At 38.6% G+C, this 139,582-nt stretch overlaps 6 protein-coding genes across 10 annotated transcripts; 5 read left to right on the plus strand and 1 right to left on the minus strand.

The window, feature by feature from the left end:
• The first annotated feature begins 4,276 nt into the window (after positions 1-4,276).
• Positions 4,277-14,700, plus strand: mtmr8 (myotubularin related protein 8). The gene is made up of 14 exons (XM_056746270.1): positions 4,277-4,422; positions 5,759-5,881; positions 6,331-6,493; positions 6,583-6,740; positions 6,860-6,988; positions 9,417-9,551; positions 10,035-10,167; positions 10,378-10,487; positions 11,376-11,501; positions 11,931-11,980; positions 12,282-12,482; positions 12,646-12,774; positions 12,883-13,009; positions 13,097-14,700. The coding sequence occupies exons 1-14, from the start codon at positions 4,399-4,401 to the stop codon at positions 13,388-13,390; spliced, it is 1,902 nt and encodes a 633-aa protein (XP_056602248.1). The 5' UTR covers positions 4,277-4,398; the 3' UTR covers positions 13,391-14,700.
• Positions 14,701-14,808: 108 nt separating this feature from the next.
• On the plus strand, positions 14,809-17,231 carry asb12a (ankyrin repeat and SOCS box-containing 12a). The gene is made up of 4 exons (XM_056746271.1): positions 14,809-14,881; positions 15,642-15,840; positions 15,923-16,495; positions 16,624-17,231. Exons 2-4 carry the CDS (start codon positions 15,651-15,653, stop codon positions 16,776-16,778), a joined length of 918 nt encoding a protein of 305 aa, XP_056602249.1. The 5' UTR covers positions 14,809-14,881; positions 15,642-15,650; the 3' UTR covers positions 16,779-17,231.
• A 586-nt stretch (positions 17,232-17,817) lies between these two features.
• On the plus strand, positions 17,818-23,840 carry amer1 (APC membrane recruitment protein 1). Its single transcript, XM_056747164.1, has 2 exons — positions 17,818-17,923; positions 19,561-23,840. The coding sequence occupies exon 2, from the start codon at positions 19,663-19,665 to the stop codon at positions 22,489-22,491; it is 2,829 nt and encodes a 942-aa protein (XP_056603142.1). The 5' UTR covers positions 17,818-17,923; positions 19,561-19,662; the 3' UTR covers positions 22,492-23,840.
• Positions 23,841-28,159: 4,319 nt separating this feature from the next.
• On the plus strand, positions 28,160-51,955 carry arhgef9a (Cdc42 guanine nucleotide exchange factor (GEF) 9a). Of its 3 annotated transcripts, XM_056746177.1 has the most exons (11): positions 28,162-28,493; positions 36,179-36,358; positions 36,935-37,018; positions 42,644-42,859; positions 44,040-44,219; positions 44,301-44,533; positions 44,683-44,812; positions 46,151-46,282; positions 47,882-48,125; positions 48,245-48,313; positions 49,847-51,952. In XM_056746177.1, exons 1-11 carry the CDS (start codon positions 28,485-28,487, stop codon positions 50,011-50,013), a joined length of 1,644 nt encoding a protein of 547 aa, XP_056602155.1. In that variant the 5' UTR covers positions 28,162-28,484; the 3' UTR covers positions 50,014-51,952. The 3 variants fall into 3 exon arrangements, with proteins under 3 accessions (XP_056602156.1, XP_056602155.1, XP_056602157.1); XM_056746179.1 differs by lacking the exon at positions 36,935-37,018 and having other exon boundaries at positions 28,163-28,493; positions 49,847-51,949; XM_056746178.1 differs by lacking the exon at positions 36,935-37,018 and having other exon boundaries at positions 28,160-28,493; positions 44,040-44,533; positions 49,847-51,955.
• A 1,543-nt stretch (positions 51,956-53,498) lies between these two features.
• gab3 (GRB2 associated binding protein 3) lies at positions 53,499-78,166 on the minus strand. 2 transcript variants are annotated; one of them, XM_056745333.1, is made up of 10 exons: positions 77,930-78,166; positions 70,649-70,952; positions 60,943-61,150; positions 58,599-59,008; positions 58,441-58,493; positions 58,070-58,301; positions 56,614-56,704; positions 56,220-56,304; positions 55,078-55,191; positions 53,499-54,802 (listed from the first exon to the last, which is right to left on the minus strand). In XM_056745333.1, exons 1-10 carry the CDS (start codon positions 77,999-78,001, stop codon positions 54,686-54,688), a joined length of 1,686 nt encoding a protein of 561 aa, XP_056601311.1. In that variant the 5' UTR covers positions 78,002-78,166; the 3' UTR covers positions 53,499-54,685. The 2 variants fall into 2 exon arrangements, with proteins under 2 accessions (XP_056601311.1, XP_056601312.1); XM_056745334.1 differs by lacking the exons at positions 53,499-54,802; positions 55,078-55,191; positions 56,220-56,304 and adding an exon at positions 56,316-56,479.
• An 846-nt stretch (positions 78,167-79,012) lies between these two features.
• Positions 79,013-94,887, plus strand: smarca1 (SWI/SNF related, matrix associated, actin dependent regulator of chromatin, subfamily a, member 1). 2 transcript variants are annotated; one of them, XM_056745331.1, is made up of 26 exons: positions 79,013-79,208; positions 80,530-80,613; positions 80,745-80,810; positions 81,019-81,185; positions 81,324-81,424; positions 81,763-81,863; positions 82,578-82,757; positions 82,906-83,061; positions 83,256-83,387; positions 83,774-83,842; positions 85,033-85,142; positions 85,490-85,716; positions 86,110-86,231; positions 87,471-87,623; positions 87,736-87,868; positions 88,025-88,170; positions 88,335-88,463; positions 88,825-88,935; positions 89,583-89,696; positions 90,268-90,390; positions 90,474-90,606; positions 91,173-91,291; positions 92,136-92,210; positions 92,371-92,508; positions 93,819-93,929; positions 94,350-94,887. In XM_056745331.1, exons 1-26 carry the CDS (start codon positions 79,152-79,154, stop codon positions 94,407-94,409), a joined length of 3,117 nt encoding a protein of 1,038 aa, XP_056601309.1. In that variant the 5' UTR covers positions 79,013-79,151; the 3' UTR covers positions 94,410-94,887. The 2 variants fall into 2 exon arrangements, with proteins under 2 accessions (XP_056601309.1, XP_056601310.1); XM_056745332.1 differs by lacking the exon at positions 80,745-80,810.
• The last annotated feature ends 44,695 nt before the right edge of the window (positions 94,888-139,582 follow it).

Genomic DNA, 139,582 nt, shown 5'->3' on the forward strand with positions numbered 1-139,582 from the left:
TAAAATCAAAGATTGAATTGTATTATTGTGAATTGTAGATGCCCAGCAATACAAAATCATTTAAATGAGAAAAAATGGACACTCTCTTTTTAAATAAATGTTTCATTATTTTCAGGTCATACACATTGATGCGTGCTTAATCCTGCATTGAGTCTGGGTCATTTTTTTTATCTTAAAAGCTAAATTGGGTTCCATGGTCGTTTGACACTAAAAACACATTTTACGTGTATAAACATGCACTCTATTCAGTGGATTTCACATTCTTTTCTTTGCATTCAATGGCTGTCAAAACAGAACCACCAGTTGGGAACCATTAATTTCACGCACATACCTAGTTTACTTACTTTCTGTTTTGTGCACCAGTAAAAATAAGCTTTCCATCACAATATATTTACTTTGTTTAATTCTCTTTAAATTTTTCTCATTTGTTCTGACTTTTCCCTTAACGTCCAATCTCTTACAACAAGTCTATTATATTCTATTTATTCTACCGCGTAAATTCTTTTCTCACTAAACAAGGGCTATGAAATAGAAAAGACAATAGCCTCATCGCTAGTGTCTGTTCTTCTCCTCAACAGTCCTTGCCATTTACCTTGCGGCTTCTATTGAAACACATTTTACCTCCATTCAGATTTGACCTCTCTCGGCTTTATCCCCAAAAACAACACACACACAGTCGTTCACAGAAATCTTGTTCGACCGATGCAGCTGGGCAGACCTGATTGTGTCAAGCTATTAACAGAGATTAGTCTTTACACAAAAGACAGTAAATTGCTATTGTATGAGAACTAACACATTAGCATGAGGTCAACAAAGCCCGTCTCCTGAGGGTGTTACAGGCCGAGCTTATTGAATATGACTGAGCTATTAACATTAACTAGATGCTTAAGGATTACATCTCAGAGAATGTGACCACTATAGGAACATCAGGTGTATGTGTTTGCATGTGCATGCATGGGCTCCAAATGTATTTTCTGAATAGCAAAATAACTGTAATGTAGAACTAGAGGGTGGAATAGGGAGAAGGGAAATGAAACAATGAAAGTGAGGGAAACTGAGACAGTGGAAAGGTGAGAGAAACTGGGAGCGGGAGACTAAAAGCAAGAGGGAATTGGGCTCTAGTTTCAGGTTGCATTTGAAACGTTGTCATTCACACACCTCATTTTTTTTGTCCAGAGCCATTGATACAAGCCTAGCCCACATTCATTTCTATGAATTTGATCTATTTAAATGACCCTTTTTATAGATATTAGGCCAATTAACTTTCATTCAATTTTAGCTGCCTGGATCGTTGTTGGCAACCTTGCACTTACAATCTTTTCTAATTGATTTAGGGTTAAAAGAGATTGTTAATCGACGGCACGCCGTGTTGAAGGTTGCGCCATCTTGGGAAGATGGCTGCTAGTGTGTTCAATGCAGTGTTTCGTTTTTCTTGTTTGATTAGGCCATTTAACAATGGTGGGTCGTTCCTGTGTTAAAAACTGCAATAACATTACACAGAGTTGTTCAGGAAAAGCCCATGGTTCTTTCGATTTCACCATATATCCAACAAAACAAGTAACGGTACAAATCAAAACAATAATAGCAGTGGAGTATTATCCTCCCAAGATGGCGGCTGCAACATGCATCATAGGGCCTGACGTCAGCTTCAGATTCTATGTAGTACAATATGATTTAGAACAGAAATTTTGTAGTAGGCTACTACATAATAAAATAAGTGTATCTATGTATCTATTTTATTGCATTAAATCTGGGGACTTGTTGTTTTGTTTTTAAATATGTTAATGTAGCCATTTTTCATAACAAACAGTCTGTTATGTAAATCATATCATGGTACTAAAGAGCCATCTAGGGTCTTTAGATCCATTAGCAGACACTGTTTTTGAAAGCACTTTACAACATTGAAAATGGAAAGTAAAATGCAATGCACCACAACACACCAAAAGTGTATTGGAAATACCACTGTTAATTACTGAAGAGCAATGCTGGAGCATAAGATGAACATTTGTACCAGACATAATTATTTAGACATCTCTGTCATTCAGTACAACCTTCTCGACATGCCTAAACCTGGGAGAGTGCGAATGAGATACATGAAATGATACCAGTTAAATGGAGCTGGCTCGAATGATAGACAGCGTTTAGATCCACCTCCAGATTCAGAAATTATCTTGAAGGGTCGGATTCTTGTCTGTTTTCTTTATCTGATTCTCTGCTTTAGAGATTCCTAAGCACGTTTGCTTCTTCGGCACCTGAAGGCCAAACTAGAAATGTTAGGAATCAGATATCCACCACTGCACATTTTTCACTGTTGTTCTGAGTTGATGTTGTGATCTGTGACCTGTTTATAACATGACACAATTTAATTGTGTTCATTTGTTGTCTCGTGTTCAACAGCAAAATGTGTATTTTGTGCTTTTGTGCATGGAGGGACTTAGCAGGTATTCGAGAGGGAATTTGACTTAAGCTTGATTAGCTGTATGTTAATGTATTTCATTAGTGCGTGTGTTATCAGATAACTGAGCCTAAGGGTCGGGGGTCATTATAAGGACAATGGGTTGAGCAATGGGGGTCCTCCCCAGCAATTAGGCAAATCTGTTTTGGCCACCCTGCAGGAATAACCCCCATGAGCTGTACGTGTCTGGATGTATGTAGGGGTTAATGAAATATCCAGATTTGTTTAAGCTTGTATCCAACAAAAAAGCAAAGTTAGTTTTTTTGTGCACCATTACACTAATGTAATTAGTAGTTTATCTGTGACTTATGTCACATTACTGTATATAAGCTTAGATAAGAGGAACAACTTATGGGGTCTTTAACCCTTGGACACAAAGTGGTCACTGCAGTGGACAGCTAACTAAAAGCCCTTTTCTCCTAAATGCAATGGTTTCTATGGTGGAACTGAATATCAGCATATAGAGTGCTCTCTGCTGCTCCACTCCATTGGGGTTTATTCAGTGGTCAGTCATTGTAACTGCATGTGAATTTCCTCTGAATCCAATATGGCCGACAGACAGCCATACTTGCTGACTCCTTCTGGCATATCTTGTCAATCCTTCTATTCCAGAAGTATCTTAGAAGACAAATATGATAATTTACAGTAACATCTTAGTAACAATATTATTATTTTATTTCAGGTGAGTAGAAAAATTACAATTAACCATGTGTCCAATGAAGTAGACATAATGCATCGCCAATTATATTTTCAACACAAGTCATGTAATTGATTCACCCTTTCTTGTAAGACTTTTGTTTGTAAGTCAGTATATTTTTGTTAAATTTATAGGATATTTGTGTGAAAATACACATTTCTGTGCAGATTAACAATTCATATTTTGTCATATTTTGTAGACGGCAAGTGCAGCAAAGAATAGGGAAGCCTATAGAATAGGCCAGGAAATTCCCTCTGACTCCAGTGATGATGAGTATAGTGGCAACAGTTATGATTATTGGTTGCCTGAGAACAGTAGACACAATAAAGCTGAGGATGAGGGAGATGCAGACCGTCAGGATGCAAAAAGTCAGGATGCTGAGCGTCAAGATGGTGAGGGCCAGGATGTAGAGGGAGGTCAGCAAGATTGTTTAAAAAAAAATTTAAGTACAAAATTAAACGATTGTTCATGAATTGACCAAAAACACAATTTAATTAATTTTCACATTAAGTTCATACTGTTTTATGTTAAGCACTCATGCGCATGTAGTCCACTGGATCGGACAGCTCTGTAACTTTATGAAAAAATCATATTTTTTCCAAAAAGTGGAAGTTTGTTTTTTTCATACCCTAAGAAGAAAGCAAACACTTATGAAAATACCTTGACTCAGGCTTTCATAAATCATGCATCAGAGGGTTAATATAGTGGGGATAAAGAAAATAAAGAAATTATATTAAGAAATTGTAAAAGAAATTGATTTTCTTCACTCAATTTGAAATTTTGTGAAAATAACGCGTCGTTCAAAGCCATAAAATACCTCGGATTTGGGGATATTTCGACAAGAAACCCGGAAGTAACGCATGAATTTAGTAACATAAAAAGCAATTAGGAATATTAAAAAGTTAATTTTACAAATGATTCAGTAGCATTAAAACATCACAACTGTTCATTCAAATTAAAACAGCGCCGTTACAGAAATTATTTCCTGTTGAAAGTGAGAAATATCATAAATCCGAGGTGGCTTGAACTATCATAGGAAGCAAAAGGGCGAACAAATGAGATCACGTCGATTAACCACTTCTCGCGATATGTGGACATGTCAGCTGACATGGTTGTAGTCTTCACGTCAGGAAGGAACGCAGGGGCTCTCACTTAATCCGATTTCCTGAAAGAATATGATACCTAGCAAGCTAAACACACAAATAGCGAAAGTGTAACTTGGACGGATGATAACCGAGTGAAAAAGATGGAGCACATAATTACGCCAAAGGTAGGGCTGAATCAACAGGTGCGTTCGTGCAAAGGGACAGTTCTCATAGGCTCATATATTTAGAACAGACCCTCACCCTTGATCATCAATTTCAGACCCTTGATAGATCTAAAAGCATGCCGCAGGTAGCACTTTATGAAGTGTTAAAATAGTTTTTAAACGCGTTCAGTTTTGCTTCCTGAATGTCGCAAGCTTTTAGTGAGTATGTATGGACTGAAACGAGTTGTCAATTCACAAGTTTAAAATATGAATATGAAGACCATAAATCCTTCTCTTGAAAGCCTAATCTGAGTTTGCAGGACAGGTAAATACATGTATGATTCTTTGCCAAAATTATAAGCGACTGTAACTCTTACGAATGTTTCTGGTCTTATACATAACATTATAAAGTTATTAGACAATACTAAGTTAATTGCTGATTCTTCTTGACATTTATGATTTAGATAAAAGATGTGTATGACACATAGATATGTCAGTTCAGAGTGTGTATAAGATGTTGTCAGGTTGTAGAATCAGCAGTACTCCAGGAAATACAAAAACGAGATAACTCCGTTTAAAAAAAATAAAAACATGTTTTTATTTGTGTTTTATTGTTTTAGTTGGGTGTATTTTTTGTTAGTATGGCTTAAATCAAAATTAACCAACTGCAGGTTGATGGATATTAATTGGAATGCACCATAAAACAAACTCATCTCATTTTGGAACCAAACTCTTGACATCACAAGGTTGTGTTCAAGACCAAAAGTCAACCACTACAATCTAAACCAAATCCACCATTGTTTGGTTTTGGTCTGGCTTTCATGACAAAATGGACTGCTTTATAAAGACGCTTCATTGTCACTCATTTTATTAAAGGATCTTGGTATCGATTTCTCACAAATGACCAACAAAGATTTTCCATTTTATTCTAATTGGAGTTTTCTATAGTTCTGTTTTTCTTATTATTTACTGAACAGATTAGTGCTCATTTAATTCATAGAGTGGCAATACAATTTGATAAACAGGCAAAATGAATCAGACTTTGATGCAAATAAAGTCTTATTTAGTGCTGAAGTGGCATCTTCTGCTATAATGATGTTTCATTGCCTGTTATTCAATAACTAAAATTACAAAAGTGTAGAGACAGGGGTTGTAACCAGGGGAAAAGGACATGCTGACAGCGTGTTAAATTTAGTTTAAGCATTTCTCTGGGATTTCCTCTCCATTGTGTTAAACACCAACTGGATTGTGGGTTCTGCTTAGGCTTTTTGACCCTTGCAGTCATTTGCTACTACTTTGTTTGTTATGCACAGACAGTTAATCATGCACAAATGCATTTCTGATTGGGTTGTTACAGGTGGAAGATGTGAAACTACAAAATAGATATACAGAAAAGAAATCTACTCTGGGAACTCTGTATCTGACCGCTACTCACCTTATCTATGTGGAACAAACCAACAACGCACGCAAAGAAACATGGGTAAATATAGGCCAATAGAATAGGGCGGCATGATTGTTTAGCTGCAAGGATTGTCTTTTTATAAGCAGTTAAATGTAATAAATGTTAATATGTATCACTGATGTTATATATCATTTGCTGATTGTTGTTTGGTCATTGAAATGGAATAAAGACACCTGTTGAGTCTGTTACTCTTCTGTAAACTATATGTTGCCAAAGGCAAATCCCAACAGCTTGAGTCTGGCCACACTCGAAGTGTGACATTATTTAAATATATACAGACAAAAATTTGGATGGCAAAAATACAAACATGCTATTAGTAAGTCAATTCAGTTTATTTTTAGATGCACCCGATGAAGAAAATGGCTGGAAGATAATGATACAGCACAATAGAATGGGGCATGAGAAATCATTTGAAAGGGTGAGATAAATCTAATGAAAACGGTTGTGTCGAACCCCTGTGTTTGAAGGTGTTACATCATCACATCTCGTCTGTGGAAAAGCATCCATTAACCACATCAGGTTGTCCGCTCCTGATCCACTGCAAAACCTTCCAGGAGCTTCACCTGCTGTTTCAAAGAGAGCGAGATTGCCAGGACATCTACCAGTCACTGCTGCGTCTGTCTCAACCAGGTATACAAACACAGTAGTTAACTAAATGAGTGTATTTCTTCTGTTCCTTTTGCACACTTGTGCATACTCAGACTTTTGTATCGCTATAGTCAGAGCGGAAGAGCTGTATGCGTTCCTCTATAATCCACATCAAAATGAGGACGACAGGAGGTGTGGCTGGGAACTCATTGATGTATCAAATGACTTCCGTAGAATGGGTCTTTCCAATGAACACTGGGAAATCAGCCACCTCAACAAGAACTATGAGGTAGCATCTTCCTGTGTCTCAACCATCTTGTAACCAAGATTTCACAACAGCTTATCTTTTGTATCAACGACTGTTGCTGACACACTCTAATGGAAATGTTTCTTGACTTTCTCACACAGATCTGTAGCACTTATCCGTCTGTCCTAGGACTCCCCAAAAATGCCAGTGTTGCCACAGTAACAGGCAGTGCCAAGTTTAGGAGCCGCGGCCGACTGCCTGTCCTGTCTTACTATCACAAGGATATGAAGGTATGCTCATACTTCATAATTGCACACAATTGCTCTCTGTATAATTTTATTAATATAATTGAAAATTTTTGTAAACTAAACATAAAATAAACTTGGCCAAGGTGTGTGTGTCCAATTAAATAGTCTTAAGATATTGTTCTATTTTTTTATGTTAAAGGACTCATTAAATGAGCACTTTCAACAAGTCGTTTTGATTTATTAGTATCATCATGTAATGTCTGGAACACATTTGCTTAACTCATTCCCCGCCAGCCTTTTTTTAAAAAAGTTGCCAGCCTATGCTAGCGTTTTTTTAACATTTTCACCAAAATTTAATGGTTCACAGTACATTTTCTGTAAAGAATATATGGACAAACAATATGTCAAATGAAAGAACAGAGTCTCTGCTTTTAAACAAAAGAAACCGTATTCTTCTATCTTCATTTGTTCATTTTTTATCATTACTTAGATGTGGGAGGGTTTCTTCAAAAATGCATCACTTTGATTAAACAGCTGAGATAATTAAAGTCTTTTGTCAAAGATTCCGCCCAGATTACACTCAGAACAATCATTAAAATCCGATAAGAAATATACGTTCTAGGTTCTGGGATTCTGTACTTTTTCCCAAAGGTGTGTAACAGCACCACCTGCTGTACGACAGTACAAAAACTGATTGCCGTAATTCGTCTTTGGCGGGGAACCGTTTTTTTTTTAATGACCAGATAACTCGTCAATGGCAGTGAAAGAGTTAAAAACACTCAATGGCTGTGTATATAAAACCCGTTTTGCCTCCTCAAACACAGCTAAGCGACAGCAACTCGTTTTGGTGCATGTCTCTTTGAATGAAAATATGAATGATAATAATTTACAGCGCATCCCACCCCCCTCCGGCCGGCGTGTCAACACAACACATGTGTAGTACTGCAATGGCAATGGTTTAGCTAAATTATGTTTCCTGAACTCCTCTGCGGTTAGTTTCATTTTAAACGTCTCAAATAATTAATCAGGAGACAATATAACCTGTCACAGCAAACAGCGCTCACGTTGTGCGTGTATGCTTGGCTAAGATCAACGGAATGCGCATCTGCTGATCTCAGCAGATTTACTTGGATTTAAGCGCTTGTCGTTGACAAGTTATCGTATGCTAACGTTATCCTCCTATATATATGATTAGATTAGATTAGATTAGATTCAACTTTATTGTCATTACACATATACAAGTACAGTGTAACGAAATGTAGTTTAGGTCTAACCAGAAGTGCAATTAGCAAGTGCAGATATACAGTGTGAATAAATACAGAATACAATATTAGGAAAATAATTTACGATGGGCATGTACTATGAAAATATGACAATCGGTATGTACTATGAAAAATATATACAGAAGGCTATCTACTGTGAACATTAGTGTACAGGAGGTTATGAGCAGATAACAATATAGACCATACAATAGTGCAAGTGACTTGAGTGTGCATTAGTTACAGACATTAGCTATTAAAGTTACAGTGCAGTAGATGAGTTAATGTGGTTATTAAAGGTACGGTGCAATACATGAGTAGATGCAGATATACAGTTACAGTGCAGTAGATGAGTTAGTGCAGTTATTGAAGCTATAGTGCAATAGATGAGTAGATGCAGTTAGTTATGCGATAGATGCAATAATGTAATAGATGAGTTACAGTGCAGTAGATGAGTTAATGCAGTTATTAAGGTTACAGTGCAGTGGATGAGTTAATGCAGTTATGAAAGTAGTCCATTAGTGCAAAGTGCAATATGGTATATGAATGTCAATTCAGACTGTTCATAAATATTACTTACATCGGCAGCTTTGTCTCATTCAGTTGGTCTCGATCCCTCTTGGGGAACAACTTTGAAGCTAATCCTGCTTGTACTGCATGTTGTGCATGAGCTTTAGCCATTGTGTCACGGGCAACACCGTGGGTGGAATTCACCTAAAATCAACGGAATGTGCACCTGCTGATCTCAGCGGAATTACCCACTGGCATAATGGCGCAACTGCATTTACAAATTAAAGTCTATTAAATACACGCAATGTTTTTTTTTTAGGACAACAAACATAATTTGCCGAGAGTCTGAGGCGGCACGATATTTAACGGAGGCGACCACCTCCAACTTTTCTACGCAGGAAAAATTTGATTGCTATTGGTAATTGTATTAACAAAATGCGCTCTGTATAGCAGTTTATACTTTTTGGGCTAAGTAGACACATGCAAGGGGACCTAAAAAAACATAAGGCTCCATTTTGTAAGGTCTTTATACACTTCTAATGACAGTTATGTATATTATTGCCTTTAGGTCAATACATCCTTCCAAGACATTACACACAGTACCTTTAAATGCATTGTCGCTTTAAAAGTCGCTTTAGTTATAGCATCTGCCAAACGTGTGCATTTATGTTATGTATTACTTTTGTATTTCTCTGTTGCAGGCTGCGATCTGTCGCTGCAGTCAGCCTTTGTCTGGTCTGAACTCTCGCTGCATGGAAGACGAGCAGATGCTTGAGGCCATCAGCCAGGCGAACCCCAACTGCCCTTTTATATACGTAGTGGACACGCGCCCTAAGGTGTGACCCTTAACCTTTCTATATGCATTAGTCGACAAATAACATGTTAACGTTTATCTTTAAACTTTAAACCCCAGCTGCTCTGTCATACATCCAGCAGTCACATAGCAGTGGTGTGATGTCTTAATCTTTCACCCTGTGACGTCTGACCCCCAACTGCCCTGCTATTTGTGTTGTGAACAAATAGGATAATGGATCATCTCATAGGAGTATTTAATGCATTGCAGTACTCTAAACTATATTTCATATTCGTAACATTTATACGATGTGTGTGTTCTATATGAATTGTATTAGTAATGTGTATACTGTCCTAGTTACTGTTTCCTGTCTCATGTTTCACTGATGTAAATGGAGAAACCACATTTCGGTTCCATTTTGTAGGACAGCGGTAACAATAAACCTTGACTTGATTTGACCTGACCTTCTGCATATCCTGCTACTGAACATGCACACACACTTAGAAATGTCTTTTGTGCCTGTCAGTTGAATGCAATGGCAAACCGCGCGGCTGGAAAAGGCTACGAGAATGAGGACAACTATTCCAATATCAGGTTCCAGTTTCAAGGGATTGAAAACATCCACGTCATGAGAAACAGCCTGCAAAAGCTGCTGGAGGGTGAGATGACACACTGTTGCTGTAGAAATATGCAGTGTGAACTCTATGTGAATTGGTTATTGGAAGTGTAGGTTGTTGATATTTCAGTTTTGTTTATAATGTGCTTCTCACAGTGTGCCAAGCAGCTTTACAGAAAACACCAATACTCGAAAATGAAATGAAATTTGGGAGCATGTGAGGTGATTTTTTATTTTGTCTTGGTGTTTACAGTGTGTTCTATGAAGTCCCCATCAATGAGTGACCATCTGACAGGGCTGGAGAGCTCCGGCTGGCTGAGGCACATCAAATCTGTGATGGATGCCGGTGTGTTCCTCGCAAAGGTACTGACCTTCATTCTATAACTGTAGAGATAGAGTGACTCTGTTCGGTGCACTATTTTTGACCCACTGCCTATATTTCAGCCCGTGTTCTCTGGTTTGTTACTTAGATTTGAGTGAAGTAACATTCAGCCAATCAAAAACCGAGTCATCTCTTGTGCGCATCTGCCAAGATGCATCTGTCAAGCTTCACATCAACTTATAGGAGTTGCACTCGTGATTTCTTTCTTTCATTTCATTTCTTTCTTTTATTTATTTTCTCTTTTGGCAGTTTTTAAGTAGCCTAAATGCGCCTCAGAAAAAGCAGAGCTACATCCTTTTCTCAAACACACACTGTAAGTATGTGTTATGTCGCGTTAACACGAATCACCTGATCGAATTAACACATAATGATTTGAATTATGCGAACAATGCGAAGTGACAAAAACAATATATGTGACACGACACATCTCGTCGAGTGTGTGTAATATTCTCTCCTACTGGCAAGTCGCTTCCTCGCTTTGGATGAAAGCGTCTGCTAAACGAGTAAATGTATAACTGATTATTGGGTTCTGTTCTCATTCCATTTTATGTTCAAATTGTTAAATAGATTTGATTATATGGCAAAGGGAGTGTGTTTCAATAGTGTTTACCAAGGTAGGCTATTTGCTATCATGGCATTCTCCAAAAAATGCTACTGAGGTGCTCTAAAATGCTATCTGGTATTCTATATAAAATGTATTTTATGAACATGTACATTATGTGCATAATGTTTTTGGCCTTTGAGGGTCACATCACCTGACAGCTGCCCCCCCTAATTTTAAAATGGCTGATACACCCTTGAGAGTGACTACTAACAGGTACTGATTTTTGATTAACTGACATTATTCAGCAGTTTTGTGTGTGTTAAAGGTTGTCTGTGATGAGAAAGCGAGTGTGTTAGTACATTGTTCAGATGGTTGGGACAGGACGGCTCAGGTGTGCTCTTTGGCTTGCATACTGCTGGACCCCTACTACAGAACCCTGAAAGGGCTCATGGTAATTACTCTGTAACATAACCTATCAGTGAATACTTATATTTACGTTACATTGTTTTATGATTTTTCTAATAAAGACGTTTTTATCATGTCATTTGAATGTTTTATGTAACTGAAAATTATTTGACACAAAATTGTATGTTTTTTTTGCTGACACAAACTTTTATGTACAATCAAATTGGCAAGACATTTCAACCAACTACTAGTGGTGAGTTGCTGTAACTTATAAGAATAAGTTGAAATCACTAGGATAAGTAAAATTATTGTAAAGACATTTTTAAATAATATACGTTGAAATGATTTACAACGCCAATTTGATTGTAGTAAAAATAAATACATAGTGAAAGTATAGCAATTAAGGGATTTTCATGTACATTAATGCATTAATATGCATACATGAATATTTGTCAGAATTGTATTTTATTTACAGGTTCTGATTGAAAAAGAATGGATCTCCTTTGGTCATAAATTCAGTCAAAGGTAAAATTATTTTCTGTCATTTGGTTACATTCGGTTCAGAACTTATATGAAAGTGACCAAGACACCTAACAAGCCTATGTAGTGAGTGATCTTGTGAGCTTAAGAAATGAAAACTAAGCAAAAGTTGAATATAATTAATGTTTCTATTATCTTAACAATGACGCTATATTATGTTTGTACGTCCATTTTTGTCGCGAAGACAGTAAGTGCATTAAAAACTAAAGACTAGAGATCACTAGAGGCACACTATTGTCATAGTCATACGCAGTTTTTCGTGACATCGTTTTCCTTGTTGCTCCAGGTGTGGCCATCTGGAAAGCGACCCGAAGGAAGTGTCTCCTGTCTTTACCCAGTTCCTAGAGTGCGTGTGGCAGCTTTCAGAGCAGTTTCCCTGTGCGTTCGAGTTTAACGAACGTTACCTCTTAGAAATCCACAACCAAGTCTATGGCTGCCAGTATGGAAACTTCATCGGCAACTGTCAGAAAGAAAGACAGGAGATGAGGTAATCTCACACACTTTCAAATAAATGCTATCTGAAGATGCAAAGTCACAAGTTCCGGTGCGTGCTTTCATGATGCTAAATTGTTAGCACAGCTGTGTATGTTTGTTAATAATGGTTTATAACCATGACCAAAATGGTTATAATTACAAAGTTTTGAATTTAGGTTGCGCGAGAAGACGTTTTCCTTGTGGCCTCATCTTTTGGAAAACCCTCATCAGTATCGGAACCCATTGTACCGGCGTTCATTAAAGAGCACAGTGCTCAGACCCAGCACTTTACCCCTTCACTTCAAGTACGGATTAGATCTCTTTTAAACACAAACCACAGAAACTCACTTTTAAGCAAGCACATATGTGTTTAAATTTAACAAATTTATACTGTTCTGTCTGTGTCTTCAAAGGTTCTGGTGTGGGATGTATAATCACTATGACAAAGGCATGCACCCAAAACAGTCTGTTGTAGACCAGCTGCTGTCCCTCATGCAGAGGCAGGTGGATGGAGAGAAAACCATGACTGATCTACAGAGGGTAAGTGGAGCTGTGGGTGTTGTAGTCTTTGTCGGTGTGTAAAGAGGCATACGATTGACATTACGTCTCCCTCTCTTTCATTTACAGCAGCTGGCAGTTGCCGACGGAGTTCTCCCTGATCTGTCTGGACCAATCAACGCATCTTCAAATCAGGACAGTCTGAGTGAGAAGACACCTACTGCTACTGTTGTCCAATCAAATGGAAGCTGCATCCCTTTGAATAACGGTGCTGCAAAGGAGGCGGGGATGGATTCAAAACAGTACAATGGGGAAGAAGGGGAGGAGCCAGCTGACAACCAGCACGGTGTGACCTCCTCAAAGGAAAAACCTGTTTCTGTGGAAACAGAGCATTCCAAGGAGGAGGTTCAAGAATCCTCTTGAGTCTCCATAGTTACAGAACAGACATTTTGACTGAAACCCCAAAGAACAAATGTCCAGAGTATTAAAAAGATATGGACAGTGCCGTTACCATGGAGATCTCTACACACTCCAACAACACAACAAAACATCCCTGAAGCTGTTCGTGATTCTGTCGTATTGTGTATTAGTTTTATAGCACTTGACAGATTGTTTGTACCTGTGATGTTTGTTCACTGAACGTTACTCAAATGCTCTATGAGTTTTCTAGTGTGTGAGTTGGTCTTCAAAAACATCATGAGCCATATGCTTTGAACAAAAACTGGTTTGGCTAGAAATAACCTTACATGTGATCTTGTTTAAATGCCATTATGATCAAACACGATGTTGGACTATTGTGCGGTAGACGTTTTAATGTATTTTATATTTACGCTTGATTTAAAAATGATTGCGTACAGCACATCGAGCCATACAAACTATTTACTTGTACAACGCAAAAATGAATCTGATTGATTCAGACACACCGCGGCTGTTGTGAGATTTAGTTTGATAAAGGGAACACAAGATATAGATTCAATTGATTATACGTTTTTGCACAAATTGATTTTGTGAGGTGTCCTGCACTTCACGTTGCCCTTTTATGCTTAAAAAGGCACAAAACTGAAAGGTTTTTTTGAGAGTTTGGAGAAAAGGGAAATGACGGGTGAATGCAATAAGCTTTTGCATTGTTTACACCTACAATGTAGTTTAAATGCCAATCAAAGGATCCAAAGCTCAGAAATTTGTCTGATGGCAGGCTCATCACATTTTGGACAATCATTTTGAATACATTGCATGTATATTTTTGCAAAACAACATTTTTAAGTATGTCTACTTATGATATTGATTTCAAAGCTTTTGTTCTAAATCCCTGACTGCTGTGGAGCAAGCTCAGGCTATAGAAATCATTTTAATTCTGTCTTAGCTGAGAAATCAATATTTTTTCCTTTATAGAGAATTTTGTTTGTTCAGGTCATGGTTTGTTTACATTTTTTTACTGATTAAATGCAAAGCAATAGCAGGATGGCAATAGCTAAAAATAATACAAAATTATAAGCCAAGGGAAATGTGTTACCACTGATATATAAGAGCTGTATGACAATCTGTGGTAACATCTGTCGTTTTTAAAGTTTAACCAAACAAAGACTGTTGCTCTGTGTAATGACTGTTGATGTCAAATCATTTTGTACACGCTTGTTTTGATCATTGCACTTTTTATACATGTTTGGTGTGCACCATTGAATCAAAATGGATGTTTTCTTTAAATAAATACACCTTTTCTACACTGTGCATTATATTATGAGAACCATGTTTGGCTGATTTGTTTGTGGAAAACACGACTTCTAATCAATCTAAGCAAACAGGTTTCTGAAAGAAGGCTAGTGTTGTGTGCGCGCGCACAGCGCCCTCTGTGGCCGCCCAAGGAATATCTTCCGCACATTAGCGTTCGTTCCTGTTGGTCTTATTTTAAGCTGGGTGAGTGTCCTTGACAAGCCTTAAATACCTTCTTTAAAGCGAAATTTTGTACATCTGTACTTGTGTAAATGTGTGTATGTTTGACTGCAGGGTGGTGAATGTCAATCCTCGAGAGGGAACTCGGCTTTGTTTACAAATATGGTTGTTCACTGACAACCTCTTAGAGCTTGATATATATATATATATACTTATAAATATATATATATATTACGTATACGATCAGTTTAAATATGCTTATTTTACCTGCATGTAAATGATTTCAATCTTGTTTAATGACTATTTTGTATTTAATGCTAACTAGCCGTGTAAGCTAGCAGTGCGCTACAGCTAACGTTAATAATAAAACGTTAGATGGGTTAAGTTGGTCATGACATACAATCCTACATACGTCTTGTTTAAAGGTTATTTAACATGTGTTAAGTGCCGTCACAGAAATGAGTCTAATGATAATACATTTTTACAAATAAGTGGTTCCTGTGCCGTCCCGTATAAGCGCTTGTTGTTGTCAAAATGTCGAAACATTGGAAAATAGAATTGAGTAAAGCTGTATAAAGTTGACAGAATCTGTGTCTCAAAACCTAGTGAGGCTTCTACCTAGACTGCTTATTACAGACATAAAAAATGTGGTTCACGTATTCAATTTGATGTTTTAATACACAGGTTTTTTGTTTGTTATGTGAATTGTGCACACAATGTTATCCACTACACCAACATTGTCCATGCATGAACCTCTCTATCTTTCTCCCCCCCTTCTCTGCAGATCTCCTCCATGCTCCACCTGCGACCGGTGGAAGAGGATGAATCAGCTTCTGAGAGTCTGGTGCTGAATCGAGCAGTGGCGGATAATGACCACTTCCTATTGGCTCAGCTGTTGTCACAAGAACATTACAGGAAGTGCATCAATCACCAGAGCGGTTGGGGAATCCCAGGTACCCCTTTACGGATGGCTGCATCCAAAGGTACACTCCTGGCCCTCTGATGTCACATCATCATGCTTATTAAGAGCTTTCTAGTAATACAACAAATTTCTTCTTTTCAAAGGTCACCTAAAGTGCCTGCAGGTGCTCCTGGCCCACGGGGCAGAGGTCGATCGCCTGGATGTGAAGGCCCAGACTCCTCTTTTCACCGCTGTGTGCGGGAGGTACCTGAGTTGTGTCCTTGCCTTGCTTCGTGCTGGTGCTAACCCCAATGGAAGTCACTTGAACAACAGCTCACCAGTCCACACCGCCGCCCGGGAGGGCGACCCAGAGATCCTCCGCCAGCTGCTTCAGCACGGAGCAGAGGTCAACGCCAGATCAAAGGTGACACTGTGGGCGTCTGGGGTTGCGGTGTGCAGTGGACCACTCTACCTGTCAGCCATATATGGACACCTGGACTGTTTTAAGATGTTGCTGTTGTATGGGGCAGAGCCGAATTATAACAGCCCGGAGGATAAAGTAATTGGCAAAGCCACGCAGCAGAAGACGGTGCTGGAATTGTGTTTGAGACACGGGTGTGGAGTCGAGTACATTCAGCTGCTCATTGACTTTGGGGCCAATGTCTACCTGCCTACCCTCATTATAGAGAAGAGCACCAAACAGAATGAAGCTGTCGAGCTACTACTCAAGGAACGAGGTGAGAGGGCAGGAATGTTGTAATTTGTGCTTGAAATTTTGCCATCACTACTTGTTGCATTTAGCAGATAAATTTTCTTATGTTTGGCTGTAGATATTGATTTCTTCCCCTTTCTTTTCCTCTCACAGGGTGTCCAAAATCTTTGGTGTCTCAGTCTAGGCTGGCCATCCGTAGACATCTGAAACACATAAACAGGATTCAGTTTATAAACACTCTGGATATTCCACCCAGGCTTATCTGCTATCTTATACACAAGCCTATGAATAGTCCATTTGTTCAGTGACGGTGCATACTCAACAGTGCCTATAACAATGGAAAGGTCAATCATTCACGCTTCTAGATGGAGATAGACAGACTATCAAGAAAAGTAAACAGACTCATGAAGAGATGCACATACAACAGTACAGTTTGCTCAGTTTACATCTGTGTATTGTATTAAACTGGAATAACCTTTGTCATTCAGATCAGACAAACTGTGGATAGAACTTTACCAGAAGTGTTGTTATAATTTGATGTTCAAGAACTATGCATTCTCATACAGCCTGCACTTCCTTTTATGTGTCTTCTGACGATGTTATTTCTAAATGAATAGTTGTAAAGTGTTTTAATTGGATTATTAGATGGTCTAGATCACAGTGTGATTTATAGAGAGCTTTTATTAAATCATGCAATAACTTGAAGTGTTTTGTTAAAGCGTGATGAAGAATAACTTATTAAATTCTTAATATCGTATATATATCTGTTGTATTGTGTTTGTATAATCTCTTAATATGCATGCAGCGGTCGTCATATAACCAGCACATTGCTGAAACAAGAAATTACGTTCACACAATTTTAATAAAAAGAAGAAAATGCAAAGCAACACGTTTTCTTGATAAATTATAGCACAATAACATTTTTGACAATATAATCATGTTGTGGACAATTATTTTATTTTATACAAACTGCTGAAGACTACACTGATTATCTGTGGTCTTTTCTTTTACTTTAGGTCTAATTTGGGGAACACACCCAATTACCACTTAGAAAATACTTATTTTACTACATAAATAAAACTGTTCACGACTCACACATTTAGCTGTTTAAATGTCATATTTTAACTTCGCAATCTAAATACAATGGTACTACGCTTCCCAAAATGCATCTGGAGCGAAAATCCTCGACCCAGTCGCTCCAGCTCATGAACAAAGTAAATAAAAAAAGACGCGATCGACGTCATGCTGCTGATCTGCGCAAATGACATCTAAGTATCGCGAGAGGCTTTCGAAAGCCATGGCCATATCGTTCTTGCGGTACTTTGATGTCATATGTCGATCGGTCTGCGCAGGGCCATGTGTAGTCAACCCCCCTTAGTCTATAGCTCCTGCTGCGCGAGAAGCAAGCCGATCATTAACGTTACACGTTCTGACAAAAACATGTGAAAATAAGGTGAGTTCCCCTCACGTTTTCAAATCACCTCTATAATGTGTTCATTTATAGGAAATATGCGTGAATTGGTTCATAGAAATAGTCGTCTGTGTGTGCAAGTACACGAGTGTGAGCACAGCGGTCGCGAGCTGGTTAGCGTCTGGGCTAACGCGCGCCGCTGATGGTGTCCAGATGGGGACACTGAGTGCAATCTGTTGATAGTTCAGCTTTTATTGTTCGTAATGCAGTATTGTGTGTAATTTGTCATCGGGACGTATTTCGTTGATGATAACTTGATTATTTTTCTTTTGTTCATGATGTCAGTGCAGCGAGTGTAGAGGCCCGTGGAGTTCAGTCATCTTTTGTTTTGTTTTGATAGGAGATTTAAATCTTTGAGTGTGGGTTGCATTAAAAACGCAGACATACATTGCCACGAATTTGTTGTCGGGTCGTTGTAGGGCATTGGTTGTATAATAGTTTTGTCAAAAATGAAATTTCAGTCATTTATTTACACTTTTGCAGTACAAAACCTGCATTACCTTTTTCTGTGGAACACAAAAGACAAGAGGGGGGTTAAATTAATTGTCATGCTTTGGGTGAACTATTCGCAGTCGCATTGTTGCTTCAGATACATGCAGATCAGTGTTCTGGTCTGGAGGCAACTGTTTAGAAATAAAACTATTTGACCTGCTTTATCTTATACAAGATAAAACCAAATAATCCAAAAGCTTTTGGACGTTTGAATAAATTATATTTACCATTATATTATCAATAGTTTATATCATTACATTTTCTAGTAAGCTGATAATATACAATGTCTTATGTTGTCTGAGTTGAGTATATGAGAGAACGTTCAACGGATCTTGTCTCTACTTTGTTGCAGACTAGAACAGTGGTTACCAACCATGTTTCTAAAGAATCCCCAACAATGCATGGTCTTGGATGTCTTTCGGCAGTTCCATTTCAGACATGCAAATGAGTTAAATTAGATGTGTTTGAGAGATTTCCAAAATGTTTACTGTTGTGGGTCCTCCAGAGACCTCCATGAAGAACCACTGGACTAACTTTTTTGGTAGGGCTATATAAGTGAACATTGTCAACTGTCTGTCTCGTAGGCTTGAATTCATGCATTGTTTTGTGAATCTTTTTTCTGCTCCTATATACTAAATTAGATGTCTGTCTGTTTGTCTTTATGTGTGAACAGATTGTTCCAAAATTGATCTATAAATCACAGCTCAGATTTTACCAACATATAAAATGCTTACAAATGTACAATGTTGTTAAGTATTGACATTGAGATTTTCCCATTAGACCATTTCTTTTTTTAAATACATACCTAGGTATTTGTATTTTTAAATGCTGTAATGTGTTGTAAATTTGAACAGGAATAACATTAAATGATTGTAACTTTTGTAGAGTATAAAACTGTAACATGGAGTGTTTAGTATTGGATGATATTAGTATGGCATCCATATTTACTACATGTTGGTTAAATTAAATCTGGTAGACATGTTATCTATACTATTGTGACTATTGATGGTGTGTTTTCTTTTAATCATACCTGTATAATTTTATATCCTTTAAGGTTTATGTCGATTTCTTGTATTGATTCCAAAAATAAATTTCCTAATTGTGTTTATTTTCTGTTTCTTACACAGGTATAACATGTTTCAACGCAGTCCTCAACCCTTCCAGCCTGTAACAAAGGGTTGTGTACTTGCCACAAGCATGCTGCATTAGCCACTTTCATCTTTGTCACTATGGAGACCACAGGAAGTGAGGCTGTTGGTGCATCAGGTGGGCAACAATCAGTCTCTGCCTCTCATGATGCTCCACAACCTCAGTCCCCCCCTCCGGTTAAAATACGGAGGACTTTTAAGTTTTTTGGCGGTCGGAAGAGCATTTGTGTTCTGCCGAGCTTTTTTGGGAGCCGTGGAAAAAGCCAAATCAAGGCGTCATCTAAAACAGGATTACCGAAGAGCCAAACTTATGATGGGGTGAGCAGAGCATGCTGGGAAGATTTGGGTAGAGGCAGCAGCGAAGTGGCTTCCAGGGACTTTGAATTCTGCAGCTCCTGTGACCCTCAGAAAACACCAGAGGATCATGGGAAGTCTCAGTCACTACCGAGACAGCGGCGAGGTCTTCGGGGCCTGTTCAGCAGCATACGAAGACACAGGAAAAGCAAAACTGCTGAACTGGACAAACGTGAGACACTTGAAATGTCCTCAAGCTTTCGTTCCGAAACTGTGCCTGGTGCCTTGTCGAGCATCTGTGCCTGTAATGATAACCATGACGACTGTCATGGTGAAGAGTCTGTGGCAGATGTGCCTAATCAAACCACAAGCATCGAGTGCGAACTGCCCTTGGCTGCACCTGAATGTACAAACGATGCATTGCTAGTGCCTGAGAAACGGAGAAGCAGGGGAGAGATGGATATGAGGAAGAGAGCAGAAGAAGATGAGAAGGGGCAAGAGTCGCAAAATGAGAGGCGGGAAGGATTGACTACATATCATGAACCCTTAAGTGCAGAGTCCGAAATGGATCGATTGGCTGAACAAAACATGGACGAGCTTCCAGCTGCATCATGCTCCTCCGAAAATGTGAATTTGATGTTCGGAGATGTTTCGTCGTTGAAAAGCTTTGATTCACTGACTGGTTGTGGGGACATTATTGCAGACCAGGATGATGTCAGTGTTGCGGAGAGCTCGGTGTCTGCTGAGAGAGGCAGCCGAAATGCAGGGAAAAGGAGCTCCTGTTTCGTCACCTATCAAGGCGGAGGGGAAGAGATGGCAACTCCTGATGAGGTAGATGCTGATTATCTGCAAAGTTTATGGGAATCTGAAACGAGTAATGAAGTCTGCTACGTCCCCTCAGACAGAGGCTCTGATACCCTGTCACTCACTCCTGATCAGCAAATCAGCTCCATCCTGGCTAACTCCAACAGCAGCCCACTGGGAGTCACAGAAACTCTTACTGCTGACCTTCTGAGCCCACAGAGCGATCGACAAGAATCTGTGCCCAACAGTGACGAGGGATACTACGACTCCACCACACCAGGACAAGAGGAGGAGAGTAGAGAACCACACCAGGAAAGACTTCCAAGGGACAGCTACAGCGGCGATGCCCTTTATGAACTTTTCGAGCCTGATGATCGCATACTCAGCCCTGGTCTTCCTCCCAAGGGTGCCCATCAATTTGTTGATGCTGCCTTGATGGGTAATAAGAGTCCAACAAACCCTCTCTATACCTTGGCATCAGCTGCCCTGGAAACGGGTTCCATGGAGACGGAGGAAGAGCGCTTGAGCATGATCCAGCATGCCCTTCTGTGCTGTGAGCTTCAGAATCTCAGAAGCCCATCCAAAGACCGGCTTCTGTACCATACTGAACGCTACTATGATGATACATGCCTTACTGTAGACAAGTTCGCTTCTGAAGAAGTTATTAATCAGCGCTATCCCCAATCCCCACAGAGAACCCAGGGTTTAAAAGAGACACCTCTCAGCAGGTCTCAAAAGCAAGACAGTCAATTGTTTGGACCACTTTCTGATTCGCACGTCCCAGAGGTGTCTAGATTGGAGCAGAAGTCGGCAGCGCACACTGAGCATCAATCTGAGGATCTAGAACTGCCCGCCCGAGGCCGTAGCCAATCCAAGGAAGAGCTGATGGTGTGTTTTTCCCAAGCGCTTGTGGATTTTACCAAGAACACCAGGCTTTACTGTAACTCAACTGAGAGTCTCGATGGCTCCGAGTCAAGTTCTCCTTTCGGCCCGAGTTTGAGCGCCCTGCCCACCATCGTCACATTCGACGTGGTCGACATGGAGAATGAAGGTGAATGTGAGCAGCAGACTGATCTGGTGGAGGAAGAGGAGGTGTTGGCATCCCCTTACGAGCCTTTTGAGGACGATGGATGCTACCTGCAGCAGGATGCATTCGCAGAGTGTGACCAACCTACTTTTGATGCCTACGAACAGAGTCTGTTGCTCAGTAACGCATGGGGCATCGCAAGCCTTCCACGGCATCTCAGCTTGGGTCGGCCGTGCCCACCAGTCCCTGCCCCGTTAGCACTAAATCGACGTAGTAGATCTCTTGACACGGACAGTCTGGAATTTCAGACTAGTGAGAGTTACACAAGCGGAACCACTTATGAGTCAAGGGGCGGTGGGTTTTTACGGGGTAGGACTGCCGACCGCACTGACATGGCTTTATCACGACAACCCTGCAGGGTAACTGTGGACGATAGAAGGCAGGGCTATGGGTGGGACCCTGACCGTCACACAAACCCCTTGCCACACGTGAACAAACTGGCTGTCAGGCCCTCAAATCTTCCGCTTCAAAACAACTGCCGTAATCGTAGCCCTGCCGGTATCAGTAGAGTAGAAGGTGAGGGGGAGATTTTGTTTGGCGGAGGAGACGCGCTCTACCCCTGCAGTTATCCTCCTAGTGGCACGCAGTGGAAAAATCGACCTGTTGGGGTCACTCTGGGGGTGCCACATCTTCGTTCGGACCAATCCATAGAGCAGAGAGAAATTGCAGTGAAAGGCAGGAGGGCGGAGCTTGAGGGCTTCACCACTGCACCGCCTAAACCATAAACAACAAAAACATGAACATCTCTCCTGCTCGAATTTTTTTTTTTCAAATAAGTCTCGTCACCAAAGACGATGCTGGATGTTTACTGACACTTTTGAATTGTATCACACACACACTTTCACTCTAGTTGCTGTTCCTGCCGGATAAGCTATTGTATTATTTTGTGATGTACGGTGTAGTTTTTGAGCTCTGTTTTAGTTTATTTGGGGTTAAGAGGAATTGTGTTCGTATCTAGTGTGTTACAGCATTACTGGGCAGGTGCTGTGCATATACAGATGCCATATTGCTTTGCATATATGTAGCCAGGTTTTGCCATCAAAAATGATCCGTTTGGAATGTTATCATTTTGTAAATATTATTAAAATACCTTAAATGATGAGTTTTAGACTAAGATTGGGTGAAAGCGAGCAGTCTATCGGATTTTCCTTATTACATTTTGTTTTAAGTGATGAACAAGATGTTTTGATTCAACACCATTGTACATTTAAAACTATTGTATGTTAGACGTTTTTAATGTTTACATCTTGAATCATTTGTTTTCTAGTTTTTAGTTTAGAACACTACATTCTGAGAGAAATATTGCAGTCAGTACGTCAGCTGTGTTGAGAAGCATTTGGGCATGTCTAAAAATGTCACTTGTGTACTATTACTGAAGACTACCCTTAAATATCCTTATGAATAGCCCTAGGCAGCTTGATCATTTTTTAAAGTACTTTCAAAACTCTTTTGCTGCTAAATGCTTATGTGATTGTTTGGGAGAACTCCAAATATTAACCCTGTGCTGATATTTTCATTACCCATATACATTCAATTCAGATTTGGCTTAATCTTTAGTAAACATGATCTGTATAGTTGATAATCAAAGGGTACTATCTTCAGTCATTTGAGACCTAGTAAGTAGAAATGCCTTAAAGGACGATTTGTGATTGTTTATGCTGTTTTACTACAGTCACACGATCATCTACCTTCATCATGCCAAAGTCTGTTTTATGCACTTATTGTTTTCACCCAGTGCTTATTTTCAGCTCATAAGAACGAATCAACCTTTTCAGACAAATCAGTTTAGTTGTATATGTGCTGTTCCATTTGTACTTTTTTGGTATTTAAATTTGTGTAATAGGAATTTAATGCATTTTTTCCATGCACAGACCAAGAATGTAAGAATATCTCAAAGAGAACCTGACTTATTGTCATTGCCCTTTTTGTTATTGTAAATGTGTGAAAACAGGGTTGACATGCATATCAAATCCAGTACACCTCTGGGACAATATCTTTCCACAAACTGGTCAAAGCGCACACACAAAAATCAACTTTGACTCTTTCAAAATGGAAATAAACCTTTGAGACATCAGTATTGCATTTGTGATTTTTTCAGTATGATTTGAAGTGCTGTAGTTATTTGAGATATTAGCCCTCTTGGCTTTCTTGTATGCACTGTTAGTAAAGGACTGATTTTTGAGATCTTCGAATGTGATTTACACTAAAGTGTAATCTTTAAAAAAGTATTCTTTGGAGTCCTGTTTTTAAATCCTTATATTGGACCTTTTTCTTAATGGGCCAATTACCTCAACAATATAAATTATCTTTATATTTATTCACCATCATGTCATTCCAAACCTGTATATGACTCCATCATCTGTGGAACAAAAGAAAATATTCTGAGGAATGTCTCTGTGCTTTTGTGTCCATACAATGCAAGTCATTGCTGGTCCATGTTGTTTAGTAACGACATTCTTCAAAATATTTTTGTAGAGAGAAATAAACACAAGGATCCAAAAACGTCTATATTTTTATGATCTACATAGAACTACCTGATTAGCAATGCTCATACTCTTGTTTGATTGACAAGCGGTCTCCACTCTAAAGTCAAGGAGGCCCCAGTTGTCATGGGAACTGGTTTAAGCTGTCGCTTCACGTCGTGACGAGCAGTGAAGAACAAAATAAATGCAAGCAATTCGTGATTGACAGCAACAGTCTTTGCCCACCCCACAGTTTTTTTTTTGCCGCAGCTGTCAGTTTACCCGTACGTCATAAAAATGAACTAGACATCACTTCTGCTCCTGCGATCTTGGTGTACTAACTACAAGAGCAACGATATAAACATCAGTTCAATTTTGCCTCCCTCTGCTGGTTAATATTGTGTCTAACACACAATACATCAACACTAATCTAAAGAAATGCTTTATGCTGATTTTTAGCCTAACCTTTGTATGTATCTATTGATTTCAACATGGTTTGCTAGTTCAGTTACACATTGTGTCCAATCGTCCATTTAATCAAGAATAGTTGATTTTTCAAATTGTCCTGCTTTTTGCCTCATCCCTCCTTTTCACCAACATTTTCTCTGACATTTAATGCAGATGCTTTTATCTCAGGTAATTTAAACATAAATTATACAATGTGAGATAAACTTTCCTAAGGTTAGCCTTTGAGGGAGACAACATGCAAGCAAATTTCACTGCTTGGATGTCCAAAGCACTCCAACTAGTCTTCCACCCACTAGGGGGCACTCTCACCACAGCCAAAAAAGGCTTGCTCTTAATGTTTTATCTTATATAATTTCCCTCTGGTTTATGTTATTTTATTTTTGTTTATTTGTCATTTTTAATGTTTTTTTTTTTTCTTCCTTGTATGATTATGATTTTTGTGAACTCTAACTCTAAATATCGTTCTCAATAGTTTCTGTATGTTCTGTTTGTCTATTGGCATAAATAATAAAAAAATAAAAATGCAGGTGAGTCACAGTGCTGACAGCAACTTGATTATGTACATAAATTACAGGAAGTTGAAACTCGAAAAGCCTTATATAAAGACTCCTTGTCCTTCAAGGGACATCTTTCCACAGACTTTGATGCATGCTGACTTAACACGAGTCTACCGGCCTGAACTCTATTTTCCGCCTGTGTTGCCATCAACCAATCAGCTGCATTTGAAATTCTATTGCATCACTGCAAGATGCGCACACAGGTACGCTAGCAATATCAATATTTTATTAAGGTAGGTTCATTAAATGTCTCTTTAACACTTATCAACACTTCGTAAAAATCTTTGCACTATATCACAGAAATAGGCTATATCTCATTTAATCATACTGATGCCAAGTTCAGACCTGAGGAAAAGAGCATGTGGCTCAAGATATCAAAACTTCTTTTAATATATATGACCAGACATGCTTTCTGGTACTTATTCATTCATGACACAAAACACATATCTTATAAAAAACAGAATAAAGTTTAGAGAGGTGGACCGTGTGTGGTTGTGTCTGACGTCTGTGTATATACCTTAGATGCCTACATCGCATTCCGCGTCCTATGTGAAAGGGATTTGATAGGTTTGTCCAAGAAACATAATGTTACTTATTTACAACGTTTGCGCACGCGATAGGTGGCGTTCCAAAACCTGTCTTGTGCCCTTGAAAGTAACTGCAGGATGGGTACACTACACCACGTGAACTGTTGTCTCAGATAAGGGAAAAACAATGTTTTTTTATTACTGCATTCATTGTGTGTGATATAAACAGCTATATTTATGAAAACAGCTGTTCATCTTTTTAATTAAATATCACGAAAAGGCACAGATAACGGATGCAATATTTATTTGCATGTTTTAATATATGACCTATAAATCACAGCAACAAAACCAGTATAAAAGGAACAACATGCAATACATAACATAAATACAAATAACAGGAGAAATGAGGATATTGTAAAAAAAAACTGGCCCGCATTCTATACTTTTGGAATCTGGCCCTCAAAGAAGAGTAGTTGAAGACCCCTGGCCTAAAGGTTAAAACTGCATGAAAAAACATAGTCACAAAAAGCTTTATACTTTTAGACACCCGCTCTAAATCTCTCTCTCTCTCTCTCTCTCTCTCTCTCACACTCACACACACACACACACACACACACACAGACACATATGCACCCAAACATTCATCCATTAGTAACATTCCCACTCACACACTTTCTCTATGAATACACTCCTTACATATGGAAGAGCTTCAAAAAAACCTCAGGACACAAAATGCTTGTTACATCATCCCGATTTATTGCATAATATAAAAAATATACGTGAACGTCAGCTAAAAAAACACATGTGGATTGGCAATCGAGATTTATTTTTTAACCTGGATTTAACCTAAAATGCCTATATAAACCTATTAAAACTGCTGGTATGTGCTAATTGTCAACTAACGGTGCAAAAGGTCCTTTTTACTAATCTGAAAATATACTGTAAAAAATATTCTCCAGGCTTCTGATGACACACTGGTAGGAACCTCTAAAGAACCTTTATTCAGTTCTCACTTTTAGTTCCTGCAAGAACTCCAATGACTGTCAATACTTCCTACAGTTACCCCGAGAGAAGATCATTATGTGACGTCCTCCGCAAATTGAGCTCTGAATCAAACTTAACATTAACTTCTTGTGTGGCTGACTGTGTATGTGTGTCGTCTGTCTGGGTGTATGTAATTATGGGTGATGGGAGAGGAAAAAGGGCTGGTGCACATCTCTTCTCACCCTTGAGATCAATGTTTTCCGTATCATACTACATGGAGCCCAAGCATGATGTTTAATTAATAATAATCTGTTTCAAAATGAAAGGTGTCTCTTTAAATAGTGATATTAAAGGGAAAATTGTTATCATTCATTTATCCTCATGGCGCTCAAAACTCTTTCAAGACTTTTTCTTCTGTGGAACTCAAAAGAAGATATTTTGAGAAATGTCTTGATGGTTTTGTGTCCATACAATATAAGGCAGTAATCTTCAGTCAGCGATCTTTAGCGATCTTCAAAATATCTTTTGTGTTCTGCACAATAACGAAAGTCATACAGATTTGGAATGACATGAGGGCGGGTAAATAATAAAATCATATTTATTTTGAGGTGAACTATCAGTTTAGATGTCAGAGCAGAAATCAGAGCAAGGCACACAGAAAAAAGAAAAATGGACAGTTCAATTTAAAAACACCTGCGATTTTTTCTGTTTCTGAAACATAAAAAAGGAATTGCTGTGGGTGTTCACTTATTCTTTTTTTCTTGTATTTTATATTTTTTAATTTCTTAAGACATTTAAGCATGCAACTTTCCATTCCATTCCATTTTCTACCGCTTATCCGAACTACCTCGGGTCACGGGGAGAATGTGTCTATCTCAGGAGTCATCGGGCATCAAGGCAGGATACACCCTGGATGGAGTGCCAACCCATCGCAGGGCAGCATGCAACTTAAAATCTGAATTTAATCAAAGTCAAGTAAAGGACGGCTGTAATGAGAATGAGGAAAAAATTAAGCTGTGATTAAAACATTAGGCTACATTTATTTGGTTTTTCATGTGATGGTAAAATTCATCTTGAGCCTTTTACTATTTTAAGCATATCCCTATATAGCCTTTCCATAAACACAATGGTGGATTGTATATTTTGTCAGGTTGTGTTAAACATATATTGTTTATTGTCCTGTCTGGTTGTCTCTGAATGGCTGAATGATCTAAAGCAGTATGCAATTTTTGTCCAGGTCTTTTTTTTTGCTTATTGTACATTTTCTTTCCTGCACTGATGATGATGATGATGTAAGTCCCTGGGAGCCAATAGTTCACCATTATTTCGTATCCTCTGCTGTTTTTTTATGATTATGTAGTGTTTGTAGCCTTCTCAATAGCAAAGGAAAGCACCCCTGCTTTTGACTGATGGTCGGACCCTCCGTGTATGTGTGTGCAGTGTGCAGTAAGCGCCGCCCATGCTTCAGCTCTATTCAGAGAGAGAGAGAGAGAGTGAGAGAGAGAGAGAGAGAGAGAGAGAGAGAGAGAAAGAAAGAGAGAGAGAGTGATACGCAGACTCCCATCTCACCGTGAGAACAGAACAGTACCTAACCGGACGTGCGTTTTTCTTCCCTACACCGCGCGTTGCTCACGGGGGCGCGGATCAAGGGGCGCAGCTGGCGTCGGGGGCTCGAACCTGCGGAAAGGACACAGATCCAGGACCAGGACTGACCCTGAGGATGATGAAGGTGAGTGTGATGCTGTCTGTGATTCCGGTGATGCTCCCAAGAGCGCCATTCTTCAGGCTTACCGACGGCTAGAAAAAGGGGGGAGGGGGTGTTAAGTCTTATTTTTGCGATGGTGGATATACACATTCTGAATAGAGGTCGCTATCAAAGCGATAGCAAGAGGGTGTCGTATCTGCGATGGAGAGTTATATGTCATGTTTTCTTTTGATTGAACTGTTCACCAGAGAGGTTGCGTTGCATAAACGGCTAATGGATGCTGCCCGCCGCCCGCGCGGAGAGACTCGCACCGCTCCAGTGCTATGGAAACGGGAGACAAGGAGCGAGCGCGCGACAGAGGGGGGATACCCAGCATCTCAGCGCCGCCTCGGGCATGTCCATGACGTTGGTATATTTTGCGCTCGTAAACGTGTCACGGTGTCCGTTACTTTGACGCGCCTCGTTATAAACCGCTCACCTTTGATCGGAGTGCGATTTGCGTTGGTATGCGTGTGCGTAAAATTCGTAGTGTTTGCTGCGGCGCTTCGAGGTTCATTCCGATGCGAATACGCGTTTCGCGTTTATTGATTGTGAACGGCCCGAGCGCAGCGGAGTTCTGTAGTCAAGTGCCGGAGAGCGGCGCCTGCGTTTGTTTTACTGACGTGATCGGCGGTGCGCAGTTTATTTGTGCCAAATCGCGAGCGCCGTTTTTGGCTCATTCGTTCGCGGTCGAGGGAGACATTTATGCTTTGGGCAGGTAATGACGCGCCTTTGGCTTCTGTCAAGCTTTCGAGAGAACAGAAAAAGGTTTAGATTCAAAAAAACATCCGACGCAGGCCGATGTAACGTTTCATTTGAAGTGCAGGTGCGTTGACGGTGATGCTGGCGTACAGCACTCGAGGCCTTGTGCGGCGTCCAACACGCGCACGTGAAAGGACCTTCGTGTATTTTGTTTTCTTTCAAAACTGTTGATGTGTGTCAGTGAACACATTTTCATTCGGGCTTAGCAAAGACTCACAGGTGACTGACGACAGGGGAGACCCTGTCTTCCCATCCTACGAACTCGCTTTGCCGTGCATGCACTCGCATTCGTTTCCAATGCACCATCAAACTGTTATGTGTTAAAACATCTTTACGTTTGCATCTATCACACGCGTTTTGGACGAAGTTATACATTTATTAGCTTTCCTGTAACTCCGTTTTAAGAGCCTTGCGTTAATAACGCAAGGTTGTGGGTTCCATCCCAGGGGATTGCACATACCTATGTATTGGATAATGCAATGTAAGTCGCATTGGATAAAATCGTCTGCCAAATGCATACATGTAAATGTTTTGTGCATCCCCTGGGAATCATACCCACAAACTTTGCACTGCTAACACAATGTTCTCAAGTGAGTTTAATTTACAGTGGAGACAATATAGATCTGTTGACCCATATCATGTTACACATTTTGTCCTTTAAGGAGCTTTGACAGAATGTTTGTGTTGCACCTGAATGGTCATAAATCGAGGCCATGCTTTATTCTACATTGTAAACAAAAGGCGTCGCTTTTAAACACATGCACCTGATGGTTTGTTTCAATAACGCCGCATGTGCTTCATGTGCACGGGTTGACCACAAGTGAGTCGAAGCTCATTAGAATTCACCGAACTACTCTTATATCACGCTTATCCTTTACTGGACTCTGTTGCAAGACTGGCGTTTGGTTTCTCTTATTCAGAGGATTACGGAATTATTGGCATCAGCTAAAACATGAATCAGCCGAATTTGAAGTGAATCAGGCACTTGAACTCATGTCTGTGGTGATGGCGTGTTCACGCTGGGAGCACATATTTGCAGATCTGGGATTTCGTTGTGCATCGGAGCATAATGGTTTGGATGCATCCCACTGAAGTGCAGGAGCCGTTGACTCACTGTCTCCACGGGGAAACAATTTTAGACCTGAAACTTCACTGATGGTGTGTTGCTCCGACTACTGATGAAATTTAGAAACGTAGTTGCAAACAGTACATGATCTTCATTTTTGAGCACTTAGAAAAAACGTTCTGCAGTACCGATGACCCTGTTAATACCTGCCACACATTAGCTGCTCTGTTTCCCTTTGACGCAAAGTAAACCTTGCATTTGACTGTGACTGCTACTGTATATGATATGAAACCTTTAGCACACCAAACACATTTATCAATGTGTTTCCTCATGTTACATTTACCAATATTAGAAACACCAGACGGACAATTTTAACAGATTGTCACATGGGAAGTGGTTGTAAGAACACATTGCAATTATGCGTTGAGACATCAGTTTGCACCGGTGTGGGATGTTGAACGCTCACTGTCATGCTGTATTGCCAGGCTATGGCAGGATATTTGCATCTGCATTGGCATTAGTGGACGCCATCCGCAGTCCTTCGCTCCTTACGAGTTGGATGTGTCTGTTATTGTAGACTAGCGATGTAGAGTGTTCAAAGATGTTTGGGCTTAATAATCCTATTAAAACGTTATTTATAATAACAATGAATCATCTTGGAAATTACATTGGCGGAGGACACAAAAGAAGATGTTTGAAGAACGGTAACCAAGAACTTTTGTTCCCAGTTTCATTTTATGAACACAAAACCACTGACATTTCTCAAAATATCTTCTCTGGTTTTCCACAGAAGAAAGAGTCCTACATACAGTATATAGGCTTTGAATGACGTGAGGGTGAATAAATAATGATAGAAATGTTATTTTTGGGTGAACTATCCCTTTGGGTAAAACACTTTTTAAAACATGCCTCTTCGTGAAGGTGTATCCTTCAATGAAAAGCCTTTAACACTATGGAACATTTCCTATTTTTATACTGTAACATGAAATAAATAGTCTCTCTCGCTGTTATATCTGTATCAATCTATCTCCATCTCTCTCTCTCACTATATATATATATATATATATATATATATATACATTCCCTAAAATATACTTTTCGTCTTTTCTGAGTGAATATGTACATTCTTTTATAATGAAAGTTAGGAATTCCCTTTACATGCACAAGCGGCTTCTAATCCTGTTCTCCGTAGCCATCTTAAAAGGCATCCGATCTCTACAACTCTTATGTAAAAAAACGACTGCGGAATGAGGGTCCTGTAGATTACATGGAGGGTTCTGATCTTGCGGCGAAGGGGAAGTTTCAGGACCGTTCCACAGGGCCTGTGTATATTCACATGGAGAGGCATGTGCATCCAAAAATACGACTACGTAAATGCGGGAAAGAGTGGGAAAACCAAGAAAATGGCCAGATTTAGAAACATCTGCACAGGGAGCATAGGCTGGGAATCCACCCCACACACACACACACACACACACACAGTCACTTGATATAAGCTGTATCACACACGCATATCTTTTGCATTTTTCATGCCTGAAAGGCTTTTGTGCTTTTTCTCTGCTTCTATTTGTTTTAGAAACCGTGTGGGCAGGCGATGCAGCATGGGTTTAAAGCATTTATCATCTAAAATTAGACCTGAAGAAACTGCAAAATGTTTTACAGGATGATTCACATCAAAACATGGAGGGAATTACAGGCTTAAGCGGCGTCGTACCACTAAGCAGCTCCAACTTGGATAGTTCCTTAAAACATGGTTGCTTCGCTCTCTGTACGGATCATATTTTCTTTTATTATCTCCTACTGCAAGATATTATGAGAATTAATGGATATACGACTTTGTGTGTGCCGTTGCGAGAGGCTTTCTTAAAGATAGCAGAGCTGCATTTTAACGCATTCTCTCTCTCTCTCTCTCTCTCTCTCTCTCTCTCTCTCTCTCTCTCTCCACGTGCTTTCACTAGTTCTCTCTCCTAGACTCCTAGCCCACTGTACTCCGATTACATAATCGTCCTCCCCAGTCAGGTGCGTGTGTGTCTATGGTGAGGCAGCATCCTCTGATGTTCTGTTTCGTTCCACCCTCTCATTGGAGAAGAATGGTGTGCTATATTTCTCCGAATTATAGGGCTGTTCTGTCGGTGAAACAGCAACGATGCTGAATAAAGCAAGAGATTCATTCGTTTCGTGTCTAGACATCTAAAGCTTTTTGTTTGTTAAAGAGGCCACCTCCATGTTTAAGCAGCACCTTGATGGAGTGATGGCGGCCAGCGAGAAGTGGTGTGCTAACCTGCATCACCTGTTCTATTGGGCGGGGGTGAGATATTACGTTATTGGACACGGCCAAATGGGTCTTTTGTGTCAGACGTTAGGGTGAACACTCATATGATTGAGAAATGCTATTTCTGGGGACCCCCAGAGAAGTGTCCGCTTTGTTGTAGAAGACTGCGGTTTCTTAAAGGGACAGTTCACCAAACTATAACAATTCCGTCATCATTTACTCACTCTGACATTTCTATGCATTTTTCCACTATTATGGTAGTCAATGGTGGCCAATAACTGTTTGGTTACTAGCATTTTTCAAAATATCTATCTCTGTGTTCATGATCAGAACAAAGAAATTTATACAGAATTTATGCAAACTGCCTCTTTTAAGGCCCATTCGTACCAAAATGATAACTATAAACATAATATTCCGCAATTCATTTTAAATGCACGAGTCCTTTAAATTTCACTTAAGTATTTCATTGTTCAGCTAAAAAATCTGTAAAGTTGGCCACAATGATATTGTTCCTCTGTATTATTATTGTTAAAGGTGTGTTGTAGATACTGATATTCTCTCAAATTTAGAGCGGCCAAAAATTATAGTTATCGATCTCAGTGTGAAAGGGGTTTGACAGCAGAGAGCATTTATATGCAGGCCTTAAAGTGATAGTTCACCCAAAAATAAAATATCTGTCATTATTTACCCATCCTCATGTCATTCCTGTACGATGTTCTTTCTTCTGCGGAACACAAAAGATGATATTTTGAAGAATGTTGATAACCAAACAACATTGGCCTGCATTGACTTCCATTGCTATCACACAAAACTAGGGATGTAACAATATTATTGATATCGAGTTATAGCAAATTGGTATCAAGTATCGCACAGTGAGATTTTTATAAAGTTACATACCTACACAAAACCATTAAGACGTTTCTCGAAATATACTCCTTTGTGTTCTACATAAGAACAATACAGATACAGGTTTTGAAAAACATAAAGGTGGATAAATGATGTCATAATATTTATTGTTGGATAAACTTACCCTTTGAAAAACTTGAAAAAGAAGAACAAAAGTCTATGTATAATCAAGTAAGGTTGGTGACACAGATTTTTACTAGAATTTACTTCAAAAATCCACGGTTGAAGTCTTGCTGAACCAGAGATTTGGTTCTGAATTCCCTTAAGACCATACATGACAGTGTCCCCTTGTGTGATCCTAGATGTCCGTGTCCACTTTGTCAATCTCGCCCTGTCAACTTTGGTCAACTGTCAGTTTAAGCGAAACGTCAATGATTGAAAAGTTAAAGAGCTTCCCACTCAAAAAAACCTGTGAGACATAATCAATCTAATGAGTGTGAGGTCTGTCTGCTGGCAAAAGGACAGGAGTGCTGTAGATTTGTGCATGAAGGCATTCGCATATAGAGAAACCGAGCGAGAGAGCAAAAGAAAGAATGTTCCTGAGTACAGTTCATTCATGCAGGAATAAAGGCAAGAGAAATCGTGAGAAGGATATGCAGAATCACACACACACATTGGTAGACCTCTAATGCTAGTGTTACCACACTGCTGTTTATGAACAGATTGCTCTGTTTAGCTGGTGGAGACACTGTTTCATCCTGCTAAATTCATCCTCATCCAATCTGATAATATTACGTTAATATTATGATAATATTATGTTACATCATTTAACAGGGTGCGTTTGTGTGCGTGCAGTGTTTGATAGCCTACATCTCCAGTACATGCAGTGCCACCTTCAGCGGTAATATCTCACATGAGAATTAGATGCGGATGAGTTGTGATGTTTAAGGCGTCATGCGTGATCCTCATCAGCTGTCCCGGTAAGATCTGATGTGGCTGGGACAGAAACGCAGCTTTTCCACTGCAGTTTTGCCGACTGATTTGCATAATCCTACTGCCTCCTGTTTCCTTCAGAGAAAGAGAAGTATGTTGCAACCGTGAGAGAGACTGCGTTAAGAAATATCAGCTCGAAGGTGCACTTGGTAATTCTTTCCTCATTATAAAGTTAGCGCTTAAAGAAATGGTGTTCTTTGAAACAATATGCTTGTGAAGTGATGACTCTGGTCATTTCAGTAGACTAATAATAGCTGATTTATTTTACATGGGGTGGTCGCTTTGTAATCCTTCATTCTCAGATACCTTCGTTTGCGGAATGTATTGCTTGTGGCTGACTGCAAACAGCACATTTCACACATCGGTAACTGTTTAAACATTGGCGCATCCGTATTAAAGAGATAGTTCACCCAAAAAGGGAAGTTCTGTCATGAATTACTCAACCTCAAGTTGTTCCAAACCTGTATATGTTTCTTTGTTCTGTTAAACACAAAGAAAGATATTTAGAAGAATGTCAGTAACTGAGATTTTGGGTGTTGGTAAAAAAAGTGTAGTCAAAGTTGAACTGTTTGTTTTACTGAGTTCTTCAAAATATCTCATTTTGTATTCAACAGAAAACAAACATTATGCTTTGTTTTTTTACAATGGTAGTCAATGGTGCCCCAGAAATCTCAGTCGCTAACATTTTCCCAATCCCTATTACACTATCCCTTTAAATACACACACTAGAATGCTCTCTCCTTCTAGAAGAAATATTCTAAGGAACACTATTATTTAAGAAGTTTGCACTTGAATAACAACACAGTGTGTTTTATGTCCTCTAATCGAGCAAATATACAAATTTGGGATTTTATTTTTAAAAAAATAGTTCACCCAACAAAGAAAATTCTCTCAAAAATTCTCCCTCTCTATTTGTTCCAAACCTGTATACATTTCTTTGTTCTAACACAGAGATAGATATTTGGAAGAATGCTTGTAACCAGATCTTGGACCCCATTGACTATTATAGTTGGAAAAATGTCAATGGTAGTGAAAAGCGCTCCAGTGCGGTTAACATTCCTACATTCTTCAAAATATCTTCTTTTGTGTTCAACAGCACAAAGAGATTTAGAAAGCAATTTTTCCTACAATAGAAGTCAATTGTGGCCGAAAACCGTTTGGTTACGAGCATTCTTCCAAATATCGATCTCTGTGTTCATCAGAACAAATAAATTTATACAACTTGATACAACATTTTTGGTTTAAATGTTCCTTTAAAGTGCAATACAAAGTTTTGATATTTATAGAATTTAGATTGACATTGATTACCCGTCGATTCAATCCACTTCTCTCTCTATTTACAAATATGAAAATGGGATTATCACACCTGTTAATAAATTCAATTGTCACTCCCAAATACCAACCGTGTGATTATCCAGTGACTGGACAAACTCATAGCACACCCAAACATGGACATGTCCTTTTTTTGTGGGAGGAGCTAAATGTTTGTATGCTTGTTTGCCAATGCTTCTTTCATAGCTGGGGTCTAAGTCAAATCAATTGAAGAAAAGCAAAGCAAACCCAAATGCGATGTAGCATTAAAGCAGTGATACATCTCAACACCCTTGTCAGTTTTGGTTTAACAGAGCTGACTTTAAAGTGGACCCCAGCATGTGACTGTTTGATGTTAATCCAGAATGTTTCTGATGTTACATAACTGTGTATCGTCCTGTGTCTTCTCTCTTCCTGTAGCTGGTCAGTGGGAGCTCTGTCGTGAATGCTGAGGCAGTATGGGACCATGTGACCATGGCTGACCGGGAGCTGGCCTTCAAGGCTGGTGACGTCATCAAGGTTTTGGACGCCTCCAATAAGGACTGGTGGTGGGGTCAGATCGACGATGAGGAGGGCTGGTTTCCCGCCAGCTTCGTCAGGGTGAGTCAGACATGGATAGTCTAACATTTAACTGTCTAACAAACACCTGCCCAGCATACTCACCTGTCTAACACACACCTGCCCAACATATCCGTATAACACACACCTGCATAACCTCACCTGTTTCACACAGCTGTACAGTTTAAGGGATAGTTCAGACAAAAATGATCCAAAAATCTTTTCACCATCATGTCATTCCAAACCTGTATGACTTATTGCGAAAAACGTTGGTAACTCTGAGACATTTCTCAAAATATCTTCTTTTGTGTTCAGATTGAGTCATATAGAGGTTTTGAACAACATGAGGATGTTTTTATTTTTGGGTGAACTGTCCCCTTAAGAAATGCTAGGGATCTAAATTGTAATCGTGTAAAGCTGGTTAAATAACATGAGACGTACAGGTCTGATGAAGAAATTGACATCAATCCGCATAATATTTTCATTTGGCACATTTAGTAATACACCACTAATGCAGATTTTTTCCCTCATATTCTGTCAGAAGAGGTCATATTCTTCCCTTTAATCCTCAGCTTGTACCCAAACTCTTGTTTGTGTTGATGTTGTTGTTTCTCTAAGGTGGAGTCCCACCCCCCTCAAACCAAACAGCTTTTTTATATCAACCCTGTCGCTGCATCACGCCTCACAAACGCCACGGCTAAGGTGCGTTTTTTCCAAAACCACTGCTTACCGTTTTACCGTTGAATGCATCCCATCGCTTCCTGCTCACATGCTGTCGCTGTGTTCCAACGTTTCGTTCCCGTCGCCACAGTCGCTCCGCTTCGCATCCATGGCAGTGTCGATGACCGCTTGGGTCTGTCAGAAAATGTTGAGGACCAAGATTTTGTCAATGTACTGTTTCTTTTTAGAATTATAAAATTTAACCATGTAAATATTTGCTTTTTTGACCATATTTTTTACATCTTCTTTTGTTTGGGGTGGGATTTATAAACAAAAACACAGCAGAAAACGACATCAGTACAGTCAGCCGTTTTACTCTCTCTTATCCTAGTTAACGTCCATAGGAAGGGATCAAATCTTATGACAAACCCTCTTATACATAGAATGTGAAAATGTGTGTTGTCTGTTTATTTTAAATGTTAGTTTGTCAATAACAAGAATCCGTACAAAGATTATGAATAGAAGCATTTTCAATCAGCTTTGCAGTAAAATACGTTATTAACATTATGTGAGAAGAACAGTTCGTAATATGCACACACCTAAATTTGCCTCTTACCACCTGGGGGGATTTCTCTGCACTTAAAGGAGCAGTTCACTTTTAAAATAAATGTTCATGATAATTTACTCACCCCCATGTCATCCAAGATGTTTATGTTTTTTTTTAGTCGAAAAGAAATGAAGGTTTTTGATGAAAACATTCCATGATTTTTCTCCATATAGTGGACTTCAATAGACTCCAAACGATTGAAGGTCAAAATGACAGATACAGTGCGGCTTTAAACAATACCAGACGATGAATAAAGGTCTGTTTATAAACACAAATACTTGCCTTGCTCTCTTCAGCGATGCCCGTTCATGACTTCATGTTATACGTAATTACTTTTTTTTTATGATCGATCATTTCACTAGATGAGACCCTTTTTCATCGTCTGGTATCGTTTAAAGCTGCACTAAAACTTGGAATTTGGACCTTCAACCATTTGGAGTCCATTGAAGTCCACTATATGGAGATGTTTTCATCTTTTCGACTAAAGAATCAAACACATAAACATCTTGGATGACATGGGGGTGAGGAAATTATCATGAAATTTTATTTTGAAAGTGAACTACTCCTTTGAAAAAATGAATATCGTTATTAAATTGTTTAAGACGTTCATTTATTCCACTATGGTATTTTTAACTATCCAAGCTTGGTGACCCTATTGATGCAGACAATGCTTTCTCTGAATCGTAAACTCACTGGAGTTGACCGAATAGCATAACTGGAAACAGAGTCTGTGGATCTATCGCTTCGCTTTTCTCAATCCAACTTTCAGCACTGAAATATGAACAGAAACCCTTTTAGTGCGGGTCACGAGTGAAAGCATGTAGGATAGAGGATAGAGATGTGTGTGAAAGGAGTATGTTGGTGAAGGTGGAGTGCTTTTTAATGGGACTTTTATGTAACTTGGTAACTTCAGATATGTACGTATAGCTGCCTAAGTGCATTCCTCACTTCTCCTTTTGCTTTCTTGCTATCTCTTCTTTTTTTCTCTTTTCTAACAGTTACCCTGTTCCTCCCCAAACACAGTCACACAGATGGCAGGTTGTGTAAGCCGCTCTCTCGGGCATGACAGGTGTGAGAATATCACCTGTGTCCACTCAGACATGCATATTTAACACACACACACTTTATATATATATATATATATATATATATATTTGTGCACTGTTGTATTCTGACCCTTTGGGTATCTCTTATACAACCTGAGAAGGGAACAGAGGAGACAGTCAGAAAAGGAATATGTATGTGAGAGAGAGAGAGAGAGAGAGAGAGAGCGGTAGTGTCTGAGGGCGTTATGTCACACCAGTTGGTGGCGCTGGGCCGCTGGCCTGCAGGTTTGGCATCTCTCTCCTGCTGAGACCTGGAGCTCATATGTCATCAGAAATCATTGCTCACTGTTTACTCGCAGCACACACGCACAACACAAGGTGTGCCTGCATAGGAAATACAGCAATGTACGGCGGAAGCAGTGGCATTTTTATTATGAAAGGCCACAGAATCTTTGGTAATGTTAAAACGGTATAAATATACGCATATGGCAGATGCTTTTATTCAGTATGTATGTTACATGGGAATCCAACCCATGACTTTGTGCTGCATACACAGTGCTTTACCAATCGAGCTACAGGAACATCATATTAGGAGTTTTCACGTTGACCCTTTCACCACCACTGATGGATCTTCCATCATTTATAAGACATTTTGACACATTTGTGCTAAGAGGATAGATTGCACAGACAGCAATGGCAACACATTTGAAAGATGTGTCTTCATTTCACTGATATTGAATTTGACTGTACCCAGTCTTCCATTGGTAGGATCTTTTTTGTATAACATTTACATTTATTTTTTTCCATGGCATCATAGATTTAGTTGTGGCGCAGGAGTGCGGGAAGCACAAGCAAGTCTAGTTTGAGAATGGAATGGTAGTTCGCTTTTCTGAGGGTACACAATTTGTTGTGTAAAATCTAGTCGAACTCAACTGTTAGGTTTTGAATTAACCTACGCTGGTTTGTTTCAACCCAGAATGTTCAGAAATCAGAAGGTTTAGTGCATGAATTTAAATGAAACATATTCACAGATAAATTAACTTTTTAAAGGGCTACTCAGCTCAAAAATGAAATTTTGTGTCTCGGATTAGTTCCCCCCCAAGTTGTTCCAAACCTGTAGAAATTTCTTTGTTCTGTTGAACATAATGGAAAAATATTTAGAAAAATGTTGACATTCTGGGACACCAGGTGCTCTAGAATTATTTGCTTTCGTTAATTCTTCAATATATTTAATGTCGTGTTCTACACAAATAAATAAAATGATATCATTATTCCTACTATGGTGTTGCTTACATTTTTCCAAATATTTTGCTTTGTGTTTAACAGACATTTCTACAGGTTAGTAAATGGTGACGATATAATTTTTTGTGTGGAGTATCCCTTTAATGTTCGAATGAATAAATAGTTTTTGCTCTATTGTTTCAGATAAAACAGAAGACTAGGCTAGAAAGATCTAAAAATCATTGAAGCAAATGCACATTGAGTTGCTGTGTTTTGACATTAAAGTTGATGTGATTTCTCATTACACAGTGGTTTGCGCGAGCAGTTGACCAGTTTAAATTCTCCAATGATTTTATGACAGATTTCATTTGATTACTTAATTCCTTCATATGCCACTGTCAGATTTTGTAGGTCACTGAATAAAAACATTATCTAAGTCTTCAAAAATCTAAAAATCTTAAATCACAGTAGGGGAATTTGCTTTATAAATGTATTTGTTCTGTTTACACAAGAGAAGATTTTTTTAAAGAATGCAGGAAAGCAAACAGCTCTGGGGCACTTTTTTACCATTGTCATTTTTCCTCCTATGGTAGTCAATGGTGGCCAAGAGCTGTTTGGTTACAAGCATTTTTCCAGATATCTTTATCCGTGTTCAACCGAACAAATGAATTTCTACAGATTTGGAACAACCCGAGGGTAGGAAATGATGAAGGAATTAAAATTTTAGGATGACTGTCAAAATATTCGCATATTTCTCATTTTTGGAGTGAAAAGGTCTGTTGCTACCTTAAAGACAAAGAAATACAGTAAAGTCAAAGAGTGTTCAGGTAAAAGAAATGGATAAATGTTGTATTCATGTAAGCAACATCATGGAGGCTGATGGTTAGTGTACGACACTGACACCTTAACACTGTAAACTCTGTTCCGCTGTCCTGTCTTTCTCTTCACTGTTCAGTGAGGTTGAGTCATGAAGCATAAAATGAGACGTCACTTTTCATTAGGGGACAGAAGACAAGAACAGACAAAAAAAACAGATTGCTCTCGGAGGAGAGGGTGAGAGAGACGGGGAGAGAGGCTAAAATAGATTGGACACTAAGAGGATGGGAAGAGAAGATGGAAGTGTACCCGTGTGTGTGCGCAGGTGTATGCTCGTCTGCCCGTGCAACATCTGCGTCATTATTGTTCTTGTAATCCCTTGACTGCTTCAAACAGACAAGCGTGGCATCTTGCGCAAACGTTGTATACTCGGACAACAGGATCACTAAACTTACTCATTGTTTTGATGAGGATGAGGAAGGACAGCAAGCCCGGGGCTAATGCACTGAGAAGCTCAGCGAAGATTTCTAGGTATACAATTATGATTCGAGATTTTAATGAGATCTTAACATCCTTCAAGAGATTAGACATCGTATCCATTACTCTAAAGTAACAGAGAGTCACGCTCTGTGTCTGTGACAGGAGAGAGAGTGACAGAGCTTTCTGGATGGTTTCAGGGTAAACAGACTCTGTGACAGACTTGTGTATTCATGAGAATCTATTTTTATTACATTTTGCAAGCGCTTGTGACTGCGGATAAGGTCAGTAAAAGTGTGAGTCAGATTTTAAGAGGGTAAGACCTAAAATCAGCGTCATTGTGGGAAAACAGCTTAACAGACATTCAAAGTCTTTTTTTTTTTTTTTTTACTTTTTTTGGTTGCTTTGTCCGGTATGGAAGTCATCTTGGTCGTGGCGTGGATATAGCATCAAGCGAAATGCACATCATTTTTAACAGATTTTACATGCAAAGAAGCAACAAAAAACATTCTGTCATCATTTACTCACCCTTTTGTCATTTTAAATCAGTGTGACTTTCTTTCTTCCTCAGAGCACAAAAGAAGATATTTGGAAAAAAATTCTTGATTTGCATTGGTTTTGTAACAATACAATATAAGTGAATGGGGTCCGGTGCTGTTTGGTTATCAACTTTCTTCAGATTATCCTCTTTGGTGTTCTGCGGAAGAAAGAAAGCCATAAAGGTTTGAAATGACAAGAGGTTGAGAAAATGATGACCGAATTTTCATTTTTGGGTGAACTGTCACTTTAAGGGGGAGCTGTTGGGTTGGGGTATATATTACAATATAACATTTAATATATAGAAGTCAGCAGAGAGACCTCACCATGATTTAAAAGAATAATACATGTGTGTGTTATTGTCTAATCGTGTTTTTATTGTGTGCTTAGGTGTGCAGGCATGCAAATCTTTTAGTATTTACGTGGGCTTGTGTGTGAGCGAGAGAGAGAAAGAGTGAGTCTGTAAGTGCACGCATGTGTGCTCACATCAGTCGCCTCACCTGGGAAAGCAAATGATCCGTTACATAATGAGGACAAATAAAATCGCATACGGTTCTCTCAGCCATACAACCAACCGCACACATCTGTATCACCCTCCTTCTGTTCCCCTCTCCCGGCTTATCTGTGTTTGTCTCGGCAGATATATCCCAGGTCTAAACCCACATTTATTCATGGCCTTCCTACATGTTTACAGCATAACCTCTCATGTGGCGTAACGCATTTCATATTAGTGCCACCAGAGGGCGTCGCTGTGACTTTCTCCAAGATCAGCGTAACCTCTGATGCTTTTAAAGCCCCATTTAGAGAACTTTAATAACCTTTTATGAACGCACCCATGCTGTTAACTCGGTATGCTGTGAGCCAAACGCTAATCGAATGAGAGCACAGTTATTGTGATTGCTTGAATTGATAATAACAGGGCTCTTAGATCAAGGCACATTTGTCTTAATGTGTGTGTTTTAGTTATGGGTAAATCAAGAGGAAAACACTGCGGTGGAGGCTGCCGAAAGCTCCAGCGAGGTGCAGAACGGCCACGCGGAGGCCAGTCCCAACCCCAGCACCGACTGCCTGTGCCTGGGCCAGCCCACACAGAACCGAGACCAGATGAGAGCCAATGTCATCAATGAGATCATGAGCACAGAACGACATTACATCAAGCACCTAAAGGACATCTGTGAGGTAACAATCACACACATGAAGCTGATTTACCAGAGGGAAATTTTAACCTTTTTTTATTTAATTTCACTGCGTTAAGATATTTAAAGAGTACATAACTAGGGATTTTATAAGGTCCTAATTTGGTTTATGAAGTGTCCAACAACAAGTTTATGTACATAGAAGGTGTAAAAACACTATTATTTTGTAATAATAGGCAGTTATTTTTACTTTACTTCTTTACTGACTCTCAAATGATTTGTTCGTTGATTCATCTGTCTAATCCCCTCCTTTCTGCTAGCCTAGTCTGATGTGATTGATCTGCCGCGAATGAGGCTCGCGAGCTACAGTGTTTAAGGGAGAAGAGTGAAGTTTTCACGGGCAGTCGAAGCAAAACGCAGGCAGAGACTATATGTAGTGACGTAAATCCGCGGCGGATCCTGAATCGGACTAGGGATGAGTCGTTTGAGTGATTCAGAGTTGACTCCCTTTATTTCCAAGCAAATAAATTTGTGATTCATTCAGCTTCGGATTTACAACTTGGCAGACTGCTTATATTCAAACATGGCAACATTACACACGGCATGAAATGTCATTTTCATGATCTCATGTAATGTACTCTTAAGTAGATCTCATTTGTCATGATTACATCAAAGACATACAATGTTCAGCTAATAACATGATTTTGGTGGGCCAAAAAAACATGGCATGTTAAGTATGTGATTTATCGATGTGGCTTGAATTCAAACCACTTTTATTTATATAGCGCTTTTTACAATGTGCAATATATTGAACTTTACCTACAGTATATGTTTATATTTTACTAAACCAGAGTCCAGACATATGCACACCACATTTTTATTTAAAAGAGGGAAAAATCAATGTGGGCTTTTTTGAGAGACAATATACTTGTACAAATACCTGACAAATAGACAACTAATTGCTCTTCAAAGATTATAACATTTATGACGAAAACGGACCGTACGGATGTGGCTAGCTATAGAAAATTGCTTTAAAGACACCAAAAAAGATGCTTTATAAATGTTGAGACTTCACGTGGGTATTTAAAGCACCAAATATTGACATTTGACCGATCAGAAGGGTGAAAACCTTGGGTAGAAACGTGATTTCTTTCACCTTAAGGTTGACATTTCCATGGAATTGTCTTCGTTGAACAAATTCAATCTGCGTATGTGTGTTTTAGGGTTATCTCCGTCAGTGTAAAAAGAGAAGAGACATGTTTAATGACGATCAGCTGAGGGTGATTTTCGGGAACATCGAGGACATTTACAGATTTCAGTTGAGCTTCGTCAGAGATCTAGAGAAACAATTCAACACGGAGGAGCCTCATCTCAGCGAGATCGGACCCTGCTTCTTAGAACACGTCTGTACACAAACAAACACAGATCCTATAGACAAACACCATTATATAATGAGAGAAACTAATGTGTTTGAATATTTACAGCAAGACGGATTCTGGATCTACTCTGAATACTGTAACAACCACGTCGACGCTTGCATGGAGCTCACACGTCTAATGAGAGATGCAAGGTACCAGCACTTCTTCGAAGCGTGCCGACTAGTCCAGCAGATGATTGACATCGCCATCGACGGCTACCTGCTCACGCCAGTCCAGAAAATCTGCAAATACCCTCTACAGCTGGCAGAGTTACTGAAATACACAGTACAGGAACACAGGTAAACACACACGTCGAGTCATGCAGATATTATGGGATGCTTCCATAAAATATATTATGGCGTTAATAAGAAATTCTGCTATAGAGTGACATATCTGGTTTCCACTTATCATTTTGACAGTCCTTGTTTTCCTCTTTTTCATCCGTCAGTGATTATCGGTATGTGGCTGCAGCACTAGCTGTAATGAGAAATGTCACTCAGCAAATCAACGAACGTAAACGACGGCTTGAGAACATCGACAAAATCGCCCAATGGCAGGCTTCGGTGTTGGACTGGGAGGTATGTGACTTGTATTTTGAGAAGTTTGTTTTTAAAGAGTCTGCAACTAAATAATATCATACTTTAAATTGTGCTGATCAGGGCCGGCCCGAGCCTTTTTGGGGCCCTAAGCATCATTTTATTTTGGGACCCCCTGTACCCCCTATACAATCGACTAATGTCAATGTTTGATTATTTGCATGCACACTTTAAATCTAACACACCCCATTTTATTTGTTGTAGCTGTGTCTGGGATGCATGAATGTCATAAAATCAAAATCACATAAACCTTGCATTACAAGTGTATTGTGATCGTCAAAACATTTGATAATTTCACTTGGTCGGCTTTCAGATGAACTGCTCCTTAACATTTTGAGCACAGACCATACAAAGCTTGCGTTCAATGCATCTATTTGCATCTATTTTATGAACACCCTTTTAAAGCCACACAAATTTTGACACACACCACAATTTTTTTTTGTGTATGACCATACATGAGAAATTGGATGTGAATATGTTACCAGAAAGCTGTAATTTCATGTGCTCTTGGGGCCTCCTAGTGGAGGTGATGCCCTAAGCGGCCGCTTAGTTCACTTAGTCAGGGCCAGTGTCCTGAAGTTTCATTTTACCCGTCATTTTTTTTGTGCTATTAAATCATCCTACATGTTTAGTTTATACTGCTACGGGAATCTGATAGTGTATTTTCGTTGTTTAATCATTCTACATATTTATTTAATACAGGTAGTACAATTTGATAGGGTATTACGCTGTAAATTAATCCTACATGTTTCTTTTATGCTGGTAGTATATTCTGACAAGGTATTTACGCTGTAAACTTATTTTATGTCCTTATTTTAAATTGGTAGGACTATCTGACAGGGTAGCATTGTAAAATCATCCCAACAATATTTCCCCATAATTCTAAATAAAAAATACTGCAAAGACAACAAGATTATATTCAAGTTCAAAGTTTTCATGTGTCTTGTCATGCTGTCAGTCTTTCACGTTGCTGTTTGATGTCTTTGTCACAGGTTTGATTTTGTTAAAATTTACTGGACTGGAATGGCCACAATAAATCTAGAAATGCTGATTAAATTAAAATTCGAAATTGTCTCTAATTTTTTTCCAAATAACAGTACTAAAAATACTCTTTTAAACAAACAAACATTTATAGAAGAGAGATTAAAAACAAGAAACAAATCCAACCAATGAAAACTGGCTATAAGCTGCTGTGTTACTATTCATCTGTATGTTATTTAGTCTTTAAATGTCTAAGATTTTGTTTGTGTGGAGAGTGTGTATAGTCTTAGATTCCCGTTATGATAAATATAATATCAGTCGTGTTTTGTGTGCCTGCAGGGTGAAGATATTCTGGACAGGAGCTCAGAGCTTGTGTACACTGGGGAGATGTCCTGGATATATCAACCGTACGGGCGCAGCCAAACCAGAATCTTCTTTTTGTTTGATCATCAGATGGTCCTCTGCAAGAAGGTAGGACACATGGGTGAAAAAATAAGGGAAACGAAACCAGTGAATATAAAGTGATGCTTCTAGACGGATAAAAAAGAAGATCAGGAATGACATGTAGAGAGAAGAATCGAGAGAGAGAGAGAGAGAGAGAGAGAGACAGAGGAAGATGTATTTGTGTTTTCTGAAAGATTGTTGCTGGAGGTATAAAGTGTTTGTGTCTGTCGTTAAAAAAACTAAGTTCAAAGCACATGACCCAGTTTTGTGTCTCTTCACAAAGGTGCAAAAACAGCTCTCTTTGGGATGATCTCACGCATGCACAAAAGAGACACAATTGCTTCTCAAGAGACTGATTTGACATCACGCATTTATGTCATAACCGGCTAGCACACATTATCGTGTCCAGTAAATAATCCTGCGATATAAAACAGGATGTCAAATATAATATTAAAGGTCCAGTGTATGAAATTGAGCAGTATCTAGTGGTGAGGTTGTGAATTGCAACCAAGGGCTCACTCCACCCTTCCCTGTCGAAGCACTTCGGTGGCTGACACAGGACTAAGATGTTGGCACGTTTTCGCTTCTTTGCAGAAGGAGATAATTTACGAAACACGCTCTGTAGAGCAGTTTGTCCATTTAGGGCTACTGTAGAAACAACATGGGGAATTCAATGCAAGGGGACCTGTGGTGTATGTAGATAGAAATAGCTCATTCTAAGATAATAAGAACATAACGCTTCATTGTGTGAGGTCTTTATACACCTCTGAAGACATAGTTGTGTTTATAGTGTTGCATTCTGCTAAGAGATTTGTGTTTTTTTCATTTTGTGTTGATTTTGTGTTAAATAGTCTTATGGGTCAATTTTTCGAAATTTAGATTTCTACATAATCTAAAAGCTGAATAAATAGGATTTCTATTGATGTATGAGTTGTTAGAATATCAGAATATCTGGCTGAGATACAACCGTTAAAAAATCTCAAAATGTTGAGAAAATTGCCTCAGAAGTTGTTGATCAGAGGCACTGTAGCAGGTCAACCACACACAAAAATAAAGTTTTTATATATTTACAATGGGAAATTTACAAAATATCATTTAGGACTGGTTTTGTGATCCAGGGTCACAAATAAGCATTTTTTTTTTAAATTGGTCGTATTATTATCTTCCAGTGAAGCACACATAGTGCTCTTTGGAACATTATCAGATCTTGTTTGAATAGTGTGTGTCATCAGGTTTCACAAATACTTGTGAAGTCCATGCCAGACTGAATATGTGCAATTAAAGCGAAGATAGACATAAACACACATGATTTATGTTTGTTTTGTGCAGGCATCTTTAATCATCAGACTTTAAACATGCTGAAGTGGCTGTGACGTTCAGAGAGTTTTAAGGGGCGGGGATGGTGGGGGTGGGGGGATGAGTCCGGTCGGTGCAGCGATTATCATGGAAAAGGGTTATATTAGAGGTAGTAGAAGCCAGCAGATGCTGTGTGTTGGTACCGACAAATCAATGAATCTTCACTAAAGTAGCTTCATTCTCTCAAGAATTTGTCTGGATCTTTTACCAGCAAACAGGGATGATTTACTCACGACAGACGGCATAATAATTTGTCTCCGCCTTATACAGGATCTCATTCGCCGTGATATTCTCTACTATAAAGGCCGGATTGAAATGGATCGGTATGAGGTCATCGACGCCATCGACGGTCGAGACGATGATTTTAACGTCAGCGTGAAGAATGCCTTCAAACTGGTCAACAAAGACACGGACGAGATCCATCTGTTTCTGCCCAAAAAGCTGGAGGAGAAAATCCGTTGGCTCCGAGCGTTTCAGGAGGAAAGAAAAATGGTGCAAGAAGATGAGAAGATTGGTAAGAACTTTCATCTATTCTGAACCGACTACAATAATGTCAACGGGAAGCAAAATGTTGTGCTTTCCCACATTCTCATAAGTAATTTCATCTATTTGTCTGTCATTTTGTGCCTTTAGGGTTTGAAATCTCGGAGTATCAGAAGAGGCAAGCTGCCCTGACCGTTAGGAGAGTCACAAAACAGAAAGGTATCCAATGTTTTAAGCCCGTTGCTTGTTACCTGAGATTATACAGAAGTGGAGTCCAGATGTCATATAATTCTAATAATAAAATGCATTGTTCTGACTGATCAGATGAGTCACATTCAAGTGACTATAAACGCACCTGTGTCCACATATTCTATATTAATTCACATTGCTTGGCAACTGCATACTGCTTACAGTTTAGACTACATTACTGTTTATAAAAGAACATTTTCTGAAAGCAGGACGCTATTTGGAGCCTGTGTTGATTGATGCAAAGACCCTTGAAATGTTCATCATGAGAGACAGCAACTAGACAATATAAATGTGACCCTGGACCACAATGGGTCAGTCATTTATATATTATTATTTTATATAATATTAGGATTGTACTATATTTGGCCGAGATAAAACTATTTGAATGTCAGGAATCTGAGGCTGCAAAATATACACTCACCTAAAGGATTATTAGGAGACCTGTTAAATTTCTCATTAATGCAATTATGGTGGTGGTGTAATGGTGTGGGGGAGGTTTTCTTGGCAAACTTTATGCCCCTTAGTGCCAATTGGGCATCGCTTAAATGCCACGGCCTACCTGAGCATTGTTTCTGACCATGTCCATCTCTTTATGACCACCATGTACCCATCCTCTGATGGCTACTTCCAGCAGGATAATGCACCATGTCACAAAGCTCGAATCATTTCAAATTGGTTTCTTGAACATGACAATGAGTTCACTGTACTAAAAAGGCCCCCACAGTCACCAGATCTCAACCCAATAGAGCATCTTTGGGATGTGGTGGAACGGGAGCTTCGTGCATCCCACAAATCTCCATCAACTGCAAGATGCTATCCTATCAATATGGGCCAACATTTCTTGTTGAATCAATGCCACGTAGAAATAAGGGAGTTCTGAAGGCGTAAGGGGGTCAAACACAGTATTAGTATGGTGTTCCTAATAATCCTTAAGGTGAGTGTATATATACATATATATATATTGAGGAAATCGGCTTTAAAGTTGTCCATCAGAGACGCTGTAGCAGGTCGTTGCTAAGAAGAAACAGGTTTGTTTTAACGCTCTCTATTGTCTTAGCACTGCAATGACGTTGTGGGATGTTCTTTAAAGCTGAAAATTTAAGCTTTACAAAGAGACCAAACTTGAGTGGGTGATTCCCAAATAGGGGGCAGCATCGAGCAAAGTTTGTAGGCGTGTTTGCTGCCATTTTTGTTTGAGATTTTGCTGGATCCATTCACAAAAATAAGTTTTGATGCATTTACGGTAGGAAATTTACGAAATATCTTCATGGACCATGATCTTTACTTAGCATCCTAATGATTTTTTTCATAAAAGAAAAACAGATGATTTTGACCCATATAATGTATTGTTGGCTATTGACGCAATTATACCTGTGCTACTTATGAATGGTTAACTAGTCCAGGGTCACTGTTGTCTTTGATTCTTCTAAAATGACACAGAAATCCATCAGCAGCATAAAGCACCAATTCCAATTGATCTTTGTGTGTTCTCCTCTTCCGAAGGTATGGGCCGGTCAGTACCTCCAGCATACCCTCCCCCTTTGGACCCCATGAACCCTGGGCAGTACCTCCTCCCCGACGGGCAGGCCGACGGATACGAATACGAGTCCAAACGCAGCACATCTCCCTTCTGGCAGAACTTCAGTCGGTTAGCTCCCTTTAAAAAATAGACCACACAACCACCAGGGGACGGAGACACCAGCCTCTGTATTTCTGGAAAAGCACTATTCTATTTAAGATATATCTACGGACGTTAGGAGGAGCGACACGACACACAAACTACTACATGAGAGAGGATGGACCTCGTTTTACGGGGGTTTACCGGTTGTTGTTTTTTCTGGGGTTGTGGGGACATCTCGCTGGGCAGGTGGCACTGAATTCTGCACACTATATATTGTAACTCACTAAAAATAAAACTTATCCACACACGCTCTTGGAACCCAACCACGTTTTATTCTTCCTCAGCACTCTTCTCTTAGAGAGAGGTTTTAAATGATGAAATAAGGATTATCTTCTGTTGTTGTTTCTTCTTCTCTACACACAATTTAGAGATTTTCACCTTTTGAAGCACTACAACACCGTAATGACTCTGCTCTGTGTCGCGCCGCCCTGGTGTTCCTCCGTGCACTGTGACTATTCAGGGCATTCTTTCTCACCCGATCTCTCTTTTTCTCTATTGGTCTCAAGTTCCATATTATCATGTGTTTTCCCAACATTTCAAGCCTGGACAAAACCTCACCTTTTATTTACGGGATGGATCCTGTTGCACTCTTCGGTTCGTTTTGCATGAGGTCATTGCAGGAAGTTTTGTTTGTGTTACTCTATTCGTACGGGTCAAAGTCTCAAAGAGCAGCGTATTACGGTCAGCGAAACGGTGACAAATTCTCTCACGCCAATCGTGTTCTACAGGAACAGTGGATGTAAGAGAACCACGTTGACATTTACCTACAATCAATTCAATCGATCAGGCTTGAAGTCATTTTGGTTTGCTGGAGCTTTAAAGACCCGGGACACCTTTAAAGGAGAATGGTTCTGCTATAAAAAAGTCTAGTTGGACTGTGGACCGTTGTAGCCCGGATTAGATGAGAGCCTTCGCTTCTTTGCTGTTTCCTCTCAGACGTGGTCAGCACAGTCAGACATCAGACCTGAGAACCTGATCAGATGTTTACTAATATTACTCAGATTTTCTTTCCTGCTAATTACACTAAGGTGAGAACAACACCGCCTCCAAGCCCTGTTTCCATCTGAGGAATTCAACAGATATCCGTTTGGATGAGGAACAATCTATGGAACAAGATGACTGTAATCCCGCCGATCAACCTCCTAGTGATGTGCCAATTCATCTCTAACGTGCCAAAATAGTCTGGTTGCCAAATTGTCCTCAAACAGGTACATTGGCATGTGGCAATGCCAACCCCATGAGCTGGTACCCCCCCATGTGACTTCTCAGGCGCAAATTAAATCAGCAAATTTGGTTATGGCTGCTAGAATTAGCATGATATAGTTACATTTTTTGTTGTTTTGATTATATATATATATATATATATATATATATATATATATTATATATCATTTATATATATAATATGTATATATCATTTACACATAGTATTTATTTATTTATATTTGTCCTACATTAACGGGACTTGTGCAAAATTTCATTTCTGTATATTCGGGTTTTGTCTGATTCAAAAGATAGTATTTAGTCCAATCACAATATTTAAAGTATTGCTATAAAACATTATTTATTCTATTATAGTGTGATATTTTTCCCATCTTGATCCTCTTTATATATTTTAGAATTTCTGCTGGAGTGTTTTAAGACCCTTTAGGGCACGAAAAAATGCAAGAGGGTCGTATGGAAGAAATATGTCACACGTGTGTACTAAGTGCCACATGAAAGTATTATTATGTTACAAAGAAAAATATCAGTTTAATATTTTTGATTTGGTGATCTGATTGAAATAAGAACATTATATCATTATTTCATAATAAACTTCATTATGGATACAACAGAGTGGAACTGAATATATTCTTCCTCTGGTCTTGTTGCTCCTGTCTATTTGCAGGATGAATGTCACATGCTGTTCTGGTTATGAAGAATTACATTTAGGAAAATATCTCAAAATAATATCTGAGAATATATATGTGTAATTAAGATATGGTTGAAGAAACATCCACAAATATATAATTTTTAATGTAATAAAAAGTTGAATTCCAATGAAACAGCTGTAATTTATTTAGGTTTATATGACAAGAAATCTAATGCAATGATTGAGTCATGCAGAATAAGAAGTCAAAAAAGACCTTATGGACATTTTCAGTATCTTCTTGACAAACTAATCTGATTAATAAAATCATTCCTTTTTGGTTTGTCTAGGTTTGCCTGCAATCTTAGAAATAAGGGTGCTTTAAAGGTTCTTCACAGCAATGCCATAGAAGAATCACTTTTGGTTCCACAATGAACCATTCAGTCAAAGGTTCCTTAAAGAACCACCTCTTTCTTTCCCATAAACCATTTAAACAAAAAAGGTTATTCTATGCCATTATATAGCACCTTTATTTTAAGAGTGTAGGCCTTGTATTGTTTTTTACTAATTTATGACAGAATTTTATTTTTGGGTCTTTAAAGTATAGGAGCCTTTAAAGGCTGTTGACACTTTCTCTTTGGGCCATTGATCAACTGCTTTTAATCCAACCGGACCTTCATAAATTTGCAAGAATAAACACCCGCACAAAAGCTTTCTTGTAGTGGGGAGTTTTGGACGGTCAGGCACCTCCCACATTTTCTTGAAAATGTTTTGTTTCCTTAGAATACGTTACTACATTACAGTGAAATCAGTTGTGTAAGGGTCAATGACGCAGTATTTTAAACACGCCAATTTAAAAATACGAATAAATAATATCTATTACAGTTATTCTAAGATAAATGATGTGGTGTACACATAAATGCAGATTAAAATGTTAAATTAAGTGATTTTTTTTGTTTTTTTATCTATGAATTGGCCATGGCCTTAAAAAATGTTGTGGTGCTACCTCGACTTATCTTCAGATGAATTCATTTCCTTGACATGCTTAATTTTTTTTCTCCAAATCTTTTGTATTTAAAGTATTTAGAAGCAAATTATTGCGTTTCTTGGAGTCTCGGTAAGTAATCATCTCATATTTTTGTTCTACAATTTGGTTTTATTAATTGAACAAAATTAACTTATTTTCCCTCAAAAATCACATACAACTGTTATAAATGTTTTAAAAACACCCTTCACTTAAGCATACTGTATCTGAGATTCACATTTTGCCATTTTATTTTTTATTGAATACAATTATTAATATTATTGGGCGCACCGCTGATCTAACCACTGAACTGTGGCTCAGTGGTTAGAGCATAGCGCTAGCAATGTCAAGGCCACTGGATCGATCCCAAGGGATTGCACATAGTCAGAAACAAAATGTATAATACAATGCAATGTGAGTCGCTTTGGATAAAAGTGTCTGCCATTTGCATAAATGTAAATGTAATTGTGTTCACAAGCGGTCATGGTTCCTGCCCCATCACAGAAAAACAACAGACAGGATTTAATTGAAGGGAAGTAAACAAAAGGAAGGTAAAGAAAATTAAACACAAATCTTGAACGCATTAAAGAAGAGTCTGTCCTTGAGTTTTTGTACTTTCTTTTTTCTTTTATTGAGCTGAACTGCTGAATTCATTTATTACGTTCTGTTCAATATGCATCACAATAATTGACCTGCTGATGTACAGATATCAAGTGATTCACACAGGTTAGTAAGGTCTCTACATTTCAAAAATCCCCCCTGCTCGCTCACTCTATTACTTTATGAGACATAAAGCAACACTGATGTATATCCGGAAAAAGACTGACGATGTCACAGTGATAGTTTCCCATGAGATCTTTGTGCTCTTGCGGTACAGTAGTACACAATTCTACAAACCAAAAATACATTCGTAATGCCTCGTCATGGTGAACCAGTCAAATACATTCAGATAATATTGTTGACAAACCTTCAATAATGAAGGTCAATAATAAGACAATAGTCTAACATATTCAACATTCAATATTCATTCAACATCTTGAAAAAGACAATGCAGGTCTCTTAAGACACAATTCCCTTCGACAAAAATTTCCTTCAGTGTTCAGACATCCTTCTTATTGAACCTTTGTTCCGGCGTCCGATCACAGTGTTTGGTTCCAGTGGTCCAACTCTCAGCATAACAAGTCCATGTCAAACATGATCTTCGGGGTGTTTAAACCAGTGCAATTGGTGTTATATTTTTCTTTGATACTATTCAGTGATTGTACACATCATAAATATGTAACATTCATAATATCCACATAAAGACATCATAACACGCTTGAAAATATTATTTCAGAATTTAAAGAGGCAACGTGTCATCTGTGTAACAAACATCGACGATGTAAGACAATGTGCCGTTATATTCAGGAAACTACTTCAGAACAAATGTTCCAGGAAGTGCTTTTAAATGTTAAATTTTCTAGGATAAAAGTCTTTTAGAAGTGAAAAACATCCACAAAATATTTTAGATCATTGAGGCAATTAGCAAGGGTTCGATTTTATCGTCCTACTACCGTTGACGGATCTCAGGTCTAGCGTTGCATTGGAGGTCTTTTATTCTGGAATAATTTCCTGAATAGTCTGCCATTTTATTTCTGGAGCTTTCATGTGCAGCTCTTACTGGCTAATACAACATTCCATTCACAGCAGATGTAAAAGACCAAAAAGTACCTGAAATTGCAGATGACAACAAGTCAAGTTCTGAACCATGTTAATAATTTAAATTGATTGTTTTTTTCCCAGAAAGCTTTAGGCTTTTGACTGACGAACGTCCTTCCACTCCATTTTGGTGTTCTGTAAAGCCTGTGTTTTCTTCTCGTCTACCTGCACGTAATCTACCCGGTACTCATCAGCCAGCAGCGGCTTCTGAAAGCATCAATAATAGCGCACCAAAAAAACGTCACAATGTGAATCAGAAGTGAATCAGACAAAATAAGGGCTGTGAAGACATGTCATGTTTAGAGCTGAGTCATGGTATTTCTGCCAAAAGATTCAATATTTAGAGCCACAGAAAGCCCATAAACATCTCAACAGATACAGTTCTAGCGCCCGTCACATAAGCTACAGGAACACAAATTCAGCTAAGAAATGTATGTGATGTGAACTGTCTGACATGTTTGTCACACATGTCAAGCACTAACCTTCTGGACAGGTGAAGGCGAGGCGGAGTTGAAGTCAAGTGATAGGTAATCTAGCTGGGGACGTCTTATCCAAGGGGCGGAGTCACAAGATGGGAACAACATCAGCTGTGTATCCTGAACATATGCACACGTTTTAACGTTAACACATAAATATCAACAAATTTACGACCTAGTAAACCATATTTGAACACAACTGAACACGTGGAAGATTTCAGACAGGGGTTTTGGGTTAGGGTGGGAATGTAGGACTGGAGTCTTTTGCATTGTAAACTATGTGGCAGCTTGACAAAAAAATAAGTTTACTACATAAAATAAGTATACTTTATACAGTTAAGTATATTTTGGGTACAGCGGTAGTATATTTGAAAGTATATTAGTTTAGTACTACTTAGGACTCAATTAGCCCCCTTTTAGTTTATAAAAGAATACTTGTAAATGTAAGTTATAAATTAACCTATATACCTATAGTATATTTTAGGTACAGTAGTAATACACTAGTAAGGGTGCTAATTCAATGCTACTTAGGAATAAGTTGGCACACTTTTTAGTTGATTAAAGTATGCTTCTAAGAATACTTTAAGTGTAACATTATTAAACTTTAATTACACAAGTTTACATTTTTTGTTTGTTCTTCAACAATACTACAAGTGAACGTGTATTGATAGTGTACAAGTAAAATGCTTGTAACACATCTGATGACAGTACACTTTGGAGTATAAACTCTTGTGAAATACTTTTTAAGTAGGTTTTACAATGCTAGTAGATTTAAAGTAACATCATGCTTAAAGTTTATTATTTCTATATTCTCTATATATTGCTATGTTCTTAGTTCTTATTTTTAAACTTTTATTATATATTATTATATAAGTATTAATACTTTTATATATTTATTTAAACATTAATCTGTAAGCTCATTTGAAGTATATCTTGATCCAACGAATTAAGTAAAATTATAAGGCAAATATACTTTTAAGTATACAATTTTATGTATATTTCTGAGAATTACACACAAAAAGTAGACAGAGAGTACAGTTTCTTACTTTTAGCTTAAAAGAAGTATAAAAATAGTTTTTCTTTTTCTATCAACATGGAGCAATAAACTATTCGCGACAGATGACGAGTTAAACAGGAAGTCACATTACCGTTGGCGTAAGGCTCTCTTCCTGTTCGAGGCCGTTTAGGCCCCACCCCCGCCGCCTGTCCAAAGGAACACACTGAAGTGATGTGCTAGAGACAAAACAAACAAACAAACCCACACAGAAACACGTCAACATTTAAATACAGCCGTACAAGTATGGAGACGAGTCTTACATTTAACAAATAAAACAAACAACGGCTTGCCGTGCTTCTACATCACGAATGAGAAAGAGGGTTGAAAGGAGGAGGGCGAAAAGAATCCAGACTGATTTAAGACACAGATACACAGAAATGAAATGTGGTGGAAAAAAGAATGCAGAGAATCAGTTTGGGGTCATTTTGTTCTGTGATTCTGAGGTTTATTGGGTGTTTTATAGGTTATTGTTGTGCACATCTCACCTGGGGTCTGTCATGGCGCGTGTGAGAGGGACGTGGAATGGACATTCGGAGATGGTGGACAAACCCCGGAGGTCTAAGGGTGGCGGACGGGCTGTAGGACCAAACAGAATGAAAACACTCAAACTTCTTTTTCTTATTTTCACACACACGTTAGGTTTCTATTCTGTGCATCGTGGGGACTTTCCGTAGACATGTCACTTTATCCTGTACAAATATGTATATTGTATCCTCTCATCCTTACCTTACATAAACTTTTTTCAGTTTTACATCATTAGTAGGTTTAATTATCAGTTTTGTATTGACACAATGTAGGTGGATCAAATGTTTTCCATCCTTGTACTTAATGTTGACCCATTTTTACTAATTAGGATCACTTAAATTGTCCTTATAAGCCAATGTTGAACACATGTATAGGCACAGACATTTAGTTTTATGAGGTATTTCCTCTCTATGAAGGTGCATGACCTGCTTTGTGTCTCCAATTAAGACAAAATGCGGCCCGCGTTTCCAGCTCTATCATGCACTTCTAACAACTCTTCTTGCCAAACCCAAATTCTCAAAATGTTTTTATATATATCGAATATTTGGCAACCTCCCTTAAAGACATATCCAGCACATGAGTAATTAATGTCGGTCTGTGCGTGATCATGACATCACTTTCTACTTTGACTTATTTAGCCTCTCCTGTATCTCCTCTTCCTCATAAACACCTCCCACATGCGTCACCGTTTTTTTATACCTCTCCTCTTATGAAACCATCTTCTCCACTTCTCTATTTTCCTTTTTCGGACGTACCAAACATCTTCATTTTTTTTCCAGTTTAGGTTGGTTTAGTTGCCAAGCAGTTATGTCCATTACAACACACACACCTAAAAGCCTATCTCGTAAAGAGATCGCAAAATGAATTATGTCATTATGAATACACACTCATCTAATTTAAAACCTGTGAACGACTCTTTCTTCTGATATTTTGAGAAATGTTTCAGTGGTTTTGTGTCTACGCACTGAAAGTCAAGGGGGGCCAATGTTGTTCGGTTACCAACATTCTTTAAAATATCTTCTTTTGTGTTCTGCAGAAATAGACAGGTCAGGTTTGAAATGACATGAGAGTGCGTAAATGATACATAAATTCATTTTTTAATGAACAATTCCTTGACCAAGCTTGTGGATTTACCGATTTCAAGACGTAGATAACGAAACGTTGTGAAATAGCTTCAAGGCCTATGACATCACATCATGAGTCACCAGCAACATATATCATATATATTAACATATGATGGGACTCTGTTTATACTTAAAATAAAGGTTTTATGTAAACCGTGTCGTATGTGAGCCTTGCCAAACAGTCACTCAAGCTCTGAAATACCAATGCTACAAATACACAGCCACCGGCCAAACTACGTGCTGATAATACTGATAATTTAAACCTTTATTGCATTTTCATCCACAACTTTACCCCGAATTTTGGGTTTCAGGTTGCGGTCGACTGGAGGGGGCTCTAGGTCAGGATTTGAAGGCGAGGGCAGCTCTGGTTTTCCGTTGGTCAGTAAGGAGACCGGCAGGGAGGAGGGGCTCATGGGTATGTAGCCGTCTGAAGCAACATCAGAGCAGCTGACTGGTGGAGAGGCCATGGGCACATACGAATCTTCGGAGTGGTTTTCAGTAACTGCATTATTCAGAAACACAGGCTAGAAAAAAAGAGCGTAAAGGAGGGGAGAGAAATAAGTGAAACACTATGTTTCTGGTTTCTGAAAATTCAAATGAGATGCTTGGTTAGGGCGTCTGATTAACTTTCTCTATTTGACTATTTTTGATTTGTGTCTTTACCAAGTTGAGACTCAATCGCTTGTTCCAGTTTCTTCCAGTATTGTCATACTCTCCTAAACAAGAGGAATTGATTATATATGTATTCAATTTATATACAGTTTATATCCACTATCACATTATGCGTGCAGGAAGGTGTTTGTTTGTGTGTCTATGCTCACCTCTCCGAAAATGTTCTATTCCCGACAGCGACGTCCTGCGAGGGAGGAGAGCTGGTTGTGCCGGATTACGCACCGTATCGTCATTAGCGTGATTATCAGACAGGTGTGTAGGTTTGGGCGGGAGGGGAGGAGGTGTCTGTGGGTCTGATGTAATGCAAAAGGGCCGGTCGAATCTGAAAACGTCAGGCGGCCTCCGTAAAGAAACAGGAGAGGATAGACAGGAAGAGAGGGAAGAGGAGACGGAGAAAGAGAGAGGGCCAAAGGGGGCGCTTAAGGGTGGCTCGGACGCCCCGCCCAAATGGAACGAAGAGGGGGAGGAGTCAATGCGTGAGGCGGGGCTGAACACATCCTCTGTGTACTCAATCGAGCTATGCTCGAAGGAACGTTCTGAATTAGAGACGCTGTCACTCCTGTGAGGGGACACAACACAAGCAGGCACATAAGAAACATTTTCCATACACAACACAGCCTTAATTTAGAGGAATATTTATTTTTTGCTGTAGCTGGAATAGATTTTGCCTCTCTATCGCCATCTCTGTTTGAAACATAATATGTCAGGTTACCTATGGTTAGGATTTTTCATTTACTTGCTTAATCATGATTTTTTTATTTTTCAAAAAAGTTAAGGACCCCAGATTTAAAGGGTAAGTTCACCCCCAAATTAAATTCTATCATCATTTACTCATGCTGTTGTCATTTCAAACCTGTATGGATTTGTTTCTTCTGCAGAAATAGATATTTTGAAAAATATTGGTAACAGAAAACCGCTGGTATCCGTTGACTTGCACTGGTTTTGTGTCTATACTAGGGATTAGTCTAATCAGAATGGTCACATCTTGCCTATAGTTGACGGACAGCTGAATCGCACACGTGTGTGTGTGTGGTGCACATGGGGACGACACCAGGTGTTTACAAGGGTGCCAGGTGGTTAACAATGTTGCAGCGCAACATTGATGCACCAAAAAAACAATCAAACATTCATTTACAGAATTTGTTAGGAACATAATGTACATTTATAATAAATAAATAAAATAGCCAGATTCAAGTTGCAATGATCAAAATAAATGTGTTTAGGCCACATTAACAAAGAACTACAAATAAAGTTACTTTATTTACAGCATGTAAAGGAGGAATGCAATAAAACGTCTTACCATTTAAACAGTCAAAAAGTCCCTTTAACCTTTTTCCTGCGCACTCGCTCTCCATCCTCCTGACATGCCACTTGCTTTCAGTGCAGAGAATGACAAATTCAGAAAGTCTGTGCTGATCACAGTGCTTGCTATATTCAGTGATTTTGGTTATATTATGGTTATATTTATTATTGTATAATTTGTATCATGCAGCGCAAATTTCAGTCTAAGTAACGAACTAGGTGCATTTACAGACAAAGTGTTAATTCATATTTATATGGCCAGACATTCAGTAAGTGACAGATGTTTGGAAACAGTGTACACATTAATTTGCGAATCAACTGCGGGTGTGTGCGGAACGTGCTGCTTCTCTTTACCGGTCTCACAGCACAGATGACTTGGAGAGACGCGATCCTGTACTGGGCTATAGCCAGACCTCGCCCTCATATGCGTCGAGGGTTTCGTTACCCAACCCTAAAATGCCACTTCCTATATATCCAAAAATTCCTGATCCCCTTTGCAAAACCCATCTGCGAAGATCGACTGTGAGACTAGTTGTCTCATCAGGCTCCTCCTATCCAAGCGTAGAATCTTCGACTATTCGGGTCACCCCTACTCCATACAATAGAAGTCAATGAGGACCAATGTTTTTTTGTGACCTACATTCTTCAAAATATCTTCTTTTGTGTTCAGAAGAGAGAAAGTCATTCAGGTTTGAAATGACAAGAGGGTGGGTAAATGATCAAAGGCTTTTCATTTTTGGGTGAACTATCCCTTTAAGCAAAACTTTTTCTTAAATAGAGAAATAATATTAGTAATACTTTTTAAACCTAAACTAAAGACTAGTTTTGCATTAAAAGCAGATTTATCTACTCTTGTCTTTCATTACTCATCTATAAACCTCCAGAATGACTTGTTAGTATTCAGAACGTCACGGTGTGTCCCTACTTTACATGCAGTCCCATTAAGCATTTATTTAAATCGAATCACAGTATGTTATGCTGCAATGGCCAAGATCAAAAGATCCCGCTGAAGCGGAAAGCGTTAGAAATATTATTTTCTCATTTTTTCCATCAGTCGCCGTTTATTAAATCAGATTAGAGGAATAGGAGATAGCCTCCTTCTACATGGAATGAATCTCATGTCCGTGTCGACATTAACACGTAATTATTATTCTCGTAACGTGCTGTCAGAAGAAGCGGAGAGGGCCTTGCCTGACGATGCTCTTCGTGCCGGTCTCGCATTGAGAGAGGAAGAGGTAGTCAAGTGGAGGGCTGATCTCTGATTCGCTGGGCCGGTCTTCTTGGACTGCGTGGTTGTCGACGGTAACTGTGCCCTGATTGGCCACGAGAGAAACGTGAGGAGAGAGTGCTGGAGAAGGCTGCTGGGAAGAGGGGGTGCGATTAAGACTGTCCATTGATTCTGCCAGAAATAGAGAGAAAAGAGAGAGATTTAACAGCTTGTTCATACTTGTAATGTTTCATGTCAGAAAATTTCAGTACAATAATCTTGTATCATAAGGCACCTTAACTTTCTATTACCAGAAGGGGGCAACAAAATCACCCCCTTTAAGCAACCACCCACCACAACCCACACACATACACATCTCTCTTTCTCTTCCTGTTTAGACTTAACAGCATGTTAGTGGGCAGACATTTCTAAACCTTTCCGTCCAACAGATGACTAAGGCACGTGAATCTCACGTCTGTTACACGCGCTACGAGCACATGACAAGTTCATGGTTGATTTTTTTGGGGCTATAGTGGCTTTTTTTGGACAGTAAGCATGTGGAATTACTGACTTCAATTATGCAAGATAATTTTGGAAAGTAGAGCTGGGTGTTAAAGCAAAAAAAAAAAATATATATATATAATATATAAAAAATAAGAAAAATACAATATATATAAAAAATATATATATATATATATATATATATATATATATACACTATATGGACAAAAGTAATGGTAAACATGTTTATCTAATCCAGAAATTCCAATCACAACAAATATTATTGCTATACCATTCAATCCCATATTAGAAGTTTTGGAAGGGCAAAAATAAATGTACACCTGTGTACAAGTCAATGATGGGCTTTGGGTGATAAGTGTTTGGTTTAAAGTCTATCAAAGTCACCATTAAACCTTTTTTTTGTTTTTCTATCCTAAAACTCTCTTAACTGCAAGATTTAGATTATTTCATTATACAGCACTAAAATTCAAATATAATTGCATAAAAGTTCAGAATTATTTAAGATTTTTCCTAAAGCGGGCGTAACACACTGGGTTTCTGCAAGTCTCATATTAATCTTGAGTACATATAGAGTAGTATTGCATACTTTGTATCTTCGAAGAATATTTAGTTTGATCACATTTATTTACATTTACATTTATTCATTTGGCAGACGCTTTTATCCATAGCGACTTACAAGTAGGGTGCAGTGGGCAGCTATCACTGCAGAGCAAACAGGGGTAAGGTGCCTTGCTCAAGGGCACTTCAGTCATTTCCTGGTGGCACTGAGAATTGAACCAGCGACCTTCTGGCTGCGAGTCGAACTCTATAACCACTAGACCACAACTGACCCTGATTTATAAAAGATAGATAAAGCTTTACGATTGCTTCCGAAAACATACAGCGCGTGCGGCCTCTCATTGCTGCCGTGTGGCCGTGCCACGTGCTTTTCCGGGAGAGTTGTCCAATAAGGGACTAAGACAAGTTGTTACAAAATAGTTATACATGTTCGAAAAAAACTTTCCGAAACCTGTACGATCGCTGGGGGAGTGTATCAAGCACAGAAATACTACGTAATATGCCCAACTCATTTTTTTGACAAGCTGACCTTGTTAATCATGAGAAAACAGCACGTTTAACAATGTAAATAAGTCAGAATGCATAATACACAGGTGCATGGTTGCACGGCCGCTTTAGTATAAAGTAGATGAAGAATTTAAAAGTATACATTTAAAATTAAATATTTATTAATAAATACTGCACATAATTGAATATAAATAAAATAAAAAAATATTTTCTGAATTTTTTATAAGCAGGATATTTTTTATGTAATTATATTGCAAGCTTTACTGGAAAGTGTGTCTTTTTCTAGGTCTGGTGCTGTGTGTTCTGTCACAATAAGCTCCTTCAATTGTAAGTGACACATCTTTCATTTTGGGAAATACTGCAGCACAATTTAATAATTAAATTGTTTTAATTGCCTATAAACAGACGTTTACGTTGTTGACTCATGACTCCTTTTTCATGTCTGATATCAGATACATCCAACTTGATTGTGCTTGAAAGAGACCGTGAGTAATGCTGAGTTAATGTTGTGGGTGAACAGTCAAGAAAACCTGCTTTTGAACACACGGCGGGCTTATCTGAGAGACAGACAATATCTCATAGCCTCTCTGTCTACGGATGACTTCAAACAGAAATCAGACTTTACTGTAAACATCTAGCATGATTTTAATAAAACATATTAGCCCATGATAGTGTCATTCATGTTTAGCATACTGTTTGTGGTGTGTTTGGGAATGGGGTTTTATACAGCTTCATTTAAAAGCCTATTTATTATTTATAATGTTTTACATCCACAGAGCAAAATTGAAATGGAACTAGGTCAATTGATATAAAGTGAGCAGTTGCCATAGTGATGTGTCAGATGGACAGCAGTACTGGTTGTAGACCATGTCAGATGCACAGCAATTAACAGTAATTGGTTGCCATGGTGACAGTGACAATGACTGGTGATGTTGTAAAAGATGATCAGTTGTCGTGGTGACAGAAACGAGAGATTAGTGCTGGGTGATATACCAGTTCATACCGAATACTGTGCGTATTTTTTGATGTCTGTTGTGTTTTACGTAGTCACAATGGCTTCATGATTTCCTGAAATCATATTTTTTATCATAAAACATAGACTTAAATTAGATATGTGAGAGGAAAACGATCGCATCACGCCGTCAATCCTCCTTACTGACCCTCATCATAGCATATAGCGAAACATTTCAAGCTAAAACCATATCATATTATATGCTTATAATGAGCAGATATGAGGGGAACATGATCGTTTTTGAAAATGTTTGTTCGTGACTATATTTAATATAACGTAATGAGAACTTGCAATTGCTACACTAGTGTTGCTGTTCAGTTACCGCTGTCAACCACGCTGTCCAAGAAGACCGTTACCGCTCATGAGCGAGACACACACAAACATCCAAACGCCTCTGTTTAGGGCATTTATGTGGAAAAATTATGATAAATATGTGATAGGATCGTTTTAATCTCACATATCTAACCAAAGACGCATTTTGTGTGAATGGCCGGTCACAGTGCAACAGTGAAAAGGTACCCCACTGAAACAGTGTCGCGCTGCGCCGCGTTCCGCACGCTTTTTAAGCGACATACTCTGGTAATGCGGTATATAAAAAAATCATATCATGACAGAACAAAAGGGCATTTTAAGTCAATCAACAGCACTATTGTCTCTCTCAATCAGTAGAAAATCTGGTAAAAAATACTGCCATGTACCGGGAAACCGGTATAAATCTGGAAAACACTGTTATATAAATTTTTTATCATACCGCCCAGCCCTAGCGAATATATGGTAAATAGTTGTCATGGCGACAGAGGTACAGGTAGAGTAGGTATAAAAGAGCATCTGTTGTGGGAACATTGCACAGGGAGTAACACACAGTGAGCAGTTGCCATGGTCACAGGATCAGAGTACAAGTAGAGATACAGTAAAGGGTTGTCATGGTGACAGGACCATTAGACAGGGAGGGTAGAGCTATAATAAGAAATTGTGATAGTGACGTGGTTCTCATGGTGATAGTGAGATCAACACTTGAGTTAACAAAAGTCTTGGCTCCCACATTGTTTTAGTCCAGCTTTTGTTTTGAGTATCTTGACACACTAAGTAGGATCTGAAACTGCAGACCTCCAGGTGTGAATAAAACGTATCTGATCCGTTGTTTTCTCAATCTGCTCTCCATCTGCCCCGCTGCAAAGCCTGTCTGTAAATAATAACGCCAAGATCCGATTCTCAGCTGATGTCCTGCAGGGGTTTGTTTTGAGCACGGACCGAGACGTTTTGTCCAAAAACGTCAAGAAAATCTGAGCTTAAGCAACATTGAGGTAATGAATAAATCCTCTGTCATCTGTGTGTGTGTGTGTATGTGTGTGTGTTAGGAAGAGCATGGACATGCTCGGTTCAGTATAAACTAGCTTTATCTTTCACAATCGGCTTTTTCCAGTTTAAAGGCAAGTAGAACCGTCTAGTGTGTTGTGTATTAAACATTAACCATGTGAGTCTGTGTGGGTGAAACCCTCCCTACTGCTGTATCACTCATCTTTCAGTTATCTTTTCATGTAATGTGCAACTTGTCTTGTTTGGTATATATCACATTCATTAACTGCTAACATATATCTGTCTTACTGCAACCACAAAGTGAGTTCTGTGTTTTTTCCTCATTAACTTTCACACAAAGTATTTTTAAACATAAACAATAAACTCAAGTCATATCAATAGCCTGATAAAAATATATCTTTGGTTGCCTCATGAGGCCCCGAAATGTTGAGATCTGAATGTGGTTCTCAGTGACCCTACATATTATAAACACATTTACAGAATACAATAATGGTTGACAAAATAACTAAATAGTACTGCTTTTGCGTGACACTGTGTCTTGGAGACAACTTTAAATAGGCAATGCAACATAAATAATACAATTTCAATAACAATTTTGATAACAGTAATATTTTTACATATTTTCTTGCATTCATATGCACGACGGAACTAGATTGTGAAAGTTTGGATACTACTTTCTATGCTGTTTGGTCCTGATATGTATAATATGGAATAATACAAAATAATATTAACTCATTAAATAATAAAATGTTATTAAATATGATTAATTTCATATATTATTTAAGGGTCCAGTGTATTAAATTTAGCAGCATCTAGCGGTGATGTTATGAATTGCAACCAACAGCTCATCCCACCCCTCCCTTTCGAAGCAGAACGGCGGCTCTCACAGGACTACGATGTCGTCACGTTCATACTTCTTTGACATAGGACTGGGCGATATATATCGCGATTCACACTTATTATAAATGTCTAAATCGATTCTGAAACCGGTTCTGTGTTTTATGCACAGCTCTTCTTTGAACTTTGGCTCTTTGATCAGGAGGAAGTACTACACGATCTAAAATCATGACGAGATAGAGTCGTTTACAACGTCCATTTGAAAAAGCAACACTCATCAAACATCATCATTATAAATATACTTTATCATCATGAAAATACCTGAAAAGGTTTGAAGACCAGGGATAGAATATCACCATTAGCCTTTCCGGGACCTTTGGCCGTTTCTCGATTTCAAAAATGCAAAGAACGGACTTGTGTTCTTGTGGAGAACGGTCTTACGAGTCAGCCTCGGACGAACTTGGATGGACGCGCGGAAGTCACTTCTGGGACTTCAAGCGGATTCCATAAGCGTGCAGGGATGCATAAGATGCATCCTTGATATCGAGAACACACCCGGGTACTTTCATCCGTCGTCTGTTCTTGAGTATAGGAACCAGACTTGGACGGTTATTGATGATGTAGAGCGAAATCATAAGGACAGAAGACCGCTAAAGAATGCATATTGATTACTGACAAAACGGCATGTGTAGCTGTGTCTTGTTTCGGAAGGCTGCATCCTTGTGTCCTATTGAGGTCTCATCCTCTAAAGGATGTGGTATACAGAGGATCCTCAACTTAGAATTAAATGAGAGGTCCTTCGTAGGACATACTGGCAGAAAAGGGAACAGGAATTACAACGTTGCTATGACAACACGTTGGATTCACACACACCTGTCAAATTAATTAAAATGATTTCTACATGATTTTAAGAGGTAAAAAGATGGTTACTTTCTACCCTAAAACAATGGCAAAAGAGTTCAACAAATCTATATATATTATACGTTCAAAAATCACATAACACTTGTAAACCTATTTACTACAGCTAAGATAAAAAAAGTGACACAAATTGTAAACTGTTAACATTTAAACACCACATATAATGTTGACGTTTATTCAAATAACAGACGTTGGCAGTTTAAAGAATTGTGTGTTATCTCTAGCAACACAAGGTGTCTCGTTTCGGGAGGCTGTGTACTCCGGAAGGTCTCATTTGAAGCCTGCTACGTCATCGAGGCTGTCTCCTTTCATAATAAGCAGATAGGACACTCCGTGTGCACCCTTCTAATGCAACCTACTTTCACGAGAATTCGGGGGACACACTAGTGTTCTAGTGTTATAGTCAAGACCAAGACAAGCCCAAGACCAGAGGGTGACGAGGTCAAGACAAGACCAAGTGTTTGAGGGTCAGAGACCAAGACAAGACCAAGGCAGGCTAAGACCGAGTCGAAACCAAGACCAGCACTCACAAAATGTATACAAAAACACAAAAAGTCATAATAAAATAATAAAACAAGTAACTTGGGTGATTTATGGTGCAGAAATGATAATGATAAAACATGGAACATAAAATATTCTAGAAATACATTGAAATGTATGTGTAGGATGTTTACGTTCCATGTTTTATCACCCACCTACTGTTACATATACAAAAAATTGAGCAGGGAGAAATGCCAACAAGTAAACCTAAAAAACCCGGTAAAACACAAGATAAATTGAAGTCTTTGACCTTGAAAAAAACATTCAGTGACTAAATTAGTTTCATTGCTTTTTTGTCTAATCAACAGGAAAATAGCTGTGTGTTGCTCACAAATGCACAAAAGTTCAGATTTGATCTAGATCAACTAGAACAAAAACCCGTGTTTAATTGTGTTAACTCAAGCTTTATTGAATAATTATACTCAATCCATTTCACATCAGATGTTATAAAATAAAAAATCAAGATCTCACACTTATTTTTGCAATCCCATCACGAATATTGTGGGCCTTTGTGTGAATTCATTTTGTTGACAGATTTCTTTAAGACAATCCCCCATTTTTCTCTTACCAGCAGTAGGAGTAAAAAAAGGTAACAGAATAATCAAATAAAGAAAAGCCAGAAGTTTTACATCCAATCACATGAACGATGTTGACACATATATCAGACAATACACCAGCAATTTAGTTTAATTCCCAGAGTTGCGGTCTAGACCTGTCTTGAAATAAATCCAGAGACCATTAAGTCTGAGACCAAGACAAGAACGAGACCAAAAGACGGTCGAGACCGAGACAAGACCATCAAAAAATGGTCTTGAGACTGGTCTTCAACACACGCTCATTCTAATATAAAAAAAACATAACGCTTTTATTATGTAAGGTCTTTATACACCTGTTAAGACATAGTAATGTATATTAAGGCGTCTTTACACAGGCGAGTTAAGGCGTCTCTGTGGCGATTAAATGTCTGTGTAAAGACGCAATGCAGCATGAAAGCCGATCTAAAATATGCCAGATGACTATGATGCGGCTCAGGTTTAGTGTAAATGAAGGCGCATTAAAGCCGCTGTGAATTACGTCACTTTCATGTCAGCAGAAAGCTAGAAGATGAAGCCAAAACCACATGAGCGACATTTGTTTTAGGCCAATAATATATATATTTTTTTATAATTCAAACATACAATTTTTGTTTAATTTCTTCATAAAATATGTGTGAAGCATTTTTGTTTGTACTGCTTGAACGCATGATGTACATTTTGAGACTGTTTTCAGCCATGAAAATAGTTTGGATTCGTTTTAAATGGCAAATTAAATTTATTTAGTTTCGTAAGTTCATTTAGAAAAAAGTTTGGCGTGTGATTATTTGAAACTCAGGCGTGGAATGTAGATTTGTTTATTTGAACTCATGACATGAATTGTTTAAATTCCTCCTTTAGCTCCTCTTCTCCGTAAGGAAAAAACCTTCCGATACGAGTGACACGATCACATGCAGACCTGTGTTACCGCGTCTCAAACTGCTTCAAATATTAGTTTTTTCTGACATTATGCAGTGTTGCACAGTACCGCAGGAGGTATTTTTTGTAATTTTGGTAGGAAATCTCTTTACATCCTGATAGTAATCAAGAGGTATAGTGGTCAAATAATATTTTTATAATTATATATCGTCTGTGAAAGGTGTAGGACCAAAAAACATTCGCCCAATCAAAAATATTCTGGCCGAACGCTGTGACTGGTCGTGTGTACATTTTCAGCCAGGGTATTTTGCATACCACCGTGCACCCTGTTCACACAGACATCATGCGGCATCGGGGGGTTCACGTCCGCTGTGTCAATGTAGGAAGAATGGCGGACAATCAGTAACGATCAAACTTTCCTGCGGAACCGATAACAAAAAATCTTCAAAACAAAGTCATTTTTTGAAAAAGCAGTGTCGAATATACATCTGGATCATGAAAGAAGAAAAACTCAAATTTACATCGGATCAGCTTTTACACGATGGAGACATTGCTCTATTTCTGTTGGACAGGTATGTTCATGCTTTGAGAAGAATTTAATTTATTTAGTTTGTAATTCGTTACTTGGATTTATGAAATACATTCATAGGTTTGGAGGAGGCGTGGCTTTGGACGGCGAATCGCATAGAGGGTGGGATGATAATTTCAGTGCTAGCTGGCTAAAGTTAGCACGTTTCAAATCAACCAATCCACCTTTAAGCAGATGGGTCTGCGCAACATGTGCATGAAGATGCCGTTTACCTCAAAACAGTTGCATCACAATAATATAACTGTGCTTTGGTCCAGATCGTAAAGTGAGTACAGTAGAAGTGGGGACATCAGCGCTTGTGCACAGATGCCCGGCCCTAGGAGCGTAAATGATTTAGGTCTCGTCGGGGTAGGATTTAAATGCAGGATTTTTTCTTATATTTCCTAAAGCATCTCCTTGAGGACAATATTTCATTCACGACAACGATGTGGTGACATTTGCTGTAACACCTGAGTATACGTTTCTGTGCCGCCTTTGCTGTGTAAAGACGCCTTTAAATTGCATTTCTGTCAATGGATCCTCAAAAAATTACACATTAGTCGTTTAATGTGATGCTTTTATATATTTTTTTCAATTATAAAATTTGACCTAAGTATTTGCATTTTTAAATTGGTTTGGAAAAACGTCCAAAGATGTCTGTATGGGTCTGATGTCTATGGTATGACAAACGTGTGTGTGTTTAAACATTTCTCTCTGGTGCAGCTGTTGCTCTACAGACTATTGGACAGAGAGTGATGGAACAGAATATTAAAATAAGACCTCGTCTGGATCACAGCGTCTCTGAATATCTGTCTCTGCATCTCTCTCCAGAGAATCAACCTGTGTTTAATTATCTCTCCGTGTAAGTTTATTCATTCTAATGATCGTGGGCTGTTTTTGTAGGAGGATTTTTCCGATGAAGGTTTTTTCTTTGTTTTAGCTAACCTGTAGCACTTTTCTTTTTCAGAAACCCACGCTCATACGCAATATGCATGTATTTAAGATGTGGTTACTGAGGAGAATATATTTGTGCTGGTCTTAAAGTAGGATTTTAATGAGACAGTTATATAGTGGAAGGGCCAAATTTCGATCTCTATCATCCATATGGGCCGGCCATCCTGGCCAAACATGCAAACCCTGTCTCCAAAAAAGCAATCTTTTCCTATTCTGTTGTTTATATTACCTGAACTTGTTACCAAGAGGATTTTTTTTACTTTTTAACTTAAACTTCAAAAGTTTATCGAAACTTTTGAATGGCAGTGTGTATATTATATAGAAATAAACTATGCAAGATTGACTCAAACTAACATCGCCTGCATGAACACCACGCCTCAATGTGTCAGATGTACTGACTTCCTTGCCAAGCCTCTGACCTCACTTTATGCATTAATCAAATAAAAGTCCAAATACTTTTTTTACACAGAGTATATTTGTTGTATCTACTGTATAGCTTTACCCACCTGAATGTCTGTCCAGTCCTCCAAACGTACAAATCTGTCCGATATTCTGCACCCAACTGTTCATTTCCTCTGCTGTTTTAGCCAGCAGGTAAAAGATGCGTGTGGCGGTTTTGACCACAAATAAGTGCTGATTCTGATACTGTCGTTTTGTGGGCCGCACCTCTGCCTCAATGGTTACTTCACATTCTTGAAGGTCAATGATTCTGATGGGTTTACGGGAGCTCTTGCTTCGGTAGTATTCCAAAACATCAGGATCCCCGCTCATCCGACCCCTCCGCAAAACAAACCATCGCTTTCGCCATGACTAAGAGATAGAGATGAGAAATAATTAGATTAACATTGTGGCTCTGGGGAGAAAAACACATTCACACAAATGAGTATAAAGTTTAAATGTCTCCTTTGATCTTATTTTCAATCGAACTGAATGCACTCTTTCTGTGTCTTAATGACCTTCATCTCTTTTATCATCCAAACAGAAACATTAAAGGAATAAACGGCCATTCGGTTCATTCTTTTTGATGCTTGAGACACATGGTTACTAAACTATACTCTCTCGTGTATTGAAAGATACAATCATGAAAAAATCCAGTGTGTTCCATAGTATAAAATAGCATAGTGAATAAAACATGAGGAAAAATGTTCACTCAACTATCCCTTCAAAGGTAGATGGTAAAGGGATTTGAACAAGGACCTGATAGAGGTCAGCAAGCCCACCGGGACCTCTCTAGCAAGTTTGAGGTTCAGGCAAGCTTTTTATGTATAACTTTGAATTTACATCAGTCCTTGGGTTTGCAATAAATGTAATATACTGTAACAAATATGTGGTTTTAATGTTAACAAAATATCAATCAAATCACAATAAAAGTGTATGAAGTACACTTATGAGTGTACTTCATGAGTACCTTATGAGTACTGTATGAAACATAAAGTTAGCAATTTTGGTTCGTTTACGACACCATTACAGACATTAGAAACTCAATATAACTCAATACCAATATTACTGCATATAATGTGAGTGCTTCAACTGTCTTCTAAGGTCAATGAATGCCAAGCGCAATATATATTTAATTTAAACAAGGGTTGTCAAATGAATAAAAGGTTGCGTTTATATAATATATGTCTGTGTACTTTAACATATGCATGTACAGTATGTGTTTATAAATACAAATTAATATGAACAGTTCAAAGACATATATTATGTATATATAAACACAAAATTTTATTCTGGATGCGATTAATCGCAAAAAATACAATTTAAACTGAAAAGCATACTGAGACCTATAGTCTAAAACAACAAAGAAAAGATTAATCTCCCACAGGATAAACTGGTCACACATACTGTGTAGTTACCAAAAGTCAATAATCAACACTGAGTACAAGTACAAATGCTCTGGCTTACGTGATTTAATTCCAGTTTTGGCAGTCTAATCTTCTGCCAAATCATGGTTATTAGTTGTATTAGGTTGTTATATTATTAAGATGTCATTATGTCATCATGAATTAATTAAGTTTATATGTGTTTATACTTTTAGGTTATTAGGTCATTATTTGATTTTTATACATTATATATATTATATATTCCTTGCACTTGTAAGTGCAAACTGTACTTGCCTCAGGTATTTGTTAAGAATTATGTATGAATTTTCTTAAGCATGTGACTCTGCATATTCACATATCACAGAAACTACAGTTAAAATACTTCTCTCAGCAAAGGGATCGAGAGAGCCAGAGAAGCAGTTTCGTTATTCAGTCCCAGGGCTAATTCAGTTTCTGTTTTCCAAATTAGAACCACTTTATTTAAAACTGCAGGGTGTGCGTCAAAACATGCATGCCTGACGATAATAGAATAAATACTGCGAATACAATACATTTCAGATGACAGGATCAGCACAGTGCAAGACAAACATACAAAGTACACAGGCTACAAAACTAAAATATGGTATAAAATATAAACAAAGCATATCTAGTTGAATAAAGATTCAGCATAAGCTTGTCCTTAAACGTTTACACATGCCTTCAACATGACAGCTTCCATTATATGTTCTGAAGCATCATCAGCTTGTGTGTTCTGTTTTGCTTCTGTCTTTTACATAATTCGGGTGCTCTCTTGTTTCAAGCTATGAACTGATTAAAACACCAGCAGCAAAGTATGATTAAGGTTAGAACTCTCTTGAGTGTTCTTGGGGTTACTCTATTAATTGTTGATTTGTATGTGTACAGGCTAAAAAACAAAGTCGTTTTTATTGTGGTAAAATTGAATAAGGCCATGCTGTCCCGCTTGTATCATCAGGCAAGTTCCTTTCTTAAGGTCGTTTTAACAGATGACACAAATGAGCTCAACAAATGTACTGTGGTTAAGAAAGCCACAGAGATGCGCTGTCCCACTGGCGTCACAAGCCAAACATCTTCCTCTTCTTGGAGATTTAGACCAAGTGCTGAGACATGAGTCCTGACAGCCAGATCATACAAGATGAGACCTGAAACTTCTTTGTTTACTTGGCAGTCATTAAGAAGATGATTTTTTGTTTCTAAGTACACCTACTATAGAATGATGTACAACATCCATAAAGCAACTGGGGTTTAATATCTTGATCAAATTCACTTTCTGCAACCATCTATATAGTGAAAACAAAACAAAGAGTTCAAACCTTAAACAGTTTGCCTTGTGCAAGTTTGTATACAATATTTTAGCTAATTTGTTAGTTCTTGCCACTACAAATAAGAGTGTTATTCTCTTAGGTATGTTTAAACATTAAACTTTTGATGGCGGAGCAGTTGGCGGAACTGCAACATAAAACGCAGAGCATGAAATCAGCTTCACATTCTCTATACAAAAGCGTGTGATGTGTTAAATGGCATTTACGATCTCAAGTTAGCTAAAATGTTAGCACGCTTTACAAAATTATATTTATTACAATACTTTTTGTGTGTTCCTATGACATAATTTTTGTCACCCTCTCCATTTCTAGTTGCTTTGTCCCAGAATAAACGTAACAAGCACTCTGTTTTTAATAATGAAAGCAAAAGTAATGAAGCTAGAACTTATCATTATTACATCAATATAAAAAATCCTCAATGGCAAGTAAAAGTCATAATTAAGATCCTGACTCAATGCCATAGAAACGCCACATGTGAAACAACCAAATACATGTATTACACATCTTACTTTTTTAGAATTATGATAACTGTAAGACTAAAGCTTTTGTTTCGAGAATTTTGGTTCTTGAGAATTTTTTTTCTAAGATCAATCTCAAAAACTTTTTTGGCTCTCGTGGTTTCCTGTGGCTCAGTGGTTGGAGCGTGGAGCTAGCAACGCCAAGTTCATGGGTTCAATCCCAGGGGATTGCACATAGTCAGAAACAAATGTATAATACAATGCAATGTAAGTTGCTTTAGATAAAAGTGTCTGCCAAATGCGTAAATGTAAATTTAGAATTTAATGGCATTTAAGAAGAGTTGAACGTTTTGTGAATCCAGCCCCTGGTTCCTACACAGAAAGGAACTGCATTAACTACTGTCTTTGATATATGTATGTTTTTTGATATATGTATATTTTTATATACTATGTGTGTTGGAAAAGTGACACTGCGGATTGGCCTTGCGGTACATAAGTAAAATTAATAGTAAAAGGGTGGAAAAATAACAAGAAAAACGTCCTAAAAATGTCATCTCACCTCATTATTTGCACAATTTCAGAGAAACACTGCAGACGTAAACACTCCTTCCTTTATTGCTCCGCCTTCAAAATAACAAACACTTTCTTAATCTCTTTCCCTGTTGCTGATTGGCTACGAGAGTGTTTTGGTATTGTTTGGATCGGATCCACTTTGTTTTTTCTCCCATTTACACCACCAAGATTACGCTCTTTAATATTGTTCTCGTCCAGATATTGTAGAGAGAGAGAGAGCGAGTGCATGCCTGCAAAACTATCTTTCACTCTGTGATAAATAAATTTACGGTTAATCTGTAGGTCACATGCTCTCCGAACCGTAGAGCACGATCCGTACGGATCACGGATCAACCTTGATCCGTTTCACAACTATGGACAAATGGGCACAACATTTTCTTTTAACACACATCAAGAATCTGTTATAATATTGATAAAAATTTTTTTTTTACAGAATTCCTTTGAACCTTTAGAAATAAGTAGAAGTGAGGAAAAATCTTAGCGGCTTTAACATGGTAAGGCATAAACTAGATTCAGATTTTTACCTTAATCATATTCAATCTCTTGAGGATTCAAACAAAATGAGACAACAAAATCATTTACATATTCTGTTTGACAAACCTGATTTTAAAAATGTTTTTAATGCTTTAAGGTTGTTTAAGGGCACAAACCAACAGATGCTGATTGCACCTTGTAAATAACATGTGTTACCCATCTTGCATCTGAACTCTTTTTCTGCAGAATTTGTCATTGTGACCACCACGCATTGTTCCGAGCATGCTCAGAGCTGCAGGGTCCACGTATGACCTTGATTTACCTCTGTCACAAACAAAGACCTTCTCTCTATTCTTTCTTCTCAAATGGTTACATTTTCTTCCCCTTATGCATGTTTGTTTGAGCGTTCTGGTCAAAGAGAGGAACTGGGGCTGTTTTCCCAGAACTCTTCACAGAAGGGAAGTCTGAAACAGGCGTAAAGTTTGTCTGCGACAAGGAAGCATGCAGACGTTGTGTTTATATGAACGCGTTTATGTGCTTATCTGCATGTAACGTGTGTTTTACTTCTGTCTATTCGGTTCTGGTTAGTTCCTCTTAGACGGTGATCCAGGGTGAAAAGTGAACTGCGCTCAGTGCGCTGTATATGTAAATCTAAGCTTAAGATTAAAAATGTGCTTCCCTATTTGAACAACAACAAGTGCATGATCATGGCATTTATTTAAAAAAAAAAACAAATTTGAATATACTGTACAACCACAACAAACATACACATAGCTATTTGCACGCATGGGGAACGAGCAAATGAACAAACAGCAGATGGATAGACAAGTGCATTGGTAGCACACAACAAACACTCCCAATGTTTCACATCTTACTACCAGTTAAAGCCACAAAACCAGACAAACAGACAGAGAGAGAGATATAGAGAGAGATAGAGAACAAGATAGATAGATAGAGAGAGAGAGAGAGAGAGAGAGAGAGCATGTAAATGTTTGTTCTCCGTGCAAAGCATATCTAAGTACTACTATAAAACACACAAACAGTTGATACACACAGACACTGCGTGACGATCTACTGCACTTAGCCTCCAGACACACTTGTTTACATGTGCATTGACTTGTCAATCACCCAGTTACAACTCCTAATAGCACTCATCCCATTTTTGCCTGTGTGGTCTCTGATAGCGCAAGCCATTTCTGAATGCAGGGTCACTCTCAACTGCCTGTACTTCCCATGTTTTGCAACACACCCAAATTTCACAGAAACGCAGAGCGAGAGAGCAAAAAGGGTGGTGGGAGAGAACATGTTTGTGGTGTCAGGCTGACACTTTAAAACACACATCTTATGACTGGTGGTCCTCCCTGTCCTCCTGCCTCTCAACCAAACAACTAAGACGTCTGCTTTAGGCAGAAATGTAATGTAAAATGTAAAGAGTGCACCAAGTTGCAGGAAGCAGTGTTTTTCAGAATATAAAGCAACAACTTAACATTCATTTGTACTTGGACTTTTACACTGAGAAAGTTAGTTGCCAAGTATATATCTCGATCCTAAGTCTCTGCCCTCTTTCTGGCCCTCTCTCGCTCTAATATAAAAATATAATACACTATAATATATGTTTAATATAAAAATTCAAAGATATGTAAAGACCACAAGGACTGTGTAGTACATTTTCAGATAGAGACAACAACATTAAATTTAAGCATTTGGCAGACGCTTTTATCCGGTGACTTACATCGCATGATACTATACATCTGTTTCTGAGGATGTGCAATCCCTGGGCCATGGGATGGGATCGAACCCATGACCATGACGTTGCTAGCGTCATGCTCTAACCACTGAGCTACAGGAAAATAACACAGGTTTGAACACAGTTTAAGCCACAAACAAAACAGAACTGCTTAACCACACAGAAATGTGGCCAAAAGTTTTGGCAGTGATATAAATGCTGTCTTTTGCAAAGTTCCTGCTTAAACTGTTGCGGCGTTTATTCACATTGTTTATTGATTATTATGCAGAGTGATCAGATGCATTTTAAATAATTCCAAGAAAAAGAAACTCCCAGATGTCAATCCAATATAGAGCACCTGTCGTCAATCCTCAAAAAGAGAGTGGATAAGCAGAAGCCCACAAATTTTGATGATCTCAGAGCACTAATAAGGCAAGAAACGTTCGCCATCAGTCAGGATTTGGCTCAAAATCGAACATACAGCAGGCCAAAGAGAATTGCATAGGTTATGAAAAACAAGCCCAACACTGTAAATATTGTCTCTTTGCATATATTATGATTTTGCCAATAAATGCTTAAAAACCTAAGATTTGCTAATTTATGATATTCAGTATACCATGTGGTGAAATAATCTACAAATACAGAATCAACAAATTTTGCAAAACACAAAATGTATGTGACTGCCACTTTTGGCCAGGACTGTACAGGGGTATATCACAGGACAAAGTATGTGCTCACATTTCTGCAACTGACAATAACAAAAGGTCTACCGTTACAAAGCACAAACCTCTTATACATAAACAATATCATTCTCAAAACAGATGCATTTACTATTACAAGGTAACACATGGAGGGAGCTGTACAAGAAATATAGCAGGAGTAAATTGCACTGTCACAAAGCACAGCATTGAATCTGTCACAGGCAGGAGGGCATGCAAAACAGCTCAGCCACGTGCAAGGCGGCAAACAAATGCTGCACAAACACAGCTGAGCACAAACATGTAAAGCATCACATCAAAAAAATCTAAAGTCCACAGAAATTAAAATACAGCCAGGCACGGCAAGCACATTACGGTTAAACAATGACAGGCGCACAGAACAAGAATGTAAACAATGCAGCACACAAATTCAGACAATGCACACAGTTGCGCATGCAGATATAGCGTTTAAATCCCGCAGACCGGAGAAACACAGCACAGAGAAACACGGAAACCCTGTGTTAGAAACCACACCGATTCTCCAGCACTGAATGAAATGACAGCTTATCATATACTGCAGTGCCTGCTTCTAATGCTGAATACATCACACACATAGAAAGAAAGAAAGAAAGAAAGAAAGAAAGAAAGAAAGAAAGAAAGAGAGAGAGAGAGAGAGAGAGGGGGCTTTTACTCACAAATCTTTTTAGCTTCTTCTCCGGAGGGGATTTTATGAGCCATCCTGTGCACACCACATCGCCTTCGCTCATAGCTGCTGCGTCTGTGTGTGTCTGACTGAGAGGAAAGCACTGAGAATCCTGTGTCCAACCCCACACACACACACACACAACCACAGAGAGGAGGAACTCACAGCATCGATCAGGCACAGAGAGAGAGCGGGAGAGAAAATGAGAGATGTGTACGCGCGTTTTGTATTTGTTTGTAATTTTTGAGAGAACATGTATGTGTGTATTGTGGGTGGAGGGAGAAAAGATGTTCCTCCCTTCTGTATCTTGTAACAAACCAGCACATGACCTTGTGTGCGTGCGCGTGTCTATGCGTGTGCGTAAACACCCAAGGTCAGTTTAGAAAATGCAGTGAGGGGAATTTTAACCGGTTTACTAGGCCATCTGTCGCTGGAGCCTCAAAGAGAAAGAGAAAGTGAGAGAGAAAGAGACTGAGATTCAGAATGTCGAAGTATTTTCCAAAGTATTTTCCATATAGTACATTACGTCTTGCTCTGTTGTTCTGTTTTTTTATTGGCTTTTGTTTACTGTCCCACAGACAGGCAGATGAAGCTGGGTTGAATTTGAGACAGAAACACAAAAACGGTTTATTTCATGTTTGTTCATTTTAACTTCACTTTGTACGTCACCACAATCTGTCCTACAAATAGTTTCATGTCTCAAACTAATATTATCTTAGCGAAATAGCAGGTAGTGCTGCAGTAAGAAATCCAGTGGTGTTTGGGCGCCATCTAGCGTCTTTTTCTGAAAAAGGACACATGCTTTGAGGGTTTTTACTCCCAAAATTTTGTAGGAGCCAAAATATTGCTCTCGTAGCATTTCATTTCTTCGTTATTAAAAGGCCGTATTTAATTTGTAAAATGTAATTTGATACTTCGGCATGCTTGTCAGGGCATTGTATTAAATATAAGACAGTTCGATTGTAGATCTTATGCAAGGTTTTGACAGTTATTTTTAAGCGTTTGGTCGCTTTACTATCGCGAGATTTGATGCGACGGCCTAACATGAGCAACTGACCACTCTGGTATCGCGAGATCTAATATGAAGCTCGAGAAGGGGCGTGTGAGCGCGCCGTGAATGTACGGTCTTGTCATGACGCATACGCCAAATTTATGCTTTTTAACTTACTGTCTGGTTATCAATAACTCATGAAAAGCTTCGTACATTGACCAGCATGTCCGACGAAGAGCTACCGTCTACTTCTCGGGAGGTGCACGCGGAGAAAGAGGAGGTAAAGAGAGCCAGACAGAAGAAGAGTGTACTGTACATATTCTGTTTGCAGACGGACGTGAAAAACAGGACGCAGAAGTTTGTAGTTTATCTGCGTTTGGAGGCAACGGAACATGGCGGGAAGGCTGTTCACCTCACATATGCACAGCTTAATGTAGATGTTTATTACTTGTGTTGCATGGACAGTTGTTTATGTAGGTGGAGGTTGGCATTTGCATGCGGTTTATCTGCGGCTGGCGCAAAGTTGATACGCTTCTTAACCTTAGCCTACGTATGAACGCATGCAAACCTCTGTACAAAAATAACCTGCAGGCGCTGCACGCACGACGTTAATAAACACTCACATGCTCACCAATAATGTGAAACGAAATGTCATGTTAGTTTAATATGAGCTCAGATTACCCTGTGTGTTTTTGAAAAGTTTAGTTTGTCATGTAAACTGTAGTTGTTTTATTGTGTGTTCAAGACTGGGGTCCAACTACTGTATTAAAGATTTTTTAATTGTCAATTTTTTTTGAAGCGATATAACTATTGTGTGCATATATACTCGTTTGTGCTTTTTTAAAAGCATGTGATTTGTGTAGCATCTAACCATAACCCTTACGAAACTATGGGAACCTCAATGTGCAAAACTCCAAGTATTCTTATTTGTTACAAGAATACAACAAAAAAGATGTTTAATTTTTGGTACACTCACCCCATTCCTAATTAACATGCCGATTATTTTCCATATTGTGAAAATAGTATTCAAATTATTTAACCACACAATTGAATGGAAGCATGCAAATTGTGCAGGTGACATAAACAAAAGCTTTATGAGGTGCATCCAGGGATTTTTTAAAAACATAAATTGACAGAGTAGATTTGCATGCCGGTCACTGACTTCTTGACTACTTTACCTTTTCTGTTTGGTTTGAAGGGATTATTTACCCATAACTGAACATTTTGTCATCATTAACCCACCATCAAGTTGTTACAAGCCTGTATAAGTTATGTTGTTCTGCTGAACGCAAAAAAGGAGTTCTGGGGCACCGTTGACTACTATTGCAGGAAAAAATCTACCATGGCAGTCAATGGTGCCCCAGAGCGGTTTAATTTCCCACATTCTTTAAAATATCAAATTTTCTGTTATACATAACAAGGACATTTATACAGGTTTGTTACAACTTGATGGGGAGTAAATCATGACAATTTTCATTTTTTTAGGTGGACTGATCCTTTAACTGATCCATTACAGAAATCTTCATATAAGTACTGACTGTCGGGTACTGTATATTTACAAGGTTTGTTTTCATCTGTTTGCATCTTGTGTGCTTTTCTAGGAGGACCCGCCATTCCTCCTAGGCCCCCCTCCTAAAGCTGCGGTGAAGGAGAGCCAGGTGGACCCCGAGTATGAGGAAAAAAGAGTGAGTGTAAACATTTTGGAATATGCTGAATATGTAATGTACTTATTAAAGGAAAGATCATATAACAATGCATACATTACATTATTTGTATTTGTACATAAACATGTTATCTTATGAAAAATTCTACACAGAGGCTTCTGTGCACATATTTGAGGGATGACAGAGACAGGAGTAGAAGGACCACGTTTTGGAATAGGGTACCTCAGACAGACTGTGAAATTTGCTTCTGACATCAAATGATGTATAATATATAGATCAATCTAATGCTAAATGAATACATACTAGATAGAATTTCCCCTGGTGTCTATTTCTACAAACAGCATTTAGTACTATACTAAACCAAGAAACACTTTACTAAAGTGTGGCATTATTATTAGTTATTTTCTCTCTTTTTCCTGTCTGAAGAAAACGGACCGTGCAAACCGGTTCGAGTTCCTGTTGAAGCAGACAGAACTATTCGCTCATTTCATTCAGCCCGCCAGTCAGAAGTCCCCCACCTCGCCCCTGAAGGTGAAAGTAGGGAGACCACGAATCAAACAGGATGAGAAACAGAACCTCTTGTCTGTTGCAGAGTAAGTCACACACACACGAATGCATGCTCACACTTAAGATGCATAAGGTTGACGATAAGTCCCCAAGCTGTCGGTCAGACATGGGTCGTCATGGTGATTTGGTTGGATTCATTTGTGCCCGGCTGTCGTGTGTTTCAGTAACCGCCATCGTCGGACAGAGCAGGAGGAAGATGAGGAACTGTTATCTGAGAGCAGAAGGGCCTCTAACGTTCTTGTTCGATTTGAGGAGTCCCCTTCATGTATGAATCAATGTTTATTGATATCATGAACAGTGTGTGATTTCATGTGTTATAGAGTGATTTTTTTAGCGTCTTGGACCATTCAAACACATTGATTTGTAATCATATATTATGACGTTGTTTACATAAATGTGTGAAGTGTGTCGTTTCTGCACCACTAGGGGCATCAATCAGTTTTACAATAGGGATGTTTATTTAAAAAAATAAGGAAGTTCACAAATGCAATGCATTATTATTCATTTATCTTAATATGATGTATATATTATAATTAATTTATAAATGGCCATGAGCAATAATGAGATATTAAGGATTCACTGATATATTTTTATTCATGATAGATGTAAAGAACGGAACGTTGAGAGATTATCAGATCAGAGGTTTGAACTGGATGATTTCTCTCTATGAGAACGGCATCAATGGCATTCTGGCTGATGAGATGGTAACGTCACTTATTATTGCTTTACATCACAAAGTCATGTTTGTATGGAGTCGAAAATGAAAACCAATCACATCCAGTGCTTCATTTATGCTGTCAAGTCAGACTAACGGAGCAGATAACAACCGAGACAGCAGAGGGGGGAAAAGAGCAAGGGTCTCAATACACAATGAAATAGCATGATGCAGACAAACTACTACTTTTGTAACATTAAACTGTTTTATGTTATATGTCTTCACTCACACAAGTACCAACAAACAGACAAATGGTAACAATCTTGTTCATTATAAATCGAGCAGCGTACTTATAATGTTGGTTTTTGTTGGTCGGGTCAGTGTGGATTTGCCTTTATAATAGTTCTGGCTTTTAGTATGTAGAAAATATAGCCCGATGCGATGCAAACACGTCCATTTACTGTACGTCCAATGTAGACATTTTATCCCAATTAAGTGTTATGTGTTGGTCATATCTCAAAAATGTATATTTGCCTCAAGTGACAATGTGACCTACTGGGCCAGCAGAAAAAAACATGTTCAGAGCGGCACTTCTATTATTAATGAAACACCTACATTGTCAGAAATAGTCTATACGTCATAGTGGAAACACATAGACTCATGACAAAGAAAAAATTACTCCGTCTCTTCACTAGTTTAATGTGACTGTGATTTCTTGATCGTGTCTGTGACTCATTGGATTCCTGTGTTGTGATTGGTACAGGGTCTGGGTAAAACCCTGCAGACGATTGCGTTGCTAGGCTACCTGAAACACTACAGGAACATTCCAGGTCCCCACATGGTCCTAGTGCCCAAATCAACCCTTCATAACTGGATGAATGAATTTAAGCGCTGGGTACCCACCCTAAAGGCTGTCTGTCTCATCGGGGATAAAGATGAAAGAGTGAGACCACACTTGTCCTTCTGTTGTTTTTCTGATTTTTAATCCTTCCTTCTATTCCCCGTCTCCCCACTTTCATGTTACCAGAAGGTTCTTCATAATACTTGTGTGATAATGAATCAGCCCTAATTAGTTTGCTTGCTTGTTTTAGGCAGCATTCATTCGTGACGTGATGATGCCTGGAGAGTGGGATGTGTGCGTGACATCGTACGAAATGGTGATCCGGGAGAAATCCGTCTTTAAGAAGTTTAACTGGCGGTATCTCGTTATCGACGAGGCCCATCGCATCAAAAACGAGAAATCAAAGGTAACGCAACCCAGATAAACAACTGAGGCTGAATTAATGCAAGAGCGACTATAAAGCTGCAAAATCTGTCATATTATACTTCTGAGATGATTTAATGATCTGATACGGATAAAATAACCTTCTTTTAATCTTACTTCTATCTTTTCTTCCTTTGCTGTCTCTCTCTCGCTCTTTTATCTGTCTGTGGCTCTCAGTTGTCAGAGATTGTGCGGGAGTTTAAGACAACCAATCGTCTGCTGTTGACTGGAACCCCACTACAGAATAATCTACATGAGCTCTGGTCGCTTTTGAACTTCCTGCTGCCTGATGTGTTCAATTCTGCCAGCGTGAGTCATGCTTTTTTCGAATATTGCATTTTATCTCCTTCCGCTCACTCACATGTTATTTAGCTGTATCTGTCAGAGTTCTGTTTGAACTCTGCACCCCAGATTATAAGCCAAAGTTTTTGACGGGCTTTGTGCGTGTCAGAACAGCGCGTTTGAAGCTCTGAAAACTTACAAACAGCATGCAGACTGTCATAAATGTAAGGATGTGTAAAATATCCCAAAGCCTATTAACCAATTAAACTGTTTTTTTTATCACAGAATCATATGATATAGAGATGGTTTTATAGACGGAAGTTAACTTCTATTTGCCCTGTCTGAGGCCCTGTGTCCTTGAGATTGTACATGCTTTCTGCTTCATCTTTGTTTGTTTGTGTGTGAAATTTTAGGATTTTGATTCATGGTTTGACACAAATAACTGCCTTGGTGACACGAAGCTGGTTGAAAGACTTCATGCTGTAAGTTTGACTCTCTATGTTCCTCATTCACTCATTTAAATGTCCAGTGTGTGAAATTTAGTGGCATCTAGCGGTGAGGTTAGGAATTGCAACCAATGACTCACTCCACACTCCCCCCCGTTCGCAGCACTATGGTGGCTGACACAGGACTTAAGTCGCGTTCACACTTGAAGTTAAGTTTGGAACGGGGCGCGGTTCGCATGAAAAACGCTAATGTGAAAGTTGTCAAGCGAACTCGGGTGCACACCTGGCTACCGAACCGAGACTACCTGAAGGAGGTTGTCTTAGTTTGGTTGCTCGGAACTGTGGCGGGGTTCGCATGGATATGAAAGCAACAGTGACCCGGGTGCACACTTGATGAGGAAGTAAAGTGACTTGCGCATGTGTTTTAGCCGATGACAATGTATTTCCTTCAATAAATCACATGTTAGAGATGATAATGTTGATGATTTACCTTGGATTTGAGTAAGAGTGCAGGCTGCATCGTATTTTAGCGTTGCAAGTTGAATCAGAGCGGCAGGTCAATGGTTATCCACTGTTTCCTCAAAATAGTCTGTTTGCAAGCAGCAGAAAGCCGTCTGCATGCAACGCGCATACAGTAAACCCAAATGTTATTTACTCTGCTGTGCATTATAGCAACAAATTAATAAAAACACAATATTTTGATCCATTTTCTGTCATGTGCAGTGCACATTTTTTATGATGTAAGACAAGCGCAGCAGGGTTCGACAGAATCAACTAGAGTCTGAAACCAAACCAAAGCTGTGGGGGGTGCCTGGATCATTCGCACTCAAGTTCAGACCGCAGCAAACGAGCCCGATTTGAAAACACTATAAGAAGTTGTCACGTTTTCGCTTTTTTTCCGAAGGAGATAAGGCATTTAGATAACGCGCTCTGTAAAGCAGTATGTCCATTTGGGGCTACTGTAGAATTCCACGCAAGTGTGCCCCCGGTGTACTATATAGACAGTGATATCTCATTCTAAGGTAATAAAAGTGTAACGCTTCAGTATGAAAGGTCTTTATACACCTCCGAAGACATAGTTATGTATATTAAATTGCACTTCTGTCAATAGATCCTCCAAAAAATGACACATCTTTAAATCATATTTTTAAGTATTGTTCAGCATCGCAGTAGTTTTCTTCGACATTGTTTATGAAGATAGTCAAGATATTAAGTGGCTGTTTTAGGTTCTGCGTCCGTTCCTGCTGCGTCGTATCAAAGCGGAGGTGGAGAAAAGTCTTCCACCCAAGAAGGAGGTGAAGATTTACCTGGGACTCAGTAAAATGCAGAGAGAATGGTGAGATCAAACTCGAGGCTACTCTTGAGATTAGCATTATGCAGAATATTCTTCAAAAGAAAGCAAAATAAAGCACATTTTTCTAAAGATTCAGCAGACGGCTTAATAGATTGTGTTTGTTTGTGTTCACTTAAATTTGATGAGTGAGTTAAATTGTACTGAATTTTGAATGAAGTAGAGCCATCTGGTTTGATAAACGCTTTCTGTGATTATTCATGGTGCCGTATGTACTGTGCAAAGCAATGAATTGAAAATATACTGTATGTTTTCTTGTACGTCTCGCTGAATTGAATTTATTCCAATGCATTATACAGCAAGTAAATTCATTTATTTTTTATATTTAATAGGTACACGCGTATCTTGATGAAAGATATCGACATCCTAAACTCAGCAGGAAAGATGGATAAGATGCGGCTTCTGAATATATTGATGCAGCTTCGGAAATGCTGCAACCATCCGTACCTTTTTGATGGGGCGGAGCCTGGTCCCCCCTACACCACAGACACACACTTGGTCATCAATAGCGGCAAGATGGTTGCATTGGATAAACTTCTGCCTAAAGTACAAGAGCAAGGTGGGCATGGCTGTGTGCGTTAGTTTGCTTTTAAAGGGAATGCTCAACAAAAATTAATACATTGGTCATCATTTATTTACCCTCATGTCATTCAAAATCTGTCTGTGGAAAAAAGAAGATATTTTGAGAATGTTTCAGTGGTTTACTCATCCTACGATGGAAGTCAATGGACCAGTGTTGCCTTGTGTTTTTTTAATATATTTTGTGCTCTGTATAAGAAAGAAAGTGTGAAATAGTACGAGGATGCGTAAATAATGAAAGAGTGGTTTGAGTGAACACTTTAATGATTAAATGTATAGAGCAGGTAATTTGCTCATGATTTTTATATATTTTTAATTTAGAATCTATGAATTCACGTTCACTCCATTATTTTTTGTGTCTGCATGTGAACAGGTTCCAGAGTATTAATATTCAGCCAGATGACACGCGTGTTGGATATTCTGGAAGATTACTGCATGTGGAGAGGGTATGAATACTGCAGACTGGATGGTAACACTCCTCATGAGGCCAGAGAGGTACATACACTTGCATAAACACACAGTTTCATACAGCAATATACATAAAAATAAATAAGCTATTTGTGTCTATTTGTGTTTTTCTCAAAAAATGCGGGGCATGATATGAAATTATTACATCAAGTAATTCACAAAAATCCAATAAACAAAAGGCAAAAAGCACAGTTGAGAGCATGTAGAGAAAAAAACATTGAACAAGAAAAATGTGAAAATTAGAGGGCTTTGTTAAATTTGGAGGCAAATAGAGACACTTCACATGGAGCCTCAGTCGAGTTTATATAGGGCGCTGATTAACCAACCTGGTTGTTATGGAAACTGCTGATCAGACCTGGGATGAATGCGAACTGGTGGTTATACAGAGTTGTTAGACAAACACAGAGGCTAAGAATATAACTGCAAAAATTTACACTTATGAGCAGTAAAAGAACATTTATGGGCCTGACAATTTGTTAATTTCAGGTAATTTCTTTTCAGATTTTCAAAGTCTTTTATATATTTTGCTTTATTATGTTTCTGTACTTTTGGGATTCATGATGTCCATAACCCAGGAAAAAGTTTGTTGTAATCACAATGAGCCGTTCATTGTAGTTTTTAAATTTGTATTTCTGTTAAAGAAAATGTCTTAATTTTCTGTGAATTTTGAGAGTTGTCACTTGGCAGATGTCCTAAAGGTGCAGTTTGTTACCATTTCGGGGTAAAATATCCAAAGACCACTTGGCTAGTGTTATATATTTTGTTCATCTGAGTACTTACAATATCTCAAATGTTTCCAATTTCTAAATACTTGTAGATCTTGAGGGAATCGCCATTGTAAACGATGTCATATCCGTGTTCCACTTTGTTACCACTTTTGCTGACGTAGAAACCAGATGTCAACAGTGTCGTGGACAAATGCGGAAGTACTTGTTTCGAGCAGTCACTTATTTATGGACCAACATTTATAAAACTTTACCTCATTTGCTATGATTTCTTGTTCCCGTCTGATTGATGGCCATCAGCGGTGGAGTTGAGAACAGATCCCATCATCCCACGCTCCTTCACAACTTCATCAAGCTACGGCATTGTTGTTGTTTTGATCGTGCGCCCTCTTGCGGCACTTTTATAAAAACTGTACCTTTAAACACCTATACTACTCATTAATTAAATGTGAAGTGGTGAAATTCCATCAGACTTCCCTTTAAAACATAAAGAAAAATTCTCATTTATGCCTCTTTCATTCTCTCTGTTGTTGCGCAATAGCAAGCCATAGATGCTTTTAACGCAACAAACAGCAGCAAGTTTCTCTTCATGCTGAGCACACGAGCAGGTGGGCTGGGGATTAATTTGGCTACAGCTGATGTTGTGATTCTGTACGACTCGGACTGGAACCCACAGGTGGACCTGCAGGCCATGGTGAGACACACTTGTGCCAAACCACACAGCTGGGCGTAATATACTTTACGATTGTAAGAATTTGAGAGATGCAAGTTCGTTTGTGGATATTTGTGTACTTGTTGTGTTTCAGGACCGCGCTCACCGAATCGGACAAACAAAACCAGTTAAAGTGTTCAGACTGATCACAGAAAACACAGTAGAGGAGCGAATCGTGGAGAGAGCAGAGATGAAGTTACGGCTGGACTCCATAGTCATACAGCAGGGTATGCATATGTCTGCTTAATGCATAAATGTAAATGTACCATAAGCAAACATGCTGGACACAGAATTAAATTAAATGACATGAAGCAACAATAGAAAGGTATCTTTTTTCGGGGGTGCATGAGTATTCAGACGTATTTTTACAATGCTGTTCATAGGACGGCTGATTGACCAGCAGAATAAATTGGGGAAAGATGAAATGCTACAAATGATCCGGCATGGAGCAACGCACGTGTTCGCCTCTAAAGACAGTGAACTCACGGATGAAGAAATTGACACCATTCTGGAGAGAGGTGCAAAGAAGGTGATTACTCACAAACATATCATGGTTGGATGACATTCAATGGAAAAAGTCTAAATTTGGCTTTTGCTTTGGTTTCCAAAAGAGTTTTTCAAAGGAATTTTCATTTGAGACGTTTACCCTTGATTTAATTCCATTTAAGTTTGTTTGATGGCTATTTCTGTCAGACGGCCGAGATGAACGAACGCATGAAGAAGCTGGGCGAGAGCTCGCTGAGAACCTTTACAGTGGACACAGGTGCAACCGAGACCAGCCTTTACAACTTTGAAGGAGAAGATTACAGAGAGAAACAGAAAGTGAGTCTGGGGTATTTACCATTGTGTGTGCAATAGGGTTGGGCGATGTCTACCAAATTGTCTACCTACAGTGAAACATCGCAATGGACGATGACATCGGGGGGCGGTGCCAGTGTAGGCTGTGTGTGTGTGATAAGTCAACTACATCGACAAGTTTACACACATACAATGTGAGCGCATAACTAGGGAATCCCGATGCCGGCCCAACATCGTAATGGCTGTCATTCATGGGCGATGGAAGATGTCATCGTCTATTGGCCCAACCCTAGTGTTCATTTTTTTTTTTTTGAAGTTCTATGCTTGTTTATGCAAAAGTTTACAGTTGAAGTCTGAGTGTGTGTGCTTTCCCCGTTTTGTGTAGCTGAGTTTGATTGAATGGATTGAGCCGCCGAAGAGAGAAAGGAAGGCCAATTATGCTGTGGATGCTTACTTCAGAGAAGCGCTGCGAGTCAGCGAGCCAAGAGCCCCAAAGGTAACCCTCACACACAAGCAGTTTAAACACTGAAATGATATTTGCCAGCTCTACTCGAGACTGCATAAGCATACCATATGCAAGTGCGTACACAACCTGCTACACACTAAATAATCCACTCGCATCACTGTTCATCAGACTGACAGCCACAACGGACTCAGTGAATGTAGGAGTAGCTCAGCAGAAGGCTGCTGTATCATCAGATATCGGAGATAGCGTAATGGATAAAGAGTTAGGCCTGAAACACAAAGGTTAGAGGTTCAAACGCTGACTCGTGAACTGAACGTTCTCTTTCCTGCTGTCCTGTCACTGCCGTGCCCTTGAGAGACACTTAACACTCGATTGCTGCAGTGGGACGGTTTGATCGAATAGTCCATTGTGAGTCATAAAAACATCGATAAGAATGAAAAGGGGCCACTGAATGAGAAGTAAATGCTCTTTGAGTTGTATTGGAAAAGTGCTGTATAAAATAAGTACTTAAAGCAAACAAACAAATAGTCTGTATAAAGTCCCTCTATTATGTAGTTTTAGCAAAAGGTTAATAAATAAAAATGGCCAGAAAATGGTGTTTTGTTATTATGTTCATCAATATCACACACGTGTTTGCATGTGACATGAAGAGAGTTTATAAGGAGTTTGTGATTTAGGCTCCTCGGCCTCCCAGGCAGCCCAACATCCAGGACTTTCAGTTCTTTCCTCCACGTCTCTTTGAGCTCTTGGAGATGGAGATTCTCTACTACAGAAAAACCATTGCATACAAGGTAAGTAATGTATGCTAGATCAGTGGTTTACTTCCTGATGTATGTGCAGGTTCAGAAACAGATTTATTTTGAGAAAATAAACATGGTAATACAGGCCAATTAGTGTCTTTGCCATTCAAACCTATATCAAACTAAATGCAGTCATAAAACAACTGATTTTTGAAAAAGCTACTCTGTGAGTTTGTTTTTCATCCACAGTTTTAATTATTTATAGCTTTAAAGTAAATCATTGCAATAATTTGCATTTAATGAAATTTAAGATAATGATAAGTGATATCCTGTTTAGTGTGATATTATAGGAGCACATGTCTGGGTTAATGGTGATGAAGAGGTACTTGAGCCATACTAATGGGGCTGTGGGGGGGCGTAAAGACTAAAGAGGTTGAGAAATGATGAGATAGATGGTTTGAGATTGTAACTTGGATTCAAGGCTGTTTGTGCACATTTACTATTAGAAAAGTTTGTATAAGAGCTCTTAAAAGCTCTGAAAAGTCTATTTTAGAAATCAGTTGTGTGCTGAATATTTGTTTGTGAAGATGTGGTTTGAAATGGCGTTTGTGTTTTTTAAAAGGTTCCACGAAATCCTGACATTCCAAATTCAGCACAGCTCCAGAAAGAGGAACAAGCAAAGATAGACGAGGCTGAGCCCCTCTCTCCCGAAGAGACAGAGGAGAAAGAGAAGCTACTCACACAAGTACACACTTAATCATCTCTGTCTCACTCAACGTGCTAATTAGCGAGCAGTGCCGCTACAGAATTCGTCTGTTTCATCCGCAGGGTTTCACCAACTGGAACAAGCGTGATTTCAATCAGTTTATTAAAGCCAATGAGAAGTACGGTCGTGATGACATCGACAACATCGCTAGAGATGTGGAAGGGAAGACCCCTGAGGAGGTCATGGAGTACTCTGGTACGACACCATTATAACTGGCTATGTTTAATTTTTGATCTATGTGCGCATTTCGCACACCCTCGGCACCACGTCAATAAAACGGCATGTCGATTTAAAAACAGTTCAAGTTTGAAAAACACATTTCATGACTTTTGCATTCTGTTACGTTTATAGCTGTTGGCTAATGCAGTTTAGCCATGTGCATTACCTGCAGTAGAAGCTACGGGTTATTGTTGATTCGCAACACCGTGAAGGTGGTAAATCAAATTTGAATTGCTCTGATGGTGGAAAAATCCCTGATGGAATTATAGAATTTACATATGGGTTTGGCGGCACGATTACATGCGTCAATTAATTTTGTAAATTAAGAGGTTTAATTTACAGCCCCAGTAGAAATTACATACACCTCATACCTGCACACACACACATTCTCGTAGAAATACTTGAGCCACTTTACACTCGTTTCAACTACACAATACACTTTTCTATCAGTCATACATGCAAACCTTGAAAACTACACACTCCGTACACTTAAGGTACATTAAGTGCACACTTCACATTTGTGTGTTTGTTGTGTTTTGCAGCTGTGTTTTGGGAACGATGTAATGAGCTTCAGGACATCGAGAAGATCATGGCTCAGATAGAGCGAGGAGAAGCTCGCATCCAAAGACGCATTAGCATCAAAAAAGCCCTGGACGTCAAGGTCAAGCGTTCAAAACCTATTCATAAAACCTTCTCTCTATGGCCACTTTCACACAGAAAACCAGTTAAATGGAAGTGAAATTGCCGTATTACCTTTTCTAGTGAATGTGCCACATCTGCGTTTCACTTATGTGGTGGCTGTTTGTCCGTTTTCTGTTCTTATCACTACCATTTAAACATAAACACCTAAATGAAATTTGCCGAACGTGACCTTTAAACAGCTGCACCGTTTCCTTCCTCAGAGAGGCTAGATTTTAGAAAATCTCTTACTGTTCCTGTAATTCGTCTGCTAATTTCTTCATCTGCTTGAATGAGATTTTTCATTTAGGCGCTGACATTAATTTCCCAGCCCTACAGTAGATAATTTTAAAAGCACGGGGTAGTTGCACCAGCTCCTTTTGAAATGTGCGATTGGCTCAGTCTCTTTGACAGCAGACTTCAATCCAAACCATGTACGTGCTAAAATCGTTAATCTCGCGTTTAAACATACAGCGTTGACTGCATTCACATATGCCTTTAAACTGATAGAATTAAAAGATTTATGAAAAAGATTTGTGTGAAAGCAAAGATAATGAAATAATAACAAAGCTCTGAGTGTTATCAGTGAGGAATGGAATTAAATTGCATTGTTGACAATTGAGATTCTTTTTAATGGCTGCTGAATTATGATTGTGTGCCGAGTTTGAATATTACTAGCTTTTGATGATTCACACCCACGATGTTTATGCAGTAAAGTCACAGCCTTATCGTCCAAAGTGAAAATATTCATGAGGAAATTTTATTTCTGATGCAGTAATAATTAGTAAATATTTCTTGTTTGATGGTGTGTGTTTGTGTACTTGTAGATAGCACGCTACAAGGCTCCATTCCACCAGCTCCGCATCCAGTACGGCACGAACAAAGGAAAGAACTACACAGAGGTGTGTGTGGGGAAAAAACAGGAAGAGTTGTTATGCAATTAGTTTTGTGTTTTTCTTTTTAAAAGAGCAGTCTCTTTTTTGTGATAGAGAGTAAAACATTGCATTGTTAGTCTATAGGTTACATGTGTCTACTTCTTAAAGTCTGTGTGTGTGTTTGCAGGAGGAGGACAGGTTTTTGATCTGTATGCTGCATAAAATGGGATTTGATAAAGAATACGTATATGAAGAACTTCGACAGTGTGTACGAAATGCCCCACAGTTCAGATTTGACTGGTTCATCAAGTCCAGGACTGCCATGGTGAGAAAGGTGTCTGTGCAGTTTTGCAGTACTCATGGGAGGAAATATTGTCCTTAGAACAAGTAAAACCTGTTTAAACAGACAGAAACAGACAGAGGCATCATTTTACAATTAGTCTGTAACAATTTACCATTGGATCTGAATGTAAGACCCGATAAAGAACCATTACATAGTTGTGTGTGTGCAGTTGTCTCCTTGACACTAAATCTGACAGAAAATCTCACTTTAAGCACTATGGAGTTGTCCTCAAAAACAATACACGGGTAAATTAGGTTTTCTTTAGGGTTAGTCTACAGTGTTTATAATTATATTGACATTTATGCTAGGGATGCACCGATATGTAAATTTTGGTCGATAACCGATAATTCGTTAACATTGTAAGCCGATAACCGACATATTGGCCGATATACAGTATCTAAATATTAATATAAATTTCACTAAGACTGAAACAAAAGTCAAAAAGAGGACCACTGCTTTTTTTTTAAACCTTCACTTTCTTCATTCAATTCTCTTTTTTCCCCTGAAAATCATGTACCAAGCCTACTTTACACTAGCTTACGATTCTTTAACCTTCAAACTTTACTGTTATATTTAATTAACAAATAGATGTTCTCAATAGCCACATGTCTAACAGATTTCAAGACAGCAGTCTGTTTCAAACAATATGCTTTTGTTCCTATAATTTACACATTCATATACACTGTATCTACATACTGTACCTACGTCAGCAATGTTTTGCTAATAGCAGTAAGTGAATGATCATGACACAAAGACAGTACTGTACTGTACTTTAACTGTGAGCAGCATGCAGATGAAGTAGTTTAACCAGAAGAAATGATTTATCGGCTTTAATATATCGGCATACATTTTATTTTCCGATACCGATAACATAAAAAAATAACCATTTATCAGCCGATATAGATAATTTATCACCCTTTCCTAATTATGCATTTGGCATACGCTTTTATCCAAAGCGACGTACATTGTATCTGAGTATGTGCAATCCCCTGTGATCGAACCCATAACATTGGCGTTGCTTTAGCCATGCTCTAACCACTGAGCCACAGGAAAGCGTATATATCTCAAGCTAAAAAAATAAATAAAGAATATATAAAACAAAAGTTCTTGTATGTAAATATTGTGTTTTTCACAAACAAATACAAAATACCTCACATCGACTCGCATGGAGTGCGAGTTTGGTCTGCACACATGAAAGAAATGTCAGAAGCCTCTGCGGTGTGATGTGTAATTGTTCTTCACCGATCATGAAGGGACAATAGAGTTTTTATCTGTGTTTGTGTGGCTTGCAGGAGCTCCAGCGTCGCTGCAACACGCTCATTTCTCTCATTGAGAAAGAGAACATGGAGATAGAGGAAAAAGAGCGAGCCGAGAAGAAGAGGCGAACACCCAAAGGACAATCAGTAATACCTCCTGTCTTCTTTCTTTTCACTCCATCTGTTGTTGTGCTCTGCACTCTTCCTCCCCAGAGACGTTGCCTCCAGTTCAGAATCATGCTGGAACAACTGAACAGGAAAAACATGCAAATGATCAAAATTCCCCTCTGATTTATTGTCCGCACAATAGTATAGTGTATCCTACTGATGATTTCTAAAGTCTATCTGTATGTCTTGACTATATATCAGTTCTGAGGAAACAAAAGTGACTGTGAATATAAACTGTTATATTTCTTTTACATTATATAAAGAGAAATTTTAATCTGCTGCCGAAACTACTATGGAAGCATTGCACAGACCTTGAAGATATTTATTTACAATAGGCCTTCTGTTTACTTATTTATCCTTTGTATCTTATGAACTTGATGTTGTTTTTATTTGTCGCAGGCTCAGAAGCGGAAAGCCGAAGTGCCCTGTGACAGGAAAGAGAAAAAATCTCGAACCTGAAGGTCTGAAGTCTTCACTCCCCATTATGAAGCACTACGATAATCATACGCCATGCTACTGTTTTGCCGTTTATATGTGACTCGACGCCAGTTTTTTTGAACATGTACATTTTAGCAAAAGTTATTTGGTCACATATAGTTGGCAGCTATATTTTTTTCAGAATGTTCTTTTATTAAATAGCATTTTAGCATGCTGAAAGGGACAGCTTGAGACTGTTCTTATCTCATCTGTGTGTTTTTTAAATGAAAAGATTTTTGCCTGAGACACTGTTATTGTACGTTTAAGGTCTCTGTTATCTGCACCTTAATCCATGTGATGATCTGTAGCTTTGCACATCCAGTCTTCTTAAGCTCTTTTCTACATTCATGTGTTATTCAATGTTGCATTTAAGCCATTTTGAGTATTTTCATTTGAACTTTTAAACCTTTTTCCGGATCTTTATAGGTACAAGTTCAGTATTATTAAAAAACTAAATTAGCTGGTTGTTTACATTGTTTTCCTTATGGTTTCTGGTTGGATTATTAATGTGTCTTTTGGTTATTAATGTAACACTTCGTCTCAGTATTTTGTGATAGCTTATAGTTGTGTTGTTGTGGTGCATGTCTTAAGAATGACTTTTTTTGTGTTAATTGGTCTGTAAAGTCTATTGGCAATTATATTGATGCGTTTAATTATATATGACAAAACTCACATGAGAACAGACTCGAAAACATTTCACACAGACATTTATTATGCACACCTTAAAGGGATAGTTCACCCAAAATGTAAAATTCCTTCATGGTAGTCAATGGTGCCGCAGAACTGTTTGTTGTCAACATTCTTCCAAATATCTGTCCTTGTGTTCAACCAAACAAAGAAATTTATACATGTTTACACATGACATAATTTAATTTTTGGATGAACTATCCCTTCAATACAGGCGGATTAATACTGTCATAACTATACTATTCCAAAAAGCACCTGTAATGAAGGTCATTCTCTGTTATCTGTGTATTGAGACAATTGTGTCATCAAATTTAGTTTAGTTAGTTTAGTTTATTAATTTATAAAGCACATTTCAAAAAACGGAAGTTGTAACCAAAGTGCTGTACAGATATATTAAAATACAATTTAAAATACTATGTAAAATTTAAATGAAATGTTTCGTTGAATTATAACTGATGTTAACTGATCTCAGAGGCATTTAGAAGCCTTTATGATAGGATCCATGTTTGACATTTGAGCCCATTAACGTTGTCATGACATCATTTTTACGCGAATGACTAGTCAAGTGACATTTACGACGACGCATCTGATTGGCTCAAATTACATCCCGCCTAAAACTTAACATTCACGATCGAAAACGAAATCGCGAAATCAACACTGCGACTGAGATAAACGGAACGTAATCATGAATAGTGTCCAGGTATCACAGACCTTTTAAGTGTTGGCACACAAATGGATTGTAGATGGGATGTGGCGTGGAGTCATGGTTACGACACGGTGTGCTAACTTTAGTTCTTAAATGTTCCGTTTTGTTTTTCACAGGAACGTAAAATGACTGTGAGGTGATTATTTGAATAACCAAACCCTTATGGTGAACACCGAACCCTGTGATAAATGTCTTGTCAGTGTGGATATTACTATCTTCTGTATTGTGTGAAGAATTGTCACATGCCTGAAAAAAAGGAAGATTTATGACAAATGGTCGAACTTATGTCAGGTGACAAAAGACCGACCCAAAAAGGTTTGTTAGTGACAAAAAACGAACTCTTAACATTTGCTCCGAATCAAATCGAGCTTTACTCGTTTCGGATTGTTGTTGAACGAAGCTTTTTAAAGGTCGTGTGGGGAGCTATTTTATAAGTATCTTGGATCGTAACGCGTCGTCAGATTACGACATACGCCAATTAGCATATGCATTACGCCCACGCGTATTTAGAATACGTCAACACTTTAGATCTGTTGTGCTCTTTTCCTTACTCTCTGTGCTTACGCTCTGCTTTATACAGTAGAATAAAACGGTTAATCAGACAATGGGAGAAGTATAGTTAAATAGTGACTGAACATGACTCGTTATAGAACTGAAAAAGCTTGAAAAAATTCGGGAAAAAACGGTCGCTAAAGAGACTGCAATGTCGCTAAATCCAGCGTCAGAGTCACATCACTGAGGCTGAAGTGCGGCGTGCCTCACCACACGGGGGCGCTGTTGCGCTTTCACTCCGCAATGCACAATCTGTTCTGTGTACCACACACACCCTCACGCTCGCTGACACACACTCAGACAACGTGAGTACATACACCGGTTGTCTTAAAGGCATGAAGAAACACTTGAACGAGCAGAGATGAGCCGCTGGCCGGTGTCTGACTAAGGTTTTGCTCAGAGCACATCATCGTTCTCGCGACAACAGTCACTGCAGAGCGCTGATGACATCTTATTTAAGCGCAGCGACAGATGACAAGAAAAGAGGTCTCTACTATCACTGGTGAGAGGTTTTGTAAGACAGCACTAAACAACACCAAGTCCCTCTCTCTACCACTTTCACTTTCTGCTCGCAGGCTTTAAATGACTTTATATAAAAACTGGGGTTTGCAAATTGAATTTGCAGCTGGTAGGTGTCTCAATCACATCTATAGGGTTTATGCGGAGCACACACACGTGTGCATTCACACACACATTCACACAGAGTCATTAGTACCCAAATGACCTGCTGTGACAGAACTGCAGTCACACTCTTACGTTCTGCTTCCTGCTCACTGGCCCAGAAATCCAATCTCCCCCATCATCCATCTCTGCGAGTGTATTCGTAGATGTGTGCGTGTGTGTGCGAATCTGAATGCAGGTGTTCATTTGTTTTGTGCCTTATCTCGCTCAACCAAACACACTACATTAAACATATGCAGAGAAAGAGAATACTAACATATAAACTCTGTTTAGCTGGGAACACTGCAAAATTGGGAATGTGAGCACAACGCCTTCATTTTCATGAGATGAGGAAAAGTAAATTAGTGTAAGTTTAATAGAGAGTCTAGGCTACTGCAAAATTGTGCAGCCCCATACTGGTAGAAGCTGTATAGAAGAGCTATTTACCAACTGCTGATGGTTTGCCTTGGAGCTAAATACAGTTTATTAGCTTTTGCAAGTGAAAATACATGAAATGACTGGTGGATCCTTATGATCTTGGACAGTCGTGCTGTTTTTATTTCATAATTTTATCAGAGTTGGCAAAACCCATCCATTACGCATCCAGTGACTGGAAAGGCAAGGTTTAATACTGAGAGGCGCTAGTGAGGTTTACAAGATATTTTTATGAAGACCTAAATTATGCTTTGTTCTTCACACAACACTATAGCAAGACCTGAAAGATAATGGCGACGGGTTGCATTTCTGCGCGTACTCGAGGGTCAGCGTACAGTGCACGTGACGCCGGAATTTTGTTACCTCGCGTACAAAACGCTCAGGTTGCGCTTGCACATTGCATTTCTTGCAGTAATCACCAGGTGGAAACCGTGTACTGGGAGCATCGATTCAATGTAGACGAAGAAAACCTGACCATTTTAGGCCCGGATAGATATTGTAACGTCGTAATGCGCATGCGTAAAAATAGAGCGCGATCGCGTATGGGTCAAAAGCAGTATACTTTGCAAGGCTGTACTGTGCGTTCGGCTGTACGCGTGTGCTCGTGTAATTTCTAAAAAACGAGGTATGCCACAGGCTTTATAAAAAACGTTTTAAAAACATTATTTAAAAGAACAGTTTACACAAAAATGAAAAGGATGCTTGTGGGCTATCCCAACGTTATGGATGTGACATTTTGCATTATGGACGTGATATAAAAATGCTCAGAGAATGCAATTGTTACGAATATTTTGAACCATCTGTTTATATTTTACTGAACCCTTGTTGATAGAGTCTAAACAGATTTTTTTTACATTTAAAAAAATGGAAATAAACATGCGTTATGGATGTGACAAAAAAAAGGAGACGACACACTTTGTCGGATTTCTGTGAAATAAAATGCACATTCCTGAAGAAATAATACCCAAATGAATGGAGAAGGGATGTCTCTTTATAGAACATAAAATAGTTACTTTATTTTAATTTTAATTTGTCCATTTATGAGGAATATGTAGCGTTATGGATGTGACAATATGAAAATGGCACTTACCTGACTATGAAAAATCATGTACTAAAAATAAAACAAATGCTGTACAAATTTAAAGAGAGATCTCACATGGGTATTTGAACCACCAAATGTTAAAATCTGTGCTGTTACCGTAGTAAAAACCGCTGGTAACAACTACATTTTTCATGGTAAGGTTGACATTTTCACAGAATTGCCCTTGTACCTTTGCCAGTTCTTGGCAAACATTGACAAGCATTGTAGGAACATTTGCTTTATAAATTTATAAAAACAAAAGAAGACATTTTTAATAAAGTAGGAAAGCAAACCGTTCTGGGGCACTTTTGACTACCTCTGTAATTGTTTCTTCTATGGTAGTCAATGGTGGCCAAGATCGATTAGATGACTACAGATTTGCAACAACTTGAGGGTGAGTAAATGATGACAGAATTTTCATTTTTGGGTGAACTGACCTTTTAAGTGTTTCTGTAGCGGACTTTATAGAGCATCGCATTACCAGCGTAAAGGTTGTGGTTTGATTCCAAAACAACAATATACTCACTGACCGCTTCATTGCCTACAGCCACTAGAGGGAGATGCACACCCCACCACACCTTTCCCCCCAAACTATTAAATACTACGATACCTCTAACATTCTAACTATTCATGTTGAATTAATGCTTTAAATTTGTTTTAATTTGCCGTACACTTGTAAAGAAACAATGTAAAGACCTAGAAACACCAGTGTTAACAGCTTGTGCTAATTGGTTTGGAGTAATTTGTTTATGCAGCTGTACAAATGAAACGCAGGCGTGCCACAGGGACTCAACACCTCTCTGAGCGCGGACAGAATGCACATTTTACATTGTTACTATGGGAGCAGATTACTTTCTCTGATTGGTTAACTCATGAATCATTTTTGATTCACTGTTTGTGTAAGAATCGTTTGCTGCGAATCACTCCTTGGTACCGTTTCTTTAGAAGTTAGTTCAACATTTTCTTTGGAGGGTTGGCTGTTCCTTCACGGATGATCGATAAATCAGCGCCCCCACAGATGGATTGCAGGAAAGAGTGAGTGAAACCAGACAAGTCTCTCAAGACAAACCTGATAAGGCTGTATGTGACACCCACACAGCCCACATCGAGTTCAGAGCCAATAAAAATTCAGGTAAGGTTTACTTGAATTGAGTTGTCTTCGCACAAAGTAAATGGCAGCAAGCTTAAGATGTACCAGAGCTTGGAGAGTAACCTTAATATATAACATCAACCAAGACCAAAATGAATGTCAGAGAAATCAAAGGCTTCTCAGCTTTTAAAGGACAATGTCATTGCTTTCATACAATAAAGGAGCGGTCCCCACAGAGGTGGATTTATATTGAAATTTTAGAAATTTTTATTTTAAATCAGAGCGAAATAAAAAAAAGAAAGAGAGGTCATATATTCTTTCTTTCTTTCCTGACTTTGTTTGTTTGACTGTTCAATAATTAGGTTTTAATAGAGGAAATGCTGTTGTTCTCTTTCCTCCCACCTTCGGCACTGTCAGTGGCTGCCCGTGTCCACCAGCCCAAGAGCAGCCATGTGGTTTCCCTGATAATGTTTAGGCCGAACAGTTGGTCCCAGATCAGAGCGCCACATCACACTACAGGACATGTCATCAACAGAGACCAAAACTAATGGGAGTCCAAGAAATCAAAGGCTTCTCAGCTTTTAAAGGACAATGTCATTTCTTAAAAAATAAAAAAAAGAACTGTGCGGCCCCCCCGTCGCACAGATGCGAGACAGAGAAATGGAGTGAAATCTGTAAACAGCACAAGTCGATAAGGGAGCCCGGCGCTGACCTGATCATGTGTGACCCCCTGTCGGGCGCATCAGCGGTTCCCATGGTGACCGAGTGTCTAAGTTAAGTTCTGTTTCCACAGTCGATGGCTCTCTCTCTTTCTCTCTGTGGTCCTCTCTCCGTAATGCTGTATCTTAAATGAGGATGACTAATTACTATAGTTAATTAATTTTATGTGTGTTTGCATGCATATCAGGTCTTTGCCATACTTTGGGTTTAAATGATTGCATTTTTTAGTGTGTGTGCCCTTGGTTAATCCCAGTTCGTGAGATGGCAAAGGATATGCTGGATTTTTGAAGATGAATATCAATGAATAATGACTTTCTTTCTCTCTATCTCGCTCACACACACAAACGCTTTTGTTTCAGTATCATTGCTAGGGCTTTCCATTGATTTTCCCCTAATATTTTTTCTATCAATATCTATCCCACACAAAGCTTTTGGCATTTAAGCATTTTCGTCAAGCAATGTTTAACATGTATAAACAATTTGAATTATAGGGAAAATTCACCCAGATTACATTTTTTGGTGACATTTTGGTTAGGTCAGACCAAAACATCCATTAGAAGTCTGTAGTAAGCATGAAGACACAATGTTTTTATGCTATTTTAATAGAAAGTAATACTCCCTTCCAATAATTTTCCCACTACAAAAATGTTAATGTTACGTAAAACACAATTTGGCTAATTCACAAGCGTGTCATGTAGTGAAGACCACTTAAAACGTCTTTGCAAATTGTCTCAATTATAGCCACACCTGTACACGCACATAGACGCAGGGTGCAGCACCGGCTCTCCACTTACATTCTGTTTCCAGTGAGAACAAAATGTAATTTTCTGTTCATAAATGTCCCATGTCTCCCATCACTCATAAACATTCAGGAACATTCTCTTGATACTCGGCGGCAGACAAAGCCACTGCTTTTAGCCGAATGGAAATGTATGTTAATATGTGCATGCAATTAGGTGAAAAAGAGATAAAAAGAGAGAGAGAGTGGGTCTAAAAATGTGGATCACTTAATGTGTGAATGCATTGCAATTAGAAGAGAGAGAGAGAGAGAGAGAGAGAGAGAGAGAGAGAGAGAGAGAGAGAGAGAGAAAAAGAGGGAGTTTTGAAAGCGTGGTCTGCTCGCCCCTCTCTCATTAACATTAAGCGAATGCGTGCATAAAATCTCCATGTGTACAAAAGGGATGAACAGGAAGCAGCCGCAGAACCGGCGGATGTAGTAAAGCGTGAAATTCACGGTAAATCCCATAAAGCATTTATTTAGCCAGTCCTGGACCTCAGCGTTTTTTTGAGACCCGACTACATTACATTTCATCCTCTGTTTCAAGCCTGAAGCCTGTCATCACGCTGGATTTCTGCAGTGCTGCGTGCCGACTGCCCTTCCCGAGATACTACCCAGGATGCCACGGCATGATCGCATTACACACGCCTTAAAGTACCCTGATCGGAAACTGTTACATTTTAAAATTGATTTCAAATTTCTGTTGCTGGCGTCCAGATCCCTTAATGGCTTTGCAGCCAAATCCATATCTAATAAGCTTGTGAAGTTTGTTCCAAACTGGTCTCTGTGGTCTTCTAACATTGTTCTGACACTCCGAACTAACACTCGGTTGCGCAGTCCTCAGCTAGAAGACAACAGGCTCTCTTAGGGGCCGCATCAACCGATTAAAACGGCTCGACGCAGAGGAAAAGAATAAACAAAACGCAAGACTTGGTTTTAAAAGTTCAGCTGTTTTTAATTCATGTGGTGTCTTTAGAAAATCACAAAAAAGCATGTCGCAACAGTCAAAGATGTCTAGCGAATGTTTACATGGAGCAATTAAGAAAACAGCAGATGAACAAAAGCATGTCACGAGTGAACAGTCCCCAGGTGTGAACACTCCTGATACAGTTAAACAAAACTTAAGCACTTTTTTAGTAGAGCATTTACCTAATTAACTTGCAGAAAAGACCAGCATATGTTGAATTTTGGATGCTGGTCTCCAGAGTGATGGATGCGGGTCCCCGTGGATGCTGATGTGCTGTCCTCACTAAGCTTCTTAAGCAGCATAATCATTGTCAGAGAAATACCACCTGCCTTATGTCACTATCAGCTAGGGTTGGGCGGTTCGAAGGTGTATATTGTTGTGACGGAATAAAAGGTCAACTAAAACAGATCTTTTTGTTGCTTAATTGGGTGTGATCAACTCGCATGGAATGCTTGTTAATGTTAATGTAACATGTTGGTTAATGTCAATACAAATATGCATTTTAGTTGTTCATACATTAAAGGTTCGTTGTTGAAATTTAACGACATCTAGTGGTGAGGTTTGTGAATTGCAACCAACGGCTCACTCCCACCCCTCCCTTTCAAAGCACTACGGTGGCTATCACAGGACAACAGATGTTGCAAGACACTCATTTCAGACCAGCATGGAGATTTATGGTTGATCCTTTCAGAAACCTGCTCATCTGTTTGCGTTTTTTTATAAGTTCAGTCTTTACTTTATCATGTATTTACCAGCGCATCATACTGCACTGTTTGCACAAAAGGTGCAACATAAATAAAGTGTGAACTGAATTGAACTGAGTTTGTAGCCCCTCAATCTCTGTGCCCAGCGGACAGCTGCAACAAACTTATCAGGAAAAAATACCCGGCCTTGATGCTTTTCCCTTTCGTCTCATCTGAGTAAAGATTAATCTGATCTACAGAGCTTACATCTCCCTCATGCGCGTTCGACCAGTGTCACACAGCCAAGCTCGGCTCATCGTCATTTCTCATTCCTTCATCTGCAGCTTCTGACGTTCCATCAGCCAGCCCCTCTGCTGACAAGAGTCCCTGTGTGCGCACACACGGGCACTTTTCAGTCCTAGATCCAAGAGTCACGTCGGGTTATTTGCTCACTCTTGCAGCAGTCTTTTCCCATTCTCTGTGTGTTCCGTCGCCTCATGGTCTGGGAACTTAAATGTCACTCATTTATGAATGGTTCTATATGAGGAAAGCCAAATTTGTAGAGTGTATTGTAGTCCTGTTTTAAATCCATCGTAGACTTTTTGGGCTGACTTCAAAAGTGTATTTTTTTGTTGTTGAAATTTTTAGTTTAATTATATTATCTGTTTATCGTGTTATTAAAAAAAGTAGTTTTAGTCTTGTTTTCTTCTAAATATCTTAAAATTCTTAAATTATACTTATAAATCAAAGTGATTTAGTCTTGTTTTCTAAAACAAAAGTATCAGAATGATATAAGTTTGAGCTTAAAGCAAGTAAAATATCTGCAATAGGGTACGATAAACCAATCTTCTATTTTATTTTTGTTATTTAAGAATATATATATTTACTAAGGTTTTTTTTGCAGAGCGGTAAAGACAAATTCTGTTATTAATCTTGATAAGTGCTGTACATTTTCAGAATAATTTAAGCAATTAAAAAGTTAAAATGTTTTGCCATAACTTATTTCATCACATTATTATTTTAACAGTATGAAGTAAGTTTAAAATATCCTTAAAAAGAAATGAATGGGTTATTGGGAAAGGTCAAAATATGTACGTCTGCCTTTTGACTGAACTTGTAGAACAGCATTTTAGATTGTGACAAGGTCTTTCTGACAGCACCAGAATTTTTTTTCATGATGGCTTCATTCTCAATAATTGGCATCACATTTGAGAGCTCTGTTGCCAACTTGAGCTGCCTCTGCAGACAACAATTGTTTACATCATATGCGCTTCGGATGTGATTCTGTGAAAGCTGTTTTAAAAGCTAGGCAGCTTTATACTACTTTCTTCTTTTTTTCATGTTATATTAAGATTTTTCTGCATTTCTATATGTGACCTGGACAACAAAACCAGTCTTTTGGGTAAATTTTTTGAAATTGAGATTTTTACACAACCTGAAAGCTGAATAAATATGATTTCTATTGATGTATGAGTTGTTAGAATAGGATAATATCTGGCTGAGATACAACCGTTTAATACTTAGGAATCTGAGAGTGCAAAAAAATTGAAATATTGAGAAAATTGCCTTTGAAGTTGTTTATCAGAATTAGTGTGGCAGGCCACCCACTCACAAAACTAAAGTTTTAATACATTTAAGGTAGGACTTTTACAAAATATCTTCGTGGAACATGATCTTTACTTAATATCCTTATGATTTTTGGCATTAAAGAAAAATCAATAATTTCGACCCATACAATTTATCATTGTCTTTTACTAAAAATGTTCCCGTGCTACTTAAGACTGGTTTTGTGATCCAGGGTCACATATATCTTTCTACTCCCCTCCCATTTATATTGAAATCGAATGTCATTTTAGCACAATTTGCACGACTGCTTTTTGTATTATGCTGTCTACTGTATGTAGAGCAATCTAAATTCATCTTTCCTTCAATTAGCATGCTTGCTTTGAAGACCAGACAGTTGGCAAGAGAGACAACTCACTAGGCTTTGGAATGAAGTTGTTGACTTTGGCTGTTGTAGCTAATAGTGGAGTTCCAACGGGTACAAAGCTTTCCTCACCCATGCTGTATTTAAGTTAGCTGATTGACCTGTATCTAATCATTCACAAATATTTGAGCAAGTTATTTCCAGCAAATAATTGTTCACTTTTGATGCTTCCAGAGAAAAAAACATGGCCGATAATTCAGTAGAAAGGTTGGAACTGAGTGGCAGAGTGGATTTTGCATATGCTCATGACATCAGGTTTGAATCTGGCTTGCGCAATTTTCCCTTTCCCCTCTCTTGACGTTCTTGTTCTGTGCTAGAAAACTGTTCAGTCATGACATCAATTTGTAGGCCAACCCAGAGGGCTAATTCACTATGAATTTCCTTTGGGAATTTCTAATGGGTTTTAGAATAGCGGTTTTGGATTTATGAGTAAAATAAGGTCCGTGGTTCACATTACTTGAGGAGATTGTACTGTTTTATTCTAAAACAAATTCCACACAGACATCAAGCATGCATTTTGAAACTGTTGTTTAAAACATGAGTTGCTAACAAGTAATGTAAGAGCAGCAATTGTTGTTCTATGCGCAACACGCAGACAGTAGATAATTGACAGTGATAAATGAAGAAATGACAAATAAAATGGTGTGGTTAGGAAATTAACTGTCTTTATAAAAGCAACTTTCTCAACTGTTGTTCTTTAAGTAGAGCTCTATGATGTTATTTGGTTGGGGGGTTCACGGTGAACAATTCTTCTAGAAAATGAGCTGAGGGTGAAAACATGCATGCTGGTCATTAAACAAGGATTTATTAAAGAGGTGATGTGAGGCAGGGATAGTTCACCCAAAAATGATAATTCTGTCCCTTATGTCATTTCAAACCTTTATGACTTTTTTACTTCTGTTGAACACAAAAGGAGATATTTTGAAGAATGTGGGAAACCGAACATTTTCAGGGGTAACTTTGACTTCCATTGTATATACAATTAAAAACCACATTTCTCAAAAGATCACCTTTTTTGATCTACAAAAAATAAATTGTGACAGAATGTTTATTTTGGGTGAACTATCCCTTTAAGAGCCAAACATACTTAAATGCATGTGTTTTGGGCTAATAAAATCATATTTGAAGTACCAATTATAAAACTATAATATTGAGAAAATATTAAATGAAAATTAACATTAAATCCCTGTTGAATATCAAATGAACTAAATTGTTCCTGTTTAAAGCTTCATGCTAGATTAACATCTAGATAGAAAATGACACCATGTAACCGGCAAGACATTTAGTTTTAACCTAATTATGGATTTGCAAACATCAATCACCTGCCTGCCTCCCGCAACCCCCAACACACAGGTACACTGGGATTGAAGTGAGAATAGATAAACTCTTCCCCCTCACTGAGTTTAGTTAGAGTTGAACATTCTTCCGTATCGACTTCGAGATTAGCTCACCTCCACCCTTCTACCTCCCCATGGGGCGTTACCATGGAGATACAAATGTGGGAAAGAGGCTGTAGCTATCCCACAATTCCACACATCTCTACGAGGCAAGAGATCAAACCGAACAGCTTCTCTCTCGCTCTCTCTCACTTTTCTCTGTTAACCCTTAAAAGGCTCCCTGCTGCGGTCGGATCTTTTAAAACTCTGTACTTAAGATTTACAAAGTGTCTCGCTGTTGGTGAACATCGAGACTGGCAGGATTGTAATCATACAACCGCCCAAACAATTCATTATCAAACCCCAAAGTCTGACCCTGAACCGAGCAATGATCTCCGTATACCTGAGAGAAAAATGACTTTTTAAAGAGTGAATTTTATGCTACAAATAACAGATAACCTCGGTTGTTATCAGTTAAAGTCTTTAAAAATGGTTAAAAAAGATTTTTGTTTTGTTGTAAATAATTCTTTACTAGTAATAATTGTATAGGTCCTTCTTCATTTCTGTGTAGAGTTTCCACCGTGCTGCACTCTGATTCCTTCTGTTAAATCTCATTTTAGGAGGATTTGGCTGAAGGTGAATGTGTAGGTGAATCTAAAGGTCATTCAGTATGTCACAGATTTCTGTGGCTGTCTGGTTTGTGGAGGTGTGGTGAATTGGTCTTGTGATGATGAAGAGGGCATTATGACTCCCAGGAATTGCTCTGCACATTTTGTACAATTGTAATCCACACACCTTAAAGGAACAGTTTCCCAAAAATGAAAATTCGGTCATCATTTATTCACCCTTTTGCATTTCAAAACTGTATGACTTTCTTTCCTCCGCAGAACAAAAAAGAAGATATTAAGAAAAATGTTGTTAACTGGCGCCCATTCACTTGCATCGGTTTTGTGTCAATAGAAGTGAATGGGTGCCGGCACTGTTCGGTTACTAACTTTCTTCAAAATACCTTCTTTTGCGTTCTGTGGAAGAAAGAATGTCTTTGGTAGAGGTTTGAAATGACAAGAGAGCGAGTAAATGATCAGAGAATAAACGATCCTACAGCCATGGAGAAAATTAAGAAATCTCTCCAGTTCTGGATTTAAACAGCATTTCGGCATGTATTGTAGCGAATTCAGTCCAGTGTCTGTTGAATTTCAACAAAATCAAACTTTGGAATGTCAAACGTTACCAATAGCAATGTGAAAGAATGCATGAAAGTTGTCGGAAAGGATTGTCATGATCCTGTCCTTCTCCTCTGGAGCTTTTTGGATTTTTGGACAGGGTCGTGACAGCACCATGTCTTGGGTCTTTGTTGGTGTGGACACGTGGCCTTTGTTATGACATTGCGGCACTTGTCCTCCTGTCGCATGCTTCGGCCCCGCCCCCTTGTTCCCGTCATCTCTTGTTTGAAGTCTTGTTCATGCTTCTTTTTTTTGCTACCCATCGTGGCTTTTTTTGAATTGTGTTTCAATAAAGTGCGTTTGTTTTCACCATCTTTCTGCGCCTGGGTTCGGTCTGTGAAATCATGACACACACTTATTCCATAATATTTACATTTTTGAACAAATCCTGAAATACATAAAACAGGATTGTGTGGTTTAAACATGAATATGAACTTGTTTTCTTTGAAGTATTCCGAAAACATGTTATGTTATTTTGACCAGTTTGTCCCGTTTCAATGTTCTGCAAAAATCAGGAAATAAAACAATACTTGCATTTGTTTGGAATTAGAGAGAAATGTTGTCACTATCTCACAGAATTAATAAAAAAATATAATTTTACTTAAACACATAAATAGTCAATTCAGGAAATAATTCAAATTCATTTTGGAGAGGTCTCTTAATTTTTTCCACAGCTGTAGTTAGTAGAGCATTGTGTTAGCTGCAATTATCAAATGGAAACTTAGGCATTGCACAATTCACATGGAACAAAATGAAATGAACTATAATTTCTGACAAAGTGACACACATTCTGTAATGGTACTTCATTATTTCATCAGTTTGACGTGGAAAAGTTGACCAGTTGAACTAAACTTGAGATTTTGCTTAGAATTATTCAGCATCAGATTGTTTTTTATTCAAACTGACCAAAGCAGTACTTTCTTTTGGCTTGATAGAAAATAGCTGCCTGGGGTGTTACCAAGATAGCTGCCAAGTAAACTGACTTGCTTTAAAGGGGCTTTGAGATTCTTTCATTAGTCGATGAGAGGTTTACCCTCCTTCTATAGTGTATACAGTTATGTTTAATAGTTGCTGTTTGTTTTTTGCATGTCTTGAAGTCAGATCAATAACAATGGAAAAGCAATGAACGGTACTTCATGTTAGTCAATCTCTTCATGCTTGCTGGTTTGAGAGCTGGGTGGACGTTCACCCACTCCCGCGGGTGACACATTTCTGAACGTGATGCAACACTGACTCAATGGGAGCTAATGATGGCTTTAAAACACACATATAGAGAACATGAGTCATGAATATATGACGGTACAATGAAATGAAGGGTGGGAGAAGTCGGAAGAACAACAAGTAATTAAATAGATGGTAATTGTGCAAACAAATGTTACCTCAATATTCCGCAGCATTCTGTTCTGAACATGTTGTTCTTTTGTGATTTGATTTTCTTGTCTGTTTGGTTTGTAAGCAACTTAACTCATTTTGTGTGTGGAGTTAACCTGCTTTAATTCAGGGATGAAATTGTTTGGAGAAATTACCTTAATTTGACAAAACCTTTCAGGGAAATAGCAGGAATTTTTTAAGCCAAAACAAAATTGTTGACATTTTATATTTATCCATTTTATCAGACCATGTCTGGGAATTAATTCCATGATTTTAGCATAGTGTGTTCAGAAAAGCTTTGCTGTCTGAGCTCGAATTAAAATCCTTAAAATAAGCTAAATATTAAACAGTTTATTATTTATTTATTACCTGTTTTTAATTACTTGTTTTTGAAACTTCAAAAAAAAAAGGAATTGGGCTAGAGTTTCTGAAGGTATTATGATTTGCTTCATATAAAAACAAAAATCTGTTGATTGTCCTCAATTATACAGCTAAAGGTCTGTGTGTGTGTGTGTGTGTGTGTGTGTTTATTTATTTATTTGTTGCATTTTCATGAATATTACTATAAAATACAAAATGTAAACAAAACATATTATAGCAGCATTGCTAATTTACATCCGCAGTCTCTAGGCAGGTACGCACAAAGACATAGCTGAATATACATACAACACCACATTTAAGACAAATACTCCAGGCACATTATTTAGCATTTCCAACTAAACTGTTTGTAAAACCTCGATTCTGCAAAGGTCCAAAATTCTGCCCTCCAATTACTATGAGGCAGCTTTGCATAAATGCTGCATAAACATCTGCTCTCTCGCTCTCTCATGCTCGCGCTTTCTCTAAGCATACGTTTATTTTTCAGATTCAATATGTTGAATATGGTGTCGGAGGAGGCAGTTATGTGTGAGAGAACGGCTTAAAAAAAGAAACAGAATCAAGAAATTAATAATGGCTATTTCTCACTCCCTCGCTCCTCTCATCCACCCGTTTTGCCCTGACTCTCTCCTATCTCTGCACTTGCTGCCCTGTACGTCAGGAAAGCAGAGATCCAGACCCACACCCTCCCTCTTTCTGCTCTTTTAGCCCAGCTCCCTCACTCCCCACTGGGCTTGAGTTGTCAGAAATCCCCCTCTCTCCCCTGGATATCCACTAAGCCTAGTTCTTACTTGCTCACTCCCTTTAAGATCTGTCCTCTGGGAGAGCTGTACACCCTGCATGCTCATGGAAAATATTGCGCACACACACGTGTACTCGGTAAAATGCAGACCAGGGATGTACCTACATGAAATCCACAAACTATCTTTTTCAGATAAATATACAGATTTATACACGCATTCCTAAACACTCACGCATACAGAGACTTGCAGAGCGCACGGACACAGAATGAAATCTACATGTTATTTTCGCGAAGGTGAATAGCCTTACTCAGTGATGCTTAGTTTTTCCATTTTCTCGCTGTCACATGCACGGAATACAAAGAAAACCTTTGCCATTCCAACCTATAGCGCAGACATAAAAAGGAGCATCTTCCAGTGTGTTATCACTATAAACGCTCACATGAATAAAATGTGGTGTCCATCTTCACGGTCTGAAACGTTCAAATATTAAACAGGCAGGAGTGGAGAGCTGTATATGATTCTGTATTGATAGTACAAAGGGGTATTTGTGATGTGTCTGTCTTTCTGTCTGCTTGCCTGCCTGGGGCGTTTTCACACTTTAATAAAAAAACATTTTAGGTTTGCACATTTTAGGAATATCTCGCATCTTTAGGTCACATGTTATAAAGTGACACAGTTAGCACCTTCAACGTACATTGAAATGAGTCGAATGCTTTTTTGCTGTTTTTACAGGTTGCGTCTGCATTAAGAGCTTGTGAGTGACAATACATTTTTTAATTTTGAGCCCGGTGGGGATCTTCATCACGGCTGGCTGCGTAAACACTCGAACGCCTCCGAAGATCTAACCGAGACAATTATGTGAGGAATATTTAATCAGCAATTGTTGCGTTCTTTCCGAGCAGCAACTGTGTGCCCACCTGTGGCACGTGCATCCTTCCTCTCTGGGAAAAGTCATCTCGCATCCACCCAAATTTCATGTTTAAGTTCAATAGGTGAGATGGTGGGGAGACATTGACCTTGGGTTAAGTCTTATACTCATACTTGCATCTCCATTACAGACAAGATAATATAGGTTTTAAATGTCTTCCGGATGAGTAAGCTGTGGTAGTGAAAAATGGAAAGTCTGTGTGTCATGTGTATTATATAAGTTCCTTTTCAGTTGATAAGAACTATGATATGGTGTATTAGTTTAACCTTCGTTCATTTTTTCTTTCAGATTCTTGACGTTTTTCTTCTTGAGACCACTTGTGTGTGCGTGGCATATCTTAATTTACTCTCTGTTGGATTATATGTGTCTGCATTATAAATGAACTGTATATGACTGCCGAACAAACTGGTAATAGCATGCTATTTAAAAAATCACCAGTTCTCAGTCAAACTATTATGGTGGTACAAAAACGCCCTGTAAACGTTCGCACAACTTCCAGGAGACTGAAGGACATTTCATTGCCGTTCATTTCTCTTTCAGCAGTTTCTGAGAGCTTTGGCTGGGTTTCTGGGCATTTGCTGCATGTTGGTTTTCTCTCTCGGTTGATGGATTTTCCTCTTGGGATTTAAAGCTGCTTATACACACACACACACAGGTCTCATTAACTTACAAATGTCTTAAGAGTTTCCTGTAGAATCAATTCATGCTTGCAAACTCCTTCAACAGTTGCCCTGAACGAAGACAAGCATCTTTTACTTTTTAATGGGCAATAACCTCTTCGTTATTTAAAAAATTAAGAGAATGAAAGTGATGCTTGCCTATGCAAAACACAGCGGCTAAGTGTTACGGGGATGGTCGCAAGGGCATTGATATGGTTTAGAAGGTGTACTGACTGTGATTTTGAGCACAATATCCGTTTGATAGGTTGTTGTGGATACTGGGTACTGCCTACTGGCATATTTTCTAGTTTTTAAGATTTTGTGATATGATATGACTCTGGTCCCTTCTTTATTGTAAATCTATAGAACCTTTTAAGCCGTTTCGTAATCTGTCAGGCAGAAGTTGTAAGTCTGATCATCTAGAAAAGGAACGGCACCTCTGCCCTATAAGCTGTGTGATTTGAGGTATTATTCATGGCTGTAGGACTAGCGACGCGGGATGAGTTACATGGTGAAGTTTAATACCCAGCTTTTAGAGTTTGATCAAAGCCAAAGTTCTAATTCTAGTGTCTAGTCCTTCAGACCTTGCAATCTTGTTTAAATGAGTTTATATACAGTTTATTATTGCAGGTGTCTATTAAATAAATAATGCTATCAGCCAAATTCATCTGTCGTTTTGTTCATTTTGTGTTCTTTTGTGTATTTGCGTGTTTTTGAATACAAATAGGGAGCAGAATTATACACAGCAGGGGTTTTCAAACTTTTTCATGCCAAAATATGATAAACACCCTTTAAAAAAAAACTATTATAAAGACAATATAGTGTTTTTAGAAATTAAAGGGTAATAATACTTTTGACAACTTTTGCTGTCTTTTGTTTTTAAAAAAAAATCTTGATAATAAAAGCATTCTGGATTAATCCCCGAGGGTCCATGGACCCCAATTTAAAAACGCCTGATTTACAGCATTATCATGAGTGCAGTTTTAACACTCATATCAGCTATTTGTATTTTGCTGTTTATTGCTTATTTTAATGAGAATTTAGAATTTGTGTCCTAAAGACTTAAGTCATCTTTTTGGGACCATTTTCTACACAAAATCATTTGACAAAATGCAAAGAACAGGAAAATGTTTGATATCTTTAATGTTATTGACTGAATAATGACATTTAAAAGAATGAAATTATCGTGAAATTAACTGTTTGATTTTGAGACATTGAAACTGATTTTCACAGACTGGGTCACAATTTTAGTTTCGTTCATTTAAATCCGTCTAATAGAAATATAATAGTCTTTTCACATCTTTATGTGTTCTTTGGGGATTAATCCCATAGCCTTGTACAGTTTAGCTACACTATAGGAACTCTCATAGTGCTGTACACCGTGATTTTTATTCAACAGAAATGTAAACTTGTAAACAGCAATGAATATTAAAGCAGGTTGTGGCTTGTGTTGTGAGGTCTGACTACATGACCCTAGAACCTGAAGCCACACAGCATCAATGTGCCCGATCGTGAGGAAAAACGAGTTAACAAACCAAATAATCTATGTCCTTCTCTCAATGCCCCCAACCCGATACTTTCCGTGTCCCTCTTCCGCTGCCACCCACCCTCTTTCCACGGGAGAGAAAGACCGAGTGGAGGCAGAGAGGGATGGTTTCCCTAAAGGCTGATTTATAAGAGGGAATCCAGAGTGGAGAGGAGACATGGCTAATTTACCACAGAAACACCACTGACACCTTGATAAATGAGCCAGTATATACCTGAACTCCGTATGTGTGGGACGTTCACAGTATAAACGCACGACGCACACCCGAGTATTAAGGGAGGGGTCGGGCCCCCTAATTCACCCCGCTGCTGCTGTTGCCGGGGGCAACTGAGGCCAAAGACAGGAGGAGTGGAGGTAAAACGAGGGTAATAAAAGAGAGAAGCAGGGTGAAGAATGAGAAATTGGGGAAAGGTGACTGAGAGAGCGAGAGCGGGTGGCTAGAGAGAAGTGGAACCCAGAGTCGTCACATTTTATTGGGAAGTCACTCTTCCTTTACGTGGTCCCTGGAGCACCACGTGAGCTTTATAGGAACCAGAGGATCTGACCTCCCTACTATCATCTTGGGTCATTCAGGATCCTCTAAGGATGTACTTCCAAGCTTAGAAAAGTACAAATTAAAACATCCACGATTTAATGCGGCAAATGAAAAATATATGAAATGCATTCCAGTTCAAGTCACGCTGATCATCTCTTTAGCGAGATATAATAGAAGACTCAGATTGTACATAGAGAACACGACATCCTGTTCTTTTCTTGTTGGTAGGCAATAATCACATCACCATGACAACGCAGTGGAAAAAAATAGAAAAGGCTGCGATGATTCTGACGGACCCCTTGGCAAGATTAAAAAAAATCAGGTCAGAAGAAATCTCACCAACACTCCAAATCTAAACAAGTTTAGAAAGATTCACAGTGACCTTTAGATGATAAGAGCTTGGCTATTGGGAAGTGTCAGGATACGTTATGAACCTCTGTGAAATGCTACAGTATGTGTGTGTGTGTGTGTGTGTGTTTGTATGTGCATGTTGTGCATGTGCTTGTCATAAACTCTAATGTTTTCCAGCTTGGAATGTTGATACACTGTGACCAGCTGTCTTGCAGCACAAGACTGTGAATGTGTGTGTCTTAATTTGTGGTGAAGTGTATTCTGCCTGTACAGTAGTTGTCGGGAAACTGTATTGTTTGAAAGGTTAAACTGCACAGGCCTGCTGAAAGCACAGTCTTAAAAATATGGTCTTATAAAGGCACATTCACATCAAAAAAATGTACATTGTTTGTTCTACTGACAACAGGGTGACACTTTATTTATTAATTTATTATGAATTGAAACCACAATTTTGACCCGAGATTTTGTTATATAAGAGGGAGTTGTATTCAAGCGAACATCCTGTAAGGGTCAGAACTGAAAACGCACTTGTTAATGAAATAACAACCGTTATTGACACCAGGCCCAGCGAACTGCAGGTCTTGGATTGCACCTATCTATGACGTCATTGATAGGTTGAACACCTCCTTCACAGAAGAATATCAACGACTTTTTCTCTAGCCTTGCCACTGGTTCGCGCATGACAATTCTGAAGTAACAGAAGTTAAGCAGAACCAGATTGAGCGAGCAAGCAATAAACATGCAGTTAAAGCTTTATATTGTCATTATATTAAAAATTAAATATTGTGACGTCAGTGCCTGGTTGTGGGAGAATATAGTCACAGAATATCCTTCCTTCGGATTCCGACATTAGTAAGGCGTGGTTGAAGTTTATATTTAAAGATGTTCCAGCTCACGTGGATATAACATTGAGCGTTTTTTTATTCATTTCACAACTGATTCCTTTGTGAACAAGACCCAGATGGATTTGCGGAGAGACTAAAATTAAAAAGCAGTGCTGTGCTGTCAATATTGGATCCGATAGCAACGGTGCAGCAATCTTATGGAAGTAAAACATTTTTGTACTATGCGTCACTATTGCTTTGTTAGAGATGGCTTGATGTGCCCAGAGCACTATTCACACGAGATTGGGGACATCTAGTCATTTGTATTAATTGTAGAGGTTATCTGTGATCTTAAGTCCGTACAAAACATTATCTCTCATATATAATTTTTCAAGGTTTTATCCATTGTTTCCGAATAATGGAGGCTGTTTTAAAGTGTTTTGGTATTATTTCGAGTGCTAGGTCATATCCATAAGTTACCGGGAGTCTCCCGTTTATTTATCGTGGGAACTCTCTTAACATTTGAGACCCGCAATCGCGGTGATATGTTGTCCGGTTTGCGATCACAGGTTTCAAATGTCATTAAACGTAATACAACTATAGGCTATACAAACTATACGCAAAGCCTTGCCCTCACATTCGGGAAATAAATCAGTAAATTTGAATAAGAGGCTTCACTTATCCAGTGGGAATGCATCACATGAAATACAGATGTGGGGAGGTAATTTATAAATCACAGGAGGTCTGCAGATACTAATACCGTGTGAAAACTTTGAATGGTGCTAATGTGTAAACTAACTTACGTCACTAACCAAATTCACAGAAGTTTACTATGCAAACTGCTAACCAATCAAAGCAGTGGGTGTTCACTTGCAAGTCTTCATTGCGGCACGCCGATTTAAACCAAGCGTTTGTACTGTAGAGCTGGCCTCAAAACCCGGGTAGCCTATACAATAGCCTATTACTTATTGATTTTGAATGTCATGAGTAGACCTCATATAACAGTATAAAACAATAAAGAAGCCCAGTTCATCACACCTTTAATGCATTAGCTTAAATCAGGGGTGTCCAAAGTCAGTCCTGGAGGACCTGTGTCCCGCAAAGTTTAGCTTCAACCCTAATCAAACACACCTGAACAGCTAATCAAGGTCTCACAAAGAAGACTAGAAACTTCCAAACAGGTGTGTTGAGCCAAGTTGGAGCTAAACTCTGCAGGACTGTGGCCCTCCAGGACCGACATTGGACACCCCTGGCTTAAATGATCTAACATTGGATAATACTAAAACATCACTTATTAATGTTAATTCATGTTACTTTCAGCATTTACTATACATTATTAAAATCCAACATGATCACTGTTAACGTTAGTTAATGCACCATGATATAACATTAATAACTGTTTTGACATGAACTAGCATTATCAAGGTTTAAAGGGGTCATATGGCGAACACATGTTATTCTGTGTCTTTGGTTATAAGTTGCCTATGCATGTATTAGACATGTAAAATTGTAAAAATGAAAGTGTCGGAAAAAAAACATTCTATCTAAAGCATTCTATCTAAAGCATTCTATCTAAAGCATTCTATCTAGAGCATTCTATGTAAAAACGAATGCTCACCCAGACCTGCCTGAAACACTTTGTGTAACCACACCCCCACAAATCTACGTCAGTTCGTGATATAAGAAGACTAAGACTGCCAAAATGTAAACACAAGTAAGGTGGGCGTACCTGTCAGTACAATTTCTTTGGAACCTGATGTTCCAAATATGGTAAGAGGTGTTACATTTCCATCACACGCTTGCAGTATTCGACCAATCATTACGCACTGGTTAACTGGCCCCAAAAAAATCTCTGAGTTTCAGAGAGGCGGGGCAAAGAGGAGATACAAACATGATACAAACAATCATTCTAAATGTATAGTTCTTGATGTGAATGGGTCTTTAACGTCTCGTGTGTTAGAGAATGTTCTGTCTGGTGTTTGCATTATATACACTTCCTTTACAGTTATACAATGACTAATCAAAGCAGTGTTAAAGGGATTTTCCACCAAAAAATTAAAATACTTTTGTCAAACCTTTTTGTCAAATACTTTTGTCATTAAGTCAAACCTGTATGACAGAAGATATTTTGATGGACGTTGGTGATCAAACAACACTGTACCCCATTGACTTCCGTTGTATTGACACAAACATTCCTCAAAATATCTTCTTTTGTGTTCTGCAGAAGAAAAGTCTGTTACACAGGAGTTAAATTACATTTATCTTTTGATTAACTACCCCTTTAAGATCTATGCATCAATTCTTGGTAAAAAGCCACTCTCTGTGCAATTTTGTGTGTGTGTCTCCTGCAGATGGAGAGGCAGACACTATTTTCGAAAGCCCTTTTCTCCATTTCTATTATTGATCTAAAATGACAGCTGTCAATCACCATCAGAAACAACCAACTGACCACAAAAACTAGTTCAATTTATTTGAACAATAATTCTGAATGATAAAGCATTTGTTTCGGTGCATCCCATATTATCCTTTAAATTGATATTGAGATTTTTAATGCATGTGGATGTGGGCGAAAACGATCGCTACAGAAAGAACTCCATGTACCTGCCGGGCAGAGTTGGGCTACATTTTTAGCATATGTACTTTTGCGTGTTCATGTCATTTTGTAATTATGTTAGGCATCATAATATATCCATCAATTGAAGGGACCACTAATGGGTCCACTTGGTCCTGATGTGTCCTGTCCCCTAAGATCTGAGCAGATTATCACTACAATTCCACCATAATCTGATCTGAACAGCTGCCTCGGGGCACAGACCTAAAAACACACCAGCCAGTTAAAAGAGATAGAGAGAAGAGAGAGCAAGTGTGATAGAGAGTTGGGAAGGTAAATTGCAGAGGAGAGATCAAAAACTATACGAGTGAAGCTCTAGTGGGGCCCTTTGCATGCAGTGAACGACAGTACAGCGGTCGGGTGCCCTCGGGGCCGCTGTGATCGCGAACCTTTATCGGTAAATTACACTCTGAGGTCATGAATAAAATGTCTATAAAAACTAAAGGGGTTCTGGATTTTTGTTGAAGTTCGTTCTGCCACCGATGCTGACAGCAGTCACAGCAACTGCACTTAAACTCTGCCAACTCTGATTTCACCCTTCAACTGCGCTTTCATTTGCCTCTAAGCTTTCACCTTCTGCTGAAAGCTTGTCTTATTATTTTCCAAGCAGACCCCATAACAACGGCTCAGAGACGCAACACCTTTCAAATGACATAAATACATCCCCGTTCTTTCTCCCTCCCTCTCTCGCACACGCAAGCGAAAATCCAGCCGCTGGGTACGCTGTCGGAACGCACGGCTTGCCAAAAAATGCTCTGCATAATTTATTTTCAGATTGTTAGATCTTTGTCCATATTGATGTAATATTCATAACGTACACTTTGAAAAAGTCTTGACATAACCACCCTGATACAAAAGAAAAGGGTGAAACTTCTCATAAGGAACCGCACAAAAAGCATTGCCTTGGCGAATGAAGAGAAACACATCTATCAGGGTTACAGTCTTTTTAGTCAAAGCAATATCTATCACTTCTGAGGATCAAAGCTTTATCGCACACCTGAATTTAATTTGTTTTGCCACATACACACAAAGACAGCTGCGTATACGTGTCTGTCATTTTGAAGACACTTTTATCAAGAGGACAGTCCCCTTAAAGCAACCTAGTGTCTCGCTCAAGGATATTGAAACACTGTCTGTCAAAATTTCTCTCTGTCTATCTATCTTTGCTCTCTATAAGCATCCCTGTCTTCATTTGAGTGCTATAGATCTTTATTCTAGCTTTAGAATAAAGACTGATTTTGAAATGTAACCCTATTTTGCCAATGGCACATTTACAAAAGCAAAATTGGACTGTGTTGCGGATCTGTGTTTAAAAAGGAAGGAAGCAGCCCCTATAAAACCAAATCAGAAATTGTCACAACACTGTTGTGAATCCATTGGGTGCTGTAATTGCATGTGTAACTGGTTACGCGGGTGTACCACCTGCCTGGCAGACTGCAACAAACAATGTGAGGTGCATCCAAAAACAAGAAAACAAAAAATGTCTAGTGGGGCCGAGGATTCGGTCCAGGCATTTTACCCGCTCTTTATAAATCTTCCCAATAGTGAAAACAGCAACTAAAAATGAAGGCTGTTCAACAGAAAGCTAGATACCTCTGTCCTCCATTTTCTTCTTTGAGTTTTAGTGAAGTGTTGACAGCCATGAACCAAAATATTGGCAATTGTTTCCATGTTTATTTGTCAGAAAGTTCCATTCTCATTTACAAAGCTCTTTTATTTGTTTACCGGGCAGAGCACCGGGTCTTGGCAATATAGGAACGATCATCAAAGGTTGACTCGGAGGGTGTGAATGGAAAACCATTGTAACTTTCAACCTTGTATGTACACCTCCCTATGTGCAGCCATTGTCCTAGTTTCAGCACCATTGATAGCAACCCCTCAAATTAATCTGTTTTCTGTTCAGCACCACGGAGAGCGTTCCACCAACGTATGTTCTGTTCTCGAGCGACCTTTTCATAACCAATTTATTCAACAAATTAATGAGATATGTTTAGAACATCCATCTCCCTAATTCTGTAGGTTAATATACGCTTGCACGTCAGAGAATTACTGTCTGTGCCAGTGGGTTAGTTATTGGAAGGAGGACCATCAGCTCATCTTCTCTAATCCAGCATTAGCAGAATAAATTGATCTCAGATGAACCAGGGAGGAAGTTTCACTGGATCTACACAAATCCTCACAAAGGTGATGGCGAGAAGCGTCATGTGACTGTTTCCTGACAAACTGTAGCAATGAATGACCACTGTATAGACCACAGGCTGCTGGAGAACCATTTCAATTGTCTTTTTTCTAGTCAACAGGAATCTTAGTATTCTAAATCCTTTCATAATATAGAGATGATTGTTGTAAAACTATTGACTGATATGTTTTACCCTCTTAGATTTGGGTCCAAGTCTCTTGTAGTTTGTTTTGTAGTTTCTCTAGTCCAAGGCGCTGCTACTCTACTGGTATCCCTGGTTTGATGGTTTGATCTCTTTTAATGAATATTTTAGTGGAAGTCCCTTCTCTGCTTGTCTTTTTTAAGCAATTTCTTTCAAATCTGTGTTTTATGCAAACCTGAATGTGTCTTCAGCTGTCATTGATTAAAAAAAATCTATCTGGCCTCGTCAAAACTAGTTAGTGAGGCTGCTTGAAAGTTTTTCTTTTTGTTTAGTTGACATTGTTGATCATGACACACAAATCCAAACACAATCAGCTTTCATAGTTCAGAAAAGCAATGATCGCATCTGTGTTTCTTGTATTTCACAATCTGTTGAAATTGCATAGAAATGACATTGCTGGAGGCAGAAATAATTCCTTGGCCATATTTGGACACACAGAGTGCTGTTAAAAAAATCCACTTCTACGTGTACGTGTGAAAATGCCTTTATTTGGCATTCTCCTTTTCTAATAATCAGCATAACAATTTCAGTAAAAAGCTTATGTAGGAAAAGCTTGTTTTTCTTTCATTAGATTTGGCCAGTCCCCTCGCTTTATTTCATTTGTGAAGTCCAGTCCAACACAAAACCTGGCACGGACTCCATAAATTTGTGCAAAACCAGAAGATCTATGTAATCCCAGCATGACTTGAGAATGTTCCAAAGAGCGTCCGTGGGCTTCCGTAAAAGCACAAACTTGTGACCTTTCGTACAATAAAGCCGACGCAGCCGGTGTCACAGATCTGCTCTAAAATCAAGAGGTACAAATGGTGTGGAATCTTAAATAATTCCTGTTCATTGTATGCCGTAACATTCCTTCGTTTTCTATCTCCTGTTTATTCTCAGGTTTAAATTAGATTCTGGCTTTCAGCGTGGGATCTGAATGTGACTGCGTGCATTAGTGCAATGAATAAATAATCGAGCTAAAAGCATATATGTGCTTGCGGCTGGCTGCTGGGTTTTCTTGAAAGATATGGATGGGCTGAATGCTCTTTAGTGGTTTGACTGCCTGAATATAGATGTATTTGAAGAGGTTACACTATTCATTCATGTTTACATGTGACTTGCACACGTGTGTCTGTGTGTGTGTGGGAAAGGCAGTCTTGAAGATGATTAGATCAGTAGATTCGTTTTTCCTGACAAACACACTCTGACGGGCATACAAACAGGTTTGTGTCCGTCAGTGAATAAATCATCTGTACCATACACACACACACACACACACTCACACCCACACAGACACACCACTGGGGATTAAGAGATGGCAGAAATGCTTAAACACAACTGACAGAGGGGAAATGACTTTGACCTCTATCAAACACACACGCACACATCTGAAACATTTACATGATCACACAGACAAACACATGTGCACACAGATACAAAGATACAAACTGTCTTCAACAAAAAGCATACTTGCCTCAGGCACATGACTTGTATGACAATCATTTGAAAAGATAGCGGTTCAAAGCCAGACAAGCCTGTTACTGGCTTTGACATGCACCTGCTTCTCAAATATACTTGCTTGAACAACAACATAAGCAACAGTGCGACATGTAATTGCCTGGCGGCCTCAAAGGAGCGTTTCGGATCTGAAGACCTCTTCACGTTGGTTACCTATTTTGTTTATTTATTGCACACTTAATTGAAGTTTAATTAACTCAACAAAACACCATTTATTGACCTTTCCTTACTGCCCCCCCAGATGCCCCTCCTCTCGCCTCCCTTCATGCTGTTCCTTTCCATTTTGTTTCTAAACGGTCCCTTCATCCTCCAGCCGGTCGGGTGAGTGGAGCTGGCACTGGGGACTGGACACATGGGGCGAGCGAGAGAAAGAGTTAGTGCTCGGCAGTCTTCTGGACCACTCAATAGAAAATGTTCGTCCTATCAGAGGCCCTGCTTTTCCATTCAGGTCATGCATTAGTTGAACAGAAGTAAAGAAAAAACAGACAACTTTCCCATCTCCGTAGCATGTGTGATTCCTTTTTATTTCACCTGACTACACACGCTCTTACACCAAGGTTCTTAATCAGGACTAAGGGCAAAAATACCACCGAAAAGTGACGGAAATGCTGCAGATATTTAAAGGATGGCTAAACACAGCCTCGGTTCGTTCCTTTTTTAATCTCTGAAAAATATATATTTCGCAATATTCAATTTTTATTCTGTCTTGTTACAGGATTAAAACCTCAGAAGACATAAAAGACCCTAAACCGTCAGATATCTGAGGTGAGTATTGTTTATTGTTTAACTGCTCTTTCATTTTCTAGATAACACCCATAATTGTTGATTTTGAGAACGGTTACAAAAATGACCCCTTAAAGTAAAAAAGACAACACTGAAAATCAATTTCATGCGGAATATACTGACCCTTAATAAAAGAGAATGTTCAATTCTGACACACACAGATTTATAGATATGAGTTTGAGGAATGATGTGTGTTGAATAATAAATATGTTGTTTTTGAAATTCTTCGCTTTCGCTATCCAGGTGACACATAGTGAGTCTAATGTTACAAGGCAAAGGTTTAATCCCTGAATTAAAGTTTAATCCATTCTCTCACCTGCAGTTTACCTTCCATCATGAGAGCTAGAGAGAGAGAGAGTGAGTGATTGAGACTGAGAGAGCGAGAGAGCGAGAGAGAGAGATGATGAAAGTGTAATGACAGATTTCTCTGTATGTTGAACAGTTGCATCAGAGTCTATGAATTTTGGTTAGATAACAGATTACGATGCTTTATTTACAAATACACAAAATCTCACTGACTCATAAACCTTCAAAATGCTGAGAGAGTAGATTTCTAAGTGACTGTTTATTTATATAATGTTTATATCATTTTTTAGAGTAATTTTCAATTATGTATAGCAGACTTTTCCCCTAAAATTAATTAGAGGAATAAAAAGGAAAATTGTTGACAGTTTACAGTATATAATGTTGCTCAAAGAGAGATTATAATCTCAGATTTTTAATTGCAGTCTTGGTTTTAGCACATATAAACCCAGTCGGAGACACTTGAGATCTCTGAAAATCTAAAAAGGGACACGGAAGATTACTAAGAGATTTCCGAAAAACATAAAAACGCTCAGACTTGAGGAAAAGCATCAAATTCTCAATTTAATCTCTGCTTTCTACTAGAAACAACAGAGATCTTTTCGTCTGATTTAGTCTGGGCCTCACTAAACTTCACATAATGGTGATTCTAGTGCTCAAATCCTCCCAAGTTTGAGAGCAATCTTCAGAGAGAAGAGCTCATTCAGTCTGTGGGATTCTAGCTTTGAGTTAAACTGAAGACACACGCACACACACACACAAAACTTTCTCCATAAACTTCCACCAAGCAAAGCTTCAGCCATCTGTCGATCATAACAAATCCTAATTATTTAACTCTTCCGCTCAAATCTGCTCTCTCTCTCCATCTGCCTCGTGAGAAACCCATTTCTACAGACAACTGCTGATCAAACATGTCCTTTTTTTGCTCGTCTCATTTCGGTTCACACGACTTCTGCTCACTCACATATACCCCTTATCATAGCTTCCACGTTTATTTTTATAACTGCATTTCTGTATATGTGGTTCGATAAAGTCTTTTATGGGGTTGACCATCTGTAAAATGTAATTGTAAACAAATCTCAATAAAATGGAAGGAAGGAGGCGGGAACCGGAAGACATTTAAACAAACATTTAATAAAGTAATAATAGCCGGCGGCCCCTCACGGACGACCGCCGGCGCAATAACATTAACATAAACATAAATACAAATACAAATACAAACATAACACAAGTTCGGGCCCGGTCCTCTCTCTTCGACGGTCCGGTCGCTCGTTCCTTTTATGCTCCCATCTCCTACGTGATTCGAGCCCGGTGTGCGCACAGCTGGCGCTAATTCACAATTACTCACCGGACTCGAACCACGGTCTCGCCCCGCCTACTCTACTACATACCCCCATCACCCCTCACAGGCCGGGGGGTACCCCCGCGACTGTGCAAGCTCCCTCCCCCTCCCTCGGGGGGGGTGGGGTGGGGGGTATGCAGCGACGAGACGAGACAACGGAGACGGGAGCCCTCGGAGCGACCGGAAAGAGAGAGGGGAGAGAGGGAAAAAAAAAAATCCGGTTCCCCGACATGCTGCCGCTCGTTCCTCAGCCAGCCGGAGTACTCTCCTTCGCGGTGCCTTGCGGTGGCCCTGGGGCTTCGGTGGACGGCTCGACCGTCCGCCCCCTGGCGGCCGGCGGTGGCTCCTCCTTTATCCGGGAGTCGGGGCGGGTTCCCCGTCCACTGTTCCTCCCCCTTGGGCGGACGGACGCAGGCTCCGGCCTCTGGCAGGCGGTGGCTCACCCGCACTTCCGCCCCCTGCTCCTCCCCCTCGGGGGACGGACACAGGCTCCGGCCTCTGGCGGACGGCGGCAACCCCCCCGCTCCCACTTGGACGAAAGCCACCCCACCTCGACCCAGGGGCGCGGCAGCAAAGGTCGCCGTTCCACCGAAGTTTTGACGGTGGCCGCACCGTGCACTTCCGTTTCCCCAGAGCCACCGCTTCGGGCAGCCACTGGCGGACGCCCTTCGTCCGCGCTGCCCGAACTCTCCGGCACCGCGAGGCCACTCGGCGGCGAGGACTCTCCGACAGCATGTCTCTCCTTCCTCCCGGGTTTCGGCACCAATGTAAACAAATCTCAATAAAATGGAAGGAAGGAGGCGGGAACCGGAAGACATTTAAACAAACATTTAATAAAGTAATAATAGCCGGCGGCCCCTCACGGACGACCGCCGGCGCAATAACATTAACATAAACATAAATACAAATACAAATACAAATACAAACACAAACACAAACACAAACACAAGTTCGGGCCCGGTCCTCTCTCTTCGACGGTCCGGTCGCTCGTTCCTTTTATGCTCCCATCTCCTACGTGATTCGAGCCCGGTGTGCGCACAGCTGGCGCTAATTCACAATTACTCACCGGACTCGAACCACGGTCTCGCCCCGCCTACTCTACTACAGTAATGTGTTAGTATGGGGTTGATTTAAGGGACTTTGTTTATATAGGGACTTTTCATAGCTTTGTATTAGTTTGTAGCAACATGATTAGATGTGTACATTAGATTTTTTTACGAAATATATGAAACAGATGTTAGGAAGCATGCATTTTGGGGTACATGTTGCATTTACAGTGTTTGTACGATGTTTGTGGGTTTGTATTATAAATTGCAGGTCAGCTTGAATACTGGGGATTTAAAGGGATAGTTTATCCAGAAAGGAAAATTCAGTCTTAATATACACTCATTTCAAACCAGTATGACGTTCTTTATTTTGCAAAACACAAAAGAAGGTGTTTGGTGACCAAACAATGGTGTTACCCATTGACTTGCATTGGTTTTGTGTCCATACAATAGAAGTGAACTGCCATTGTTCGCTTGCCAACATTCTTTCAAATATCTTCTTTGGTGTTCTGCAGAAGAAAGAAAGTCATTTTTAATTCATTTTCGGCTGAACTATCCCTTTTAATAATTACAGCAAAAATGTACATTCACATTTTTAAGTAATTGTTTTATATTTGTTTGTAATTTTGCATGCTGGCCTTCATTTTGGACAGCATGTATGCTTTCAACATCTTTATCTTTATATCAGTTATGTTACTTTGTGAAAAGTTTTGTTAATTTAAAGTCCAATTGAAAAGCCCAATGTTACAATAATCAACCAATAATTAATTACAAGATCACTAGGCACACTGTAACCATGATAAAGAGTATGAAGTTTTCATGGTTTCAGCCTTAAAAGCAGGTTCACACGTTGGCCTCCACTGGCGTTCAAGAGATCTAGACACAGTCGCTTATAAGCTCTTCAGAATTTCGAAGTACAGTAAGAGGTCCCCAGTGAGAGGTCAAAATAAATGGCTAGGTCGCAGGAGGTGTGTTCTTATGTTGAAACAGACTTCATGACTTTCTACATTTCGTTTATGTACCAAACAGAAGATGAAACAAATCCATGTTTGAAAGTCTGTTTGTATCACACAGGAGCACACACGCACAAGCTTTCATTCTCTCTCGCTTCCTCTCAGCAGCGCGCCGCCCAAGCTTTGATTTCCCGCTGTTATTGTGGCATTTGTTTCCATGGTTACCAAAAACACTCAGACTGAGATACAGACAGTCTTTCGGAAAAAGCAACTGTTGTTGCTAAACACCTCCCCAAATGCGTACTGCGTACATATTCGGTCTCGCACATGTGCGTTTCTTCAAGTCACTGATGTAAGTGGCCACACCGACTTGTAGGTGCACGGTAAAAAAAATCAGTTGAGTCAACATAAAATAGAAAGGCAGCTTATCACGAGTTAATTATTTTGAGTTAACTCAACAAACAGAGACTGAAGTCCACCCAACTTAAAAATAACATGTTTTAATCAGTAGTTGTCATAACATGATTAAGTGTGAACAACACATCAAAATGTTTTTTGTTGGCTTAACATAAATATAGAATATAGATTGGTTATTTAAAAATAAACAAATTAATTTGTCTTTTACTATAGTTGTACATTTCTTCCCCCCTCGAACAGACCAAACTTTGATCGAATAACTGTTTAAACAGTTTGTGTCAAGTGCGTTTATTTCCGCTGTGTCATGTTCTTACACCGGAACACACAAATCTCGACCATGGTAACAATAAAAAACAGCATTCATTAAAAAAACTAAACACAACAGATAACTAACCGTAACAATGATAATAAAGCATAAATTAAGCCAGCAAAAGCTAAAACACTTATCTTAAAAGGAAAAACAAATACAAAACACAGAATTGAACATGTCGTAGTGCATCTTGGGCATATTCAAACTCTTGCAATATTTTTTGTTCAGAATACATGGTTTTGTAACTTTCTGACACATTTTGACCAAAATCTTGAGAATCGCTTAAGTGCAGTCAACAAAATAATATTTTGTTAGAAACATGTTAAGGTTCATTTTGTTTAGTACAGGCAAAACAATCATTTGACTCCTTTCACTTAAAATTCAATGTTCAAGTCACTTATTTATCTTTGTAGGGAAATTTTGCAAGTTGGATATTTTTCGTGTGTGCACGCATGTTTCCCAGTTATATTTTTAGGGTTTTTTGCTTACAGTTTGATCTCATTTGATTTCAACTCAATGAAAAGTAAGTACTGCACGAAAGGCAACTCGCAGTTTTATGTCAAACCGAGATGGCGATATAGAGGCAAGAGTTACAGATTGCATCTTTGCATTTTTTTTTAACGATACGGCACGACAACAGCTTGTTCTGAATGAGTTTTTATTTAAAGACGCTGTCCTTGATTTACAGCGGCCACTAGCGTTGTATTATAGATTTGCCACAAATCGCTCAGTCCAAACACGACGGTGGCCGCCATAGTATAAAAAGATGTCGTTCTCGTGTTGAAGGAGGGAAGAGATCATATAGGCATTAGAAAGATTGTAGAAAGAGCGATGTCTTATTTATTACATAAAATAAAACGTCTGTGGATTTTAAGTATAAAAGAAGGATAAAAGTCAAGGCTTTTAGCAGATATTCTCACAGATATCTATGGAGATACTTTCCAGCAGACAGATGTTTGAGAGAAAGATCGTCTTAAAATCACCGTTGAGAAGGTTGCTTTGATATCGGATCAGAATATAAGTAACATTGTTTTATCTGTTTGATAGAACAAAGATATGTTGTTGTTTTTGTTCTAATATTAGCTGTGTGACGGAGCAGTTTTGAGCGTCATTGTTTATCTGGAATCGCTTTAATATTGTACTCGTCTAGATACTGGAGATAGAGAGCGAGAGCGCATTGGCGCTAAAACGAGAGCGCGTTTACTCTCTTACTCAATGATGAATAAACGTACATTTAATCCACGGATCACATGCGTTCCGAAGTGTAGAGTATGATCCGTACAGATCATGGATCCTGCGTGATCCGTTTCATCACTATACCGCAGGGGAGAGGGAGAGGAAACACGCGTTGTAGAGTAGTTTGTCCGTTAACAGCTGCTGTACAAAACATGGTGGCATATTCAATGTATGTAGGGCCGCTCTGTATATAGATATAAACAGTTTATTCAAGGTATTATAAACACAACGGTTCATTACGTAAGGTCTTTATACACCTCTGAAGAAATAGTTTTGTATAATATATTGCATTTCTGTCAATAGATCCTCCTAAAAACCCAGTATTGTTCCTTTAAATTTATAAGGGGTTCTAATGAGTTATATTGTCTTTTATCAGGTCGCGCCGTGTCCAGTGTAGACACGGTGTAAGAGTTACATTACTAATTTTAACTGTCATTTTTACAAACACCAGCATATCAAGTTTTGACTGATCAGTTTTATGCAGCCTGATCTCATGGCAGTTTGTACGTATTTTATGAGTTGGCTAAGGCATATGAATTTGTGTGAAAACATGTGATTATTAGAAAAAAGAAATACTGAAGCCCCTCTCCTAACCCCACCCCTAAACCTTACATCACTGGCGCAAAAGCAAATCGTATTAAAACGTACAAATACGAATTAGCCACCTCGTAAAATACTCCTGTGACTTTTTTGGAGAACGCAACATGCAGTCCGTTTTTAGCCAATCTTCTTTTAACTTGACATCGTGTCACCTTCCTGCCCTTTTAGTTCTGAAGTTTGTTTTCTGTGGAGCAACGCAGGAGCTCAATGTCAAGCAAGTTCAATATGAAAGTGAAAACGCAATGTGTTTTTAAAGCTTATTTTTATTTGACAATCGATATTTACCTACATGAACAAACATGTTTATTAACTCCGGTATAGGCCAGCAAATCCCTCCGATAACACACAGACTTGCTCATTGATTTGCACACTCATTCCACCGTATGCTTTTCACCAGCTGCTTCAGGGCATCGCCATGGGAACCGCGTCCTGGTGGGTGACCAAACTGTTTCTCTCGAACGCGTCTGTAAAACCTATAGGACATTGCATTGATGTGTAAGTCACGTTTGGTGCATACTCAGGAATGAATCTTATACTTTCTGATGTCCTTTGAAACCCACTTTTCACTTCAGGGCCTTGAAACAGTCTTCAAGGTTTTGTACACGACGGCAGCTTTTCCCAAATCCTCTTGGCTGCTTGCTTTGGTATGTTTTTCTTTCACAATATACATATTTGTTGGAAGTCATGTTGACAATAAACTGTCTGCCAGGACGCCGGTCTTTTTGTTTGCGTGTTCAGTGCATGTGTTCGGATCTTTGTTTCTTGTTTATGAACTTTTAGAGACTTTGAAGCGGTTTGATTTTGTTTGTCATTTGGATATTTGTTCGAGTATATAAACTTATATTTAATGCAGCAATTAACAATGAATGAATTCTAATGATGTATAATCACTATTTTAGTAAATGAACACTAATTTGGCAGTTCTGCTACCTGGGGAGTGTGTGTGTGTGTGTGTGTGCATGTTAAAGCGTAATATGAAATTGTCCCCTGTGGTGTCCTGACTGACGCTGCTTTGATGAGTAGACGAAATTACATTGGGGAATGACATTATAAAACACACTGAAACAAACCATAAAAAAGCATCATTAGATTTGCCTTAATACCCTTTCCAGTTTACAGCACAGATCAGATGATGAGTGATGTATGATCACTGAAAATGATGTTTTGTTTTCAGCGTTCTGTTGGCCAGGGAAGATTTTGATTAATGATTCAGATGATTTAGATGAATTCTGTGTGCTTGCATCAACAATGACTCTGTTTACTTACCCTCATCATTGTCTCATCATCCCTACTGTATCTCCCATATTTCTCACCTCAAAATACAAATTCTGTCATTTTTTCACCCCTACGTCATTTAAAACCTGTATAGGACTTGTTTCTGTGGAACACAAAAGAAGATATTTTGGGATGTGTCCATGCAGTGGAAGTCAATGTTGTTACCAACACTCTTCAAAACATTATCTTTTGTGAGTAAATGATGACAGAATTTTCATTTGAATGTTCCCTTTAAGAACTTTTTTAAATCTTATATCATCTCTTAAAACACCTTACTTCTTTTAACACCATTTATTCTCCTACTAAGACGTTTTCTTGCTTTGCCCACTGGGTGTCTTAAGTCTTCAGGGGGAATACAAGCTGTCTACTTTCATCATGTCAAAGTCAAAATCGTGCAGGGCGTTTTATTTTTCTCTTCATAAGCACTGAAGAGAAGAGCTTTTTGCTGTGATTTTTCTTACTGTAGGTGTGTGTAGGTGTTTGTTTGAACCGTGAACATGAAACGGTTTCAACAAACATCAGATGACACAGAATCCCAGTGAAAACAGGACGGGACTGCAACAGTGCTTCTTGATTCATATGCACAAAACAGCGGGTGTTTATTGTAACAGTTTTATGTAAAGCAGAATTTGGTTTAAACAATGTGCAGATTCAGTCAACTTGTTTTTACACAGTTTAAACTCTTGATTTCTGTCTGTTATCTTTAAAACATTTGATGTGGTGGCAGCGGCCCTACATAAAGTCTATGGTACTGTAAAAAAGAATTGTATTGGATTTATTGGATTCAAACAGTGTAAATTACTATTGGAGTAATTTAGTTTTATATATTTTTTAAGAAACAAGATTTCTTATATCGCTGCTTTTCTTCCAAAACTTTGTACATCCAAACTCACAGTTTGTCAGGAAATGGTTTCCACTTTTGCGCTGTTTTGCACTTTTTTATACCCTTTATTGGTTAGATATTTGCAAAACCCAGTGACAAACATAAAGGGTGACTTAAAATGATTTAATGGAAAAAAATGTAAATCACAAAATATGGGGATACAAAGTTTCAAAAGGACAGCAGCGATATGTGAACGTCTTTTTAATTTTTATTTATTTATTTGTGGAGCTTTGGTATGCCAACTTTACATATATTTTTAAATGATTTTTTTGTCGAGCAACCATTAAAGTTGATGTGTGTGCTTTTGTTTTTGCTTTATTATAAGAAACATTCTTTACCATGGTAAATGTTTGCAATAGTGCAGTATTGACAGTTTCTTTGGACACACATGCCCGGCCTTTGTCCTACGTGAAAACCAAGATACATGAAGAAGTAGTTTATTGAGTGTAGTGTGGAACAACCTGGCTGGGCTCAATAAAGCCAACCTGAACTCCACCAAACACCGTTCGTGAGCCACATTGCCTCACCCGACATCAGCACCTGACTGGTGCTCTTGTGTGTGAATGGGAGAAAATCCCATCATGTTAGTAGACTCTGTCATTCAGTAGCAAGGTAAGGCCATCTCCATTTATACGGATGATTCTGCAAAGAAATGTTTCATATTGGTGTCGTGTTTATTGTCCATATTTTATGGCCGTGCAGCCCAGCAACATATTTCCAAGAAACTGACGTGAGTATATCTGGAGAACGATCTCCTGCTGCAGCTTCGGATTCTTCTCAAACCCTCTGTTCTGTTCATTTTGGCAAGTTCTCAATCGTGCTTTGGACAGCTTCAAGGTTCTGTTTGTGCTTTTGTGTTGTTTAGACTGAAGAGGTATTTTTAAGGTTGATGGGGCTGTACTGACAAACCCAAACTGCCTATAAACACACATGCACAAACACATTGATATTAGCTGTAATTACTGCGTGGGCTTGTTTGTTTATCATGGTAACCACTTCAACAAATATTGAAGGAATCAACAAGTCAAGATAATGGGGTAATTTACAAAATGGTGTGAGGTGTGTGTGTAGAGAGAGAGAGAGAGAGAGAGAGAGAGAGGGAGGACAATCACATGATGAGGGGTGTGTGGCTCCAGCACATTAATGATCTGATGTTTGGGGTTATAATAACACTGATTGAGAGATTCATGAGTAGTGAAATACAGTACTCACACTCACTCCCCCTCCCCTCTTCTCTCTTTTCATTTTTGTGTGTTTGTGGCACTTCTATGAATAGGATGCACCATATGGCCTTAAACTTTTATATAAAAACGATGACATTCTGTTCTTTTTCAACAAATGGTGAGTGTAAAGAGGTGCTTAACCTTCAGAATGTGTTACTTCTCAACCTGAGGAGGTCAAATAGAATGTATATTTATTAGACAGCCCTGTCTAAAGCTTAACACAGATTTATATGATTTTGTCATTTTCTAGATATTCCGTGCAATTACTGTGAACCGACATATGACTAACATGCACGGATATATCAGCCAATAATCAATATCGGTCACAATTTTTCACACTATTGGCTATTGGCAGATAGTTGAAAAACAGCAGATGGTAAGGGCCGATATGCTGTATCCTGTCCATCAAAAGAGGACAGAAAAAATAAATGAATTTGTGCTGTGCATATAGAAAATGTTAGGAAACATACATCACCAGTTTGACGTTCAATATTAATAGACATTATGTGAGTTAACATATGCATTCAGAAAGTAAAGAAATATTGATTTAATCCTCAGACTCAGTATTGCCAGATATCATTCTGAATAACTGTTGAGAAATTTAGTTTGGGTGGAACTCAGAAAACTAATTGAATGGAGATGAATGTTAAAAATTCTGGAATAAGTGACATTCTATATTTATATGGCAATAACTTTAGTAAGAGGTTGAAAATCCTCTGTACTTCTCTTGTAAAGGATATATCACAAATGTAAAGAAACAAAAGGGAAGATTTTGATCATTATACAGACGGTCACAAAACGGGTGTGATCGAGAAACAGAACAGCGAGTAAAAACATTAACAAAAATAATGAACAAAACCAACGAGGGGGTAAAAATAACAGGAGCAACCGAACAATACCAAACGAAGAATACTCGAACAAACCCACACGAAAAGGCTGGGAAAAAGAATCCAGTACGTACAGGTGACAATACCACACGAAGATGCTCGATCAATCCCACACGAGAAGGCTGGGAATAAATAATCCAGTACGACACAGCATGAACCAGAACAAACTAAATACATACAAACAACGAACCAACACAGGTCTAGGGAAACACAGGCCTTAAGAAGGGAAATACTAACGAGGGATAAGGACACAGGAGGAGCGACGGGCAGGTGACAAGACTAAACTTTAAATGGTGACAGGTGACGGAGATAAAACACTAATGGAAGACTAAGAAACAAGGGGGCAGAGCTACACTGAAGACACGCGCCGAATGTAAAAACAAATGACACGTGTCTCCAAACAAGACAAAACACACACACACACACACACACACAAGACATGGTACTGTCAGGTCCTGTCCACAAGGCAAGAAACTAGAACAGGACGGCCAGGACCATGACACAGACTCGTCCAGAAGGTTGTATTTTCTTCTAACATTTGTGTAGTGTTAAAAACTGAAAAAGTGCTTTATGAATGGTGGTTTACATCTTTATAAAAAGGAAGGTATAGTTTTTGGAAATGGTATATAATTAATAATCCAGCAATATCTCATAGATCAAAAATATTAGGATTTACATGTTTTAGAGGGATAGTTCACCCAAAATGAAAATTAAGTCATGAATTACTCGATCTCTATAGTTGTTCCAAACCTGTATACATTTCTTTGTTTGGTTGAACACAGAAAAAGATATTTGGACGAATGCTTGTAACCAAGCAGTTCTTCTTGGATCCCTATTGAGTAGGAAAAATATCAATGGAAGTCAAAAGTGGCTCAGAATCCTTCTTTTTGGGTGAACTATTCATTTAATAGAAGTCATTGTAAACCTGTAATATACATGGAAGTAATGTTTAGTATAAACTGTGACTATTTCTTTCTAATCTTACCTGTCTTTTGCTTCTCTCATGTCTTTTAACTGTTATCTTTTTCCCATTTTTTTGTATTTGTGCATCATTCAATCAAACAAAACTAACATACTCATAGAACAAACATCCAACATACAAGCAATAAACACACACACACACACACATTTATGAAACATGAATGCAACATACAGTACAAAAGCAGTCATACAGCATACAAACTCAGGTCTGTGTAGTGTGTTATGATTTTTGTGTGAGCAGATGGTCTCAGAGCTGTCTGTACGATCTGTCCCAACAGTCTGTTCTTATTCCGAGAAGCCCCTAAATTATCTCTCTCTCACACACACACACCCATTTGGGGTATCAAATGTTGTTTGGTTTGTGCGATTACGGTTGGTAAGCAGCAGGCTGTTGTGTAATTTTGTGTAATGACCGTTGTATGTTGAAACACTGTTGGATGGCTGAGAAATTTCATTTTTCTCCTAGGGTGAGAAACACAAGCTAAATATTTCAGCTGTCACATTTGTGCTCTTTCAAATTATGCAGGGCTTTTTCTGGAGATATCCCCACATTAACAGCCTTCAGATATTAAAAATGTGAATATCAACACGTCTTACCATCTCACTTATATAGTGAGGCGCAGAATACACCCGCACACACTCACAGGCCTTATGTTGTGTAGGCTGAGGTGTGATTGAAGTCCGGGAGACCCAGCGTGAAATTCCACCCTTTACCGCAGGGATAATAACACATGGGACCTATCCATGGCAACAAACATTCTCACATTAAAAAAAGAAGCAAAATAACTAACTGGATCACATTAAAATATGAAAATATGACACGTGAAATGTTAGTTCTTCTCTGAGATTAATATTAGGTGATTGCTGATGGAAGCGTAATTAAAGTATTGTCAATAAACGTGGTATTCAAATACATGATTATTGATAATGTGTTAATTCTACACATAAAGTATATCCTAAAAATGTAAATTATTCCAATTTTAGCTTCAGAAGCCACACTGGTTACAAACTCGCTTTTCTCAAATCTCAAATCAAATTTTTTTATTGTCACACATCATGTACACAAGTGTACTGATGGTGAAATTCTCAGGTACCAGACTCTTGGCCATGGCAGTACAAGCAACAAGATATGGAAAATGTACATTATACATAAACAACAATATACACACTTTACACAAAATACATACATTTACACAATATACAATAAATAATAGACAATTGTACAAAATATACACAATTCCATAATATACACAGTACACTGTATTGTCAAGGGACTTATGGATGTATGCTATATGTATAGCTTTATATATAACTTCCAGTGATGTATACTATTAGTGTTTACTGTGTTGTTAGTGCAGAAGAGAAGATGAAGCTGCATGTGTTTGAAGCTATGCAGTGCAGACATGCTACCGGTGGACCGCTAACGTATTGGGCCGGAAAGGACCTTTTGGGCTCTCAGATGGATGTATTATAAAAGCGAATGCACGCAACACGAATGCAAAAGACACGTATGCATGCAATCTCCCCCGGTCAACAGGCTTAGCCATGCGCCATTCCCCACCCTTCAACAGAAATAGTCGAGGTCCGATGTGGGCCAAAAAATGCCAGGGCCAATTTCTCTTTCCTGTTCAGCCCTGCATGCTACAGTGTTGTCAGAGTCAGTGTGCTGGTGTGTAGATGGAATCCAGTGTGAGGGGTGGGTGAGCATCGTTTGCTGTCTGGAGTTCAGCAGTCTGATGGCCTGCAAGAAGAAGCTGTCTCGGGTCCTGATGCTGCGATACCATCTGCCTGATGGTAGCAGCTAGAAGAGTTCATGGCTCGGGTGGCAGGAGTCTCTGATGATCTTCAATGCTTTCCTCACACATCACTGGGTGTAGATGTCCTGGAGGGAGGGAAGTTCTCCTCCAGCGATGTGCTGGGCCATCCGAACTATTCTCTGCAGGGCTTTCCGGTTGAGAGAGGTGCAGTTCCCGTGCAGTTTTCTCGCGTCTTTGAGTGTGGTGCAATGCCCAAAATCAACAAGAGTTAGATATGTCAGGAATAATTGACTCTGGTCCGGTGGTCATGCAGCCATGACGCGAAACGGAGTTCCCGTTACACCTCAGGGTTTGCATTAATTTCAGAATAATTTAACGGACCAGAGTCAATTATTCCGCTTTTAACACTGTTACCACCAGTGTTGGGTGTAACTAGTTACTAAGTAATTAGTTACTGTAATTTAATTACTTTTCCCTTGAAAAAGTAAAGTAAGGGATTACTCATGTTTTCTGTAATTTAAATACAGTTACTTTTGATGTAATTAAACTAAATACTTTGTTAAATATATGCGTGTGCAATAGCGTAATTGACTTCAAAATTCAAATTCTTACTTTAAAATCTGTGCTTTAATGTATAATTCTCACATTTGTAATACTTTGGTCAGTTAATAATATTATTTGAATGAATTCAATAAGCCGTTTCATGTATATTCTTGAATCACTTAACTAATCAAGGTTGATGTAGGATATAGAAAGTAATTAGTAATGAGTAACTAAATACTTTTTGGACAGAGTAATTTGGAAAGTAATCTAATTACACTATTGAATATGTAATGAGTAATAAATAATAAATTATTTAATCCTCGTAGTTTTTCAGTTCTTCAGCATTAAAAAAATCACGCAAACTTTAGGAAGAGTAGGTCTATCAAAATATGTTTGTTATCAGTTGTAAGCAGCATGAAGAGGAAAACGAACCAGTAGGCTTATAAATGTTTAATAATGCATTTTGTTTTTCTATTTAGTTATTTTATTTATTCGATTTCAGTGTATTTATTTCTATATATTTTTTTTAATTTTTTGTTTATTGAAACGAATCTACACACGTTTCCATTAACAGTAAAGTTTGACATTATAAACGTCAGATCAAGAGCAGGGTGCTGTGTGCGGTGATGGATATAACCTTTCTGTTGTTTAAACTTGGCGAAGGATAATGGAACTTTAGTGCGGTCAGCAGATCTAGAACACCTTCATAGGTGTATTTAACTGAAAGTTAATGCATACCCATGCACGTTTGTCAACCAATCAGAAATCAGAATCAGAAAAAGCTTTATTGCCAAGTATGTTTGCACATAGAAGGAATTTGTTTTTGTGACAGGACCTTCCAGTACATAGAAGCAGTGACAGCAGTACACAGAGGCCATAACACAATAGAATACAGTACACAAATGATTTAAATAAGGGCCTATGGGTATAAAAATAAGAAATACAATACAATAAACATAAGATAAAGATATAGAGAGTAAAGCTACGTGTATGTTAATATGCACTAGTAAAAAATAAGAATAGACTATTGTAGTACAATGTGTGTGCTATATGCAGCAGCATTGCTCGAATTAGAGGGGCGGCTGGGGGAATCCGGGAACCCCCATAAGGCATTAGGGCTACCCATAAGAAGTAAAAAATAGACTTAAGGGGCACCCTCAGATATTTTTATTTGAGTAAAAATTATGAGGACAAATGTGAATTATTTCATGCAATGAATATTTTACATTTCTTGACTTAGTTATTTACAATTATTTATATTAAGTTTGCTTATGGGCTAGTTGTCATGTCTCTTTAAATTTTAAGCGCCCTTCCCTACGTCTAAAGACCGCTGGACATCGTTGACATGACTGCTTGATTGGCGTCGCTCCGGTGAAGCTAACTTCAGCTATAAAATGAGAATAATAAACTACCACTCCCAGTCGGGTAGAGGAGGCTTCCCCCAACACTAACACACAGACTGACAGTCTATCTTGTTACAATTTATATATTTAATATCTAATAAACTAGTTTCTTGCATTTAATCAAGTCTTTTGGAACAGACATTATTATCACAAATTTTCAATCATCCTGTTGTTTTCAGGGAAAATAGTAAATACTATATTGATAAATAATGCTAGAATTATTCTGTTGGACGTACACTACTGTTCAAAAGTCATTTCTGTTCACCAAGCCTGATTTCATCCAAAATACAGTAAAAGAATCCTGTTGTTTTATGTAAGCCTGTTTTTAATAAATAATATATAGTTTTGCATATTGTTATCAGATATATTGTGAATCTTGTATAAATTGTATTTTGCGAGACTAACACCCACCAAAAAAGTTATAAGGGGGACCCCCATAAGTCTTGGTTCAATTCGAGCATTGTGCAGCAGAATGAAATATAATTTACAAAAAAAGTTGTATAAAAAATAGATAGTGTATAATCTGTAGGATTTAATTCATATTCAATTTAGTTATGTTAGTTATTAATTGGATGGTGGGTCAGATTGAATATCATTGGAATCATCAGATTGTAGCATTCAACAGCCCCGTGGTATAACATGAAAATATCGACTAGAAATTTGTTTTGGCAAAGAAAACCGTGTAGTGTAAAAAATCTGATATCGTGACAGCCCTAATTGGAACCAAATGTATTTTTTTTTGTAAATATTTTTCAAAAAAACATTTGATCAACCATATGATTATTAGATTCTTACACATTTTGGGACCAAGCTTAATATCTTCAATTAAAAAAAATCTATTAGTGTGAAAAACAGAGCGAAGGAATATTACGGATGTACAGATAAGTTGTAATTTGCAGTCTGCAACAAAATTGATCGAGCAACTAAATCAACATTGATTTGGTGAAATCAATTACTGATTTTCTTAAGCCTTGATTGTTTAAGCCTTCAACCCGACTCTTCTACAGCGCTGCTTTTGCCTTCAAGACCACCTGTGTTGGCAGCCTTGCCGACTGTTATTTCTGTGTGATGCCGCCCTCCCGCTGCATATCATGACCTCCTTCCTTGAACCAGGATTTCAGACAGGGATGTGAAATATATCTGTATATATTAGACAGCGACTTGCTCTGTGTTGAAAAACAACACACGGACCTTTGACTGTTCCCACCAAACCCTGCCCTTTTTCAACCGATAGCACTAAAATTAGTACAGCGTTTTTATGGTTTCTCGTTGCTCGGCTCCTGGCCTCTGTGACCTGCTGGAATATCATGACTTCACAATATATTCGTTTCCTTGTAAGCCGCTGTGGCAGGGAGGCGTCTGCCAACAAAATAAATGGAAATGGAAATGCACAGACTTACAGGCGAAGGCTTCCATCAGAAATTCTCATCAGCATTCTGCTCCTTCAGAATGAATCTCTCGCTTTCTTTTCCTCATGCTTTCTTTTCTTCTGGGGTATCTAAATATTGTGTGTCACTATAGGTAGATGAACGTGTGGATACGCACACACATGTTGACCGTGTGATAAACTGATGTATCGGCTGTCACTGCCCACATTGACAATATTATGTCTAACTTTATCAGTGCACACTCACACACATACACCTACACATAAAAGACTTTCCATTGACTTCGGTTGTTTTATATTGAGCTGAACCTTAAACATAATCCTCTGCAAAGCTTTACTGCATTTTTACATTTTAATAAAATATGTAGCCTATATTTAGTTGTTTTCCTTGTGGTGACACACGCTTGCTCCATTATATTAGCAAGCTTATTGTATTAGTGACTGTAGGCCATATGCATACCCATGGAAAAAATTAAGAGACCACTTCAAAATATTTTCAGTTTTTCTAAATTTACTATTTATAGGTATACGTTTAGTTAAAATTAGAATTTTTGTTTGAATATGTGAACTACCAACTATATTTTATACCGAATTAAAAAAAATCCTATTTGCATTTTATTGCAAAGAATGAAAACTGGTCAAAATGTCAAAATAACAGAAAAAAAACTGTATTTTTTCAGACCTCAAATACTGCAAAGAAAACAACTTAAGCAATTCAACAGGAACATTTCTTATGTATTTAGGAAAAGTTAAACAATTCTTTTTTATGTGATGACCATGATTTTTGATCACAGGTTTCAAATGTCTTGTCACGCTGTCAGTCTTTCAAATTGGTGTTGGATGACTCCTGAGTTTGGATTTTTATAAAATTCAACAAAAATACTGGAATGAAATGCTTATTTCAATTTACATATTTAATGATCTTTCATATTTCCTGCAGCTGTATTTGTGAGGGCATTTTAAGAAATGTCTTTATTGTTAAACCTACAAACACACACATATTACATATCGGCAATTCTGTGAAAATGTCAACCATATCATGAAATTTGTTTGT

The sequence above is a fragment of the Triplophysa dalaica genome, chromosome 4 (assembly GCF_015846415.1).
Source record: "Triplophysa dalaica isolate WHDGS20190420 chromosome 4, ASM1584641v1, whole genome shotgun sequence".
NCBI lineage: Eukaryota > Metazoa > Chordata > Actinopteri > Cypriniformes > Nemacheilidae > Triplophysa > Triplophysa dalaica.

Bases quoted from the DNA above. Each gene is read 5' to 3' on its own strand.
- mtmr8 (XM_056746270.1), top strand. From the start codon at position 4,399: ATGGAGCACATAATTACGCCAAAG. The intron at 10,488-11,375 runs GTACTGACCTTC...TGTGTGTTAAAG, and splicing joins CCGGTGTGTTCCTCGCAAAG to GTTGTCTGTGATGAGAAAGC. The intron at 12,775-12,882 runs GTACGGATTAGA...GTGTCTTCAAAG, and splicing joins ACTTTACCCCTTCACTTCAA to GTTCTGGTGTGGGATGTATA.
- asb12a (XM_056746271.1), top strand. From the start codon at position 15,651: ATGCTCCACCTGCGACCGGTGGAAGAGGATGAATCAGCTTCTGAGAGT. The intron at 15,841-15,922 runs GTACACTCCTGG...TTCTTTTCAAAG, and splicing joins ACGGATGGCTGCATCCAAAG to GTCACCTAAAGTGCCTGCAG. The intron at 16,496-16,623 runs GTGAGAGGGCAG...TTCCTCTCACAG, and splicing joins GCTACTACTCAAGGAACGAG to GGTGTCCAAAATCTTTGGTG.
- amer1 (XM_056747164.1), top strand. From the start codon at position 19,663: ATGGAGACCACAGGAAGTGAGGCTGTTGGTGCATCAGGTGGGCAACAA.
- arhgef9a (XM_056746177.1), top strand. The intron at 37,019-42,643 runs GTGCGTTTTTTC...TGTGTGTTTTAG, and splicing joins TCACAAACGCCACGGCTAAG to TTATGGGTAAATCAAGAGGA. The intron at 48,126-48,244 runs GTAAGAACTTTC...TTGTGCCTTTAG, and splicing joins GCAAGAAGATGAGAAGATTG to GGTTTGAAATCTCGGAGTAT.
- gab3 (XM_056745333.1), bottom strand. From the start codon at position 78,001: ATGAGCGAAGGCGATGTGGTGTGCACAGGATGGCTCATAAAATCCCCT. The intron at 61,151-70,648 runs GTGGGTAAAGCT...TATTTCTGGCAG, and splicing joins AGGACTGGACAGACATTCAG to AATCAATGGACAGTCTTAAT. The intron at 58,302-58,440 runs GTAAAGACACAA...CTTTTTTTCTAG, and splicing joins AGCGATTGAGTCTCAACTTG to CCTGTGTTTCTGAATAATGC.
- smarca1 (XM_056745331.1), top strand. From the start codon at position 79,152: ATGTCCGACGAAGAGCTACCGTCTACTTCTCGGGAGGTGCACGCGGAG. The intron at 89,697-90,267 runs GTAAGTAATGTA...GTTTTTTAAAAG, and splicing joins GAAAAACCATTGCATACAAG to GTTCCACGAAATCCTGACAT. The intron at 90,391-90,473 runs GTACACACTTAA...TTTCATCCGCAG, and splicing joins AAGAGAAGCTACTCACACAA to GGTTTCACCAACTGGAACAA.